The sequence below is a fragment of the Abramis brama genome (genome assembly GCF_963993115.1).
Source record: "Abramis brama genome assembly, chromosome: 25".
Lineage (NCBI taxonomy): Eukaryota > Metazoa > Chordata > Actinopteri > Cypriniformes > Leuciscidae > Abramis > Abramis brama.
Window position 1 is genome coordinate 22,751,758 of NC_139987.1, and position 101,412 is coordinate 22,853,169.

General features: G+C 37.8%; 8 protein-coding genes and 1 long non-coding RNA gene across 22 annotated transcripts; 4 read left to right on the forward strand and 5 right to left on the reverse strand.

The window, feature by feature from the left end:
- Window positions 1–2,565: 2,565 nt before the first annotated feature.
- On the forward strand, window positions 2,566–25,573 carry rnf34b (ring finger protein 34b). 4 transcript variants are annotated; one of them, XM_084104457.1, is made up of 8 exons: window positions 2,566–2,686; window positions 12,154–12,378; window positions 13,985–14,428; window positions 18,853–18,915; window positions 19,107–19,347; window positions 21,211–21,240; window positions 21,941–21,982; window positions 23,492–25,573. In XM_084104457.1, exons 1-8 carry the CDS (start codon window positions 2,681–2,683, stop codon window positions 23,680–23,682), a joined length of 1,242 nt encoding a protein of 413 aa, XP_083960583.1. In that variant the 5' UTR covers window positions 2,566–2,680; the 3' UTR covers window positions 23,683–25,573. The 4 variants fall into 4 exon arrangements, with proteins under 4 accessions (XP_083960583.1, XP_083960584.1, XP_083960585.1 ...); XM_084104458.1 differs by having other exon boundaries at window positions 19,146–19,347; XM_084104459.1 differs by lacking the exon at window positions 21,941–21,982.
- A 385-nt stretch (window positions 25,574–25,958) lies between these two features.
- Window positions 25,959–54,912, reverse strand: kdm2bb (lysine (K)-specific demethylase 2Bb). 5 transcript variants are annotated; one of them, XM_084104453.1, is made up of 21 exons: window positions 54,777–54,912; window positions 51,480–51,624; window positions 50,132–50,210; window positions 49,997–50,043; window positions 48,833–49,011; window positions 48,170–48,276; window positions 44,083–44,176; window positions 40,338–40,491; window positions 38,781–38,896; window positions 37,496–37,613; window positions 36,215–36,582; window positions 35,688–35,774; window positions 30,628–30,879; window positions 30,394–30,537; window positions 30,146–30,233; window positions 29,683–29,984; window positions 28,772–29,592; window positions 28,253–28,416; window positions 27,689–27,850; window positions 27,278–27,496; window positions 25,959–27,003 (listed from the first exon to the last, which is right to left on the reverse strand). In XM_084104453.1, exons 1-21 carry the CDS (start codon window positions 54,804–54,806, stop codon window positions 26,822–26,824), a joined length of 3,858 nt encoding a protein of 1,285 aa, XP_083960579.1. In that variant the 5' UTR covers window positions 54,807–54,912; the 3' UTR covers window positions 25,959–26,821. The 5 variants fall into 5 exon arrangements, with proteins under 5 accessions (XP_083960579.1, XP_083960580.1, XP_083960578.1 ...); XM_084104454.1 differs by lacking the exon at window positions 54,777–54,912 and adding an exon at window positions 52,121–52,304 and having other exon boundaries at window positions 29,683–29,976; window positions 30,147–30,233; XM_084104452.1 differs by lacking the exon at window positions 54,777–54,912 and adding an exon at window positions 52,121–52,304.
- orai1b (ORAI calcium release-activated calcium modulator 1b) lies at window positions 53,276–56,475 on the forward strand. The gene is made up of 2 exons (XM_084104466.1): window positions 53,276–53,520; window positions 54,799–56,475. The coding sequence occupies exons 1-2, from the start codon at window positions 53,386–53,388 to the stop codon at window positions 55,345–55,347; spliced, it is 684 nt and encodes a 227-aa protein (XP_083960592.1). The 5' UTR covers window positions 53,276–53,385; the 3' UTR covers window positions 55,348–56,475.
- Window positions 56,476–56,479: 4 nt separating this feature from the next.
- Window positions 56,480–68,468, reverse strand: morn3 (MORN repeat containing 3). Of its 3 annotated transcripts, none has more exons than XM_084104461.1 (7): window positions 68,322–68,468; window positions 64,206–64,339; window positions 59,410–59,555; window positions 58,713–58,870; window positions 58,476–58,635; window positions 57,087–57,271; window positions 56,480–56,914 (listed from the first exon to the last, which is right to left on the reverse strand). In XM_084104461.1, the coding sequence occupies exons 2-7, from the start codon at window positions 64,247–64,249 to the stop codon at window positions 56,816–56,818; spliced, it is 792 nt and encodes a 263-aa protein (XP_083960587.1). In that variant the 5' UTR covers window positions 64,250–64,339; window positions 68,322–68,468; the 3' UTR covers window positions 56,480–56,815. The 3 variants fall into 3 exon arrangements, with proteins under 3 accessions (XP_083960587.1, XP_083960588.1, XP_083960589.1); XM_084104462.1 differs by having other exon boundaries at window positions 68,328–68,408; XM_084104463.1 differs by lacking the exons at window positions 64,206–64,339; window positions 68,322–68,468 and adding an exon at window positions 59,666–59,802.
- tmem120b (transmembrane protein 120B) lies at window positions 59,804–67,680 on the forward strand. Its single transcript, XM_084104468.1, has 12 exons — window positions 59,804–60,033; window positions 60,950–61,068; window positions 61,183–61,299; window positions 61,846–61,905; window positions 61,987–62,082; window positions 62,170–62,259; window positions 63,046–63,111; window positions 63,198–63,259; window positions 63,340–63,432; window positions 63,544–63,608; window positions 64,287–64,355; window positions 66,161–67,680. Exons 1-12 carry the CDS (start codon window positions 59,971–59,973, stop codon window positions 66,272–66,274), a joined length of 1,014 nt encoding a protein of 337 aa, XP_083960594.1. The 5' UTR covers window positions 59,804–59,970; the 3' UTR covers window positions 66,275–67,680.
- A 242-nt stretch (window positions 68,469–68,710) lies between the features above and the next one.
- Window positions 68,711–73,990, reverse strand: rhof (ras homolog family member F). The gene is made up of 5 exons (XM_084104467.1): window positions 72,912–73,990; window positions 72,532–72,619; window positions 71,077–71,186; window positions 70,607–70,741; window positions 68,711–69,621 (listed from the first exon to the last, which is right to left on the reverse strand). Exons 1-5 carry the CDS (start codon window positions 73,038–73,040, stop codon window positions 69,454–69,456), a joined length of 630 nt encoding a protein of 209 aa, XP_083960593.1. The 5' UTR covers window positions 73,041–73,990; the 3' UTR covers window positions 68,711–69,453.
- Window positions 73,991–76,282: 2,292 nt separating this feature from the next.
- On the forward strand, window positions 76,283–95,920 carry setd1ba (SET domain containing 1B, histone lysine methyltransferase a). 4 transcript variants are annotated; one of them, XM_084104449.1, is made up of 19 exons: window positions 76,283–76,420; window positions 76,841–76,958; window positions 79,073–79,227; window positions 79,513–79,611; window positions 79,868–80,138; window positions 81,197–81,318; window positions 82,302–83,348; window positions 86,356–87,123; window positions 89,012–89,191; window positions 89,279–89,372; window positions 89,479–89,681; window positions 89,882–89,963; window positions 90,063–90,437; window positions 90,533–91,902; window positions 92,937–93,113; window positions 93,217–93,342; window positions 93,440–93,559; window positions 93,644–93,781; window positions 93,871–95,920. In XM_084104449.1, exons 3-19 carry the CDS (start codon window positions 79,087–79,089, stop codon window positions 94,042–94,044), a joined length of 5,487 nt encoding a protein of 1,828 aa, XP_083960575.1. In that variant the 5' UTR covers window positions 76,283–76,420; window positions 76,841–76,958; window positions 79,073–79,086; the 3' UTR covers window positions 94,045–95,920. The 4 variants fall into 4 exon arrangements, with proteins under 4 accessions (XP_083960575.1, XP_083960576.1, XP_083960577.1 ...); XM_084104450.1 differs by lacking the exons at window positions 76,283–76,420; window positions 76,841–76,958 and adding an exon at window positions 78,711–78,909 and having other exon boundaries at window positions 90,533–90,985; window positions 91,388–91,902; XM_084104451.1 differs by lacking the exons at window positions 76,283–76,420; window positions 76,841–76,958 and adding an exon at window positions 78,711–78,909 and having other exon boundaries at window positions 90,533–90,631; window positions 91,388–91,902.
- On the reverse strand, window positions 77,340–78,054 carry LOC311076337. Its single transcript, XR_014604650.1, has 2 exons — window positions 77,621–78,054; window positions 77,340–77,401 (listed from the first exon to the last, which is right to left on the reverse strand). It is a non-coding gene; the product is annotated as an uncharacterized lncRNA (long non-coding RNA).
- Window positions 95,921–97,218: 1,298 nt separating the features above from the next.
- On the reverse strand, window positions 97,219–101,110 carry car15 (carbonic anhydrase 15). Of its 2 annotated transcripts, XM_084105474.1 has the most exons (9): window positions 100,889–101,110; window positions 100,704–100,730; window positions 100,423–100,599; window positions 99,628–99,773; window positions 99,432–99,524; window positions 99,275–99,341; window positions 99,153–99,184; window positions 99,024–99,074; window positions 97,219–98,498 (listed from the first exon to the last, which is right to left on the reverse strand). In XM_084105474.1, the coding sequence occupies exons 1-9, from the start codon at window positions 100,941–100,943 to the stop codon at window positions 98,283–98,285; spliced, it is 864 nt and encodes a 287-aa protein (XP_083961600.1). In that variant the 5' UTR covers window positions 100,944–101,110; the 3' UTR covers window positions 97,219–98,282. The 2 variants fall into 2 exon arrangements, with proteins under 2 accessions (XP_083961600.1, XP_083961599.1); XM_084105473.1 differs by having other exon boundaries at window positions 99,024–99,184.
- Window positions 101,111–101,412: the final 302 nt, after the last annotated feature.

Consider the following 101,412-nt stretch of genomic DNA (forward strand, 5'->3'; position numbering starts at 1 on the left):
TCAGAACATTTATAAAATAAAAAGAAAATATAATTTATTTTAATGCAAAATTTGTTTCCACGATAAACTGTTTGAAATGTTTTCCATAAATGGATAGTTGACCCAAAAATGAAAATTCTGTCATTACTGTAATTAGCCTACACACCCTCATATAGTTAAAGCCTAAATTAAATCTGTTCATCATATAAAGCGATTGCGTCTCTTCAGAAAAATTCGACTAAACCACTCAATTCAAATGGATTAGTTTTACGATCTCTTTATGAACTTTTTGAAGCGTCAAAGTGTTAGTTGCGTGCAATGGAGGGACATAAATATCTTAATTTGTGTTCCGAAGATGAACGAAAGTCTTACTGGTTTTGGAACAACATGTGGGTGAGTAATTAATAAAAGAAGTTTCATTTTTGGGTAAACTAACCCTGTAAGTCTTCACATGGAATCATATTTCATTACTGTAACTTTCCCACTCGTTTCTCAGGTTTGTTTACTTTGGCAAATAGGACTACATGCATCACTTCACTCTGACAGATGGCAAATGTTTAACCTTCTTTCACTTGTCAAAAATGCTTGTAATCTAATACTATATGGATGATATGAACTTTGCCTCTCTCTCTCTCTCTCTCTCTCTCTCTCTCTCTCTCTCTCTCTCTCTCTCTCTCTCTCTCTATCTATCTCTCTATCTCTCTCTCTCTCACTCACAAATAGATAGATAGATAGATAGATAGATAGATAGATAGATAGATAGATAGATAGATAGATAGATAGATAGATAGATAGATAGATAGATAGATAGATAGATAGATAGATAGATAGATAAGTGTGTCGTGTGTCTGTTTTCACCTGAGCGTTGAGAGTGTGAGTGTGGATATAAACAACTGCATCTCTCTCCTGCAGGCTGCGGTGACTCCACCATCTGTAACACTCTGACTCATTTGCATATCAGATCTCGTTAAAATTGTACTTAGTCTGTGTAGGGCCTACATGTTAAACGTAAAACTATTTTTTTTTTCTTCACTAAACTCATTACAGGTGATGTGTGTGCTTACATATCGATGTATTGAATTGTTATATAAAATAGGCAAAATTGAATTCGTATTAAATTAAACGGAGACTAAATAATTCTGGCTCCTTAAAGGGATAGTTGACCCAAAAACGTAAACGTTGTCATCATTTACTCTCCCTCAAGTTGTTCCAAACCGGCATGAATTTCTCTCTTCTGCTGAACACAAAAAAGGGTATTTTGAAAAATTGACTTCCATGCTATTTTCCATACATCAGCTGTTTCCCATATTCTTCAAAATATCTCCTTTTGTGTTCAGCAGAAGAAAGAAATTCATACAGGTTTGGAACAACTTGAGGGCATAAAACAAATGTTTTGATTTCAGCAAAAGTGCAGTAACTGTATGGATTGTCTTTCACTCATCTGGCCACTAGATGTCCTGCTTTCTCACTTTATTGTAAAACAATGACGTGTGTAGCAATGCAACTCTGAAGCTAAAACTCGGATGCAACTGAAATAAAAGATTAAATTGATGTTAATTATGTAAGTTGGTGAGCATGCTCTATTTACGGTATTTTTTTATTTAGAGCACGTAGCCTAATTAAATATACATTTTTAAAATAACGTATTTGTGTAAATGAGTTCAAATGGTTTATCTTGCCATGTTAAAAATCACAGGACAGCTAAGGTTTGAGTTTTGAAAATAGAAACATATGGTGTTTTAAAGTATTTAAGAACAGCGGTGTGTGAGAATTAATAGTGAAATACCTCGTAACATTCCAGCACTTTCCAGTGCTGTAGACCAAACAAACACCAGCCAGTTCTTATCAAACTAATTTAAATATTTTAATTAACAACAAACAGCAGGCAGTTCGTATCATACTCACTTAAACGTCCCCAGTAACCACAACATTTTGATTCAAAGTTAGCCAGAGTTCACTAAAGAAACGCTCGAGAACAGAAAGCGCGTTGATCTGAAGAGGTAACCATAGCAACAGGCCGCTCGAGCGCTTTCCTCTGGCGTCGGACGTCACACAGACAAAAACAAAAGTAGCCTACTGTTATTTGTCACATAATATATTGTTATATATTATATGTATACTTTTAAACACATTTATATATCGTAAGTATATCGTACGTAGTTTGAAAGGTCGGAATCCAATTAGATAAAGCCAGACGAATCTCAACGGATTGCGCGAGCACAGAAATTCCCTTTTGTTGAAAGTCACTGAATAATTCGCACATTAAGGCAGTTTCCTTGTTAATGAAACTGAGAGTGGGGATTTAATTAGCACGGCTTGGGAAATTAGCAAATCAGAGCTGGACATTAATTATCAGCGTTTTACACATCTGCTTCCAAACAACTGAGGTCTGTTAAGAAAGCAGTTAAAGGGTCACACTCACACTCACACTCCAGTGTCGCTGCATCAAACTGATGTCTGCACACATGCGTGGCTACAAGACACGCCCACTCGCCGGCAAACTCAACGCCGATTGGCTGCTATACATACCAGCGGGCCTTGCTATTTCGGGATTGGCGGATCCGCGCTTTGCCATTACGTTATCCTCTTTTCTACACATACACAAGGATGCTAGAAAGAGAAGACGTAATGGAGTGTTCCTGAGTGTCCTTGCAATGCAAATCACTTTAGAATTCGACAGTTTTCACGGACGGGAGTTGCAATGAAGGTATGTAAAAAATACATAAATGTCAGATGTTTTATTGACATCGACGAGATTTGTCATCTGCATGTAAACAACGTAATAATTTATTTCCGTAGGCTATTGACGTTCGATATGTCAACAGTCGGACTTCTTAAGAGTTGCATCAGTTGGATGCATCAAATGACTGTGCAAATATCAATGCGTGCGTTCTTCCTTATTTTGTATGCTCGTGCATTAGGAGTGTTTGCTTGGGTGACAGCTGCATTGTTTTATTGTCGTTTAGCAAGAGATATCTGTAGATATCAGGACAGGTGCAGCTTGATTTGTCCAGTGGAACAGAGTGTACAAGCAGTGATCACCATAACCCAGTTTATCCCAGCACTTCTAATGAGATTGGAGGAGAGTCTTTGCCAGCAGTCACTGGATGAGCTGATATGAATGGACAAGCAGCTCAGACAGTCATGAGGGACAGAAGTGATTTCCCCCTACTAAAACGTCACAATTAAATTATATCATAGTGATTATGACGTCAGGATAGCGATACAGGTAGATAACAGCAGTGGTTCCCTCTACAGAAACGTCGCGATGTAATTACGTGCTTAGTAATTATGACGTCACAATTCTTATTGTGATGATTGCTACTTGTATAAATCGGCAGGCGGTTCAGACAGTCATGAGGGGCAGAAGTGATTCCCCCTACTAAAAAGTCACAATTTATTTATAGTGTAGTGATTATGACGCCAGATTAGTGATACCAATAATAGTGATTGTGAAAACAATCAGGTTAATATCAGTGGACCAGCGATTCACATCGTTTCTCCTACTAAAAATTTCTTGATTTAATTATGTATGTAGTGATGATGACATTAGAATAATTATGAAAATGAATGTGATTCTGATTGTGATGACTGCTAGTCTTATGAATGTACAAAAAGTCAGGTGATTTCCCAGAAGAGAGTCAGAATAGTAATGAAAATTTGTAATGTAATGTTTGTGATATCTGGCTGAGCTGTAGTTAGACCAGCGGTTCAGACAGTCATGGCTAAATTGTCATTTTTGAATTGTGGCATAGTGATTATGACATGGGAATGATGAAAATGATTGTGATTGATTCTATTTGTGATGTCTGGTTGAGCAGTTATAATTGGACCAGCAGTCCAGACAATAATGACTAAAATGTCAGTTTTGAATTATGATATACAGTATGCCATCGGAATAGTGATGAAAATGTTTGGCCATGCTGGTATAAATGGACATAAACATCACAAATGAACTATCACATAGTGGTTATGATGCCAGAATAGAGGAATATGTTGAAAAGATGAAAATGACTGATTCCAATAGTGATTATTGACTGAATTTTTACAATGGGAAAATCTGTTCAGAAAGAGATGATTCCTCTCATTAAAACTCAAAATTGAAAAATGGCATAGTGATTATATTTATGATGTCAAAATAGTAGACTGTAACAAGGAGGGAGGATTGTGATAAAAATGTGATTATGATTGTTGTGATTTGCCGAGATGTTAGGAATGGAGAAAAGTTGCTCAGTCACGTGGAACAGAAGTGATTCCCCTTCTAAAACATCACAGTTGAATTATGACATGATGGATATAATGTCAGAATACTTGATTATGATGAGAGATGTGATAAAAAGTTTTGGTAGGCTACTATGACTGTGGAGGTATTTTAAATGTTTTTAATTTAAACCGTTAATAGTGGGAATTTACTTGCAGAGGAGAAAAGATCTGGTGATTGTGATTGTGAGTTTTTTGTCAGCACATAATGACTAAATGCTTTCAAATACTAATTTCCATTCAATGTGTTAGGCGTTTTTTTTTTCACTCAGTGTTGACCTCACTTCTTCAGGGAGCAGCCATGAAGCAAAGCGTGAGTGGGTATAATTAGAGGGTTAATCACATGTTAGATAATTCTGAATAATTCCTCTCATTCAAAAGAGCACCCCTGTCTGGCCTCGTTTCTCCCTTGGGTTTCTGTGTAGTGACACTTTTAAAGCACAGAATCTCCCGGGAAGCAAAAGGACAAACTGCCTTCTGTTCTGAAAGAAAGCTTTTTCTGAGGATAACCTCTTCTTTTACATTGCTTTTGCTTAATTTGAGTGGGAAAGCATTTCAAATCAGACATAAGGCGGAAGTATCAGGGATTTTTTTTTAATGTGAATTGTGGTTATTATTTCTGGAGGTGTTCAGAACCCTGATATTGTACAATCAGTCAATGATATTTATCTGTTCATTCATTCATATTCAACTTTATTTGGTATCTGGTCCACACTATAGCTGAAGTCATTATTTTTAGGACTCTAGAAAGAGTTAAGCAAAAGTCTGGAGAAGTTTCAGATGGAGATAATCTGCCTTCATCTGTTTTATATTAAAAAGCAGTGGAAATGAAATGGCGTATCTCCACCAAGATCATTATTAGAAACGCCAGTCATTTTGTAATAAAGTTAGCAACAAAAAAAAATCTACTGATGATTATGAAGATTTTTCTAAATTTACATTTAATAAAAAAACATTTGTCTTTGTAACGTTGTCTAAATACTGTACTATATTAACAATGTCTTATTAGATCCCAGCAAGGTTCCTACACTTCTTTAAAGGATTAGTTCACTCAAAAATGAAAATGTTGTCATTATTTAATCACCCTCATGCTGCTATTTGCCAGTTTTTTTTTAATAATCTTCTTCACACAGCTCTTTTTCCAAACAAGGAAAGCTTATAGTGAATCAGGGTTATTATAGTTAACTAAAACTGAAACTAAAACCATGAAAAAACATTTCGGTTACTTGAAATATGTAACATACACGTTACTTAAAATAAAATAAAATATATTTAAAAAAAAACTTATTTTATCTCAGCTTATTGCCAAGACGACATTACTCATTTTAATTTAGTTTAACTAAAATAAAAATGAATAAAAACTTAATAGACATTAAAAAATAAAAAAAAACTGACAAAAATGAAAAATATGGATCCGTTTTATGATGTTTTTAGTCACTGTTTGTGGCTTGACTCCTTCATTTACATTTTTTGATGAGCTATTCCTTCAAGAAACGTTTCTTAAACCAACAACATGTTCAAAGCTGCTCAGTCCCATATCTGCTTGTGTGATTAGTTATGCACTCTCATGTGAATGCTCATTAGTCAGAAGTCATTGGAAGTCATGCATCTCTGTCAGTGGAAGGGATTTCATTACTCTGTAGTTCTTCCTGAGCTTTACAAAGACCGTCGCTGCCGGTGAGAGGAGAGACGAGGCATTTGCTTTACCTTTATTCCGTTGTGAATCAGAAGTGCTGATTCATTGTTTTTAAGAAAATCAGGCACAAGTCAGTATAACGCAGCATCTTGTCAAGTCATCTTATTGCCAGTGCTTAATGCAGTTATAAGTTTCTGCATGTATTAAATCTTGAGCACTGGAGACGTTAGTCTGAATTCAGTTGATGTTGGCATGCACGTGGTCTCTCTGGAGTCCAGTGTCCTCATCAATTAAAAATAAGCATTTACCTTAAGATTCGTTTTCAAATGAGTCCCTATGCAGCGAATCGTGACTTAGGGGAACTGTAACGCTCTGTTTTCCTTGAAGGAAACAGCGCTCTGAAGGCTCTTGGTCTGACGTGAGAGAATAGGTCATCAGATCTCTAAAAGCAGGAGACTGTATCGCTGGAGTCCTCCAGACTGTCAACCTGTCAGAAACTATACCAGAACCAGTGCTGGCTTTACGCCAGACGGACGAGATGTGCACACACACGTTATATAAACAAACACTGGCAAGTAGATGTGGTGCTTTTTCCTTTAACTTGTTCAGTCATTTCTCATTTCTGTAACTTCCACTTTGAAGCCTTTATATACAATGCATTATTAAGATATTCTTAAAGCACGCTAGTTTTGGGGAAAGTTACTTTTAAAAGTAATGCATTACAATATTTCATTACTCCCTAAAAAGGTAACTAATTGTGTTTTTTTTTACTTTTTATGGAAAGTCAAGTCACTTTTATTTATATAGCGCTTTATACACTACAGATTGTTTCAAAGCAGCTTTACAGTGATAATAGGAAAATGATTCAATGATGCAAGCAGAGTTCATTTTGGCAGCTCTAAAAGAAAATAATGCCATTGTTCAGCTGAAGTAATTTCAGTGTTGATTCAGTTTCGTTGTAAAGATCATCAATTTTTAATTTCATCTTTAAAGCAGTTCTGCAGAAAACAGTGATGTCATCGTCCAGCTCAGTTCAGTTCTCATCCCATAGTGTCAGTGCAGTCAAATCAACAATATTGTTGAATATAAAGTAAAGTGTTAAGTTATGTTTGCATTACTTTTTCTGACCTAGGCTGGGTTTGCTTGTTTTTGTTTTTAAATAATAAAAAAGCAAATGTAAAGGACCTTTCACACCAGAGGTGAAATAAACAAGGAAATGCAAATTCACTCTTGTACAGTAGAGGGCGCTGCTCAAAATAACCTTCAGCGGTGCTGCCACTCTGGATCACAGAAGAATAGGATGCAGGAGAAGAAAGTTCTCAAACCAAAAAATTAAACATAGATGTGATGTTTAACTAAATGTAAACAGTCCTACTCGACCCGCTCTGAGCGGGATTCAAACTGGGGTCTCTAGCGTGGGAGGCGGGTGCGCTAACAAGGATGCTAAAGACCACAGTCGCTAAGCTGTCGCTAGAGTGCCTCTTGAGATCAGGGGAGTGAGGTTTACACACACACACACAGCTCTTACTGGCCTACGTCCGTTACACTCACCCCCCTAAACCTCACTCCCACCCGGGTCATGGCACCAAATCTAACCAGTCCAACTCGACCCCCTCCAAGTGGGATTTGAACTGGAGTCTCCGGCGTCAGTCGCTAGCTCGCCTCTTGAGGCCAGGGGAGTGAGGTTTACACGCACAGCTCTTACTGACCTACGTCCGACCGTTATAGCATTACCGCATTTTTGCTTATTTGTACGGTTGAATTGGATCATCGAAGGTCAGCAGCAAAGACATTGGTTAATAAAGTGAGATTAAATACATAAAGTATATTGTGTTATTTAACATATTTAATTATTGCTGGTTTGTGTAAAAAAATTATACTTTTTATTCATTTTGAGGAATACGTAATCTGTTTTTGTGCAAGTGATATAAGTAAATGCAAACTCACATTTAGTCTAGAACTACAATAAACATCATGTTCACACAACGCCTCTGCACTTACTCTGATTTCCCTCAACATGGAGACAGAAGAGCTGTCAGTCAATAAATGGGAAAACAAAGTAACTTGCGTTACTTATTTGAAAAACTAACTCTGATACTTTGTTGTAAATTTAAAAGTAATCCGTTACTTTACTAGTTACTTAAAAAAGTAATCTTATTACATAACTTGCATTACTTGTAATACTTTACCCGCAACACTTTACTTAGTTCGATTCAAGTTTATTTGTATAGCGCTTTTCATATACAGTGTCTTTCAATACACATTGTTTCAAAGCAGCTTCATAGAAAATGTTTCAATGATACAGTCAGTTCATATGGCAGCAGTAATATACTGCTATATGATAATACAAGTTATTTGGTTAGTAAACAATGTATTCACAATGAACACAAAGAACATGTTAGACAATGATTACAATTTTTGATTATTATAATTACAATAGGATATCATTTTTGACATTCATATTTTGAATGTACATCCAAAGTCTTTGCAAGTTTAAAAATCATGCATTACTTCATATTCTACACTCAGGCTTCATAAAAAGTGCTGCAAGTAATGTAAGTAACAAATGCAAATATACACAAGAAATGCGAGGTCTTGGGTTTAGAAGCTGCCGTTTTCTTCTCTCAGTGGTTTTGTGATGGACGTGGCCGCCTCGCTGAGCTCACGGGGCTCTAATTGAAGTGACAGGGGGAAGCTGTGCCACCGGCTCTCTGCCAGACTGAAGCACGAGCAGCGGCTTCATGCCCTGACCTTACGTTACGCAACACGGAGATCACGCTAACTGCCATACTGTTCAGATACTGAGGGAACTGCCAGAGGGATTCCACTCAAACCCAGGGTGCACTTCATGAACAGCTAACATCATTTATAATATGATAAACAGGAAATATTAGTGGCCTGCCAGACAGACTTCAGCATAAAGGGTTGTGCTTTTTGATCTGGCTTACACTTATTAAATAAAAAATATATTTGTTTATTATTATAAGTACTATAGTTATGGCTAATACCAAGTTACAACAGTTTTGCAGAAACTTTATAACTGTGGTAAAAAAAAAAAATTGTTCACCTCCATTCAAAAGTTTTGATTCAGTCTGTATTTTTTTAAGATATTTTTATTTTTATTCTGCAAAGACTCACTTCATTGATCAAAAGTGACAGTAAAGATATTTAGTATAATGTTACAAAAGATTTCTATTTCAAATAAATGCTGTTTTTCTTTCTTTTGGTTTTTCCTGTTTATCATAAGAATCACAGTTTTCACAAAAATATTTTAGCAGCACAACTGTTTTCAACATTGATAATGATAAGAAATGTTTCTAGAGCAGCAAAACAACATATCAGAATGATTTCTGAAGGATCATGTGACACTGAAGACTGGAGTAATGATGCCTAAAAAGTCATCACAGGAATAAATTACATCATAAAATATATTTTAAATTGTAATCATATTTAACAATATTACTGTTTTTAATGTATTTTTGGTCAAACAAATGCAGCCTTTGTGAGCATAAGAGATTTCTTTCAAAAACATAAAAAAATCTTACTGACCCCAAACTTTTGAATGGTAGTGCATTTATGTATATTGTCGAGTCCACAAGTCTGAGCACCTTTTATTTAGTTTTTCTAATTTAATGCAGTTTTTTAATTACAAATTATATTATCAGCATAACAATTAGTGTTAAGTGTTGCAAAATCAACCAGCCCTTTTGCTGTAATGTCTGCTCTGTTGTCTTTCAATATAAGAGAAAGAATCACTATTATCTAATTGTTGTGTGCTCATACTGTACATACACAAAAAACACTACACACAGCAGTGTTGGCCTGCATTTTGTAAGTGTTTAAACAGCAAACGGAAAAAGTTGGTTTGATTACTTCAATTGCATTTGAAGACAATGACTTACAGTCAAAACCAACTGTAAAGTGTTCATCTAGGTGTTACGTATGATGCACACCTTTTAGATTTTTGAAACTGTTAAATCATATATAACTATTGCTATGTATTTCGCTACTGTATGGGGTCATACACAAAATATGACATAAATCCGCCTGGCTTAACCTGCCCTGCACTGAGCAACAACAGATTTCAGCCGCTCAGCCAACAGACACAGAACAACCCATCGCTCTCTCTTCACCATAGGATGCATGTATGCTCATTTCAGCTCATTGATTCTCCTGCTCTTTAACAGAAGATGCATTCCCCCCCTCCTCTGAAGTGTTATTCTGAGACAAGACATGACGGCGCCATGTTGGATCCCAGGCGCTGATGAAAGCTGCCGGTTAGCCATGTTTCATGATGGTTGTGCATTTGTATGCATAAATGAGGGTTTATTAATCAAAGAAACAATGGATGTTGTTTCCTGTACAAGGATTTTATTTTTATGCTTTACTGTCCATTCACTGAGCAAGCACGGATCTGATTGGCAGACTTTACGAAACTTCTGTGAGTTTTTATTAAAGTGCACTATTTAACTTCTTTTTTGTTTAAAATTAACAAAATTTAAATAACGAGTCAACACGCAATCGAAACATCTTCCAAAACGTGTTTTTGTCTTACCCTAATTCACTATGGTAAGCCCGTTATAAGTGTTTATATTTTAGACCTGTCAGGATGGTAACCGTGGGAAATTGCGTACATGCGTCACTCGTCCGTGTGTGTCTCTTCGAATCTGTTAATACAGAAAAGTTGCTCCAGCTACTTTGATGCGTGTATGTTGTGGGAGTGGCAGGGGTTAGTTGTCACAACGAGCGAGAAAGGTTGACACGGAGCAGCTAAATCTTGAACCTCTGGGGAATCACCCATTTCAAACAACACCTGGCAAAAAGAGAATGCGACAGAACTCGTAATAAAACAAGAATCAACATTGGCTTGGCTTTTCAGAGATGGCGAGAACTGAGGGATTTGAAATGTTTGAAATTTGTATGTAAGGTATTTTTTTGAAAGATAAATTGCCATATGTAGCTCTCTAACAGAGTTCATTGAAAAACGTTATTGTGAAGGGTCAATTCATTATGGTTGTTGTAGCGCTGTGCTGGGATTTATTTTCAAGGAAGTACCGTGTCTATTAATGGGTAAAACTACAGAAATGTCTTCTGCTAGTCAGGGGTGCGTTTCCCAAAAGCATCGTTAGCCAAAGATGGTCGCAAGTTCCCTTGAACTCTATTGGTAATGACAGAACTTGCGACCATAGTTGGGTTTGGGAAACACACCCCAGCTTGAGATCCTTTCCATCTAAACTGGATATATCTCTTACTATAAGCCTATAGTAGTGAGTGGTTTATGAACATTAGGATAACTACATTCATCCACGGTCACGTATGGCCGTATGCCAGCGGTATTATGAGACATTCAGCATAGTGAAACCAACATCTTCTAAATTTACTCCTTAAGTAAATGAAAGCGCTAGAAACATCAGACCATTAGACCTTTGGAGAGTAAGAATACTTCTGGTAATGCATGCTTTTTAGGATTATTTTGAAAGCATTGTTTGGTTTGCACATGCATTTGGCTGAAACCTGAGACATCCATTAATCTCAGCTGTTTAGCTCGTACTGCCGTTTTGCTCCGCCGACTCCGTTTTAACACTCCAAATGCGTGCTAGAATTAGCCGGACCTTGTCTTGCCCTAACAGCCATTTACACTGTATCATGTTCCTTGAGGATTCACTTAAGGACTGCAATGCATTGATTTAATCCAGATGATTACTAACAGATTTTAGGAGTCTTGAGGTTGAGTGGATTCAGTTGTTTATGATGTACAAGTTACATATTGTGAAGCATGCACTACAGTTTTTGAATATATATATATTGAATATATATTTTAAAATGTTATTTATTCCTGTGGTGCAAAGCTGAATTTTCAGCATCATTACTCCAGTCTCAGTGTCACATGATCCTTCAGAAATCATTCTAATATGATGATTTGCTGCTCAAGAAACATGTATTAGTATCAGTGTTGAAAACAGTTTTCACTTAGAGTGATTTCTGAAGGAATGTGACTGAAGACTGGAGTAATCACAGGCATGAATTTGATATTAAAATATATTAAAATGAAAAAAACGTTATTTTAAATTGTAATAATATTTCACCATATTACTGTTTCTACTGTATTTTTGATCAAATAAATGCAGCCTTGGTGGGCATAAGACTTAAATTGTTAGTATATGTGCTTGATTTCATGTGTGACTGGCACACAAATTTGCCCTCTGTGGTAAAGTGCATGCTCGTTTTTGCCATTGCTTTATCATAACACACACTGTGAACATGTCCTTCTTCTCCAGGCGGGGGCCTCCTCCATGTGGGCGTCATGTTGCGGGCTGCTGAATGAGGTGATGGGCACAGGGGCGGTCCGCACCCAGCAGCCAGGCTTTGGAGCCGGAGCAGGGCCGTTCCGCTTCGCCCCGAGTGCTGGTTACTCCACCTACCCACCCAGCAGCACCACCTCAGGAAGCGCAGGCCTGGCGTGCAAAGCCTGCGGACTGGCCTTCTCTGTGTTCAGGCGAAAGGTAGGATACCTGGGGTTTATGAAATATGATTTATGATTGTGTATATATAATGTTGATCTGTCATGCCTAAGTCTGGCATGCCTCATTTCCTGGCAAAGGAAAGGACAGAAGTGATGAAAGATCGAAGCATTCACTTTTCCACAAAGCATCTGTGTTTTGAAATCCTATCAGCACATTCACACCTGTCTGCAGACGCTCAGATGCCCAGACGGTGTGATGCATTTGCAGATGCTCACACCAGCACACATATGCACAGACCTGGTGGATAGACCTGACATTAACCCAGAGTGCAATGCTTTGATTGAACAGCTCATTCATCAGCAGGGTGGCATTTGATAACAGCCACTGAGCTTGCCAACAGAGATTCCTCAACTGCTTCTGAGAGTCTGAAAGTGTCTTGAAAAACGAAGCTCATGCCGCAGTGATTTAGAGATGGAAGTGTTTGTATTCTGTCAGTGTCAATCAAAACAACTAAAGCATGACGTAATTAAATCACACGCATAATAGTTGGCTGTTTAAAGCTATACTATGCAACGGTTGATGAAGTTAGTTGCAGAGGAACATTGGTTTTGTTATTACGTGAGTTAATACAATAATGGAAGACGGATATCTGAAAAAGATTTCTTATGAGAACCTAGTTAACGCACAGCAAATGTGATGCTATGTTGAATTTTGTTTTATTATAGGTTCTGTCGCCTTCAGTTTATTTAAATGTTCTAAACGGGTTGAATGAATGATTCAATGACTCACTCATAAATACTTCACTTGTTTCAATCAACACAATTGTTATTTGAAGCACAAAGTTACTTTCAAAAGGTGATTTGCTCTATTCTGATTGCTTCCGCAGATATCAGTATGTATATGGGAACTATGAACTTCTGTAATAATTCCAATATATGTGACACAGAAATATCGATAGTGCGTGTGGTTAAAAAGCGGTTTCATATCTTCACATATTAACTGCTTTCTCTGACTCAGTGGCAGATTTGAATATTTTCCGATTCCCATTTAGGAATGACATCACGTGGGTGTTTGAATCGAGATCGCGATCTTTTAACGATTAATCGTGCAGCTCTACTACAGATTTATAAAACTGATCCGAGATCAGGTAAAAAACATATAGACACTGGTTTATGGGTTGCCAAGATCACCTAGCACTGAACCATTCAAATTTCTTACCGTTTCGAACCATTTTCGCACAAAACCAGTGATTCTAAAAAAATTATTCACTGATGTTTTGAACCTTCACGGAGAAGTAGGTGCATATCAATTTACGTACTCTATACCGTTGTGTAGTATAAATAGTGTGAGTAGTGCGTTCACTCGAATGAGGCGAATAATTGCGAATAATAACTGTTGCAGCTTTCCTTACGTAGCGGAGGGGGAGTGGCAATCAGACTGATGTTGAATGACAAAACCTTATGAAATTCACACACTACACTGTTGAGTACATAGTGCATATAAGTGCGTCATTTGGGACACAACTAGTGTTTCGAAAATGTCCATCCCTATTATGATGTACTCTCTCATTATTCAAATTTTGTTCATTTTGAACCAAAAAAATTAATGATTCATGTTTTAATGATTCATCTCTCTCTCTTCCCAGCACGTTTGCTCGGACTGCAAGAAGAGCTTCTGCTCGCTGTGTTCCGTGCTGCAGGAAAACCTGCGGCGCTGCGCCACCTGCCACCTGCTGTGGGGCACGGCCTTCCAGCGGCCCAGGTTAATGCGACTCCGCGTTAAAGACCTGCGGCAGTACCTCACGCTGAGAAACATCAACACGGACACCTGCAGGGAGAAAGAGGACCTGGTGGACCTGGTGCTCTGCCATCTGGGTGCCGAGCTGGAGATCGGGGAGGATGAGGAGGAGGAGGAAGTAGAGGAGGCGGAGGCGGAAGCGGACACGGACAGTCTGCCGTCACTTCCGCGCTCTCTCTCCACGCCGCCCGCTTCCACGGCGCGCTCCTCCTCCCAGCAGTCGGCGCTGTCCGTAGCCGTGTCTCAGGGAGAAGCTCTCAGTCGCAGCGATAGCTCAGGGACAACCAATCAGGTGAGGCGCTTTCTTTCAGTCACTTTACCGATGTTTTCCCATGCATTGCATCACAGTTCGGTTATAGAATGCGGTTTTGTTTTGTTTTTTGATTTGGACACTTAAAATTTATGAGTGTATAACGTAATTATCAAGACTATTTTACTAATTTTTAACATGGAAACAAGTCATATATGTGTGTGTGTATGTATGTATATATATATATATATACAGTGAGGAAAATAAGTATTTGAACACCCTGCTATTTTGCAAGTTCTCCCACTTGGAAATCATGGAGGGGTCTGAAATTGTCATCGTAGGTGCATGTCCACTGTGAGAGACATAATCTAAAAAAAAAAATCCAGAAATCACAATATATGATTTTTTAACTATTTATTTGTATGATACAGCTGCAAATAAGTATTTGAACACCTGTCTATCAGCTAGAATTCTGACCCTCAAAGACCTGTTAGTCTGCCTTTAAAATGTCCACCTCCACTCCATTTATTATCCTAAATTAGATGCACCTGTTTGAGGTCGTTAGCTGCATAAAGACACCTGTCCACCCCATACAATCAGTAAGAATCCAACTACAAGACCAAAGAGCTGTCCAAAGACACTAGAGACAAAATTGTACACCTCCACAAGGCTGGAAAGGGCTACGGGGAAATTGCCAAGCAGCTTGGTGAAAAAAGGTCCACTGTTGGAGCAATCATTAGAAAATGGAAGAAGCTAAACATGACTGTCAATCTCCCTCGGACTGGGGCTCCATGCAAGATCTCACCTCGTGGGGTCTCAATGATCCTAAGAAAGGTGAGAAATCAGCCCAGAACTACACGGGAGGAGCTGGTCAATGACCTGAAAAGAGCTGGGACCACCGTTTCCAAGGTTACTGTTGGTAATACACTAAGACGTCATGGTTTGAAATCATGCATGGCACGGAAGGTTCCCCTGCTTAAACCAGCACATGTCAAGGCCCGTCTTAAGTTTGCCAATGACCATTTGGATGATCCAGAGGAGTCGTGGGAGAAAGTCATGTGGTCAGATGAGACCAAAATAGAACTTTTTGGTCATAATTCCACTAAACGTGTTTGGAGGAAGAAGAATGATGAGTACCATCCCAAGAACACCATCCCTACTGTGAAGCATGGGGGTGGTAGCATCATGCTTTGGGGGTATTTTTCTGCACATGGGACAGGGCGACTGCACTGTATTAAGGAGAGGATGACCGGGGCCATGTATTGCGAGATTTTGGGGAACAACCTCCTTCCCTCAGTTAGAGCATTGAAGATGGGTCGAGGCTGGGTCTTCCAACATGACAATGACCCGAAGCACACAGCCAGGATAACCAAGGAGTGGCTCTGTAAGAAGCATATCAAGGTTCTGGCGTGGCCTAGCCAGTCTCCAGACCTAAACCCAATAGAGAATCTTTGGAGGGAGCTCAAACTCCGTGTTTCTCAGCGACAGCCCAGAAACCTGACTGATCTAGAGAAGATCTGTGTGGAGGAGTGGGCCAAAATCCCTCCTGCAGTGTGTGCAAACCTGGTGAAAAACTACAGGAAACGTTTGACCTCTGTAATTGCAAACAAAGGCTACTGTACCAAATATTAACATTGATTTTCTCAGGTGTTCAAATACTTATTTGCAGCTGTATCATACAAATAAATAGTTAAAAAATCATACATTGTGATTTCTGGATTTTTTTTTTTTGATTATGTCTCTCACAGTGGACATGCACCTACGATGACAATTTCAGACCCCTCCATGAGTTCTAAATGGGAGAACTTGCAAAATAGCAGGGTGTTGTTCAAATACTTATTTTCCTCACTGTATATATATATATATATATATACTAATTTACTATAAGACGTGTGATTCAGCATTTATAATCAATAAGATATATTCATTAAATTTTCAATATACAAAAATAAATAAATACATTTCACTTTAATACATGTTTATTATTCTTTTTTATAATTTTGTTAAATAATATTTATTTACATTTATTTTCAATGGTTTAAATGGCCACTAAACAGAGCAATATTTTGAAAACACAACAGTGTTTACAGATTTACACATTCAACCTTCAAATTACTTACCTAAAATTGCACAGTATTTTTTTACATTAAAAACAAAACAAAAATCTTTCTTCTAATGTATTGCTTTAACATTACTGTCAATTATTATCTTTTACATTTTTGTTGCGTTATATCATAATTTAGCATGCCTACTGTTAAAATGCGTATTGCATTATGCATGTTGAAGCATGTTCACTTTCTGAATACATAAGCGAGGATTTCTTCTCAATCGTAAACATTTTTACTCCCTGATCTATTGACTCCTGTTCTCAGTACAGTTATTAAGCTGCTTACAGCCCTCAGTTAGCAGGCACTCATCCGCTCTGACGTGCTCTGATGTGACGTGACCGCGTGGATACTGGAAACAGCTGTACCCCACCAGGCTAGCCGTGACGTTTAAGCCTTTCCTTTTTATTGTGAGCGTGTTACATAATGTTGGAACAAGTTGTCCGATAATTCCTGAATGACTTCCACTTACAGTAAAAAAAACAGCACAGACATTAAAGCGCTTTTTAAGAGGCAAATGACTAAGTTTGATAACTAAATTCACCCTGAAGTTTTAAAGAGTGTGTCTGTGTGTTCAGGAAGAGACTGTGATGGTCTAGTGTGACTTCAGAGCCTGAGTTGGCAGACTGACCCATTCATTATTAATACGCAGCCGGCCAGCAAAGCTGCACGACGTCTGTATGTGGCCCGTGTGTGTGAGATCTCAGTCCATGTGCTGAGCCTTCTCATAAACACACAGTCATTCTTCTGCAAGACAGCAGAGAGGAACAACGCAGAGCCATTAGCTAATTGTTCTGAATGCGGCAAATAGGAAAAGAGAGAGCGAGAGAAAGAGAGAACAAACGCTGTCTGCACACAGTCTTTATTTGAATGACACAAGGAACAAATTATTGCAGTCAGTGGGGAATGAATGATTGAATCTGTAATGTGTTGTTATTTGATGTGCAGTTGCAGAACCGAGGGAAGCTAATTGTGAAGATGTGATGGTAGATGGTTTCATTTAAATGCACTTAAACAGACAGAGGTTATTCATAGTTTTGAAAAAGCATTTTGACACTCAAGAATTGCATGAAAGACTTTCATTTTTAACATGGTGAAAACTTTCCAAGAACAATGGAATGGCTTTTTTTTTTTAATGATTTACTTTAAGATGTGTTTTACAATTTATAATGAGTAAAATGTTAATTTAATTAAATCTATTACTTAATGAGGCAATTTTAGTTCAGTATAATATAATATTTATTTTAGGGCTGTGAAATGATTAATCGTGATTAATCGCAACCAAAATAAAAGTTTGTGTTCACATAATATATGAGTGTGTACTGTGCATAATTATTTTGTATATATAAATACATACACATGCATGTATATATTTAAGAAATATTTGCTTAAATATACTGTATATATAATTTGTATTATATATAAATATAAATATTTTATGTATAAATAAAAAAAATTCTTAAATATATACATGCATGTGTGTGTATTTATATATACAAAATAATTATGCACAGTACACACACATATATTATGTGAACACAAACTTTTATTTTGGATGCGATTAATCGCGATTAATCGTTTCACAGCCCTAATTTATTTATTAATTATTTATTATTTAAAATACTTATATACAATAATATATTGTAATGTGTCTTAGCTGTATTTTTTTTTTATTATATTATATAATATTATATTAAATTACATTATATTTAAATCCGGTTCTTTGAACTTTCTATTCATCAAAGCATCCTGAAAAAAGATAATCATGTTTTCCACAAAATAAATGTTTCTTGAGCATCAAATCAGCATATTAGATTGATTTCTGAAGGATCATGTGACTAGAGTAATGGTGCTGGAATAAATTACATTTTAAAAAATAATTAAAATGATCATTTCTATACTCAAACAGAAAACAATAATTTTGAATTGTAATATTTCACAACACTGTTTTTGCAGTATTTTTCTTTACTGGCCCCAGACTTTTCCAATATTTTTTTATGTTTGGTTTGTTTTGTTATGTATAACATATTTGTATTTAATATGGCTTGAATTTATATTCTGAAACATTAAAAAAAGATATATTTAAGATTTTTAGTCTTCAAGTTTTAGTCTTCTTTTTTTCTGGCCAATCTACCATTTATTACAATTATTCATTTAGCATTTTTATTCATTTAGCATATTTTTTTCCACAGCTTTAATCTATCCAGTTTTCTTTTCCAAATTAACACAAACACTAAAGAGCAGAGATGATGGGATCTGTACACACAGCACCCGTGATCACCACTGCTCATCAGGTCTGAACACACATTCTGACTTCAACCGGATTTTAATCAGATCTTGATTTCTGTGTTTTATCTTCAGGAACATGGAGATGCTGCATCAGTTTCCCTCCTCAACCTGGAGCCTCATGACGACATACTAGAGGTGAGACAAACCATCCCTGTGTTCACTTCTGACAAAATCAGCATGCCCTGGTTGATTGTGCGACCTACTGCGAAGACGATTGGGTTACTTCAGCATCCATTAACATTAATAATTCAGTGGCATTCTGCTTAGTGTTTGGCGAATACTTCAAAAAAATCAACAGTCTGATATAATATCAATGTGGACTACAGATCCGTCTACATGTCTCTGTTGCCGTCTGTCCCGAGCAGGCGAGCCCAGCGACGCAGAGACGTGCGCGTGCCTCCCTCTCGGACCTGTCCCGCGAGGACGACATCGAGAGCCTGACGGTGCGGCAGCTGAAGGAGATTCTCGCCCGCAACTTTGTCAACTTTTCAGGCTGCTGTGAGAAATGGGAGCTGGTGGAGCGCGTCCATCGTCTCTACAGAGAGAACGAACTCAACAGAAGATCCAGTAAGACTCAATGTGACGCATTATAAAGCAAGTTAGACTCTACCTAAAGTGGTCTACTTATACTGTGGTTGTTTCTTAAACATCTATAGTCACCTAAAACTATTCATAGGCAGAAAGAGAACGGTAGAGACTTTAGTTGATTACATTACATCTTATTCAATTTCATTCTATCAGTTGAAGTTCTGGCACCTCCGTCCCAACATACTGTACAACGCCATGTACATTCACATCACATGTTAACACAGATGTAGGATTACGCTCACTTGACATTGCAGTTATTTACAAAAAACTAAAGTTTCTTATTTGGGAAAACAGCCCAAAATGATCCAAATGTTATAGCTGTCCAGTCTGAGACAATTTATTAAGTGGCTTTTTGGAGAAGGACCAAGTTTCAGAAGCTTTAAGGATGTGCCCCATTTCATTTTTTTTAGACAGCAATTAATAGAGATAATAAGACTAACATCAGCAAATGCTGGATTAGTCTGCTGTACAGGAGAGTTGAAAGCACATACTGTATATCCTTCATTAAAAGGTATGACCATTGAGATTGACTGGCTGGAAGAATGTCAAGACAGAGTGTTAAAGGAATCACCATCAGTCCACCATTTTGAAATTTGTTACACATTTTAATATCTCTTAAACAATTTGGTAGGGATCATCAGCAGCATGTCCTGAAGGTACCTGAGAAGTTTGAATGCTCACGTGTAATTGCAGTTATTTACAATCACGAAAGTTTATGATTTGCCTGCATTTTAAAGCCCTAATAATGGTGTTTGTGGGATAAGTGGGGACACAGTCATGAATGGAGAGGTCATAAAGAAGTGGGCTCAGCACAGAGCCCTGTGGGGCACCCGTGCTGAGTGTGAGGGTGGAGGACCGATGGGGGCCCAGTCTAACAGTTATCCCTTTCGCACAGAGCATTGATCCCAGAAAATTGCCATATAAATGCTAGAGTGCCTTCTGTGTGAATGCAAACATGTCGATCCCAGGATGGGGACCTAGTAACATATGCTAGGATCAGTCGTGGAACACACCCTGTGTGAAAAAAGGCAGGACCAATGCCATAAGCTGTGTGTCCTAGTGATGACGCTGAAGCAGAGATCGTTCAGTAGTGGAACAATGCGCTAGTTTTTGATCGAATCAGAAAAAAAAGGCAGTGTGGTTTCTCGAGAGAGAAATCGCAGATAATAAGCAACCTTAGGCACTGTGGAGATATTACACGTCACATCCTGATGTGTGTGAACGCACGCACAGATTCCAGAAAATCACTGGCCGTGTAAATGAACCAAATTTCACATTATCAGTATATTTTCCGGAATCTCTGTGTGAAAGGGGCTTAGAAAAGGGGCAGTCTGAGAGTGATTTGTCAAAAAAGGCCTTGATCCAATGTCAAATGGATTGGAAAAAACTTAAGTCAGCAAGTTTTGTGACCAATCTTAATTCAATAAAAAAATATTTTTTAAGCAGATGATCCCTCTTCTAGAAGATATCATGAAGATGTTTAAGTAGAAGAATAGTGCATGAAATGTTCCTTGGGTACTTTATATAACAGACTGTTTTATCTTTTACTGGCTATATAATTGGCAAAATAATGAGAGGGAAACTCTGTGGTCGGTTTTCTAGATGCTCAGGCTGAAAAGAGCACAGCTGATGTCATATAATAATGAGATGAGCGATGGATGAGAAAGAACGCAGTCATTTTATCACAGTCTTCGAATCTTTTTGACAGGCTGCATGTGAGAAAAAACAACATGAAATTGAATCAGTCAAGGATCAGCCCCAAATCAGCTGTGGCTAATAGGATTTTCAAACAGGCTTGTGCTCTCCATAAAATTGATTCTTTTCATTTTCTTTTCCTTACAGTGGAAAATGTTAGCAACAGCCTTGCTGCAGGTAAGCCAACCTGTTTTGATATTTTACCTCACAGTATTATTTAAAAAAATTATTTATATACTATTAAAGTATTTGTTAATATTTTGAATAACTTTTAATTTTATATTTTCAGTTTGAATTTTAGTTTGTTTTAGTTTGCTTTTGTCAGTTTTATTGTTTTATTATGTTTCTATTCAGAATTCTGTATTTTAGTTTTAAAATAATTTTAGCACTTCAGTTTAACTGTTGCTAAGGCTACATTTCTACTTGCTCATTTTTGCTATGTAATTTTACTTTAGTTTTAGTTAACAATAACAACACTGTTACTTGAGACATTAACCTCTGTTTATTTTGATGGTTTAGTATGAAGTGTTGTCTGTCGTGATAACAGTGTAAATATAAGCTTAGCACACTATGCTTAACTCTGGATTAATGTCTTAACAAAGAGGTCAGGATTAGGCTAGTTAGCGTGAGTAGTTAGTTATATTATGCATAATATTTAAAATAAAAACATTAAACCATGATTTACAAATATATATATCAAAACTTGACTACCTTCGATTAATTACTAACCCAGTGTGAAAATGGAACAAGATAACTTAACAATGGTTAACAATGTCAGGTTTTAAAAAACAATTTTCTATTAGCATGTGAGCATTTTGACAGGGCTGTCCAATGCTAATAACGCTAACTCTACCATTACTATGTTTGTTGATCAAAGTCATAGCTTACCCTCCTCCTATATGCAATGGAGGTATTGGAGGTAAGACTCAGCCTTTTTAATGCGGCTCCAACATCATCATTACCATCATCTCATTACCATGAATGAAAAGTGACTCTTCCCGATGCATGCTGAGAGAGTTTGATATGTGGGTGTCACGTGCATGATCACATTTGTGTCATGAATTGTGCTCCTAATGTGATCTGTCTTTTTATAGCTTGTCACATTACTGTAATTGCACCTTTCCATCATTAATTATAATAATGATTAACACTGCTTGGAAAACAGCCCAAAATGATCCAAAGATTATAGCTGTCCGGTCTAAGACAATATATTAAGTGGCTTTTTGGAGAAGGACCAAGTTTCAGGTACTTTAAGGATGTGCCCCATTTCGTTTTTTAGAGAGCAATTAATAGAGATAATAAGACTGACATCAGCAAATGCTGGATTAGTCTGCTGTACAGGAGAGTTGAAAGCACATACTGTATATCATTCATTAAAAGGTATGACTGCTGAAATTGACTGGCTGGAAGGATGTCAAATAAGAAAGACAGTGTGTTAAAGGAGTGACCATCAGTCCTTCATTTTGAAATTTGTTATAAATTTTAATATCTCTTAAACAATTTGACATATCGGCACAAAATTTGGTAGGGATCATCAACAGCATGTCCTGAAGGTACCTGAGAAGTTTGAACACAATGCCACCTAGTGTTCTAGAGATATAATGATTTTTGCAAAAATGCTTATAACTTTTCAAAACATTGTCCAAAGTTTATTTTCATGTCCTTGCGTTCCTTGGCTTATGCTGATTCCGACGATATCTCCATCATTTTGTTTGTCCGCCATTTTGAAGTGAATGGAAAAACTGTTTTTTCGCTGTTCCTCCTACAAATTTAGTCCGGTTTTGGCCAAAATATGATCAGATAATCTTTGGACCGAACCGCACAGAAATGACTCGACGGATTTTTTATACTTGCCACAGTTCCCGAGAAATACCTTTCCAAAGCTGAACGTGCCTGGGTTTGTTGCCTTGCTAATTTGTTAGCATGCTAACCAGTTGTCATTCTTTCCAATATCTTTGCTCTTCTGGTTATGCACTGCTGTTGGCCCCACATCACTGCATGCAGCTATATTTTAAATTAGATTTTTGTTCTTTAAAAAAATATTGCATGCTCATTTTTTTTCCTTTAACAAAATATTCACATTTCTGCTTTTAAATATTTAACATGCATGGCCCCTTATATTTCCATCATAATTGCTTTTATTAAATTAGGGGGCAAGATGAAAACATTAATCAAAAATGCTTTCAATGGAGTTTTAAGTTGTATTGAACACGTAACATTTCTTTGAAGCATTTTAATCAAACTGAAAATTTATATCACATTTTTACTGCTCAAAATGTCATTAACAATGCAGCATTATGTATGTACAAAAAAATAAAAAACACAAGCCTTTGGATTAAAAGTACCTTATTACACACGAGCAGAACAGGCACACAAGATCGACAGATGATTAAACCAGATCTCAAACCATCCATGTATTGTCTTGCAGATGGTGTTCAAATAGCTCAGCTGGGCGGCGTGGATGAGAACCTGTGCCGGATCTGCATGGATGCCGTGATAGACTGCGTTCTGCTGGAGTGCGGTCACATGGTCACCTGCACCAAGTGCGGCAAGAGGATGAACGAGTGCCCCATCTGCAGGCAGTATGTGGTGCGGGCGGTGCACGTCTTCAAGTCTTAACCACGAGCATCACCTCTACTGAAAGACCTCTACAGTCCTGCTGGACTGAGCAGGCTGGGGCCGTGAGTGACTGGACCGAGAGACTGCCCCTTTAGTTTCACACTGGGTAAAGTGGTGGAAACCGGTACTGTGCACACCTTATTTACAAGAGCGAACATTTCCTGCTGCACATTTTTATTTGGTCATTCATTGACACTTTTATGAGTTTCTGTGGTTGCTAACCCAGGGAAGATGGATCTTAGAGGAATAAAGTATAAAAATATGAAAGTTTAAATGGTTTACATTACTGTAAACTTTTTGGAAATGTGTTATTGTATGTGCAATATAAGAAATCTTTACGTGTGCGAGTGTAGAGACCGATTGCCATTAAGATGCATGTTGTCGTAGCAACAGTGAAGACCAATGTCGTGAAGGGGGAACGTAGGTGCCAAAGTAGAAATGTGCAGAACGGCTTCTGGTTTATGTTTTTATGTGCTATGTTATTATAAGCGTGCTATTTCCATGTATCGGCATACCACAATTTCGTGACACAGGATCAAATGACTAGTTAACAGTTATTTATAGCAAGATGATAAGAAATTTTATCTTATTTTTTCAGACACACTGGAATCCAGCATCTGCCGTTATGTAGCTTATTACTGGAACCTCAATGACTTTTTTTTTATCTTGATCAAATTTTGCAGTATCTGTCAAATGTCAGGTTTGTGGTTGGTTTGTCTCCATTGTGCTGCGCCAACAAGATTCTTAAAGATGTGCTACGTAATTTTTAACTGAACATGTGCGATAATAATAGGGTGATTATTAAGGTGACGGAAGTTAGGCTGGCTGCCATAAGGAAGGTTCACCTTTATGTAGTCTCATGAGTGTACATTATTAAAAACATTTGTCCAAAGCAAAATTACTTAGCACACCTTTAATTGATTACATGCCTTGGTAGGTTTTATTTACACAATATTATTTTTCACTGTTGGTCAGAAATTCTGCTTCGATGTTATTCATCTCCAGCAATACCATGAAAGACATCTGGTTTTTTGGGGGTTTTTTTTTGGTTTGTTGTGTTGTACCACATTTACATTGCAACAAAGATTTCCACAAGCGGTGCTACATGGATTTACGCATCACAGTTCTCTATTACATTTGCTCCATAGCAATATTATTTGAGTTGAATAAACTGTTACTTCCCTTTTTGTGAATATTTATGTTTTCTAGATCAGGTTAAGATAAAGAGGAGGTTACTTGATTCCTCTAAATGCCATTTGTGGCTGTGAATTCTGTAGTTAAATCCAAGTGATTATGTCTGTGGTATTGCCTAGACAAACAAATATAAAGGAAAATTTAATCAATTAAACATGATTTTATATACATGTGAAAAAATTGTACATGAAGTATATGGATATATTTTCCTCTTTTCTCCAGTTTTTCTTGCATTTTCTTTTAAATGTTACATCCCCCCCTCAGTGTTCCAGTTTTTCCTTGAATGTAAACAAAATTAATTTAGTTGTTTATCTTTGAAATCAGTCCAAATTAATGCTACAGTAGAATTTTGCATTCTGATGTCACGTCCATGTAATTCTATAATCAAGACTGTTTTTAATTTGCTTCTTAAAAATCTCCACACCCGTCTGCCCAACACTGACACTGTGCTTATGTGTATGTTTCTAATGCTGCTATCTCTAAAAGATGTCACTTGGTAGTAGGCAACTACTCTAGCTGAGCAGACAATGGACAAGACTACACTCTAAATGACTTAAAATGAACGCTGGAAGACGTTTTGGGATTTGGTCTTTGTATTTTGGAATGTTGAACTTTTTATTTTGGTAATTCAAAGATGATTTATTAAATTTAATAAAATATGGTACCTTGAACTAACAAAATAAAGATTTTACTCATTTCAGTGTTTACTCTTCTTTTCTGAGACGCAAAATACTAATTAGCGCCCTCTAAAGGCTGTTTGGTGCAACGCTTACAGTCATAGGAATAGAATACGTTTCACTCAATCAGACGTCAGCAGATAAAATACTGTATATGAATGGCACAATTCTCCGATATGGTTGCTAGTTATTATGGAGAATGGATTCGACAAGGTAAGCCTCTCTGGTAACATGTACTATATTCAATTGTAAGCCAACTCGAGTTGCAAAAGAGCGGCAAAAACATAGGCGGGAATCAATCGTAATATATGATTCATGTATTGAAATAATTTTATGATAATTTTGTACACAAAAAAAAATATCAAGTTGTTCACACAGTCAAGATTCCGTTAAGCAAAACTTCAATACTGGAAAAAATAACTATTTATTCAGATCAAACAGTGCAAATACGTATTTTCCCCGATATATACATATTAAAGAAGCCAAGGTAAGTAATATAATCGTATTGAAAAGAATGTATCTGTAGAACATCTTAAACATTAAAGAACATCACATCTTAAATTAACATTACAGAAACATCTGCACAGTTACTATAGCTATAGATAGGAATCTGCTTAACTTTCCTACTGCGTAGAAAAAAGAAACCTTGTACTGACTGAATACTGTCAATAAAGTCTAAATATATTTATATGAGTGCATTTAATACTGCACATAAAGTGTGAAATCCCTTCTGATACAAAAATTAATACTGCATGAAGCTTAACGTTTGCATGGTAACGAAAAAAGCACATGCATCTTGAATTTTTCTTTACTGAGAAAGAAAATAACAGTCAGTTTTGTCACTGCAACACTGCACTGTGACTATAAAAACTTTTTTTTTATAACATTTATGCAAAATATATATGGGTAAACATGCCTTTCAACAGCATTTTAACGTTGGCACACTCTGCCAGCTGTGCCTTGTAAACTAAAAAAAAAAAAAAATCAATAAATGTTTGCCTTAGCAGCACAACAGATAAAAAAAAAATAAAAAAAAGATTGAAAGGCAGAATTGGCCACTTGAGATGAATACATTTCTTCATTTGTGAGCTCTGGCGATGAGTTCAGGCATTTGCTTGGAGTGTGTTGTTTAGCAATTAGCCATTTTTCTCTGCTGGTTTTCTGTTGAGTGTGTTAGCCTCCACACATCCTGTGTTGTAAAAGTTGTTAAAAAAATGGGGTTGTTAGTTCCCTGGGTTGTGGTTCAAGTTATTGTCTGTCTTTGTTGACTAGCTCAGTTTGCTCAGTAGTTTTTCCTCAATAAGTCCGAACTGCACGCTGACAGACATCTCTGCGATGAACTGCTCGCAACCCTCTTTGGTCACCTGTTTGCAGTACCGCAAGTTAATGTGACAAATGTTTCCGCAGCGCTTGAAGTAGGTTAGTGACAGGTCTGTAACTTTGTTACAATCTGTGGAGAAAAGAAAAGTTAATTTAGAGCCCATAATGTCAATTGCTCAGACTTGCATCAGTTAATGCTTGACCTTAGAGGCAAAGTGATGAGTTGTGACCTTGTGTCATGCTTTTCCCAAGACTCAATCCATCAAATGTCAAGATAGTAATCTTCCCAGATCAAGGTGAACACACACACACAAACACAGTATGCATGGTTGTCTTCCAGCCCACTCAACTGTCCGTTAGCGTGTCTAACCTGTTATGTGAGGGTTTTAGTATTTCCTGCATACCTGACAGGTTGATGTGGGTGAGAGAGTCTCTGGTCGTGGTGCCGGCTGCCGTGAGGATGTTGACGCTCTGGTCGGTGATGTGGTTACAGTAACTAAGGTCCAATTGAGACAATGAAGGCATGTGTTTCATGATCAGCTTCAGGGACTCATCTGTGATGTCCAGACCAGCTAGACAGAGATCCTCCACATTCCTCAGTTTACTTCTACTGTCCAACTGACCTGGGAAACACAAATAAGCTTATTTTTTCCAAATCAATTTTTAAACAAGGTAAAAGAATTGTTACTGTGCTACTTGCTGTGTGCACATGGGGCCGCTATGAATTTGTAAAAGAATAAGAACAAGAACTTCTAAAGGGTCAAAAGTACACATTTGTCATTGAACAAACAGCAGTTAATGCTATCATTCAGTACCTGGTCTGTTGTCTGTTGGCGGAGAGAGTAAGTCTCTTATCTGGTTGTCCTTGAGTCCCTCTACCCACTGCACATCTAGAGTTCTTAGCAAAGGACAGCTGGATGTGCATAAAGCAGATACAGCTGCCCACGAGCAGCCTGCCAGCAACAAAACCCTCAGACCTGCCAGGAAATCAACATAAAGTAGTAATGCAAGTAATTGGACTTGAGAGTGGAGTTTGCATACATCAGGGGTGCCAGATCCTGTTTCTTGAGATATACATTCATACAGAGTTAATTAAGATCTTAATTTGCTTTGTAGGAAAGTAGATCTCCAAGGTACAAGACTGAGGTATAGAGTACATACACACAAAGGGTACACCACCAGGAGACAATCCAGCTGTGGGCAATTCCGCGCAAAACTGTCACATCCATAACGCCAACTAAATACCATGGCATTGTGTTGGCGTTATGGATGTGACAGTTTTGCGTGGAATTGCCCCTGTACAGTTAACCTGTGAAGCATTGAAACCAAACTGTTTCCATGTTGAACAAATTAGGTGGCAAGTAAAAATGTGTTTGTACCAGGTAATCTGTTGATTAGCCAGCTGAGCTGCTTCTTGGAGATGTTGGTCCAGCTCAGGTCCAGGGAGACCGGCTGTCTTCGGATAATGCCGCTCAGCATTAGAGGACTGATTGACTTGCACCGGTTAAGATCGATCTTGGTCCACAGTCTCTTATCACAACACCTGAGATCAAAAGACAGAAGACTTAACCTTACTATATTACCAAGTTGAGTTTAGCACTTGCTTGGAATACAAAACCTCAAGGATGCGAGCTACTTAAAAGTCACTATTGAAATTGAAATTCATTCTCGTGACCCAAATCATTTTCATTGTTCAGGACATAGGTTAGATGTGTGGTTAAGGCTGAGAGTAAGGTAGGGCCCACAGTAGACCAATAAAAACACATCCATGCTCACTTAGTATTGCAAGAAAGGGTAGACCTCTAAATGTGTGTTGCAGTATAAAATCTGTAGTGCAAATGCAACTTAAAAGCACAACATATGATGATGCTTTCTTTCCTAATTTCTGGAAGACATACCATCTGTTCCAGGTCTTGCAGACCTGCATGCAGACACACAGGTCTTGATGTGTGAGGTGGCTGAACACTGCCATCCACACCTCTCTGTGCATGATGTGATTCTTGCCATCATCTAGAGGCAGACGGTCCGGCGGGGGGCTGATTGGAGGGGGACGAATGACATGCCGCTCCATCTGAACACATTTCGGTGGAGAGCGGCAAGGTGTTGGCCGGAAGATAGGGGTAGGCGTAGTCCTGTTCCAACTCGCCGGGGACTGTTCTCGCAAGGAACCGTTTAGCTCCCGCTTAGGGCCCAGCCAGTCTCTCAGATGGCTGCTGCCATTACTCAGTGGTTTTCTGTCCTCTCCATCACTATCTGGTTCTGTCTTCACCGTCCTGCTGTTTTGATGAGCCAGACGATCCTCCGTCTTTTGGATTTCCTGGTTGAGTTGTTTGCTCAGTTCCTTGCTCAGTTCTTTGTTGGGCAGGCGAGGTTTACGTTTGGTTTTTCGCTGGATCCTCAACTGTGCATCAACACCTGTGTCGTTGCTGGGCCCCGCCTGGGTACAATGTCCCTGTGATTGGTCACCTTCCCATGTAGCAGAGGTCTTATGTAAAAGCTTCCCATTCTCCTCTTGGCTACTCATCTCTTTCATTGTCTCCTCTTCTTCTTCTTCCCTTTCATCATCTCCATCATCCTCTTCTGAGGGTACAAAACTGAAGGGTCTCCTGTCTAGTTCTTGTATTTTATCCTCATCATACTCCTCATCATCCTCTCTTTCTGTCTTGATCTGTCCCAGGACATTAGAGGTCGAAAGAGCATCAGGCTTTGAGCGCTTCTTCTGTGGATTTAAAAGAGGGTCAAAATACATGCTTTGCAAAAAATATTATGTCATCTCTTATTTGCTTTTACTTATTCATTTTCTTGCTACCTTTTTCCTGACATTGGAATCTGAGTCTGAGTCCTTTTCAAAGAGTTTTCTCTTCCTGCGGAGTGGGTTGTCCTCCATTTTGGGGGAACGTTTCTTAAATGCGTCTTCTGACTTGCAGGTAGGATTGTCCTCTCGTTCTGTCTTCTTCTTCATGACAGGTGAAAGAGTAGGGGTGTAGGACTCTGTAGACATGTTCGAGTCCAGCTCTTCCTTTATGTCCCGGGCCATTCGCTGCTCTTTGAGCAGAGAGCCAGGGAGATTGGAGGCGTACTTAAACCCTGGGCCTCTTTTTTGCTTCGTGGCCAAAAGGTGGGAAAGAATACAAGACGAATTTATATCAAATGCATTTAATCCGAAAGGTAATTTTTATATCTTAATAGTTAACACTGAAATCATCATTTACATTTTATGAAAATTGTTGAATCATTGTTTTGTGTGTCATTAGGTAGGACACTGATACTTACTTTCCCTATCTTTCCAGCATGATTACATTTAGGACACTCCCAGCAATTTGGCAACTCATCATTTACAACTCCGCCACCATCCTTCTCCTGAACAGAACAGAACAGAATAAGTTTCTACTCAACAGAACAGGAGACAGACCACATTGCATGTCTAAAGTGATAAGACAAAATGTAAAAGATTGTTTTTGCCTTTATGACTCAGCTATCACAGTTTTTAATTGTTTGGTGGCCTGATTAGGAAGACAACCTTCAAACATGCTGGATGGAGGATCTCATTGCAGATAGAGCACTCCATGAGCATCCAGTTGAACTTGTCCTCCTCATTCTCTACTGTGTCTTCTTTCCCAGCCTCTCCACACACCAGACACACAGCAGTGTGAGGTAGAACAGGCTGTAAAACACACAAAAAGCATCAATTAGCTCTTCCAGACGTCATTCAGCAAATCAAGGGTCAAATCTGATGCTGAATACCCAGACTGACCGCTATGCACTGTCTCATGATGCAGGACTGCTTCATGCGGCCTGGTCCACCAAACTTCTTCATGTCCTTGCAGAAGTGGCACTCCCCACACTCTTTGCGCGTACATGCCTCACACTTCCTGCAGCGTGTTCGCCTGCGTCGAGCACTAGATGAACCACGACTGGATGAGAGCTTCACTCCACCTGCTGTCGAGCATGGAGCAGCAGATGGAGATGAGCTCATCTTGGGTTTTGGCCGATTAAGTGGCCGTGGCTGAAACATACAGAACATCAAAATTATTTATACAAGGAAAATGAGAAACATGATTAAACTATATTGAGGTCTCAAAATGATCAAACAAAAGTGATTACTAAAAAAGTTAGATAAAATACAAGTTAAGTCATACTGCGTGACACCCATTTCACATGTAGTTAACTGAACATGATTGGAAACCAGGATCATAGATAGACACAATCTGTTTATGATCTGCTTGCTGACTTTAGCAGTAAGGCAATGAAATGCCACATAGTCAAGGGAATACAAACATAATGAATGCTTCACAAACCTAGCAACTTTCAGACACCACACTTTGAGAGTGGGTTTATATGGTTCAGTTTTAGTTGTATGTGAAGTTAAGCAAATTGTGTATATGCCCTCGAGGCACTTTAAAGAAAAAGAATAGGAGAACAGCAGCACTGAACATGATAAAAAAAATGTACTACTCCGTGAACTCCGATAAAATCTGCCAACAGCTAAATATAAGTCAGGATACAGCTGCAGGAACTATTAAACCAGTCAATAAATATTGAACATTATAATTCCTCCTAACAGCATTTAAATATATTCAATATATAAACAAATATATTCCAACACTAATGAATATAAGCGTGTGTGTATTTGCCATTCGATCTCCTTGGTGTGAAGAACTTTCCATTATTGATTGAACATTTATTTGTCTTTCATGTTCTTCTTGGCCATCGTGCCAAAGTGGCAACAGTGCATTTAAACTATAAATCATAAGTGAGCTTAATACATACACACTTTTATTCTCCCAAGCAAGTCAAAGGGAATTATTCTCCAAATAGCAATATTCCACATCCTCTGGGTTTGCCATGTCCCCATTATATCAAGTCATGCCTGTCCAAGAACCCAAGGCACGACTTTCCTACAGCACCATGGGACACAATGTGATTGATGGGAATAAATCTGGCCTCCACCCTTTTTATGAACCTTCAGTAATGGAGAGGAAAACACGAACAATCGCATTAGCCAGAGGGGGAAAGTGCAACCCGACCTTCTCAATAGGTACTTTTCTTATAAACAGCCTAAGTGGATTTCTCGGCCTTTGAGAGTTGAAATTAGCTCTTCAGATGGAGTCAAAAGTCCTGTTTGCACAGAGCTTAGGATTTGATGCTTGTAGTAGAATTGATTTTTGCCTCGCTAGAGTCTTTCCTGCATGGATGAAATGCTGTTTAGTGAAAAAAAAAAAAAAAAAAAAAAACATACTGTTGAGTTCAGAAAGCAGAAACTTCTGTTTCACAACATCTCAGATGTGATGTGTTATGAAACTGTGTTTGGAGAAAAACAGAAGCATGAATTCAAGCATGTGGTCAGCAGAGCCGGGGGAGCGGGAGATGCCAGTGGGAAAAACATTCCAGGCCAAATCTAATATCTCTTGTTAATATGATGGAGGTCATGATTTTGCGATTGTGAGAGCTGCTTTCATCCAGATTTAAGACAAGACCTACAGGACCACCACTCAGAATCCAAGGTTCCAAGTAGAGGTCAACCAACTTATCGGTTTTGCCAATAACATCTAATTATTTTGGAACTATTGGATGTTGGCAAAAATGTACGCTGATTTTTCTTTCTTTTTTGCATGGGCGACACTAGAGTATGACAGCAAAAATAAATCACTAACTCCTTGAGGGGTTAGCGGTCTCTAAATCTCTCATCACTATATCCATATTTGTATCCACACTTTAATGCACATTTTGTCATTTTGATATCAGATCAAAATGGTTAGAATAAAATAGAAATGTTCAGAGCAAATTTCAAAAGCCAAACAGAGGAGGCTTATCAACAGTCACATGACTTCCCAACGTTTCCAACTTACCAAAGTGAGAAAATGTTTCACATCTCAGTTCCAAGCCAAACTCAGCTGTAAACCATCACAGCTGAGTGTGCATGTATGACATGATAGATTAATACCTTAAACAGATTTGCTTGCTGTCATTAGAGCAGCTTGCAGACAAGGTCAAACATTATAGGCTGCATCCATCACGTTATAAAAACTGCTGCAGAGATGAAAGACCTCTAAGACAGGATTACTATAAATATTAAGGGCAGTCATGGATTTTGCTTGCTGTCTGGGATAGATGCGTGTGCGAAAGAAACACATATCCATAGTAAACAAACAAGCTGACACAAGCACTTTGTATGTGATACTGTCATTAAACCAGATTATCTTTATATAATTGTCCAACTTGAGAATATTATTCAAATTAATATTAATTAAAATTATTCTGCAAAAACAACAGAAAAAATAAAATAGAAATCACACCCAGTTTCAGGGACAATGAGTTGGCAAACTTTAATTGGTAGGGTGTGAAGTTACACTTGATATTTAACACTAAACTCACAAAACTGGATGAGGCAGATATCAGCAAAATAAAGTCTTTTCACTGCAGCAAAAATATCACAATACAACAACATATACAAAGGTTGCAGGTCCTAAGCAAAAACTGGAGGTTAACTGATACAAATCACAAACAAGCTTGATCACTACTGTGTCCCTGAGAAAGTCACTTATTAAGTTAGTAAGGAAGTGTTTTGAAGGTATAAAATTTGACAACATTCTCTAAAAATTCAGTTGTATATATATATATATATATATATATAACTGAATTTTTAGAGAATGTTGTCAAATTTTATACCTTCAAAACACTTCCTTACTAACTTAATATACAATATATAAACATGACCTGTGTAGGGGTCAAGCCTCAAATAGTGTCCAAGACCAGATGTGTTGCTTCCCAAAAAGAAAGTTACATTTTATCCAGAATACACTTACAATTTCATAACTACAGGTCCAGGACTAAATATGTTCACAATAGGAACATGTCTGAACTGTTTTTACTCATGCTGGCTCTTTGTCTTGCCCCTCCCCCATGCGCTCATCTTGTAGGACCGGCTCAAAGAGGCCCTTGTTGGGCTGTGGCCAGAAACAGTTAAAAATATCCTTGAAATTGAGGAAGTTGAATAACACAATGATCTATACAAATATCTGAACGAGCGGTGAGAGTAAGTGTACTCAATTGGACAAACATACTTTTGTACGTTTTAACAAACAGAAAGAGATCCTCATTTCATCCTAATGATGGATGATTAAATGATAAAAATCTAGCAGCTGTATCCTTTCCTCAGTGCTGTCGGCATTTGGGTTCAAAAGCGTTTGTACATTTACCTAGAAGAGCAATACAAAAGGATTCACTGGAAGAGCCCAACCCCAAGGATAAAACAACGATGGGAAAGTCTCACGTGGACAGTCGCGCAAACAGACATATGCAAAGTAATCAAAGAACCCACACGCCTTCGAAACACTGCAGTGTGCATTAAAACATCAACTGTATCTGATACACATATTGAAAGTATGTGTAGCTGCTGGCATAGCAAGTAATATCAAAACTTCCACAAATCAAGTGTCACCGATTTCACTTTCATCTGCAACTTCTGAAAGTACCTAACAACACCTTACAGCATCACGTAATGCAACTTTAAGTTCAGGTTTCAACAAACTGCAGCAATATTCCTTTAAACAAAATGGCAAAAAAAACAATTGACCTTTCTATTGGAAATAAACAATGTCAGAATGAACCAAAATGAGCAATAGGTTGAGTTTAGTCAACACTGAATTCTCGTGCTAGTCATCAGTGGTCACCATAAACATTTCTGACAGCTCCCTTATCACGTGTACTTCAGTTACACATGCAAATACACACAATACAATATTACAGCTGCATGCAGCCAAATTGCATCTCCTGTCTGTAAGTCTAAGGACCCATAGGTCCAGCTTAACATCGCTACCTGCTCAGCATCCGAGTTCTCATAATCCTCCTCGTCAGCTATCAGCGACATGGCCATGGCTCTTAGAGTCCTCTCAGTGCTTTGCTAACTGACATGGCTGTAGCTCCGGCTTGCTACTGGCTGTGAGACGGCACAGCCCTCCCTTCTGTTCCTTAGCCATCAGAGCACACAGGCTAGAGCAAGACATGCTCATGAATATGCAACAAGGGGAGTTCCAAGAAGTGGGAAGGGAGGAGAGCGGTAGAGCCAATGGGTGTGCAGTATGCAAAAATAGGCTCTTTAATATGTGCCAACACATCTTTGACACAACCAATAGGAAGAGGGCATGCAGAACAGAAGTGTTACATGTTCAAACAGGGTCATGAGGTAAAGAAGAGAGGCCAGTTGGGGCAGTATAAGGACAGATGGTATTTAATCACAAAAGACAGACACAATGGAGGCGAAAATTCAGCAGCTGGGCTTTTAATACACAAGACAGTTTTAGTGTTGTGAAGTGGAGGAGTACAAAAGCCATCATCCAATCGTGTGTGTCACAGTCAATAGGGAAATAAACTAAAACAAGTCTATAAACACAGATTTGCGTATTATTGGTCAGGTCTAATTTTGGGGGACTGGCAACCTGTGCCTTGTGACTAAAGCTGAGTCATCATTCCAGTGAAACACTAATGCAAAGCATTGCTTCACCTTTTCAAACTCAAATACAGAAATTCCATGATATTTCCACAGAATCTACCTCACAACACAAAACAGTTTCGTGGTACAACAACAAAAACCCACTTCAATTTCAACAACTACTACAAATCACAAATCAAGCTTAAAGAAAAAAATCAGGAACGAATGGAGACAGCAAAACGTTTCATAACACGTTTTTCTCCATATCGGTTTTGCTGTTATAATAGTTAACCAATGACAAAGTTAAATATGCAAATAATATTAAAAGAATCTTGCTTAGCCAGATTTTTATGTTTCTAATTGCTCTGCAAAAACATTCATACCTTGCCTGTCTTCTTCGGCCAGCATACAATAGGAGAACCAGTGATGGCCAACTTTGGATTGTCATCTGCATGTTCCTTCAAGACAACCTGTTCAAAAAGCAGAAAGAACAGAATGAAAAATAACATAAAATACTTTTAAAAAAGAATGATAATTTTTTGAGAATGATGAAAATCAAAAACATTATTTATATTTAAATTTAAATATAGCTTAATGTTTTAAAACATTTCAAATATTTAAAAATAAATAATTGGCCTAAAAATCATCTTTTAGATTTGGCATAAGAGTTTTTTTAAATCTTGTGCATATTGGAAATTTGTACGTGGTGTAGCCATGCACATAAGCTGTTTTCATCCACTTATTTTTATGCACATTTTGGGATATTGCAGCAGGTGTTTACTTCTATATATTATTCCTCATAAAAGTGAAAAACTGCAGTTTGCAGCAGTCAGGAGGCAGCAATGATGATGTCAATTCAAGGCATGATGTGAGAGACAAAACAAATGACAAGTGGAAAATGTGTAAAGACCTTCACGTCATCTAGCAGTGCTTGTGGATCCTCGATGCCCTCTGGAACACACCTCTTCGTCTCCGGAAGGGATTCCAGCTTCTCCACCAGGGCTTTGAGTCCACTCAACTCAAACTCTGTCAAGTGCGTCCATTTCCCCGAGTGCTCTGTTCCAGGTGAGCCAGACGGAGTCTTGGGACACTCTGAAGGGAGGGACTTGGAGCTGTCATCAGAATCATTGGCTGGGGGTTTGAAGGTCTGATAGGGAGGGACAGCTGAGGAGGGCTGGGTCACCCCCTCTGTCCTTTCTAACTGCGTCTCACACGAGTTCTCCTCCATGTCCATCCGGGGAACAGCGACGAGACACTCGGTTACAAGCTTGGGTTCAGCTAATTAGGGTCAGAAGAGAACACATGCTACTTGGAAAATCTTCCCAAAATCACGAAAAAGTACACAAAACCCAGAAAGAGCAAGACTAGGAATCATCTTGATAAATGTTGGTACGAGTGAAATAGGAAAACATGATAGGAACTTGCATGTACTCTCTGAGATTGAAAATGCAAAGAAGGGCTCATTTAAAAGATTGGTGTGATCAAAATTGGTACTCATAAATCCTCTCCAATAAAAATGTATGGATCGTTTCTGCACAGTCCACACTTAAAGTTAAAACGCTTGTATTTCAGACGTACTCCCGAGAATCATGTCCCACTCCCACTAAACATAAGTCATATTTCTTTCCCACTCCCACTCAAAGCTTTTATGTTTTGTCCCTATCCAGCCCACAAAGTCCTGCAGGTTGAGATCTATGCAGATTTTTCGGTCCTGTTTCAGTATGATCCAGTGTCATAGATCAAAATATCTGGGGAATATTACCATAGACCCTCCCCTAGAAAAAATCAGGACAGAAGTGGTTGAAAGAAGACTAAAGAGACGGATTAAAACCCCAGGTGTAAATGGGAATGTGTCTTCCTTGTCTACTTGTGATCCGATCGACCAAAACGCATCTTAATACCAGATGTAAACAGGGCCCAAGTTGCTGTTCTTTCGGTTGCTAGCAGACATTCTGTATCAGGTTTCAGTGCGCGATACATTTTTAGGATGAATAATATGAAAAAACGCATTTTTTCAGACTTAGTGTGCAAGGACCTTTACCGTCAGCGCTCCCATTAGCAGTTGCCACTTTATATTATAGTGCATTTGCATAAACTTGAATTTTGTCGCATTGCCAGTGCTCTCCGTCAATCAAAAATGACTTCTTGTTATGTTTGTCACTGCAAATTGCTGTCAGTTTAGCCAACTCACCAGCGTGACCGCGTAACTCCAGGCTGAGGTGCGAACGTCTGGTCAAGCAGTTCACGTACCTCTCCAGCACATACCAGCACATCTCATAGAAGAAAGGGTAGCGGAATTTGGAGTGCACCTGAAACCGATAAACAACACTGTTATAAACCCTGGAACACAAAAAAATTGCTGTTCATTGTTAGTTCATGATACCTAATGCATTAACTATTGTTTAGAAATAAACCCTTATAACCTAAACTCTACATCTATATATAAAACTGATATAACTGGCTTCACAATAGATGGCTCTCACAGTATGAGAAAAACTACAACATGACTAAGATGCTTCTCATGCACATATCTTTCCATTCCAGCTCCTCTCCAGGGAGGAAACTCACATTCTCAGAGTTATGGAGGGCTTGTGCTCTCATTCCCTCATACCTCCTTCAGCCAGCGCTAAATTTAGAGCACTGCAATAACGCAGCCCCTGGAACAACAGAGCCAACGCCACAATCTGTCTTCTTCTCTGCCTGCTCTGTCTACCAAATATAAAAATAGCCCGCCCCACCGGCTCTAAGCCCTACAGAGCACATGAAAGTGTCCCGGAGGTTCTGCAAGCAGAAAGTGAGAGACCACAACTGGTTTGTCACTTTGAAATGTCACAACACACCAAAAGTGTCCAGTGCTGTCTCTAAAACTGCCTTTTCACTGTCAGCAACTGAGCCGCTCAGAAGCGAGAGGACGCTGACTCAGGCTCAGTCATCTCTAATGTATGTGGTTTGGGATCATACTGGGTCATGTGTTATTTATATACTATTATAGTATTTAATAATAGTTTGAATTAGCTTTTATTTTGTTATATTTTTAGTTTAAGTAATTTTGTTGTGCTTTTGTTTAGAATTTATTTTTTTAGTTTTAGTTTGGGTAATTTTAGCACTTCAATTAAAACTTATTTCATTAAAAACAAAACAAAAAAACAGTTAGTTTCCAAGACAACATTTCTAGTTTTTGTTTGTTTCACTTTTCATCTTATATTTATATTTTATTTTATTTCATTTACAAAAATGATTTTTAATATTAACAAGAGGTTCTGATGGTGTCACAGGGAAAATATTGTCCTTTATGCCTCAACCTCTTAGAACGCGTCTTAGAACAATATAGATGGCATTTACAACATTCTCAGATCAAAAATAAAAACAACTTCCAAAAGATCTTCCCTTCCACGTGCATCAAATTAAAAAGACAAATCCTTCAACACTGACTGATGAATTAAGATTTTTTTTTTTTTTTTAAATAAACGCTTTACCTTTGTTCTGTTCTCAATTTCATAGACAGTGAGCTGCATGGGAATGTTAAAACTGTGTAGAATATTCCCGCCAAACACCAGGGTGTCCTCTGGAGTGTAGACGGCATGGATCCAACCTACACAGGCAATAGAGGGCAAAAATGTGAATGCTCAATTTTTGAAAACGGATTTATAATTTTCTGCTCTCAAATGTCATTCTCCATCTCACAAATGTCAAACATGGCACTATTTTTGAATTCGAACACAAACACGAATGACATTTCAGGGCTTCAGTGGAATAATGGCTTGAATTTCAGTCTGTTCCTCACACAAAGCTATTGTATGACTTTAGAAGACTTGGGCCAGATTTATTAGCAGCTTGCATCATCGCAAACCCTCTTTTGGTGTTAAAAACTACTGTCAGGATTTACTAAAGACATGCAGTGATAAATTAGGCGTGGACACACTCATTTTTGCAGCTAACCTTAGTGCATATGCATTTGTAGGAATTTCCCTGTCTGAATGCTAAATTTATGGGCAGAGAGTATTTCAATAAATAAATCATGCAACATGATTTACATCTCCAGTTGTCAAATTTAGTGGCATTTGCACTTTTATTTAACGCCGAAAAAAGCATGTCAAACGATTTTGCAGTTGATATGATATTGAATTTGCACATTCTCAGTAGATCAACAGCAGGACTTTTCACTCCCATCTGTGCTTTTATTAGGCCCTGTTTACACCTGGTATTAAGATGCATTTTGGTCGATCAGATCACAGGTGGAAGACGCTAAATGCAGGTGTAAACGGGGTCTAAAACGTTTTGAGCTTGTCCACTTTCAACCACTTCCAGAGGTCATTGAAAACGCATTTGACATTATTTGCTTTCATAGTGTAGACACTCATGTGGTCGAATGTGTTTAAACAGCCACAAAGACCACCAACTCTCCGCCTACTGACCTAATGCGTAAACATTATGGGAAGCGCACTAGCCAGACGGGATTTAAACTTTGTCGGCTGGAGACCCAAGACGAAAAACGTCCCAAGCTAATGCTCTCTGTATGTTTTTCTGTCATCTCTGGGAGCGTTCATCTGTAAATTGTGCTAACTTATTTTATCCATTAGATCGAAAGATCTGAAAAAGTCCATACATTTACCCGCCCCTCTTCTCAAAGAAATTAGTGCAGAAGTGGTTAAAAGCGGACAAAAGAGACGGATTAAAACCCCAGGTGTAAATGGGAATGTGTCTTCCTCGTCCACTTGTGATCCGATCGACCAAAACGCATCTTAATACCTGGTGTAAACAGAGAAAATCTGTCCCTTTGAATATAGAATTTCTCCTTTTGTGTTCCACAAAAAACAGCAACAGCACAACGGGTTTGGAAAGGTGAATAAGCAACAACAGAATTTACATTTAAGCATTTGGCAGACACTTATATGAAGTGACTTTCAATGCATTCAGTTCATGCATTGCCTAGGATTCTAACTTATGACTTTGGTGTTGCTAGCTCCACGCTCTACTGTTGGAGCTGCAGGAACGTTTTCCTTTAATATATGTACGCAAGCTCATTGTGTCACCTGAAGGGATGAAGAACGTGTAGCCCTGTTTCAGATCTACTCGCTGACAGCTGTCTGCACGGTCACCCAGGAACACATCGCTCTGTTTGCCTGACAGCACCCAGTCCTCATACAGAGACAGATTGTGTGAGCTTGGAGGAATCAGCCAAAAGACCTGAGGAACGTGAGACGGAGACAGAAAAGCAGGTGTGATTCTAAACTGAGATAAGATTTTTCTTCTTTGAAATGAATAATTCACAACCTCTTGTCAGCATTAATCTTTTATGTGCAAGTTATTTATCACTTCCATTTATGCACAGCCAGACATACAGTGTGGTCCAAAAGTTAAAAAAAAAGAATTAGAATTCAACATTTTAGGATTTTGAAAACATTAAAACAAAGATACATTACGATGTGGTGATTCTGCACTATTTCTGGGTTGCAATTCTGACATTTTCACTTAAATTGTTGCCAATAATAAAATATACAGTAAAAAATATGAATTAAATAATTCAAACTTCACAACATTTTCACTAATGGTCTTGGACGATTACGCCACACTGTATGTTTAAAAATGTTGTTAATAAGCCGACATACGTGGCATCCAAAATTGAATACTGTATAGTAGGCACTACATTTGGATTGAAACTTACTTCACGACCAATAGTATGAATGAAGTTCGGACATACTGCATACGCCATGTTGTCATCGTCAAGTGACCTATGGCTTCAGGTCACTTCACCCCTATTCACAACTCCTTTCCCATGGCCTCATGTGATAGTAAATTGTCCATCAAATGCACACTTCAGAATCTCGCCGGAAGTCGTAAGTTTTCAGGGTACTTTTTGTCTACTGTTTTTCGAATACTATGTATTTGGACACAGACTATTTTGGAGTACTATTTTTCACCCAAATAGTTATAATAGGGAAGTATTGATATAGTAGGGGAAGTATTCTATTTCGGACACAACGATACAGTTGGGTCCAAGTGTCTTTTTTTATTCCATTTAACCCTCTGGTTGCTGTTCGTGTGCTGGTCAAAAATGACAGATTTATTTATTTATTTTCCAATGAAATGATTGTACTACATTTTAGTTTGTTAATGTTTTTTTTATTTTAAGTCCCCCTGTGGTGAAAATCAAGTTTTAAAGTTGTTTAAGTTATATGTCTATGTGGTGTTTTAATGTGCTTTAAGACAAACATGCAAATTCATGTCAGCACCATTGATGAGTATTTTCTCCTTAAAGGGCTGGTATAATACCCTTTTCACAAGATGTAAAATAAGTCTCTGATGTCCCCAGAGTGTGTATGTTAAGTTTTAGTTCAAAATACCCCACAGATATTTTTATATACCCTGTTAAAATTGTCAATTTTTGAGGGTGAGCAAAAACACACTGTTTTGTCTGTTCCTTTAAAGGCAAATGAGCTACTGCTCCCGGCACAGGGGGGCGGAGCTTCAACAGCTTGCACTCACACAGACATGCACTGAAAATTTTAAAAACTTTTAGCCTTTTAAGTTCAACCTTTTAAGTTTAAAACTGCAGTGAAAAAAAAGACTTTGAAATCGCTGGTGTTACTGAAATCACAAACTACCTTGTAACCAATCAGGTCAACATGCTGGCAGGCTTTAGCATATCATTAATCGCAAGCTAGCAGGGGAGTCTGGAGTTGCCAGGTTATCCCGGTAACGTTATTTTTTTTTATATATGAAAAATCGGGTAGATTTAGCAATATAGCGGGTGTATGATATATATTACAATGTTATGATGAATTACATGCCTTTCTCTACTGATGTTCTGCATTGTTCAAAGCGTTTCTGATGATTGTTAGAAGGCAAACTGAGATGGCGAATGGGAACATAGTTTGTGTAACATTAGCAACACATTATTAGCTGTTTGATAACATAGTCAAGCAAAAGGCTAATCATATTAATTACCGTTATGTGTCCGACATTGCAAAGAGATACAATTGTGCAGCGTTTACCTCAGTAAATTGACCGAGTGAATCTGTGTGTGAGCTGGCGAAAGTAGAGGCAGGGCTAATTAGCATATTCATCCACGTATATTAAATGAAGCAAAGATGTAGATTTACATTCAAGCTATTTTAAGGCATGAAGAAAAAAAAAAATTCACAGGAATAAACGTTTAAATATCTAATTTTGGTGATCAAAGATTAGTTTTAAGGGATAAAATTATTGACTATTGACTTTAATATTTTGGATTTTATGGTACTAAATTATATTTATACAGTAGTTATAATCCATGTATTCACTTTTTGAGCATGTACATGAAAATGAAATGTCCAACTTAAACTGTCATATATCTTGAATGCTTTGGAGCACAGACTCCAAAGTTTGGTCTCCATTTAAAGACAACACTTGGCAGATTATTGATGAACTTGAAAAAAGTTGTAAAATTTTACATTTACTGTTATGAAAAATGCACAAATATACAATTTTTATATGAAATATATTTTCCAAAATACGTTTTACTCTAAAACTGTGAGAAAATCAAAGCCATAAATCTAAACAAGCTGTGTTCCAAAATTGAGGTTGACATCTCAAAAAATTAGCTTTCAGTAAGAATTTGTTTGTGCGCAGTACCAAAAGTTTCCAATAGATGAAATTCGTCTCCCATTCATTTCCAATGCGGTCATTTTTTCACACAGCAAGTGCCAAAAACTAGTTTTGTATACCATTCCGATGAAGTAAAAAATTCTAAAAATAAAAAAACTAAACAAAACGTAAAATTTGGGGGTAAAAAAAACCCGAACAGCTCCAGAGGGTTAAACTTGGAAATAATCGGGAAGTTTCAGGATTTTTTCAAATTTAAAACAAAGAAACGTAATAACATATATGAAGATGCTGTGCTATTTCTATGCACATTTTTAAAGGGGTCCTATTATGCTTTTCCAATTTTTCAATTTTAGTTTAGTTTAATCGGCGTGTTCGAGCCAGACTGGAGAGGGAGGTGCTGTAATAATGTAAAATATGTGGAAAATAATGTGTTTTTTGAACAATCAAGCATGAAAACATATTCTAGTACACTCCAAAAGCAAAACCCCTTTAACATTCATCATGTACTTTGTTTTTAGAAATTCTGCAATTCATATTTAGTGTTTGTTTCTGTTGCTAATAATAATTACTAATAATAATTTTAAATAAAATGTTAATATTGTAATAATATTAAATAAATAACAGCATGTTCACTAAAGGCAGGGGTGCCCAACCCTGCTCCTGCCGATCGACTGTCCTGCAGAGTTTATCTCCAACCCTAATCAAACACACCTGAAGCAACCAATTAAGGTCTTCAGGATCACATGAAAATTAAAGGCAGGTGTGTTTGATTAGGGTTGGAGCTGAACTGTGCAGGACAGTCGATCGGCAGGAGCAGGGTTGGGCACCCCTGACTAAAGGTCTCAGATGTTTGGACCCCACTGTATGTCTAAAAATTCCCTTGGAAGTGAAATTGGTTCAAATTGGTGTCACTCTCATCTTTCTTGCACACGCCAACACTCATTCGACCTTTCAGAGCGGATATTATTTGATACCCTCCAGCAAACGCACACACACATACACATGCACAAGCACGAATTCTGCTGACACTGCAGCCCCAGCTGTGATGCAACAATGCAAACAGGGAAGAGATTCATTTACAAGGCCTCTAGATACCTGATCTTTCCAGATCACAGGCAGAGACAATCCTGCAGCCCTAAAACCCATGGGCAATAATAATAGCAAAAGCACAGCTAACTACCAAACACTTACCTTCCTTCCTTTGAAGACATGATACCATACCGATGTGCCGCCGAAGTCAATGTGGAAGTCAGTGAAACAGCCTTTCACACTCATCAGACAGTATCTACAGAGAGAGAGAGAGAAAGAGGGAAAGTACAAGGGTGATTTGCAACATCTGCATAAATAGAGAAGCATGATAAATCCCTTATGTGGTTTATAAGTCCTGACAAAAAAGATTGCATTTGCTAACTGGGAGTAACCACACCATGAGAATGTTCAACTCCCAAATCAAAATGAATATTTCCTTCAAAACCACACGCAGTGGAATTTCCCCTTCTCAATCAACAACGTTATCAAAGCACAGAGAAATATTATGACGTAACATTTTTTTCGTATTATCATTTTCAGCAATAAATCGAGGCTAATATCTCTTTTGTGGACAGAACATACAGGACGATATCATGGACGTGGGATTGTTTCAGATAAAGCCGTCTCAGCACCAGGACAGGGATGGAAGCTATTTGCGGCTTATGCATTTGTCATCCGCAGCAAGGAGTGAAATTAATCAAACCCCAAACAGCCACGGTGTCTGGTTAAAATCTGTCCCACTGAGCAGGGAGAAGAAGAAAGCGAAGACATCAGTTAGCTCTAATGAGCAAAAGGCATTGCTCACTGCAGGGCATCTTGAACTAAAAAAAATGATTAGGCATCAATCTCGGCGCAAACCCAGATGGTTGAGGGCTTGAAAAATGAGACTTCTAAATTTAGGGTCACCAAAGTATGGTCTTCACGACGGTTGGACATGCGACTGAGGGTTTAATTATTACCAGACACTTTTTGCATGTGGTCTTTGCACATCAGACCGATAAATGTCAGATGATGTCACTACAGATGACATCATATGTTACGGCAAGCACACTGAGCACTTTGCTTCCAGATGTTTTCCAAAATACAAAGAAGGCAAACAACTTAGGCTCATTGACTGCAGGCTGCAGAAGGTAACACTAGGGTAATACCTTGAAACCTGAACCCTCAGCGGTTACATCCTATAATTGGAGCTCTTAGATGAAAGGTTATGAATAAATAATCAATGTCTAAATAGTGCCCTCACAGAGGGACTAATAATGCAGTCTGACCATTTATGGATTAAAAGACTTTATATTATCATGGCGATCATGACATAATTATTTATCGTTAAAAACAATAATATGTAAAAATAACGTAATACAAAGATAATTTTAATAATCAGAAGTATTTAAAAATATTAATACATTTAAATAAAAAGAAATAAATATTAAATATTTATATTTCAATATTAATACATGTAAATAAAAACAAATAAATATTAAATAAATATTTCAATATTAATACATTTAATAAAAACAAATTTAACCTTATGAAATATTTACATTTTTATTTAAAAAATAAAATGTGAAACATATGAATAGAATTTTAATATTTACAAAAAGTATTTTTAATATTTATAAAATTTTATAAAAACGCATTTAACATTAATATGAAATATATATATATATATATATATATATATATATATATATATATATATATATATATATATATATATATATATATATATATATATATATGTATTATACATATTATATATATTATACATACATACATATGTATTATACATATTATATAAATATTTATTATACAATCTCCTGCCATATCTGTTTTTATTTTGTGCAGACTTGCATTTTCAGGCTACTTGAGCTGCATTTCACATTCTATAAGTGTATACGTGCATAATGACACCAAAGCAGAAAGAAAGGCAATCAATCGTTCTGTTATATGAACACAGATATCTCAAACTGTGTATTTAGTATTTTAGACCGTGACCGCTACAGCCCGTGTCGTTCATCCCACAGAGTAGCCAGCGAGGGGGATGACGCACCGAAGCAGCCAAAACAAAACTATAACCTTGATGAGCATAAACATGCTTAGTGAGCTTATAAAATATCAGACCACACATGCAACCCTCACAAACATTTATTTCACCAGACCACATGAGCGGAATGACCACAAATGAATGCTCACACTTTCATAAAACAAGCAAAGAAAGTTCACCAAACTGTACTAGAACTAAAAATCCTAATGGGACCTCTAAAGGATTATTTGCATTCCCATGCCATAGTTTTCAGTGAAATAAAAGACATACCCAATAGATTTTCATCCCCATTTGAGACACTTCACTGTTCTGACATCTCCCCATGTAACCCAAAAGAAGAGAACTGAACTGACTTTTAGCGTTGAATTCTTCCTTTATAAAGAGCTCCATGAATACAGAGAGGAGGGAGTCAAAGGGAAAGTGAGAAAAGAGAGTGGGCTTTCCTGTGCTGGAAATACTCCTATGCCATATTCTGATTGGCTGAGGAGGATTCACTGGGATACTGCAGCAGCCTGTGAAGATCCGCCTCTTCTCCGCATCAGAAGTGTGCTGCCTAGCAACCTGATGCAGTCACGGCCAGCTGCAGGCGGAAGAAATGCGCAGCATGCGCCGAGGAGCAAAACAAGGGACTGTGGGAAATGAGCAGACCTCATCTTGGACTAATGCAGGATGTCAAGAGAACAGCTTTTAGACTGACTCAACAAGCTTTGACTGTCAAAATTGAGCCGTGTTGAAAACCCAAAAAACACTTCCTTGAAGTGAAAGGAAAAAAACCTTGTCAAATTACGAACATGTAATTCAACTAAGTGGACACTGAAATAGGGCTGTCAAAATGGCTGAAAAACTCAATTCGAATTTTATACTGAAAAATTTCTAATATTAAGAAGTATGATTTCAGTTAGGAGAAGCTTTTGGTTTGTCTTCTGAGACCACAAGAGGACGAAATGAGCAAATTAATGCACTGCATTAAATTGTTTATTACGAAGCAATGAAATAACATGACTGTCTGTATAAAAAAAGTGCATAACGTTTAAACTACCGTTTATAAATCAAATGCAATTTCGTAAATTGCATTTACAATTATAAACAAAACTGCATCATGCATTTATGCATAGTTTAATACAAAGAGCCGAAGCTCTGATCACACAGAGTACTTTTTGCTTTTAAAAACATGAGATGCAAATGCAATGGAATGGGAAAAAAAACACAAAGTCTCGCGACATTAAGTCGAACTTCTTTTCATTTTACATGGCTTTCTAAACGTGTGTCCCTCTTGTGCGAGACATGAGTGCAACGGTCAAAGATGTCTGTGCGTCAAGTGCATGTTTACATGGAAAAGCAGCTCAGAAAATGCGTTTTGTGCGAACTGATTGGTTGCAGGTTTGACGCAACCAAGATCTTCTTCCCTGCATTGAACTGCTCTATTTCTGCATTGTTTTGAATGAACAACGCAGCAGCGCCACATCAAGTGGGTTCAACTGGATAGGCTGAGAAAACATTAAAACACAACAAGTGGTAGCACTTTATTTTACAGTCATCTTCCCCATGTACATAATATTATAGTAATTACAATAACTGGGTAATAACTATGTACCCATAGTAATACAATACTAATAACCCTGAACCTACACCTAAATCTAACCCATGTAGTTACCTTATATTACCCAGTACTTTCTTAGGTACTGTTAATAAAATGCAACCCAACAACATCATTCGAATCTCGTGCGCCACTAATAAGGCTGCCTGAAGCACACCTAAAATTCACCGTTTTTGGATTTTATTTTTAAATTCGACAAATATTTAAAATTCAATTTTTAATTTGACAGCCCTACACTGAAACACCAAATAAATTTGGAACAATAATGGGTAACACTTTATTTTAATGTGTCCTTGTTACATGTATTCACTAATAACTATAAATGTTTGCATAATTACATGCAACTAACCCTGAACCAAATCCTACCCTAACCCCTATAAGTGCATGTTGTTAATTAATATTACTCAGTAATTAAATGTATGAAAAAACAGGGACACGTTAAAATAAAGTGTTACCCAATAATGACAAGTTTCCCCAAACACATTCCTCTCTCCAAACTGACACTGACTAACAGACACAATTCTTTTCAGCCATTTACAAAGCCTAACCTGTCTGTACTTTTTCAGAGTGTGTCCTGAGAAATCACAGGTAAAGCAATTCAATTTTACCTCTGAACTTTGGGATATTTCATCTCAGACATGACGTTTGTGGCTTCGGTTTGTTTCTGCTTGAGATGCAGCGGCCACATATTGTCCACCCAGTCCACCAGATCCACCTGAAGAAAAACAGAAATAAAATTCTCCCTTTGATGAAACTGAAGTGATGCCAAGCCTATACCAGAACAGAAACCTCCCATCAGCCCTTGCTGGTATAAAGACTCATCTGTAACTTTTAGAGATAACCGAAAAAAATGATGTATTACTTGATTTAATGTAAATTGTATTGTAAATAGTATTTTCTTCCCTATTTTGACATATATCTGAGTGAAACGGCTTCTCGAACAAGAAATAATGCGGGGCAGGACTTGATTTCGTCCATCAGAAAATTGATTGGATCATTTGATGGTTGTGGTTTGCTATTGGTGGATCTCATGTGTGAGTGACAGGTTGCCCCGCCCTCACGGCAGTAAACACATCATCAGAGAAGAGAAGAGGAGGGGAAGTTATTTTGATTAAAGATTACGAGGGCACATGAATTAATGTGTAACAATGTGTACGGATAATTTATAATAAACTGCAATATTCCATAAAATAAAAAAAGGAATTGTCATGTTGACAAAGTGACTAATCAATGCGAAAGACAACTCAGTTTGTAACTGTCTGGCTCCTTACCACCGTAGGTCTCTTGATCAAGTTCTCCAGTTTGGTGTGACTGAACTCCAGGCTGATGACGTTGAACAGCTTGTCGCGCTCATCCTCGGGCGTCTCATAGTAGCGGACGAATTGCGCCATGCTCATCTCGGAGCCCTTCTGCGTACTAACGTCCATCACATCAACATTCCGTCTGCTGCCTGAAGGTCCATGCAGAATTTTTTTAATTAAATAAGTTATTTCATGTTAAAGTGAGATGAATTATACTGGTAACAGAGTAATGAACCTGAAATCAAATGAGTATGAAAGGAAAGTTTAGTTCTTTTATCGACCCAGGTACACATGCCATCGACTATATTGAGTTGCAGTTGCATAGTATCACCACCAGAGGACGTAACAGAAAAAGAATCACAAGGTTGTTATAAATCCATAAATGCATGTGTAACATTGTCCTGTTCATGCATTATGCAAGGTCTGATTAGACACTGACAGTATAAAACCTTGATAATAAATCACAATGAAAGTCCCAGACACTGTTAATGTAAACTAAATAAAGGGATTGTTCACCCCAAATTTTTAATTCTGTTATTAATTACTTCATTACTCAACCCGTAAGCCTTCTTCAGAACACAAATGAAGATATTTTTGATAAAATCCTCCATTGGCAGCTACACAACTGACACTATGACACTCCTCACACGTCAAGCGAACATACTTGAGCTTCCGTTTACCAACTGATGTGTGAGCTGTCAATGTTTATATGTGAATAAAAGCCTAAAGTCAATCTGTTCATCATATAAAGCGATCGAGTCTCTTCAGAAGATTTGGACTGCTAAACCGCTCGATTCATATGAATTAGTTTTATGATCTCTTTATGAACTTTTTGAAGAGTCAAAGTATCAGTTGTAGCTGTCAATGGAGAGACAGAAAGCTCTCAGATTTCATCAAATTGATCTTCATTTGTGTTCTGAAGATTAACAAAAATAGTTTTTTTTATCAGGTTTGGAACGATATGAGGGTGAGTAATTAATGACAGTATTTTCATTTTTGGGTGAACTATCCCTTTAATAAAGCATATCAAAACGTATCAACTGAGTACAGTCACTATTAAATCCAACGACTGTAACTGTTAAGATGAGAATGTGAAGAAAATAAAAGACAAAGGTAATGTAATAGTGTACTTACCAACCAAACCCTTGATTTCACTTACAGTAAATTCTGGATCCGGCATTCTGTAGTAGATTGAACAATCCAGATAAGCGATTTGAAATGTAAAAGGTATAGATCCATGTGAAATCAACCACTTTCACTTTCTCTTACCTAATTCCCAGTCCATCTTTGGCTTTAAATATGAGTGGGGTTCGGAGTGCCTCTCTTTGAACATATTCATAGGTAAAATCTAGGATGGTATAAAAGGAATGGTTGCTAAAAGTTAAGACTGTTTTAATTAATAAAACAATGACAGCAATAATATGGAGTGCACAAAATGACAAAAATACTACTTGTAAATAAAGGAATTATACAGGCTTACACAAGCTATCAAGACTTTGGACACGTCTACTCATTCTTTATTATGGCCATTTACCATATTTTAAAACAATACTAAAGTCGTCAAAACTATGAAACAAATGGCAGATTTGGAATTATGTAGTGGCCATGTTAAACAATATATGTATATGTAACAGATATTTACGTTATATTCCACAAGACAAAAATAAAAAAAATATTTAAACGAATTATCCTGTTCAAAAGTGGACATTTGCTTGGTTCTTAATATCATGCATCTTTTACGTTTTTTTATAAGTAATGTCTACTCTATCACCATTAACTTAAAAGTAATAAATAACAATAATAATTAGTTTTGTTGTAATTATTATCAATAGCATTATTGTTTAAATGTGGACTGTCAATCATTAACTATTTAAAGTAAAAAATAATAATAATTATTATTATTATATCAATAATCAAATTATTTTTAAAATAATATATATATTTTAAATTGCTTAATTTGAACTGAAATACAAATATATTTAAAAAATATTATATTATAATCTTAAATATTGAGTTTTTAAATCTGTTGGCACCTGCAACTGGCAGCAAATTTATATATATATATATATATATATATATATATATATATATATATATGCAACTGGCAGCAAATTTTAATATATATATATATATATATATATATATATATATATATATATGAAGAGTTCAGATGCAAAAGCCTCTAAGTGCCATCTAAAATTTTCTTCTAGAATGATCATTTTTATCAAGCTCGCATATTTAAGTTCAGTAATTTCACTTTAATGACAATTAATAGGTCATTTTCATTGCCATTTAAGTGAAATTACTGAACTTAAATATACGAGCTTGATAAAAATGATCATTTTAGAAGAAAATTTCAGATGGCACTTAGAGGCTTTTGCATCTTAACTCTTCATATATACATATACATTTACAATTTTTATTTTTATTTTTTAAATGTGCATATTTGTTAATGTGGCAAGGAGAAGCAGCCCATCTTCAGCAAGTAAACTTATGAGCACAACTAGAAGTAGCTACAACTTATATTTGCAGCCAGGTGCAGGTGCCAACAGAAGAATCAAAAACCCAATATTTAAGATTACAATAAATATCATTCGCAATATGCTCAAAAAAGTACCTTTTCCCTCCATATGCTGAACAAGTTCACTGTTGTATAAATTGCTCTCAAGTTTGTCCTCCAAGCTGAAGCCCCTGATGTTAGTGATTTCCTCCACATCTGACAAGTCCTCGTTCTCATCGTACATCCTTCTGCCGATGGAGCGCTGGACGAAATGAACACATGATGAAGATGAAGATAACCTGTCTCATTCTGTGATCGGATATGAGATATCACGCTGCGCTGGGATATGTTATATCATTCTCACGCATGTCAAATTCCATGATTAACATCCAGGCCTTAATCTTCGACCATCTTAGTTACAGCTATTATATAATTAATGTCAAAGCAGCGCGAACGAGTTAAACTTCCCGATGAACATTAGACACGAGGTTTGCAGGGCAACAATGTGTCCCGTTTCGCACGAGCGTCTCTATATGGAGCATCTTGCTCTCTTTGGTAATTTTACGAAACGTGTCCTTTCCTGTTTACCATAACAACGTTATTGCGTTTAGCCTATTAATGTGGCGTATGTCGCGCTAGAGTATCGAATCGCAGTGATTCGCCCCGACTCAGGCCACTAACTAAACAATGCATATCGATGCGAGACTGAAATTCCCCATTTAAAACGAGTCTTCGAGAGGACAGCTTCAACTACACACCAGTTTGCGTCCGGATTCCGCACACGCCTCCATGTTCGAGCCTTTCGTCCGTCTTAATTCCCTCAGCGCTTTATCTGGACCATATTTAACGCGTAAAGTTGTGCGCACTTTGATTGCTTGTATAGAAAACTAAAGTAGGAACCATTTTTGTGTAGTGCACCGTGACGTCACGGTCAACAGAATCAAAACATTGCAGAAACGTCACGCGGATGGTGTTTATGAGGGGTCAAAACAATATCCGATTTATTTATTTTTTTCTGAGTACTTATCCGAATGGCCTTTTTATTTATTTCAAATAATGTAGAAATAGGGTTTTTTTTTTTTTTTTTTTAAGGGAGTCAGAATTCATCTTTCTTTCTTCTGTTTGGCACGCGCGCTCCTGCACGGTGCACGCACGCACGCGCTGCAGCTGCTAAGCTCGTGCACATGCTTCATCAACAAGACTACAAACACTCTACTAGTGCAATAATTACTGAAAATGGATGAAAACCTTTTATTTACTATCTTTAAATCAGACATATTTTGGTCATTATATGACAGTCATATTAATCGTTATGAAAATTTCGTTATATTTAACAGAGTTTAACAGAGTATATAGCTTGGGGGCAACTTTTTTATAATGCATTATGTTAACTGAACTAGGCCTATATATATCCCCCAAATTATGTTTATATAATAACACAATAAACTAAAAAGTTGACATAATTTGGGGACAACAAAGTTTTTTAATTAAGCATAATGGTGACTAAAAAAAAATAATACATTTGTATAATTTTTTTGATCAAGATTATTTGTTAATATAGCAAGGAGAAACAGGCCAAATAAATGCATCCTCCTGACAAAAAAAAAGAAAAAAAAGTAGGCGTTATAGCAATTAATAGTTATTAATTTTATACGAATAAGAGGAACACAAATTACATTATTTTTAGAATGAGTCATTTTTTTTACAATAATAATAACTAGAACAACAATATAAATTATAATAAATATTATAGTTATTATTATTTTATTGACGAAATCTTAAATTCGAGATTTTCACCCACAAAATCGAGTCTGATATGTTCAGACACCAGTAATAGAAATTCCGCTAGAATAGAACATTTTTTATGTCTATCGGTCAGTTTATGGATTCTAATGAAGTATCAGCGTTGTCGCGGAGCCTTGTGGGTAATGTCTTCACGATGCGTCCAGTTTCACTTGAACAAGCCAGCTGACGGTCGCACGCGCAATGCTCCGGTTCAGCTGAATCTCTCTGATAGTCTCTCATGATCTCCCCTCAGATGAACATGAGTCGGAGCGAGCATTCGTTGCAGGCTCTGTCCTGGAGAAAGCTTTATCTGAGCAGAGCCAAACTCAAAGCGTCCAGTCGCACGTCTGCTCTTTTATCCGGTTTCGCAATGGTGAGTTGCTTTTCGTGCCTGCTGTTTATTTAGTGCTGCTAGTGTTCAGTTTAAACACCGAGTTGTTAAAGAGAAAAGCGCGTGTTTTATAATGTTGTGTAAGTTGAAGCGGAAGATTGTTGTTACAGTGGCGCATGACTCGAGTCTTTGGTGCATCTGCAATCACAAACTGTCAGCCACAGTTGTTTAGCTTGTGCTAATGCTCAGCTAGATACTGTAACTTGCGTGTGTGCAGACTGTGCACGGCTGCAGTTTTCACTTATGAAGTTGTTAGTAAAGCGCATCACGAGAAGCATAACACCGGATAATACCCGGATGCAGGAAAAAAAATAAAAAATCTTAAAACTTTTGAGGTCTTCCACTGCAGTGCATTTTAATTCAGTGCCAAACCGTTTCTTGAGAAATCTTATAATTTACTTACACATGTCCAACTTTAAATGAGCATGGGATCATCATTAGAATCTTCTTACCACCTAAATGCACTTTTTTTGTGTCACTTTTCTGTTTGTTTTTTTAAAATAATTATAGCATATATATACATTATAGCAGTTTATCTATTAGAACTTTACATTCATCTCTTATTTCCTAGATAGATAGATATGTCCTGAGAAAAAAAGTTACATTTTAAAGATTTTTTATAACTTTAAATTTATTATTTAAATGTATAAAAAATAAATGTAAATAATTATAAATATAATTTATAATGACATAAAATGTTATGTAATTCCATTCCTTAAATATGTGTAATTATATAATCATCGCTATTATATACTTACATTCAGAAATGTATTAATATTAATAATATTATTTATATTACATAAAAACGATTATTTTGTGAGTACAGTAAGATTTTCTGTCATTAATGGTGTTGAAAATTCAAATTATGCTTTAGGAAATCAGTTTAAACCCATCCTCAATTCATTAATTCCTCTTATATTACCGAGATAAAAAAAAATTGGGTAACACTTTACAAGGAGGTTTCATTAACATTAGTTAACATGAACTAATAATGGACTGCATTTCTACAGCATTTATCAATCTTAGTTAATGTTAATTTATACATTATTAATGCATTATTGAAATCAAAGTTGTATCTGTTAACATTAGTTAATGCACTGTGAACTAACATGAACAAACGATAAATGACTTTATTTTTATTTAACTAACATAAAAAAAAATACTGTAACAGATGTTTTGCTTATTGTTAGTTCATGTTAGGTAATACATTAACTAATGTTAGCAAATGAGTGTTTTACCTGTTTTCCTTTGGTTCGACAGGTGGCCATGGTGGAAGTACAGCTTGACAGCAATCACGACTATCCACCAGGATTGCTCATCGCCTTCAGCGCTTGCACCACTGTGTTGGTGGCCGTCCACCTGTTCGCCCTCATGGTGAGCACCTGCATCCTCCCGAACATCGAAGCGGTCAGCAACGTGCACAACCTCAACTCGGTGAAGGAGTCTCCTCATGAGAGAATGCATCGCCACATCGAGCTGGCCTGGGCTTTTTCCACAGTCATTGGGACGTTGCTCTTCCTGGCCGAGGTGGTCCTGCTGTGCTGGGTCAAGTTTTTACCCATAAAGCCGAAGGACCAGAAAAACGGCACTATATCCGCCGGGGTGGCCGCCGCGATCACGTCTACCTCCATCATGGTGCCTTTCGGCTTTATTTTTATCGTCTTCGCTGTGCATTTCTACCGCTCGCTGGTCAGCCACAAGACCGACAGGCAGTTTCAAGAGTTAGAAGAGTTGGAGGACTTGCAGAACGAACTGGACCACAGAGGGGAGGCGTCGACCTTACAGTCTCCCGGTTCCCTTTACCCATAGTTTTGAGTTTGGGAAAGAGCTTCTGTTAATGTTTTAGGTTTGTCAAGTGTTGCAACACATCGTGTTTTTGACCATGGTATTGATCTTTGTTGCATGTGGACACCGAAGCGTCCAGTTTTGTACACTGTTTCTGCTAGATTTAATGATAACAGACTGTGAGAGCATGCACTGCATGTTTTATGGATATTTTGTTTTAAAGTGCACCTATTATGCTATTTTAAAGATTCCTAATTTTCAAAGTAGATGTTGTTCATTGGCAGCCAATGAAGACCACTATGAAAATGTGTTACAAAACTACATAGGTTTGTGCAGAAAATTAGACTGGAATTACTAGCGACTCGTTTCAGGCAGTTCAAAACCGGTTCTTTCTTTTGGGAGACAAGAACTCCATTTATCATGCATTTTGATCTTTGAAACTTTTCTGACCTTTTACGTTCACAAACAGCTAGGCTATTTTACACACTACATTAATGGTTATATTTGAAAAAGCATAATAGGGGCACTTTAATTTTTTCCTCTTCTTAACTCACCGCAGGGGAAATCCTTTATTTCAGTGTGGCAGCTGTGCCAAATTGATAATTACAAGGTTTTTATGTTCACACAAGGCAAGCTACACTCTTACAGGGACACTTTCATGTTCACTTGACCAAATAATTTTGATGCTTTCTGAATCAGGGCTTTGCTGTTGAACGGCTGAATCAAACCCCCCCAAAACCATAGTCTTATTCATGCTTCATTGTTTTCTTAAATAAAGCCCCCCTGCATGAGCACATCTTTAGTACAAAGAAAGGCACTTTATCAACATGTTTGTCCGACCTTTTTTGGTAATATTTGAAACAGCTTCCCATTAAAGGGGCCTCTGTTCATTCTGAGGTTTGGACGCCAGTACTTGAAGCCGTCATGGCTGAGGAACTTGCAGGATTGTACGATTATGCTAGCAAACTTAATTTAGACAAAGTGTTAATTAAGCAGAGGACCATTTAAGCATGCATTTGCATCAGCAGCATTGACTAAAATGATCAAAGCGGCGCACATCGACATCTAATCACATGTACAGTATTGCCAAATTGAAGTGCAATGATATTTTTTTTCTAAAGTGTGTAAAATAAAATTCATGTTGTTGAAACAGCTTGTGTAAAGTGTGGTTCAGAAGCTCTTTTTATTGGTGCACACTGGCATGTGCTGGCATTTTTTTTAGACATTCTGATTAAAGACTTAACCAAATCAACTTCAACCAAACACCTTTTTTGTGCTTTTTATATCATGTATGACAAGGATGTCTTGCCAAAATGAACATCAAGAGCATTTTGTCCAATGCTACTAGTATAATGTACCAACAGCTTTTTTATATATATATATATTGGGTTTTTATTATGACTGAGGAGTTGATAAAAAATGCTTTCCTCTCTGCTTTCCTTACACAAGTCTGCCTTTCTTGAGTTTGAGATATTGTCAAGGTACATATTGCCTAGCAACCATATGACTTGGAATCTGTTGATTTCTCCTTGTCCTCAGTGAAATATGCTTCTGCCTCCATCAGTACAGCCTGTGAATCCTGTAGGCAAACCTTTGGACATAAAATAATCACAATCTGCACTAGGTATCAAACCATGTAAATAGACAAAACATTTTGCTGTTACAGTGGTCAGAACCTCTGACCGAAAGCTTGAATGTGCTTCATGCATTACTGTTAAAATGGAAATTATGCAAATTAGTAAACATCAGTGTTAATCATTCACCTTGGGAATTGGATACACTGTTGGCCTAACTGCTGCTTCTCTCCCCAAATCAGATATGGTTCCACACTTCGCAACACCGTCAACCCAAAAGCCTTCGTACAACTGACCTCTGTCCAGGTAGAAGACCTTGCCGTGTCCATTTTTCTGTCCATCGCTCCAGGTGCCCACAAAGCGGTTTCCATTAGCTTTACAAAAAAAAAAAAGTAAAAAATGTCTGGTTTCATATTCACAGTTAAAACTAATTTAGTTACAATTTGCAAGAAGAAAATTAAGTCTTATTTTTAGGTCCATTAAGATAATTTGCATTACATCATTATTCTAATTAAGAAGATTCTAATTATCATTACTATTATGCAAAAAAAAATATATATATATATGAAGAGTTCAGATGCAAAAGCCTCTAAGTGCCATCTGAAATTTTCTTCTAGAATGATCATTTGTATCAAGCTCGTGTATTTAAGTTCAGTAATTTCACTTAAATGACAATTAATAGGTCATTTTCATTGCCATTTAAGTGAAATTACTGAACTTAAATATATGAGCTTGATAAAAATGATCATTCTAGAAGAAAATTTCAGATGGCACTTAGAGGCTTTTGCATCTGAACTCTTCATATATATATATATATATATATATATATATATATATATATATATATATATTAGTGCTCTCAAATTGATTAATCGCATCTAACGGTTTGTAAATATACGTATATATGCACACACACGCATATATATATATATATATATATACACAGAAACTTATGTTAGATGCGATTAATCACGATTACTCGATTTGACAGCACTAATATGTTTATATACATATATTTACTGTATATATTACTGTATATTTTACTGTAACATTTTATTATCATTTATATATAATACACTTATTTAAATAAAATGTAATGTTAAATAAAATATTTCCATTTATTTATGATATACAAGATACATTTTTATATATATACACACAAACTTTTGTTAGATGCAATTAATTGTTTTAGCAGCACTAATATATATATATATATATATATATATATATATATATATAACATTTTATGATATGATATAAAATATACCTTTTATATATGTGTGTATGTATATATATATATATATATATTTGTAGTAATGTTTGTGGCATTGATTTTATGTTGATTTACATTTTTACTCTAATTTTTCTATGTAATGAATGTGCTTAATTGTCATAAAAATAATTTTACAGTGTTATAATGTTAATGGTCCTAATAACAGGCTTAATTTTCTTTCTGCAAAATATTTTTGACTTTCATTTATTTATTAATTTTAATTTTGGATCAAATGTGAGTGAGCTGGGCATGTTTTTTGTGAGATCCACCAAGCTGGCTCATTTGCGAAGAGTTTAAATCTGTACCTAGCAGAAGCAAACCCTGTCCATGACGTTTGTCCTTCAGCCACTCTCCCTCATACAGCTCCCCGTTCTCATACTGCATCCGTCCCCATCCACTTCTCTGATCTTCACTCCACTGCCCCTCATAGAAAGCAGACGGACTGTAGAAATATGTCCCAGCGCCCTTTGAATGAAAGGCAAAAAAAAGTTTATATGCGGAAAATATGGGCCGTATGATGGCAAACAGTGTTTGATACTCACTTCCTTCTTGTCATTTCGCCAGGAGCCGACATACACCCTCACATACTCTTTCGTTTCAGGGTCAGTCTTGCTCAGGGTTCCAAACCCTTCTCGCTTTCCACACATCCACTCCCCATCGTAGATCATTCCTGTTTTCTTCCAAACCTGTGTTCCTTTTCCTTATCAGAGTAAAAGCTTTGTTCAGCTTTGATGAGAAAGCAGTGTTTCCTAGAAACACATAATGTAATCTGCAGAACACATCTAAATAACAAAGTAAATTAAATTAAGGCTTGTCCATTAAAACTGCCCGCGTGAGAGGTTTCTTACTGATCTTCAAGGCCTGCAATGTTTAAAACATCCCATTAAATATTCAATCCTTTAAAGGGATAGTTTATCCCACAAACACAAATCTATTATCATTTACTTACCCTCAAGTTGTTCCAAACCTGTATGAAAATCTTTCTTCTGCTGAACACAAAAGAAGATATTTTAAAGAATATGGATAACCAAACAGTTTCCAGTCACCATTGACTTCCATAGTAATTTTGTTTTCCATACTATGGAAGTCAATGGAACTGTTTGGTTACTAACAGTCTTCAAAATACCTTCCTTTATGTTTACCAGAAGAAAGAACTTCATGCAGGTTTAGAACAGCTTGAGGGTGAGTAAATGATGACAGAATTGTATTTTGGGGGGGAACTATGCCTTTAAGTATTACCATGTTTGTTATTATCCATCCAGTCGCCCGTGTACTGATCTCCATTGACAGAATACACAGTGTGGTGCAGTCCACATTTTTGCGCCTTTCTGTCCCAACGTTTTACAAGTGGTTCTGTAGTCTGTGGTCTTTTCAAGAAAGGCATACTGCACATACAAAGATTATTACTATTAGATTTTAAATCTAGAACATGGCACCACTATATTAGTAACAGCAGATGAATAAGTTAGCCTATTAGTATCTGATCAGACCTTACCTGTGACCAACTTCACTTAAACCAACCACACATGTAAGAGAAACAATTATATTTTAACTTTAATTGTCAGACAGGTCGATCTCGACTAGACCTCTCAAAGTAATTCGTGTATGGTAACCTAGCAACAAGCCTCGACCAATATTTATTTCCTCTCGCGCTCCCAGTCATTAGGTGGCGCTGTCATCCGCGGAATCTTATGCTTGCCTGTGATTGGTGGACGGGTGAAGAAGCGGAGCTTATATAAATGGCTGGAGCGCCTACTTGTGGCAGTGGGCGGCACAGCAGCGCCAGCGCCGACGGGTACAATGTCACTGGAGAGATGTCAAAGTGAATGGACAGAAATAGATCAAGAATATCAGCAATTGCAGGTTTGTACTGAACGGATATGTGTTATATGTGTTCTCGGATAGCCAAAAGATGAATCTTGTGTTAGTAAAGAAGCAAATGTGCCTGTTTTAGATGTTAATGATGCGGCTAACAGGCTTTAGCTCATCAGATGAACTGAATTTCTTTTGTTACTGACTATACATGTGTATTAAACCAGTGTTAGTTCTCTTAATAACATATTAAAATGACCAAATAATAAGCCGTATATTCGTTCTATTATATGAATAAATGTGGTGTGTTGCTAAACTACATATGATAATGATTCACGAATTGAACTGGTTAAACCAGGTGAGATGTTAACCAAGAGTTGTTGCTCAACCTGTTAAAATGATCTTAAAATGATCGATTCTTGAGAGCCAGGGTCAGATTACAGGATGATGACGTTCTAGTCACTGAATCAGAGATTGATATGAAGTTCATGAAGCTCCAGGGGTTTGAATACTGTCAAAAAAGTGGTTTTAGGGCATGGTAATACTGTGGAGTTTGGACATATACCACAGTAGTACCCTGGTATTCTTTGAATTACCTTGGAGTACCATGTAAAAACCATGAAACATGGTAATCATTCAATGCTATGATGCACATCACATATTCATCTTGTTTACTGTGTACAAATAAGTTATTTGTGTGTGCTCATGTAAATAACATGGTACTAGAATACTGTAGTCTTTCAGTACTATGGCATTACCATTATTAATCTACAGTCAGCTGTCATCTGTTACTTAGAGATCGAGATGGAAAGATTTGTCCCGTGCTTTAAATGCCCTTCTAATGTTTGAAATACCTCATGCTTGGAATGGAGCGTCCGGTGGATATCATTTGCCCATTGAAAGGCCATGCATGTACTAGGAAACCATTCTGATTCCATGTTGACTTTCAATGCGTTTTGTATTTTAGGAAACGCACAAAGTGTACAGACAGAAGCTGGAAGAGCTGACGAACCTGCAGGCGATATGCAGCAGTGCCATTAGCAAACAAAGAAAAGCCCTGAAAGACCTCAAGCAAAGTCTTCACAAGTATGAGCAGAGTTTCAGATTACTAAAGATTTGTTACTTTAAAGATATGAGTACTAAAGAGTACACATTCACAATGATGTAAACAGATCCCTTTTCCTCTTTTGTTGAAAACAGGTGTAAGAAAACCTGCAATGAAAAAGAAAAGGAGGTGATAAATGACCTGCAGGTCCAAATTAAAGAAAGGCAAAATATCTTTTTTGACATGGAGGCCTATTTGCCAAAGAAAAATGGGTGAGTTTTAGTTCTTCATTCGGTGTTTATACCACAGTTATGTGGTTAGGTTTTGAGGCTTTTCTGAGATCTTAAAGAAGGTATGGTTATGGTATGAAGTTATTCTCTATATCAGTTAATCTCTGAAACGCCTTGAATGTAGTCTTGAGTTTTCTTCCGGGAACGAACGTCTCCTCATTTAAATAATTCCCACCTGAGGCAAAACGCAAAAAAACAGGACAAGGCCTGCTTGAGTTGCATTAATAGTGTGTTGAAACTTGTGGTTATGGTAAGGGGCGTGACATTTCCCAAAACACGCTCAAACACACTGGTCCAGCCAACCAATCAGAGCACACTGCGCTTTTCAGAAGGAGGGGCTTCGTAGAGACCGGAACTAAACGGAGCGTTACTGACAGACTGGGAAAAGAGGTGCTGAAACAATGTAAAATGTGTGAAAAATAATGTTCAAGAATGAAATCCTCTTCTAGTAGACCCCAAAAACAACATCAAGACTTTTGTAAAAGGACATAATATGACCTTTTTAAAATGTTTTTCTTCTCTTTTCAGATTGTACTTAAATTTGGTCCTTGGAAATGTGAATGTCACTCTCCTCAGCAACCAAGCCAAGTGAGTCAGATCTGAGCATGTCCGTTGAGCCCATACAGGGTTCCCTGAACAAAATTGCTAATTTTGTGTTTTTCAAAATAGATTTGCGTACAAAGATGAATATGAGAAGTTCAAACTTTATATGACCATAATACTAATGTTTGGTGCCGTCACCTGCCTCTTCCTTTTCAACTACCGGTAAGTCGAGAGATCTGAAAAATGTAATGTTATTCTGTGGAGGAAAAGGTTCTGTTGGAGTCTAACATGCAGATGTGTCCTTCACAGGGTTACAGATGAAATCTTCAACTTTTTATTGGTGTGGTATTATTGCACATTGACAATAAGAGAGAGCATCCTCATGAGCAATGGGTCACGGTGAGTTCACGTTCACTTTAAAATGCCAGTGCCAACTCCCCAGTGGGGGACGCAGGTTCAAATCTCTCATCCCAATACTTTCTTCTTACCTCTAAAGAAAAAGAAAAAAGTGGCAAAAAAGAAGAAGCTTGAAACAAAAAATTTGATTGTGTATATATATATATATATATATATATATATATATATATATATATATATATATATATATATATATATATATATATATATATATATATATATATATATATATATATATATATATATATATATATATATATATATATATATATATATATATAATTTTTTTTTTTTTTTTTTTTTTTTTTTTTGTCCGTTTATTTAATTATTTGGTTGTAGTATTTATTTGCTTTTATTTATTTATTTATTTATTTATTTGGTGGTGATATTTAATTTAGTTGCTTTTATGTATTTATTTGCTTGTATTTCATTTATTTGTTTTTGGTTGTGGTATTTAATTTGTTTTTGTTAATTTATTTGGTTGTAGTACTTGTATAGTAGTAATACTGTAGTGTTTTTTTATATATATACATGCATACATACACACACACACATATATATTATATTATATTTTTACAAACTTTTATGTTAGATGCAATTAATTGTTTTGACCGCACTCATTTATTTACTTTTAGTTCATGTATTTATTTGGTCGTGGTATTTAATTTGGTTTTGTTTATTTATTTATTTGGCTATGTATTTAATTTACTTTATTCAGTTTTTTGTTGTATTATGCAGATTTTGATTTTATTTATTATTTCTTTGTAGAATTAAAGGCTGGTGGGTGTCGCATCACTACGTCTCAACCTTTTTATCAGGTGTTATGTTGACATGGTACGTGTTTTAGACTTTACTTTAAATAATTAAATCTTTTTTTCCCCCATCCACAACTTATATTTCATTTCCCCTCTTCTTTTAAGGCCAGAAGGTCCAATGTATCAGATGTTCAGAAGTCAGTTCCTGGCTTTCTCCATCTATCAGAGTGTGTATAATCTATCATCTGTCTTACAGTGAGGTTGTATGCTGTTATGCTTTATAGTGATGGTGTTGTTTCTCTGGCAGGTTGTGTGCAGTTTCTACAGTATTATTATCAGAGCGGCTGCTTGTATCGATTACGGGCTCTGGGGGAAAGAAACCAGCTAGACCTGACAGTGGGTAAGAGTTGTGACAGATTTGAATCATGGGAGAAATGTTGATCTGTATGATGTCGTCAGTTCATGCTGCAGATGTTGCGTGTTCAACTGACCTCTCGTGTTACTCTTACAGAGGGCTTTCAGTCATGGATGTGGAGGGGGCTTACGTTCCTCCTTCCGTTTCTATTCTTTGGCCATGTGAGTTACAGCATTTAAGTGTTGCCTTTTGTTTCTCATGCATCTTTTCCTTTTAAAAATATTGATTCTTATGCAACTTTGTAGTCACATTAAAAATAAGTTTATGAATGTAGTTCATAAAGGTGTTTTACAGTGTAACCGCTATGAAGTTCACAACATGTAACTGGATGTTTTAACAGATACACTACTGTTGAAAAGTTTGCGGTCGGTTAGATGTTTTGGTTTTTGATAGAAATTAATACATTTATTCAGCAAGGATGCATTATATTGATCAAAAGTGACAGTAAAGATAATATTTCAAAAGATTTCTATTTCAAATAAATGCTGTTCTATTTATCAAAGAATCCTGAAATGGTTTCCACTAAAATATTAAGCCGCACATCTTTTTTTCAACATTGATAATAATAAGAATTTTTATTGAGCAGCAAATCAGCATATATGAATGATTTCTGAATGAGCATGTGACATTGAAGACTGGGGTAATAATATTTTGCAGTAATACTTCACAAAATAACTCTTTTTACAATATTTTTGATCGAATTAATGCAGCCTTGCTGAGCTTCTTTCAAAAACAGAAAAAAATCTTATTGACCTTACCTTTTAAACGCTGGTGTGTATTGATTCAGTTCACAGACCGGCATGTAAGATATTTGTGTTGCTTTTCTGTCCTCTGGTCAGTTTTGGCAGCTCTACAACGCTGTGTCCCTTTTTAACCTGTCTGCCCGTGATGACTGCAAGGAATGGCAGGTAAAGAGATACAACACTATTATTGCTCAAAACCCCAAGTGTTAATCTTCTGCACTGTTATACTTCAAATCATGTTGTTTATTGAGGCGAGGTGTGCCATTTACCGAAGAAATTTAAAGACCCATTTTAATCCAGTAGATGATCTAAAAATCCTTTAATTCAAAGAGGGTCCTAAGAATATCACAGAGACTTGAAGGGGGGCTCGTTAGACTTGGGCCAATTAAAGGAGAAGTTCACTTTCAAAAAAACTTTTGCTGATAATTTACTCACCCCCATGTCATCCAAGATGTCCATGTCTTTCTTTCTTCAGTCGCAAAGAAATTAAGGTTTTTGATGAAAACATTCCAGGATTTCCCCCCATGTAATGGATTCTATTGGGACCCAAACGGTAGAAGGTCCAAATGACAGTTTAAGTGTAGCTTCAAAGGGCTTTAAACGATACCAGACGATGAATAAGGGTCTTATCTAGCGAAACGATCGGTCATTTCCAAAATAAATAAAAAAGTTTAAGTTTTATAAGCACAAACGCTCGCCTTGCTCTGTTCTGTGATGCGCGTTGAAGACGTCACGTAATACGCAATTACGTTGAAAAGGTCACACTTGACGTGTTTACAAATGTGCGGAAGGAGGACCATATACACATTTTCAAATGTATTTGTGTCAGTTTATCGTTTAAAATGCCCATTTCGTGTGCGTATCCTGGGTGTTTTAATATTAAAAAGCCAAAAAGAACATTTTCTTCAGGACAGAAATTTTTCAAGCGTGACCTTTTCAACGTAATTGCGTATTACGTGACGTCTTCAACGCGCATCACAGAACAGAGCAAGGCGAACATTTGTGCTTATAAAACTTAAACTTTTTTATTTATTTTGGAAATGACCGATCGTTTCGCTAGATAAGACCCTTATTCATCGTCTGGTATCGTTTAAAGCCCTTTGAAGCTGCACTTAAACTGTCATTTGGACCTTCTACCGTTTGGGTCCCAATAGAATCCATTACATGGGGGGAAATCCTGGAATGTTTTCATCAAAAACCTTAATTTCTTTGCGACTGAAGAAAGAAAGACATGGACATCTTGGATGACATGGGGGTGAGTAAATTATCAGCAAAAGTTTTTTTGAAAGTGAACTTCTCCTTTAATGACTGCTTAAAGGGGACCTATTATGCAAAATTCACTTTTATAAAAATTATAGGTCCACCATTTCTGTGTCTTTGCTGTAGCAGCTGAATATATACAATGTCTGCACCAAAAACATTACAAATGTTCTGTTATTGGATGGACCAACGTACATGAGAGTCTCCATAGACTCCCTGTGGTTGAATTTCATTTATGAAGGAAATGTGCCAATGAAAGTCATTAAAGTGTTATATATTTGCGCAAATCATTTTACACCGGACTGCTTCACAAAAGAGGGTCAGTTCAACCCTCGATATGCACAAAAGTTTTAGATTTTTAGATTAACATGATGGTACATGCTAGTCGATGAGTTAAATCAACTTAACTCCACCACAACTACATACATGTATCCTTGTGAAAACGGGCATAATAGGTCTCCTTTAATGGCCTTGAAACCACCTCGGACACCCTAACAGCCATTTAGCAACATGCTAGGAACCACTATGAACACCTTAGCCACCCATTACACACTAGGCGAGTTTTTCACAAGATTTGGTACACTTTTATGTTTTACAGAAATCCTGCAAACATTTAAAGCTTTACTTCAAATAACTGATTGATTAATTCATTATTTATTAATTTGGCTAGTATTGCAAATTGATTTTTGCTCAAATGTTTTATCTTCCAGGTGTTCATGCTGGCCTTGACGTTTCTCATCCTGTTCCTGGGAAATTTTCTCACTACTCTAAAAGTGGTCCGCCAGAAGGTCCAAAAGAACACAGAAAAGGTGAAAACTAACTAACGAGAAGCCAACTGGAAGATATCATATACGCAGCGAGGCCAGTGTGGAACTCAACTCAAAGAACTGAACCGCAAAAGCGCACAAAACTGTTTCGTTGCATCCCACGAGCTGCTTGGAGATGGTTGAAGGTAGATGTTGACGTCTGCCTGAACCTATTTCAACAGCGGCAGTGGAAACTCAAGATTATGTGTTACGTTGCCCTATCGTCTGCCATGTTGTTTTTGCTCTTATTTATGCAATCACAGCAATTAGAGGGTAATGTTTGGGTTAGAAGCCACTGACAACCTTCAGACACTGTACATGAGGAGACTTTGATTCACGTTTGTTTTGTTCCTGTGCATGGATATGTTTACAATAAGCCACATTTCAACTTTATGCAATGCAGCAGGCTGTAGAACTGAAGATGCTCAGTTCATTGCAGCATCTCAAAGGGATTTGTTATGGTTTTTAATAAAGCTGGATAGTGAATAAAGTACTTGTTCTCCTACGAGACATTTTAGCCCTTAGTATATGTTACATATTTGTGGGAAAGCATTGATACGATGGTATTTGAAGAGAAAGGTGTGTTTTGCACGTCGTGGCTTGTTAGTATGGGGATTGAGCAAGGCCAAATTTTTGAATTAAGACAACATGAGAACGCGAAAACGTGGATTTATTTTATTAACGATGGCAATAATGCTTCTGTAACACTTCATAGTATATTTAAATCAAAAAGAAGCATCCCTTTTTTTCATAATTTCCACCTGTTTGGTAGTTGTATTTAAAGGCATAGTCATGCAATTGTGTTATAAGTCAAAATAACAGTTGAAATTTTGAACAATGTCTTGCTTAATGTGAATGAATGCTGTTAGGATTACATCTGCTGTAATTGGACGAGCTGGTATATGTGTGTTACTTTTACTGACTGTGTCAAAGAATTTTATTTTTATTTTTTTGCCAACATCTTTCATTGTTTACCATCAGGGAGTTTGCTGACAAGACTTTCTTCCTACGTTATATTACACAAGCAAGTAGTGACAGAATTTATCTCATTTGTTGACCTTAATGGTCTCCTTTGTCTGTTCACACCTGATTTACTAGTTTAGCCTAGAACACAAGTGTTACAAGTTTCATAGGAACACGTGAATTGTAACTGAAGCAAAAAGCTGTAAGTCCAGGGATTTCTCATGTTGGGAAATGCTTTATTGAACAATTAACCACTCCTTAATTCATGCGTAACAGTTGTCACTATTCACAATGTCATTTCATCAGTGCTTGTGTTGAACAAAATAACTGCACTTTTTTTGCTTGAACTTAAAATAAGCCTTCAGACTGGAGGAAAGGTTTCTAAAGGGCCGATTATATATCAAGCTGGATTTCTATTGACCCTCTGTTGCTGTAGAGCAAATAAATTCAATCTGATGCAATCTGTGTGGCCTCGTGTGAAAATACTATTATTTACACCTTCACCTGCAGAGGGCGCAAGTGTGACACGTACCTCTATTCGGGACTTGTTAAATGTGGGTAAAATAAATAATGCTATTTTTTCTTATCTACTTTTTATTCAATTAATTTATTTAGAAAAAACACAATAACAAAATTATTTCAAACAACATCATTTACCCCATTACCTGACAGATAACACTAAACAAGATGTCGTGAAAAATCAATCACGTGTGTATCTGACAGGGCCAGGCACATTAAACAGCAGGAAAGAGGCCCGCGACATTTTAGCCAATCAGAATGCATATCTTTTGTTCGGTCATTTTGCCGGTTCGGTTTGCTGACAGTGGGTCGATGACATATTTTGAAAGGCGTGATTGTGTAAACGGGGCGTGTGGTTGAATTTGGCAAAATTGTTGAAATTGCTCATAAAACTTTTAAAACAAAACTTTATTAATGTTTACTAATTCTTTTAATAGTATTATTATAATCATATTTGTGACCAGTTGTAAATTCATTACTTTTTTATTATTATATTTGTGTCCGTTCTTATAAATAACATACTGTATTTATAGAAAACAATAGCCTATATAAAACAATATATAACAACAAATAATTAACTTACCTATACCTTGAAGAGTAACTTCAACTTGTAAAATTAATAAAAGCATATGCAAAGCGCATTCAAATGCATCCAAATAAATGAACATCGATAAGTAACATTTTCAATCTTTAGCTTTGTAGCTGTGACACGCAGCAATATTTGGAGACTTCCGTTACCGCAGTCGCATCCTGCTAGGTAGGAGTTTTTATAACCACAACAAGATCACTTTTGTATTTTGACCAAGTTTGTTTTGCAAACCAAGCAGAGATTTTCTACATGTCTGCCTAAAATATGAAAAATGAACAGTATCAGCGCCAATGAAACGAATACACGGCTATAAAAGAGATATAGAATTTTAATAGTGAATCCTGTTTCACACACTCAGTAGACGAAAAGGCATACACAATGTATAACTTAAAACACAGGTTTATTTGTGCAATCTACACACAAATGGTTTCCACATAAATGATTCAACACTTTCTGGCATCTATGTTAGATCTGAACAATTTAAAGATAGTAAATAATGCCTGTACTGAAATAAACAAAAAGTGAGATTCCAGTTAAAATGGTGGGTCTTCAGTAAAATCCGCTCTACGCCATCGTGTCACTGGACCGGATCTGCGGGGGTTCGCGTGAAAATGATGTAAAACCAGACTTCATTTGTCCCAATGGAAAGCTGTCTGAATCGTGATTTCTTGGGGACTTTAAGGCCCGCTCACACCAAGAAAGAAAAATACTGTATAACTCAAAGTTTTACATTTCAACTGCAACTATTGTGTAAGTAGATAACATGAATTACACAAGAAACATGTTACACCCGAGTGCATAATAATGGCAGTTACTTGAGTCAGTTGTGCGTTACAACAGTACACTATACAACAGTGCACAACAGACTGTAACCAAACTTCCAATGTGAACCTAAGACAGCAGCAGCAGTTTTTCCATCTCCTATTGGATCCACGATCATGGAAGTGGATCAAAATTCCATTCCATGCTTGGTGGGAAGATTGTGAGAAGACAATGTCCCGAAAAATATTCCTTCGAGAAAGCTTAAACAATTCTGAGAGGCTTTGCAGATGGTTCCAGAATGTTTACAATACATCACAGTTCATATATACAAAACTTTAACAAAATCCATTTCTTTCAGGAACGGTCACAGGATGGTACAGCGTTTCTTCTTCCTCTGGAGGTGTCTTGCTTTAGCCCTGGCCGCTAGCGCTCGCTTGGTCGCTTCTCTGAAAATGTCCTCTACGTTTTCTCTATATTTAGCCGAACACTCCAGGTATACTTCAGCGTTCATTTGCTTCTGGACCTGTTCACCCTAAGAAAGAGAAATGAAGGTTAGTTACTCTGGACTTCCATTACTAACCATAACTTTTAAGCTCACACCCCCAATAAAACACAACCAAACAAAGCATATGACAAAAACTCTGTTCGCCTGATCTCTTGTTACCTGGTTAGTCCATAAAGCATTAAAACAATGAACATCACAAACACCTCGACAACAATGAAAAAAGCAAAGACATTTATATTTCTACAAATGATTTCTGTTTTAAATACGTTGATCTTTAGAACTTTTTGAAAAAAGTATCATGGTTTCCACAAAAATATTAAGCAGCAAAACTTAACTCAATATGACACAACCACAAAGGCCTATATATATATGTAGGCAGGGCTTGACATTAACACCCTCCAACCCGCCAAATGCGGGTGGATTTCAGTGGTGTGTAATTCAGAGCTCTCCTATTAGCCGCCGTGGCTGGTTGAATTTTGTATAATAATATATACATTTTTCAACTGTAGTCTTTTAAAAAGGCGTGTTGTCAAAAATATTGATTTTTCAATACATATCAATACTGAAATATCTGAAACGCATCTAATAGTCATTTTCCGCAGAACAGATACACAATACCAGATGCGCTTTCTCGCTCTCTCAGTACTAAATTAAACTCTTTTTCATTGCTTATTGCGCTTAAACAGTCAAATACACACAAAATAATATCAAAATGCCGGTCTCAACGAAGACCATTCATGTAAACACAGTCAGTTATGTTTAAGTGAACGTAAACAGTTGAGGAAGAAAACACATGTGTAACAGTATAATGGATCTGTGCGTCAGGTCTTAAAGTGACAGCAGCCTAATATACCGACTGCCAAATTATGCGATATTATTAAAAATATCTCTACCACAAAATTGTGGTTGGTGAAAATGCTGAGTGGCTAGTAACTTTGGAAAACCACTAGCCACAGTGTCTGGTGAGCAAAAAAAAGTCCTGTATATAGGTATATGTAAATATAATGACAACCTGGAGGTAGGTGATGGGCGCCATATCTAAGGCTTTGAGCTTCCTCGTCTTCTCCTTGTCTTTTCGCAGGTCCGTTTTGCACCCTATCAAGATAATGGGGACGTCACGGCAGAAATGATGGACCTCTGGATACCACTGTAGGAGGAGAGGAAAACATTGCTCAAAACAGAACTTCTTCTTTTATGTAAATACTTGTTCTGGTCTTCCTCAATGCTGTAATGGTGTACTGTCTCTATCTTTAGGCCCTGAATGAACAGTCCCTTTGCTGTGCCTTTATTTAAACAGGGCTCGGCACATTCCTCTCAGCTGACACGATGGGAAGGTTCCAGAAATACTGTTTGTTTTCAGTGGTGGTCCATCTGTATAATCATCTACACTCCAGGTCAAAGTTTATCAGCTCACAGTTGCCAGCAAACAACGTTAAAACAGACTTTCATCAGTAAACGGTTTCAATTCCCAGCTGATTTCACCTTTATTGTGACATTTTCGAATGATGTTGGATTGGTCACATCGTAGCAGATGATAACAAGGTTTACTTCTTGATACGACAGAGGCCTCAAGCGATCATAGTCCTCCTGGCCTGTCAATAAACAGATTTTGGTTAGAAGGAAATGACATGTGATACCTGAAAACAGTGCTACATTATCTGGAGTGTTTCTATGGTGACAACAAGTCATTCAAGCAGAGGCGGAGACGTTTGACCATACAGAGCATCTTCCTGTATGTCGTATTTTATGAACAGAGTATTTTGATGAAGAACCGAGATGTGCTAGAAAACCACATCCTGGCTTCAACATCCTGTTCCAGAGAGGCAGAGAAAGTCCGGGCAGCAGTGTGGGTCTGATAAGCAGCTCAGTTACTGAAGATGTCGTTCAATTCATATAACATGTACTTTACAGAATTTACCATGGAGAAATTTGGGTTATATAGACGTTTACTGGAAGTAAATGAAACGAAGATTAGATCAATACCGCAATATGCCACAGTATTTTGATGTGTGTTTTCAAATAAGCTATAAATGATCTGATGATTAGAATGATTTATAAAAAAAAATGACACTTCCTTATTCTATGGTCCTCTAAATATACAAATATGTCCTGTAGTTCCTGAATGTACAGTTCTCAAATGTTTTAACTACTAGAATATGATCAAATGATAACTCAAATACCCATTTTCTATAAATTTGGAAAAATTACTCCAGTTTTCAGTGTCACATGATCCTTTCTGAATTGGTGCTCAAAGAAACATTTCTTATTATTATCAATGTTGAAAACAGTTGTGTTGCTTAATATTTTTTGTAGAAAGCGGATCATTTTTTTTCAAGATTCTTTGAAGAATAGAAAGTTCAAAATAACTTATTTAATTAGAAATCTTTTGTAACATTATAAATGTCTTTAATGTCACTTTCAATCAATTGAATGCATCCTTGCTGAATAAAAGTAATCTTCTTTTTTTTAAATAAACCTTACTGACCCCATACTTTAGGAGGATATGATGAACTACTAAATGTAAATAATTAAATGATCAAAATTTTCATGAAATATATGCAATGTTCATTCACATTCAGCATTTGGCTTTTAGATTGTTGCACCACATCCACAGACTGATTCTGGTCCAATAAGCCACTGCTTAGAAACTGGCGTGTGATACTAAGAATATAAATATTTTGCAATTAATTTTAAGTAAATACTGTAATGCTGTTAGGAATATATAAAGTATTTTATCATAAAATATGATCAAAGTGTGAATGCTGCCTGACCTCAGAGATGACAGCTCTGAAAACTATTACTAATGGCCTACTCACACCCATTTTGCACTTAACATTCCTGCCTAAATATTTAATCAATGAAGCGTGTCACAAAAGAGAATAAGGCTTGGAATCTAAGGTGTGTCTCGCGTCTGACAGGGTGGATGTTGGCACTTACCTGCTGTATCATAGAGATTCAACTGAATGTCTTTTCCTCCATAAGACACAGTGGTGACATATTTGTCGAACACAGATGGAGCGTATTTCTGTTGAACATCAAGATCAAATCAGGAATATAATGGTGCATGAAAAGTTCTTGTTTCTACAAGACACATTACAATCAAGGCGTAGGCAGAAACCAGAATTGCTGTCTGAGAGTGGAAAAACTTGCTAAGGATATTGTGTAAATGACTGTTATACATTTGGCAATATTTCCTTCTCTGAAACTCTACATGTAAATGCGTGTTAATGGTTATTTCTGTAACTTTCTAGTCTTTGGAATTGTAGCAAATCTGGTCTACTCACACTCAAAAAACTGTCAAGTATCTAAAATCTCACCTCAGGGAAATCTCCTTTGGCGTACACCATTAGCAGGGACGTCTTTCCACAACCTCCATCTCCGACGATCACAATTTTGAGTGAATCAGCTTGAGTGCCATTGCCGGCTACAGTGCCGTTCTGGGTCATGTCCTTTACGCGGGCCGCACCGGCCAAGTCAGTTCCTCCAACAGGTGCCCAAGAGCACAGAAGTCTCAGGTAAATTCATGAGACTAAAACTCTGCCAGGTAAGCATGCTGCTATCCGGTCCTAACTTCCCCCTCCTTCTTGCTTTTTTTTCTTTTCAAACCATGTGACTATGTTTTCAAGTATAGCCCAGATCAGAGCGTGCTACTGTAATTGAGGTTGTGTGACATGTGTGAGTTTTTCCTGTCTGTCTACACATGTTCTGCACTCTCACTAGGCGGAGTACATGAGGACACTCCCTCAAGCCGGTCGTAGGAGAGTTGTCTTCCTAATGTAATTTGCCTGAAAACCTTCATTTTTCACATTCTCCAGAGGGTTGATAACAGCATGTTGCTCTGAATGGAACATACTTGAGATAGGCCATGATGCAGTGATTATTTTAGGAATTTGCTGATCATCAAGTGGACTATATTAATAGTAACAATTACATAACTAAAAGTGCTATTAATTGTATCACTGAGAGATTTACACACACATTACTAATGTTATTTTAGTATCAATGAGATACTATTATAGTTTTTTTAAATGTATTTTTCATTTTAGTTAGTTTTAGTAATTTTGTGTTTTTGTTATTTTTAATAGTTTGGTTTCGGTTAGTGTCTATACAGTAAACTATAATAACCCTGCTATTAAAAAATATAAATCCCTATAAACATTGATGCATTGATTGATTGTTTCTCATTTAAAAATTATTTATTTGAATGTTAATAAGAATTATTATTGAAAATGAGCATTCAGTTAAAAAAAGCAATGCAATCATTATCTAAATGTCAATTCATGCTCATTATTATTTTTTAATTTGTTTACAAATAAACATTTAAAAGTTACTTAATGTGCATGTTCTTACTTGTTTATGAAATGTATAAATAGCCTACTATATAAATTAACGACATATCAGGGACTGGATCTTCTATGATGGCACTTAATCTGCTAAATAGTTACATTTTAATGAAAATGTATTGCCTTATATATTTAAATACAGCAAAACTATATAAGAGGTCATGTAGTCCCAGCTAACGGGCACTGTTGCCATGAAGCAAAGCAAAACCTTCAGTGCCCCTGAGAGTAGCCTATAATACACATTTCTTCATTTATTTTACCAATGGCCAATGGGTGACTGTTAATGCACCCCCCGCACCGTCACAGCCAATGAGAGACTAGAAAAGGTTGTTGTTTTTTCTGCTCACAGATAGGAGGCGTCATCATCATCATCATCATCATCATGTTATGACTGTCTCGTCACATAACCGTGAAGAAGATTTACTGGTTCCCAAAAACCGTAACAGAGAGGAACTACTAAAATTGATTACGAAGCCCATCATGTTCTCACATAATTTATATGGATTGTTATGGTAGCCTACATAAACAAAAAGGAGCATTAATCAAATAACAAAGGACAAAAGCGGCCTACACCATGGATAAAAACGGATGTGCCTGTTTTCCGTCATATGGGCCCCCTTTGGCTCCGTCATACACCAGTTCACACACAGCGAAATAATACAAATTAATGTTAAAATAGAACGTCAATTCCGTTTCGATGAAACAGCAAATTATGAGAGAATGTGGCAAAAAAATAAAACTAAACATGTCAATAAATACAAGACGATATGTATGCATGTAAGAACAATATTTATTAGGCTACGATATAAAAACATTTAAGTGAGTGCAGCATCTCTTTGTAAATATACTTACCATACTATTAAATATATTGCAATCCATCATCACAATTCTAAATAAGAAAAGGTTCAAGTAAAAAAAAAAAAAAAAAAGCCCACCGTGAGAATTGCGAATTGCATTTGGTTCTGTTTAAGGTTTCCTCAGATTTCAAGTGGATTTCAGATTTTAAAATGAACATAAAAAAAGGTAAGCTACATATTACTGCAATCAAAAATCCTGTGTAGCCTAATTTTGAGACGTCTCATAGTCTCCACAAGAAATGTAAAAAATACAAAATATTTCAAATAAGAGATTCCCAAGAATTAACTTTTCCAGAATACCCTAGCCTAAATAAAAGCTAAAATAGCTTATATCATTAATGGCGAAGTTGAATGTCGAAATTTATCGAGGATCCAATCCAGCTGTCCAGAGCACAAATGGAGCTTTTCGCACACGTCTGCATATCGAGTAACAAAAAGAAATATATAAATATAAACAGGTATCGTCTGGGATCTCTGTAGATCTTTATTGCCTTTAGAAACAGCTTGCGTTCGCAGGTTCCTAAGATAAAGAGGATTTTCCTAATTAAACACACGAGAGCCATAAAATGGCCTCATGACCCACTTCAGCCCAGGGTGGCAGGAAACAATGTGGTCATCACGTCTTCTTCAGTCCTTTTTTCTGGCATATTCGTACACCAGTCCTATTTTAGACTATGACAGAGAGACAAAATCATATTGGTGTGCATGCAGTAACAAGCGTGAATCCTAAAAGCGAAAGACAGATGGTGCGTTTCCTTGCGCAATACCATTCTGGCTGATAAATTGGACCTGGCATCGCCCCAAACGCACAGAACGAAGGGGTAAGAAAAAACAAAAAAAATCAAACAGAGGCAATAACCAAATTCCAATGATAAGATGCTTGGGTAATAAGTATGTCCATTCTCCACACTAGTGGAATAAGCTACATATACAAAATTACATATCCATAAATTGTGCAAAACACGACAATTTGCATACCACATACCGGTATGTGTTGCAACACTGTGACATATTCACCAGAAGATCTGAGAAACCTAAGTAGTGCGCAATCCTGCAATGCATCACGTCAAATGATCCTCTGAATGGCTGGCGAATAAACTGCACCGAATGTTCTGAAAGGGGAACGAGAGAGAGCACAGAGGACTGGATATTCCCTTTGTACTTGCTGATTGAAATGCCACACAGTGTTTGAGATTCTTTCTCCGACTTTAAATGGTTAGGTGGGTGCAGTCACATCCCGGACCCGTGGCAAGCGTCCAAACTCTCAGATTACCGCTGTGTGTGTGTTTTTGTGCCACAGGGTTTCCAGCGCCTTGCGCAGCAGCGTCGAGGGCGCCTTTTACGCACGAGATATTACTGCGAGTTTTGTGCAATATCCTCGCTTCTGAAACAGCAAGCCTCTCTGACCACATCTAGTCAGTTTGTGTTTGAAATGGTTTGCCACGTATAAAGGCAGAATCAGCTGAAACAAACGACCGACAGCCTCGCCCATAAATGGCGCAGCAACCTTTCTTTTCCACAATGATGTCCTTGTGAAGACGCCATGTTGAAAATGAAAACAGCAGAGAAGCCATTAAACAGCAGGCTATTTCTGAGGTCGCTTTGGACATGGGTCAGCAATGAGAGGTGTCTAAAATAATGATTTTTACACCTTTTTTTCTCTCTCACAATTATCCCCACAGGAAAACAATACTCGTAATTTTTAAAATGAGTTTGAAACATAAATATGATTTAATGTTACCTTTTAAAACAGAGTATTCCCAAGTCATTTTTGTCAAATAAGGTCACATAAACTATTACCTTCGGAAAGAAAAAGGACATTTTCTTTCTTCTGAATGATGAAGTGCAAGCGAGTGAATTTCTCTTGTCATTCTGTCTTCAGGAAGAGAAAGAGAGGGATTGTTTGCATATTGCAATATCTAAAAGTGCCTCAAGATTTCCAGCAGCTCCACTCGTTGGAGACTGCGCAGATTGGTGTGTTAAATGATGAATTATGTCGAAAAACGAAGGCAGGAAAAATGGTTATTGTCGTTTTCTTCCTTTTAGGCGTTGCAACCCAACCCCCTCTTTAAAGCCAGTGTTAAAGGATCCGACGATGGGAATGAAAACGTTCCTGTTTCTTCATCGTATAGGCCTGATAGAATTATTTCAACAAAATGTTAAGGTAAATATCTTTGTTAGTGCATTAATAATTATGTGTGTTTAAAGTCTTATTTCTACATTATCTCTAAAGTGAACTATACACTGTTATGAGACTAATAGTGTTATGAAATGTGCCCTTGGCACAAGGTCAATATATAGTGAGTGTTCACTTACTGAAAATAGTAATTGACAAAGGGATTTCCATTGCATTGTAAAGTCAGGAATACACTTTTCCCAATCTGGACGCCATGAAAGAGAAGTGAAGTCCACCAATTTCTCTAAATATACATTTTCTTTTTTTTCTTTTTTTTAAAAAAAAAGTGTTTTGATACCAGTACTGCTGTAGGGTTAAAAACAGTGAGTCACAACCAGTTAAAACAACCACAAACCCTATCAATCATACCTGTGATTCAGCATTTTTGTAAAAGGCCAATCGTCCTTTTTCTCTGTGGCCTGCCTTGTTTGCTGAAATGTGAGAAGCAATCCATTTAAATGGATATTTAAAAAAGAACAACATGCAACTGAATGTTCTGAAGACAAAGCCAGACTCAAAACTAATGACACTTAGGGAACGCTAAAAAGAAATAGAAATTCAGTCAATTTACATAAAATGCCTCAGTTTAATTAACAAGAAAACATTTATTTTTGCAGCTAAATAAGCAAAGACAATAAAGATAAACTTACTTATTGATTAATGCTTGGCCCTGAACAAGGCAGGGCCTTAAAGGCAGTTGGTTATTTTCATGGGTTTCTTTTTTTCTTTTTACATTCTAGTTAGTAATAATAAAACCAAATGCAAAATGTTTATTCAGTAGCATTTTACTAAAGAATAAAATGCTGTTATATGGGTGTGCCATGACCTAGTTTGCTGGGACAAAGATGGTTTCCAGGAAGAGAAAAAAAGCTTAAAAATGTCAAAGGGATACCATCCAACATTTCATCTTCCTTCTTCTCAGATCCTGTAAACAGAAACACTGTATGTATTAAATAGTCCATAAAAGGCTGGTGAAACCAAGATTTAGATCCCTTTTGGAACAAAGGAAACCCATTTTGGCCATTGAGTCCCAATGTAGGAGAAAATGGCTGCGCCTGCATTCAGCCTTCTTTCTGCTCTCTGTAGGAAGAACTGAAGGCTGTGCTTCTAATAGCTGAATCTACCATGGTGCTTCAATCTGATTGGCCAGAGAGGGAACTGCTGTTAACCAGCCAATTGCCCAAGCACCGCAGAATATCAAACAATGTTGGGAATGGACTGAAAAATGTACCACAACTAGTATTAGAAGAAGAAAAAGAAAACTACATTAGATGTTTAAACAGAATTATCACCACAGAAAAACTTTGCTTTTCTAAGGCGGTCCCTCGTGAAAGTTCATTTTACTGACACATTCTGAATGCATGACTTAAAACATATCCCGGAATAACTGTTTATATGAAAGCAAAACTGCATTTCGTTTTTAAACCAAATCATTTGGGCTTTCAGTGCGTGTCCCAGTTCAGTTTTAACAACCTTCCCCAACGCTGCTGCTCCATGTCCATCTTGTATTTAACGTCCATGTAAATCTATCGTGCAGATTCAACGCGTTTTAAACCTTCGCTTTACTGCTCGAAATGTAAGATATTTCAACTTCCCACTCGTTTATCACACTTAACTCCATTTGTGTGTTTTATTAATAGTCACACAAAAGTAATGCTTCAGCTTAACTATTAAGAATAATAAATCCAAAGTGCGTGTCGAATGTGCCGGAAGGTTGAGATAGTGGTGTATTGTGGGAGAGACAGAAACCCCAGACTAGAGGCACACAATATGTGTTGGCTCGCAAAAAGGAGGCAGTATCTTTAAAATCATGTAATGTGATCGGCGAAAGGTTCAAGATCTAGCCGTTTTATATAAAACTACTCGATCGGGCACAATATGTCCAGACCAGGAGAAAGAAATAAGCTAAATGAAGATCACGGTAGAAGACAGAGTTCAAGTAAGCTTTCTCTTTTTTTCTTCCTCTGTAATGTCTGTTTCGGGCACAGCTTCAAACCCCCCGTTTTCTGCAACGTACTGTTTGTGTGCAAATATCAATCTTTGCGCTGTCAGTATTAAGAAGCGTACTTTCTGTTTTTATTTTTTGGTCATCTCTTCGTTAGGTTTGGCGAACGGAATGGAGAACAGCCATCCTATCTGCAATTCGGGAGAGAAACGAAGTCATCATTGGAGAAGTTACAAGTTGATTATTGACCCAGCGCTGAAAAAGGGATCGCACAAACTGTATCGCTACGATGGACTGCACTTCAGCATGCCGGTGAGCGGAACGAGTCGTTACAACGGCCAGAACCGGATACATCGACCGGTGTATTGTAGCGCCGAATGGATATATAATATCACTGGCGTTGTAAACACCTGACACAACACATCAAAGAGTTTCACCGCTGCCAAACTTTCATTACTGACCACTCTGTTTACAACCTAAACAACTGAAACCAGCTCTCGTTGTGCTGCATTAGTTCTGTTGACAGCGACATGCGGACAGTGGAAAGTACACTTCCTTGCGTAAAGTGTTTATAAATGTGTGTGTTTTTGTTTGCAGAACCACGGAATGTCACCCGTGGAGAACGTCCGAGACCCCAGAATGGTTCGTCTGTGGACTAAGTACAAGGAGGCTGATCTCCCGGTGCCTAAATTTAAGGTAGTTCAGTCACACCCCCTGACACATGTGTGAATTTGTCTCGAGTGTTTGTAAGTCGCCAACCACAAGACGGTTGAGGTTCACAGGACGTTTCATACATCGAATGTGTTTTTGAATTAAAAAACAACTGATTAACGGTCAGTTTTCAACGACTTAAGAGACAACGCGCTTACTTTTAAACCGTTTAGGACATTCGTTCTATGTTTAACAACTTCAAACAAACGTTCCATTTCAAAGAATCGTTTTGTTTCCTCAGATCGATGATTGTTACATCGGTCGCGTGCCCCCGAAGGAGGTCACGTTCGCCAAACTCAACGACAACGTCAAAGAGGGATTCCTCACTGACATGTGCAAGAAGTTCGGCGATATCGAGGGGGTGGAGATTTTGTACAACCCGAAGAACAAAAAGCATCTCGGAATAGCTAAAGTTGTGTTCGGAACCGTCAAGTCGGCGAAAGATGCTGTCCAGAACCTGCACAACACTTCTGTCATGGGCAACATCATCCACGTGGAGCTGGACCCTAAAGGTAAAGCTAAAATTAAATGTGAAAATATTGAACTGGAGATGTATAACTTTATTAATATCTGACAGAGTTACACTAAAGGGCAGCGTGTGTTGGTACTTTTGAATAGATTGTTTGTAGCATCATATCACGTGCGAAAATTTACGTTGGTTGCTTGGTAACCACTGAACGGCATGTCAGCTGCAGGGATTCACTGATGTGTTTGCTTTGACATTTTACGTGAAAACTATGCATTTTAACTGTTTACTAAATATTTAGCTGTAGTTACAAGCAACATTACAATTGTTTTACCACAGTATAATATGAGAACAGACGCTTAAGTATTTAGATGTAAAATGTATATGTTTTAGAAGAGCTGGTTAACCACGACTGTGGTAAAACAACATTACAATTGTTTTACCACAGTATAATATGAGAACAGACGCTTAAGTATTTAGATGTAAAATGTATATGTTTTAGAAGAGCTGGTTAACCACGACTTAAACAATAGTTGTCCAACTGAAAATATTTTTAATGTTAAACCCTTCGTTCAGACTCATTACTGAAAGCCAAGCACACGGAATTGTCATTAACCTTGTAAAAAGGAGATCCTAGAGGCAGGATGACAGCTGTAGTGGGTTCTCCGTTCTCTTAAAGAGACAGTACCGTTTCATCTGTGATCATCAGTCACGTGAATACAAAGTGCAGTTATTTCATACATTATACTGTCATTTTCTTATTTGATGTGTACATATATACAGTATATTGTTTATATACATAGACATAATTTATATGTAAGTGATAAGCCTATTTTTAATAACATTTTATATAACATTTAATTGTTTTAGTAACTATTTTCAAGTGAGATTACTTGTCAATAGTATTTGGCAATAGTACTTTTCTTGTGAAAGTGACAAGAAATAATAAAGCTCTTGTGACGACATAACCTTTCTTTCTTTCTTTCTTTCTTTCTTTCTTTCTTTCTAATTAATAAAATGTGTGTATTTCTTTGAGATGTAGCCCACATTGTGTGTCAGTGATCATGTTCACCACAGCAATGTGTGTTCTCATCCATCATTTAGGTGAAAATCGCCAAAGGTACTTCCAGCGTCTGATCAATGGAAGTTATACTCCGCTCACTCTTCCAGTTGGTGGTGAAGAAGCCTGTGAAGTTTCTCCACACAGCTTGTCTGAAGCCCTGCTGGTAAAAAGCTAACATTATGCCATGTGACATTAATTATAGAAAATATTGGAACGCTTAAGATTTTACTTCAAAACAAAGTTAAAGACAGTGTTTAAGTTTTTTTCCGGCATGAACAGAGCTGTAATAAATGTGCTGTCCTGAAGTGTTAGTCCTGAAGTAGCTTTGGCTAGCCAGATTACTTTTATCGAATTGTTTTGTTCAAACGGTTCAAAATCAATTAACTGATTCAGTTTACTACAAAAAAGTTAGTGTATTTTTTTTAAACTACAAATGCTAATATTTTTTATAAATGTATATATATACACACATATATTTCTAAATATCATAGTTTAATCCTCCATCGACCAATTGAATGATTTAAAATTTAAAACCATTTAAGATGCAATGTAGATTTTCTGGTCAGTTAGAAGAGAGTCTTGACATACAAAATGTTTACTGTAGTTTATTTTTCTAAATATATTTTTTTCATTTAATAGCTAATGTAATAATGCATATTAATAATAATACAATTTTTGCACTGCAGTATGGAGTTTTGAGGTTTTTATTTACATAATCCCTTGTGTCATGAATAGTATATATATTTTTTTCTATAAGTAAAAAAACAAATTTTATGCAAATGGTGGCCTGTTTTACACCAGCACACTGTATAACATGCTGTGAGTCCTTCTCCAGCAGAAAGTCTTTATCTCTAATCCAGTTTATCAGTTCAGCAGGTGGTTAAATGGACACCAACTGAAATGTATCTAATAACTGCTCCTAGCAGAGAGCTACACGCTATTATTGCACTTTGAACGGTTCCCCCTCAGTTCTGGCCATTATCTCACAGTGGAAACAGAGATTGCCATTAACTAATGTTTATACAATGTATTTGATTAGCATGTTAATTGTTAATGCCATTAGAACTGGCCTGTGCTTTTGTTTGGACTGTGAAATTCAGAAACAAACATGTTTAAGTTGGACTCATCGCACTTTTGTGTCCTCAGGCATGCGAGCCCTCGCGAAGAATCCTCGAAGGCAGTTCTTCTGCAGTTGCGGGCACAGCCACGCCAGGTGGCACCAACACGCCCATGTCCCTGGATACGGCCTACTCCAGCCTAAGGCAGGATACGCCACAGTCCCAGGGTACCCCCCACACCCCACGCCCGTCAGGCACCCCGTTCTCTCAGGACTCCAGCTACTCCAGCAGGCAGGGCACGCCGGCGTTTCAACCGAACCGTGCAGAGTCCTCGGGAGGCTACAAGGCGAGGAGACATGAAACCAAATTCCAGGACGCCTACAACCGCAGACCCGAAAGACACTACGTCCACGGCACAGGAGGGGCGCACCGTGGCAACGCAGAGCAACCACCTAGTTTTAAGCAACATCAGCCGCCCGAGCCTCCGTCGCCTGTATTTGCGCACACGCCACCACCACCAGCCAGTGCGAATTTTAAAACTGCTTTCTCTCCTTATCAGCCGCCAATGCCCCCAGTCTACCCTCACACAGAGCCCTCTTTCCACCAGCCTGTTCAGCGGGAAGTGGATTATAGGAGACCGCCTCAAGCCCCACCTCCCCCGAGCCCCGACTTCATGCCCGTCAGAGACAGGCCTGCGACGCCGCCTATCCCCGAGCCTCCTCCTGCGCCAGAAACCCAACCAGCTACACCTCCTCCCTCCACGCCAGAGCCCTGCCCGTCGCTGGGCACCCCCACCCAAGAGTCCAAACGCAACAGTCTGGACTCCCGCATAGAAATGCTCCTTAAGCCCTTCCTGAATGAGCGTGGAGACTCGGACGCTGAGGTGCGCATGGACGGGAGCCCGATCTCCTCATCGTCCTCGCAACTCTCCCCCATCCCTCCCCAACGGCTCTCGCGGCCTTCAAGCACCGGCCTGGAGGACATCAGCCCTACCCCGCTTCCTGATTCCGATGATGACGAACCCATCCTTAGCACTGCTGCCCTGTTGACGAACTCTATGGCCATGTCGCCCTGCAACATGCTCAGTAAAAGCAGTGCAGGAGAACCACGGACGCCAATAGACAAAATGGACACGGTAAGACCTGAGATGCACGATATATACAACACAGATTGTTTCAAAGCAGCTTCACAGTAATAAACCAGAAAATAACCGTATTAATGTTGCAAAGTACTTCAGTTATGAAATTTCAGCGCTACAACAGTTATTAAAAAGACAATAGTTTCATTATTAAAATCAGTTTAGTTCAGTGTTAGTTCATTGTTGCAAAGTTCATTAGTCATGAAGAAAATCCAGTTAAACTAAAAAGCAGCTCTACAGAAGATCATAGTGTTATTATTTAGCTTAAGTCAGTTCAGTGTTGATTTAGTGTTGTTCAAACTGTAAGTAGCAATGCTTCTAACCTAACTACATTTTTTTGGGGGTAGTTTTTCATTTTTTTCTAACGAGTAGCAACAAAATGTTTTTTAGCACTTTGTGTTGCACTTTTACAGCTGCATTAACAGGCTTTATCGAATGCACTCCCCTGAAATGCACCCATTTTCAAGTAATTTAGTTTTATTGAGTTAGTTTGCTCAGACAGGTTAAAAAACTGATTTGTAAGTCGCAATAAATCAGTTAGTTGTTTTTAAAACTGATTCAATAATGTTTTATTTGACATATTTGTAGTAAAATATAAGTTAAATGCTGCTGTTTAGTGCTGTTTTTGACTTTTGTGCCAGATTGCAAAATAAATAATGTAATCTCTTATATTTACTATATAGTATTTGCATATACTGTGATATTTTTTAAAGATATTGCCCCTAAATGGGTTCAGTGTCTTTAGCTACTGTTGGCTAGTGGTTTGTAGTGTATCTAACTACTCAAAGGCTTTTGATGCATTGATAAATATGATATTATGAATTGCTGTGTGTGGAGGGTTTCAGGACCCAGGAGAAATGTAGGAGGCAACCTCACTCGTCTTCCTTTAAAGAGGCTCTCTACTTTCCCTTTTGTTTCACATTTTAGCAAAAGAAGACATTGTGCAATCTGGATGACAAAAGTTTTTGTATCCTCTTTTTCTTTTCTTTTTGTTTTGAAATCTCAAAGGTGTAGCATGTTTTTTTTATTTCATTGTGCAATGTTTTGTGGTGCTTATTTGAACCCATAGTTCTAGGCAAGAGACTGTTCTAGGCATCACTGTTTGCTTGAGATTTTGCAACTCAACTGTTTGTGACATTTCAGCAGCATGCTGAAAAATAGAACATTTTTCCTGGCACAGTTTAAGTCCTACATGTTAATCTGTACCAAATAATCTTAGCATTGCATTCCTTAAAATCTTGGAATCTTGGCGGTCTGCAGTAAGGACATAAACGTTCAGTGCATAATGAGGCTCTGTCTTGTAAATTAACTTGTTTGCATTACAGCCCCCAGCCAGCTCTGTATGGCGAACCCATGAAATATGATCCTACTGTGGATGCCACTTATGTGCAACACACTTTCACTTCCTCTTACACGTAGTACAACACGAGAAACAATGCTCGGCCGTTAGCTCACTTTTGTGCTTTACTTCCTGCTTGAAAGCTGGACCATCAGGATAGTGCTGTTCTTATTACATCTCCAAAACCATTGTTCAACAAGAGCTATTTCATATCTGAAAGTGTTTGGATTCCTAGATTCAAACTACCTGTAATCATGTGTTTCAAGAGAATATTATTACTATTTCTTGTCACAGTGTTTTAATTGTTAACTGCAACTATTTAAAAAATCGCTTTAGCAACTAACTGGAATAAATAAGTTGAAGTTGAAGAACCTAAGTAGCTCTAAATGAAATAAAAATATATTTAAAGCTAATTCAAGATGTTATTAAATATTGTAATAGTATATAAATAATAAAAAAATTACACTGGCTTAAAAGGGTTGTTCCCCCTAAAAATGAAAATTCTGTCATCATTTACTCTCCCTCAAGTTGTTCCAAACCTGGTTGAATTTCTTTGTTCTGTTCAACACAAAAGAAGATATTTTCAGAAATGTTTAATTCATACAGGTTTGGAACAATTTGAGTAAATGATGACACAATTTTCATTTTTGGGTGAACTATCCCTTTTGCTCACAAATAGCGAGAGAACTTCATTTGACTTTTATGTCCAGATCAAGTTAAATAGGGAAGAAAGTAAGAATTCAGGATTTTTTCATAGTTGAACAATAGTTGTCAAACCAAAGGCAATATAGACCATAGATTGTTTATCTCCTTGTTTGCTTTGTGTGCGACTAGTTTGTGCTCTAACGCTAGTGCTGGGCGGTATACCGGTTCATACCGAAATAACCGAATACTGTTTTTTATTTTTGTTATGATATTCATTTTTAATATACCACAATACCGGTGTATGCCGTTTTAACAACGATCGGAACACGGCGCGACATTATTCGAGAGGGTCTGTTGCATAGCTACTACTTTTTTTTACAGTCTATGGTTACTAGCGTGACGGTGAAGATGGATAGGTTAAACTATAATTGATAGCTGTCAAATTATATTGTTTCCTATACATTGGTTCACAATATCAACACAGCCTTTTGGAAAATGTATTTGTGGTTGGCATTAACATCGTTGAATAAACATGAGCACGGCGCGTTTCAAAGTCAAAACGCGGTGCTGGTGTTTTTATATGAATGTATTTTTGAAGGGAACTGACTGGCTTTAGAAAAGTTTCGATGTTATTTTTCCTGATAAAGCCGCGTTAATGAGCGCTGCTTTGCTTTGTGTACAGCCGTTACCGGGGAAACCACTATTTCTGCCGCGCCTACAGCGCTCCCTGCTGGCACCTCTTTGGAAAAAGCATCATTTTGTGCAAACCTGTATTAATAATAGTGTGAATTTTTCTACCTTATTCACTTATGACAGTAAAATAGGGCATTCTAAGTCAATCTACTGCAGTATTTCCTCTCTCAATTAGTAGAAAATGTGGTTAATACCCAGTCATGCTTGAAAAAATAAAATACCGGCATATACCGTGAAACCGGTATCATTTTAAAAAATACCGTGATATGGATTTTTGGTCATACCGCTCAGCACTAATGCAACAGATGTTTGTGTTTTATTACACAGGGCCATCAGTCGTCGGGTGAAGACATGGAGATTTCTGATGATGAGATGCCAGGCACACCGATTGCTAGTGGAGACTGTGCCAAAAACATTGTGGTCAACTCTGCGGTATCTCCGATGCAGACAATTCCCATGCATCCGCCAGGGTTCCCCCCACTGCCCCCTCCACAGGCTGGCTTCCCCCTGCCGCTGCCTCCTCTTCCACCCCATTCAACCGTTTCACACCTGGCTGGCCCACCTGGCATGGCCCCCCATACGATGCTACACCCGTTGGCCCATTACCCCCATGGCATGATGCCCATGATGCAGGTGGACCTGATGAGCTCCTTATCACAGTGGGGCAGCGTTCACATGTCCTTTCAGATGCAGACTCAGATGCTAAGTCGAATGGCGCAGAGCCAGCGGCAGTACACTTACCCTCATTACATCAGCGAAGCTGCGGCAAGTGCTGGCGCTGCTGCTGCTGCCGCCGCCATGCAATTTGGAGGCCCGTATCCACCTCTGTCTATGGTTGGTGCCCCTGCAGGCGCTGTGGGGCACGGGCAACCCTGGCCCGTACCCAACATGCCCAAGTTCAATCCTGCTGTTCCCCCTCCAGGCTATGAGCCCCAAAAGGAAGACCCACACAAAGCCACTGTGGATGGAGTGCTTATGGTTATTGTCAAAGAGCTGAAGGCCATCATGAAAAGAGATCTCAACCGTAAGATGGTGGAGGTGGTGGCCTTCAGGGCGTTTGATGAATGGTGGGACAAGCAGGAGCGATCGGCTAAGGTAAGCACCATTCCACAAACTCAGGTCTGTTTTAAATGTTACATGATACACTTTGCCGGAAATGTAAATACTTTGTAAATGAATCATAACAGATGCAGCAAATTTGGTTTTTAAGCTATTGAAGTCATGAAAGGTACAAAATCACTGTCAAGTTGATAAGTTACTTTCATATGTATTGTTTCCTTTTATCAGGGTTCCCGCGGGGTCTTAAAAAGTCTAAAATTCTGAACTTCAAATTTAAGGCCTTAAAAAGTCTTAAAAACGGCCAGATTTTCATCTGCGGTCTTAAATTTCATTTAGTCAGGTCTTAAAAAGGGTTTACCCTCGTTTATTTCCAGAAACGCTGACCGCAGAAAGTTATTACAAAGTAGCAAAAAAGTATCGAGTCGTAGCCTACAAAGCGGAGCTCTAGTGCAGGGTCTCCAACACGTCGCTCGTGGCCTGATGGAGGTCGCTCGCCAAGAGGCCGTTCACATATCGCGTCTTTTGCGCGCTCAAGTTTGCGCTGTCTGAAAGCTCAGTCAACAGGAATGATGGGGGTGCACCCAAACACTACGGGTGGTGTTCTCTTCTCCGTAAATAAATCTTGTAGCAGAGCTACAGCAAGCGTTTTTCGGTGGTGGGAAATCCATTAGCCACTACAACTTCTTTGTCATTGTGGAGACGCAGGGCATGGTTGCATAGCAACGACAGACGCCACGGGAAAATCGGACCTAATTTTACTATTAATAATAAAAGATAAGCTAAAGTGCATTGTAAATGTCAGTAATTTATCTTTTTGGACTCATTCTTTTTATAAAAAAAATATTTAAAGTCTGAAATATGTGAGGTTTATCTTTTTATAAAACCTTTTTTGTCAAACCTTTATTTTAACTTGTACATGTTAGTAAACATGCAAGACACAAATATTCATTTTTAATGGAAATTTATTTGTTATTTGCTGGTTTTCGACATAAAACATGGTGAATTGATTTCATTGTGTAGTATTTGTACTTTTTGAACAGGATTCTGAGATAACCATGATCATTTTTGTCACTATAATCATTAAATTAAATGTTCATGCCATTTCATCTCTAGTCATGATCAACTATGATCAACTAAAATCAACTAATTATGTGTTTTTACAGTATAATATGCAAAGTACAATTTTCTATAAAAAAAAAATTTGATTCTGTTCTTTTCTCTGACACGCTTTGTTGGGTGTGGAAGGTTACTAATGTGATTTATCTGTAAATTAAATTAATGCTTTTTCAATTACTGAATTCATTGAAATAAAATTAATTCTTTGATTTGAATATTTATTTGGTAATGCGTCGTGTAGGTCTTAAATTTCAATCTTTATGGTCTTAAAATGTCTTAAAAAGGTCTTAAATTTGACTTACTGAAACCTGCAAGAACCCTGTTTTATTTGCAGAGTTGGGGAAGAAGTCATTTAGTCATACATTGTATGTTTAGCCTAAATGTTTTTGAATTGTACTGATATTGCAGAATGAAATGTGACAAACCCGTCTCTGATTGGTAGCAAAATGTTATTAGCATCCAATAAGAAAAAAAAATATTTAGGGTTTTATTTAAACTCGTAAATACCTGGTTATTGCTTTTCAGTTATTTTGACAAGCAAAAAATGTAAACTTTTGAGCAGACAGTAGTAGACAAACTTGGGCAACTGTTAAAAAATATGCTTTCTTCTAAATTGTTCTAAATAATATGATAGCTGTCTGATTACAGAACTGAAAGTTTCAAAGTGTTTCAAACAATTAGTCAAAAGGAAAAAACACTGCTTGTTAAGTTTTCAAATGATGGAACTACTTAACTTGAGGACATGTCATTATACTAACAGTATACTAACATAATTTTATCTGACGTCATAATGTTTCTGCACCTGCAGGCTACACTTACACCTGTGAAGACCGGTGAGGGCAAAGAAGAGGAGAAAGAACGGGCCAAACCCAAAGAGACTATATCCTCTAGCTTACTGGAAAACTGGAACAAGGTTGAGGGTCTGGGCTTTGAGGGAATGGGTCTCAGTATTGGCCTGCGCGGTGCCATCCGGTTACCATCCTTTAAGGTACCAAACTACCATCCTGTATTTTTTGTTAGTGTGCTGTTGTACTTTTAAGTTGCTCATTATCAATTGCTACTCATTTTTTTGCAGGTTAAGAGGAAACAACCCCCTGAGCCGACATCCACCAATGACAACAAGAGGGTGCGACCATCCACTCCTGTCGATGATGAGCTGGAAGATGAAGGTGTGTGCTTGGCATATCTAGTTAATCTAGCAAATTACTTATCTTGAAATGCTTTAAATGGTTCCTTGCCATGTCTATAAACTAACTCAGTAAGGTCGGTTCTCAGAGTCAGAAAGAACAGATCTTCGCATGGACGGATCCAGAACGGATGGCAGTGGTTCTTCTGCTAAGCGAAGGCCAGCCAGGCCTCTGGAGCTGGACAGTGAAGGCGAGGAGGAGGAGGAAACCTCCGGTAAAGAGGAGTCGTCGCTTTCAGACCATGAAGAGGAGCCAGTGGAAGATGCCTCTGAGAGGTTGCCCTCTGGCAAGGTGAGCACTAATCCACAGTACTTTGAAATTTGGAAGTAATAGTACTGTTTTAACAGTTGATAATCAAGAATTTGACCAAGGTATTTGGCGTCTGTGATTGGTTTCAGTAATAAACCTGTTTTAATCGGGTGTAGTTATCAGGCTGCATATACAACTCTTATATTTGAGCCTAACATTACTAAAAAACCATGCCTTCATAGGATATGGAGGATGAGGAAGATGTCGAAAAGAAGAGTGAATCAGACTCCAGCGAGAGTGAATCATCTGACTCATCAGATGAAGGTAATGACTATTAATGGCGAGAGTCGAATTAATATTCTGCCCTTGTGGACACTGTAATGGGTCTGAGGTAATGACCGTCACCATTTTTCCTTCCTCAAGCTTCTAGCTCATCGTCTTCCAAATCTGATTCTGATTCCTCTGGGAGTGAGAGCTCGTCCGACTACGAATCGAGTTCGGAGGAGGAAGAGGAAGAAGAGGAGGAAGAAGAGCGGTTAGTGGGAATAGAGGATGAAGATGATGACGCACAAACCTCATCGTCATCTTCATCTTCCTCATCATCGACCTCTAATGAAGAGGATGTTGATGTAAAATCCCCCAGTACCCCCATAGGACCACCACCAGAAGAAGAACCAAGCGAGTTGAACAGACTGGAGGTTTTAGACAAGGCAGAGCTCGATCACAAACATAGTACGGTGAGCTCAATCAAGCCTGGAATTAATGACGTGCGGCCCCCATCACCAAAAGGATTGCCAGGTCAGACTCTTGAATGTTTTTTAGCTTCATGTTCCTATAGCAGTTGAGTATTGTTATGTTGATGAGGTCAGATCATGATTGGTTTTCTCTTTCAGTTGATGAACCCGACATCGATTTGGAGGTCAATATTCCAGTGCCCAAAGCTGAAGCCAACCTGGATGATGTCGGTAGCTTGCGCCCACCCACCCCAACAGGTTCGTTTGCAGATAGTGATCAGGACACCAGACCAAAGATCCCTGCAGAAGACGTCCCCAGAACCCCTGGTCGTGATGGCCCAGTTCCCCTAGAGTCAGAGGCCGCAATCCCTCGGTCTCTTCCTACACCTTCCATGCACCTTCCACTTCCCCCCAATCATGCCCTTGAAGCACGATCCCTTCTGCCGCCCCGTGAATCTTTGCCGGATATGCTTGTCCGTGGGCGGTTGCCTACGGAAGAGGACATCCCACGGACACCGGGTAGAGACCTCATGGACAGACCCCGGGGTTTGGGCAAGTCTCAGAGCACTGATACGGTTCCTGTCACACCAGGTAGTGACGCTCCACTAACAGGTAACAGCTTGAGCTCGCCGCATATTCCCGGTAGCCCTTTCTCTTACCCTGCTCAATCCCCTGTCCTCAGTGCTGGTATCCCTCGGACTCCGGGTAGAGACCTTACTTTCACCCCAGCTTTCCCTGACTCTGCTGCTTTATCTGCAGGCCTTCCCATTCACAGGAAGGCCTCATCTGAGAGCTTGGAGGAGAAGTCTCTATTTAAAGAGCCTCAACTCAGTGCCTCTCCCCAAGCCAGCCTACCTAACAATGCAGCTTCTTCCCCATTACCTGGTCCTTCCCTTCCTGCTGCTTCACTTCAGGAGCCTCCCCAAGGTTCCTCTCCCACTTCTGCAGAGACTTCCTCTCCTGCTGCTCCAAAAGATCTACCTGTTCCAATGATAGATGTTCCTGTGCCCTTAGATGCTACTCCAACCAAGAGAAAACCAGGACGTCCCAAGTCTAAAAAGCTGTCAGTTGAAGCCCCTCAAGACTCTGAAGAGCCTCCAGCTCCAATGGTGGCCTCTTTACCTCCAGACCTACCAGTAAATGACATGTACCCAGACTGCCCTTCAGAGACTTTCAAAGGTGAAGATGGCGATTCCACTGCCTTGGAGGAAGAGGAAGACCAAGCCCAGACAGTCATACCTCAGGTGGAAGACAGGATGTTTTATGATGAAGAACCTGTTCAGAAAACACGGCGACAGAGGCGGGGCTGGCAGGAGTTATTGTTATCCATGCATTCCCCTGTGACATCACCGCGCCGCCCCAGCTTCTTACCCCGCTCAGAATTTGAGGAGATGACCATCTTGTATAACATCTGGAATGATGGCATTGACGAGGAAGACATGCAATACCTTAAGACCACTTACGACAAGATGCTTGAGCAGGACAATGGCAACGACTGGCTCAACGACACCCTCTGGGTCCATCATCCTCATATCCTTTACTGCTTCAGTCTTAAGATGTGGTCACGTAGTGAAATTTAGCAGACTAAAAAGGTCCACTGTCTATTATCGATAGTGTAGCAATTTATGAAGCACAGCTCACACAAAAGTCTCTTTCAAACCAAGCACCTTTCTGTTGTTCAACGCAGTGAATTTACATGACCAACTTGAACCCGTTGCAACCAGTTCCCGTGTGGGGAAATCTTTCGCCCTCACACAGTATTCCTAATCGTGTAGATTCATATTGAAATTACTGGATGTCATCCACGAACATCGGTGACCACCTTTACCATGATCTTGAGCTTTAAACCGTGTTTATTAATACCTCACAGATTCTTTGAAATTGTTTAGTGTAAAATTCTATTAAAGCGGATCTAGTGGCAGCAAATAGAAATTAATTTAAAAAACAATGGAAGCCTAGAGAGAGTGTTTAGGAAACCTGTTAAGAAACAGTAATTCAGTTTTGTTTGGAGTATAAATTAGCATAAATTCTACACCCCTAGTGGCACCAAACAGAGTAGCGGAATTTAATTGCTTTTCTTAAAGCTGCTGTTTGTAAGCGGTTAATAAACAAAACTGCATGCCTCTTGCAGAAGAACATTGTATCCGGAGCTATTTCTCTCTGGTTATGTCTATGGCGAGTGCAGGTACTGGGCTACTCAGCAGCGGTGGCGACTTGACCGGTCTAAAACACTCCGAATATAAACACTTATTATAGGTGTACTGTAGCGATTCAGGATTAGACAAAAACACGGTTTGGAAAATGGATTCATTTGTACTCGCTCATTATATTCATTTTGAAGACAAAAGTTACATAGTGCAGCTTTAAGTTAATGTTGGAAAATCTTTTTCACATCCGAAATAGCACCGCTGTTTCTTTTTTTTTCTTTTTTTTATTGTGAAAAGCTTACTTAGACAGTATTCTAATAACAAAATCATTACATATACTTTAATGTTATTTGCAAACCTGTTATATGGAGACCTATCTGTTCCTGTAAAGAAAGTATTTCCTTGACTCCTCTGAACCTACCAACATGGGCAGCGCATCGGTGGTGAAGAAGAAGCGGAAAGAGGATGGTATACGAGACCATGTCACCGGCTGCGCCCGCAGTGAGGGCTACTACAAAATCGACAAGAAAGACAAAATGAAGTACCTGAACAGCTCACGTCTGCAGTCCGAAGAGTCTGATGTGGACACTCAGGTGAGTGATAAAATACTGAAGTTTACTCACAATCAATCAATACTTAATTAAGCTGGTTTGCTGAAGGCACTGACAATGGTTGTTTTTGTGTGTGTGATTTCAGGGGAAGAGTATTCCAGCACAGCCCCTAACGTCCACTAGGGCAGGTTCAGAACGGCGGTCTGAACAGCGCCGTCTGCTGTCGTCCTTCAGCTGTGACAGCGACCTCCTCAAGTTCAACCAGCTTAAGGTAGGACAAGTGAAAACCAGCTATTTATATCTTTCAAAACGTCACCAATCAAAATATTAGCCAAGGCAACATCTAATGACGCACAACTTTTCCACAGTTCCGTAAAAAGAAGATCCGGTTCTGTAGAAGTCACATTCATGACTGGGGATTGTTCGCCATGGAACCTATTGCTGCGGATGAGATGGTTATCGAATATGTTGGCCAGAATATCCGACAAGTAAGTGTAAAACCAACCAAACTTTTAGCGTCACAGCTTTTTGTGTGGTTTGTTCATAACCCCATGTCTCTTCCCCATTTGCAGGTTATTGCAGACATGCGAGAGAAGCGCTATGAGGAAGAGGGCATCGGCAGTAGCTACATGTTCCGTGTGGATCACGATACCATTATAGACGCAACCAAATGTGGCAACTTCGCCCGCTTCATCAATCATAGTTGCAATGTGAGTTTTGTACTTGTATTTTTTTTTAAACAAAGGGTAATTTTGTAGACAAAAACCTAATTGACCGTGTCCTCCTTTGTGTCTCCCAGCCAAACTGTTATGCCAAGGTCATCACTGTGGAATCGCAGAAAAAGATCGTCATCTACTCCCGGCAGCCAATAAATGTTAACGAGGAGATCACCTACGACTACAAGTTCCCCATTGAGGACGAGAAGATCCCGTGCCTCTGTGGCGCAGAGAACTGCAGAGGAACCTTAAACTAACCCCAGCAGATAGGTGAGAACTTCCTTAAAAACATGCACTGCCCTACGACAAGCCCGGACGCCCCCGTCTTCTGGAGCTACAGAGGAAATAGTGGGTGAAATCCAACACATCCACTGGATATATCGTGCAGCTAAGTATCTGGGACTTCTTTTTTGTACTTTTTCACGATTGTTTACGAATTACAGGTGCTCTTTCAAGCATAAAAAATGAATTTTCTACCACTCTTCCATTGACTTCTATGGAAATGGACATATTTTTCCCCCAAATGTTTGGGCACCAAGTTTGTTGTCTGCCCATTTGGCACAGTTCGTCTTTGCTGTGGAGCTCCTGCTCCTCGTCAGTCCCTTTTTCCTCTGCGGTTTGGTTTGGAGAGACCTCCCCGTCCCTTGAACTCTGACCCCGAACACTTTAAGCTGCTCATATCTGTCCCACACGCACAAAATTCTTCTGTCAGTTTTTTTTGGACCATGTCCTTGTCCTCCAAGCCCAAAAAGAAGTTTAGTGTTTTGTCAGACTTCACTGTAACAGCCCAGAAGATTTAGCATTCAGCATGACACTAAGCAATGTCAGGGGTACTGGGTCAATTGTCTTCAATTTGCAGAACATTCAACAAAAGCACACCTGTGCCTGCCACAAAACAAATCAGTAGAAAAAGGGCCACAGCTCAGGCAAATTTACACAAAGTGAAACGCTCCAACAATATTTCAGGCAGCGCTGCATGTGGCACCTACAGACTGGATCTGGATCTGACTGGACAAATCAAACAATACACTACACCTAATTCTTTCATTTATTCAAGTCATTTTTTACAACCATATATCTGTAATCTGTTCATTTGAGTGTGTCTGCTGCCCCCTATCTTCTGTAAGGTGTAAGGGCAGAAAGCTGCTCACTTTCAAGCTGTACAGTTTAGTATTAACTCTGCGTTTGACATGTCAGCTCACTACTTTAGCAGATAAACATGCAAAGATCCAATTGGTTTCATGCATATTCAGGCACTGGTGCTGAATTTTCTATTATGGAGCGAATCTCGCCAATATAATGCTGCTATTCTGCAAACGTATATCCCTACTTTTCTCCACCAGTTCACTTTAAGATGGCAAAATCCACCTGCGCTGGTTTTAGGTCAGTTAGCATGGGTTTTCGTAGTATTAGGAGTTCTCTGTGAGTGCGGTAACAGTCGCACAGCACTGATGCTTTTCAACAAGATTGCCCAGACATCTAAGTAGTTGCACTGTTGTTTAAGATGGCGCACCCTGGAGTATTAGGTCCGTCACCCTAAAAAACGTCTGCAGTGGACACAGAAAATCAAGTACGAAGTCGAAACAGTGCCAAATGTGTACTTTAGAGTGTCTCGGCTCCGAAGGCAAACCGTTTTCCACTTGTCTCCTGTGTGTATGTGTGTGTTTGCACAGATGACCTAAGCTCACTGGTACTTCGGGCGACCCTTTTGAGTTCCTTCTGCATTTTGCTCAGTATTTAACCATCAAAATGTTTAAACGGCTATTACAGCTTCATTCAGCCAAATGTCCCTTTGAAAGCAGAAGACTCTGGTCTGCAAGGCAGCATGGAGACTGTGTTTATCTTTGTGATTTGGTTATTTTAATAAATGCACTAGAGGCTTCCAACCCCCCATCAAGCCAAATGGCACTCACAAGACCAAGCTTTGAAACGCGCCCTTCACGTTAGATCACTCACAGGGTAAGGTCTCCCAGCTTTTTTTGTTCGTTTTCTTTTTAAATATGTTTATATTGTACAGGATATGATGGTTTGTATAAAGGAATGGGGCTTTTTTTATCTCGATGGGGAGTGATGCATCGTTCTGCTTTTATGAGCGACAAATGGAGTATTTAAAATGACTATTTTTCAGGGATCATTATTAAAAAAAAAGGGGTTGAATAGCTAATTTAAAGAAAATGATGCATCTTGTACATAACACAGATTTGTACTTCCTTTTGAAAGATTGTTTCTTGTAGAAACGTCTTTTTTTCTGCCCATTTTCCTTTGGATTCTTATGTGTAAATACTTTAACTGTGAATATATAAATATAAATATATATATATTTTTGTTCCTGAGGATTTGCTACAGCGTCACGGCTCGGAAAGGTCTATTTGGCAGTGATTGCGGAGAGCTGGTGGCAGTATTTTCAGCTTGTGTCAAGCTTTAATTTTTATTTTTGGTTGTAAATTCTATGAAAATCTGTTTGCCGTGTGGGGGGAAAGCATTATCATTCAGATATGATGGCAAGGGGCATTGGTGAAATTGGCCTTTATCCCCTGTCTATTTATTATACCACAAATGTATGGAAAAAAGATCATGGAAAAAATAAAGGATTTTTTTTTCAGCTGCCTTGTCTTGTAATTAATCCTTTAACGATGTGTCACTTTAATATAATGTTGGATGTTTTCTCATGGTCGGTTCATGTGTGTAGAGTTAGCAGGAACAGGGTTTCAAATCTGAGTTTAGTAAGAATTAATGACTTCACATGTTTGCGTCAGTATAGGAGGTCTCGGCACACTCTGGTCTCACCATCTGCCCTTCATATTGCCTGGCATTTACCCTTTATAAAAAGAGGGTCTTTTAAAAGGATTCAGCTAGTGTTTTTGTATTGTATTGAGTTTCTACCCCCAGCAATTATTATTTATTATTGTTTACCCCACATAGAAATTACAGTATGTTCATCTTAGAATATTGTGTTGTTTTTTACGTACTGTTAAATAGGGAATGTTTTTAGAAAAAACATTGAAAAGCAGTGTAGTTTACATTAGAAAAAAAACATGGATGTGCAGAAAAGTATAATTTTTCAATAACGTTCAAGTCATAGTTAAACATTACATGATTCTTAATATATCGATAGTTAGGCCTAATGATATAACAGTTTCTAGTGTTATCACCATTTTCAAGTGCAATAATTTATAGGCTAGTAATCGTTGATGAGGTCCACTTCACAAACTCAGACTGAAATAGTGACTGTTTTGTACTGTCAGTGAACACCAGGGAGTGACCTCACTGGGCAGATTAGCAAGCCTATGGTAACCTCGAAAGGAACAGAAACAAGGGCTCTTTGTGTGAGTGAGCAGTGCCCCCAGTGTCAGTAACAGGACGAGAAGGGTATGACCACTACAACAACAACACGCTTGTGAGCCAGTCAAAATAGACAAAACACACTAACACGGTCATTTTTATTTCAACACTTTAAGAACACTTTGGACTTGAGTCAAACTATTGCTAGCTCTGCTATTTTATACATCAAATAGTTTGCCTCCTGAGGTAAGTTTGTATTTTTCACAGAATGATAAAATCAATGATAACAATTATTCAAGTTTGGTGAACACACGTTTATGAGTCCACAAGCTCCACTTATAGCTAGTGAATGTGAAGCCTATGCAGTGAACTGAAACTTTATCTTTCTCCTGTAAGGTATTATTTGAAATCCTGCGAAGTGCCCTTTGTGTATGACTGGGGAAATTCTCCCAAGGAAAAGGCTTTGAGTGATCAAGTTCAGTAAGATACGTACATGGTGATACTGACCAAAGATAACCAGGATAACTCATCCTATAGCAGTTTGCTTGGAAAACTCAATGGGGATGTTGTAGATGTGTGATCAAACTACAATTTGTTTCTATGCAGAAATAATTCGCACAATCGTACTTGACAAATTACAGTGAATAGAATCACATTTAAGGCCCGTTCACACCAAGGACGATAAAAAAAATAACCTTTAATAATCGTTTTAAGTCTATGAGAATAGGGAATTCCACACCACAGCTATAACCAGTGTTGGGGAAACAATTGTAGTCTAGAACTACAATAACCAACATGTTCACACACCGCACACAAAACGCCTTCGCACTCTCGATTTCTCTCAACATGGGGACAGGAGTGCTTTCAGTCAATAAATGGGAATTGTGTTATTTGCAAAAACTCATTTTCTTGTAAATTTAAAAGTAATGTTTTACTTTAGGCTACTCGTTACTTGAAAAAAGTAATCTAAATACGTAACTCAAGTTACTTGTAATGTGTTACTCCCAACACTGGCTGTAACCATGGCAACAAGGAAACTATATTATTGGGATCACTTTCAGAACGATTTTTTTCCAGCTAATAAATAACAAAAATATTGACAGCCAATCAGAATCCATCACAATTTAAATAGCTTGGGCAGTTGTTTTTGCCACAGTATTATGTGTCATGAATAGACCAAGACAAGTAGCCTACGTTTAATGCTGCCGTTCTGCTATAAGCAAAATGCTAAATATTTAAAAATTAAAAGAACATTTAAAACATTAAAAATGGCAAGAGAGGACACTCCATTGGAGAGCAGCTTGGCGTCTTTGGAAGCGTACACGGACCGTCCGTAGGTTGGGTGGATGTGTCTGTAGTTGTCATGCAGAAGAACATGGTCAACAGCTTCTTCCGCCGTGGAATATATCCCGTTTACAAACTGCTCAAACTGACAAAAAAAAGAAAAATGTTAGAAATCTCTTGAACTTTGAATGCAATTGCGTATACTGGGTAATGCAAGGTTTCCCAAACAGGGTTCACAAGTTGATGAAAAGTGATTAATTAAATCATTAAAATTAATTGCAACATTGATGTATTATTCATTTAGCTTAGCTATGTATATGAACATGTTGACAGTTTAAATAACTAAGTTTAACTTTTAAGGGATAGTTCACCCAAAAATGTAAATTCTGTCATTAATTACTCACCCTCATGTCGTTCCAAACCCGTAAGACCTTCATTCATCTTCGGAACACAAATTAAGATCTTTTTGATGGAATCAGAGAGCTTTCTGATAATTTTAATTTTTGGGTGAACTATCCCTTTAATTCTGTTTTCTGTTCTGCATTAGCCTATAGCACCCTTGTGGCAAGACTGAAAATACAAGCATTGCATTATGAATTGTAAAAAATCTAGAAGCATTTTTGTTTACATATTTGCGTAGATTATATTTCGGACTTTAGTAATGTCTTACCTGAGCCCATGAGATATGGACAGGCACTTCATACACGGTCCACAACACCACCTGTGAACAGGGCGGCGTTGTGAGACTGCCATGATAACGGTAATACTGCGTTAGGTTGTTCTGAGGTAACAGATTTACCAAAGGAAATGGTCTTATCGATTTTGTTTGTCCTAGAAAGAAAATGAAAATATTTAGTTTGAACTTCTGCAAATAGCCTACTCAAATATTTTACTTTTAATAAGTTTATAGTCTCAACTAACCTTTGTAGGCAACAAAAGGAAGTGCACTTGAGATGGACTGGAAGTTTTCATTATGCAAATATGTCACCTGTCGTAGTATTAAAGATAAAACACAAACCAGTGGTGATAATGTTTATTATGCATTGATGAAATGTTACTTCAGATAAAACTATCTTACATCAACAAAGATGCCAAGCACGGCAAGTCCAGTTGGGTCTTCAAGTGCAGAAGTCAAGTTCGGATGTGTGGATTTGATGTTGACTATGTGCATCTGCGCACAAACCATACGGACAAACGTTACAAAAAAAAAAAAAAAAAACGTAAAGTGAACATAATTGCTTAGTTTTCAAATAAAGGCAACGGAAGTCCCAAACCTCCATAGGAAACCTCAGGCTGTCCAGAGTGTGTTCTGATCCGTTTGAAGAGACACTTCCCCAATGGAAATGCAGCTGGATTGTGCGGTAAGTCCCAGGAAGCCCTCCGCCACTCACCTGCATGCCGTTACCCACCTCCAGCACAACTACAACCAAAGACACCTTTCAGACTGAAACCAGCTGAGCTACAACTATCATTTACAGTGAACCCTCCAATAATACGTAGCTACACCTTGAAGATTCCTGGGATAAAAGCATCCAAACCATCTTTCTAAAGGTCAATAGACTGCAACTTTCAGTTTCCAGAGGTAAACTGCATTAATTTTCTCCACAGGAAAACTATTTTTAACTTAACTTACAGGTCTAATCCTTTAAAGTCCATACTGTGAATTCCGAGTTTGTTAATCAATGGTATATGCTTTTGCGTAAGCCATTTTTAAAATATTAAAATAATCATGATTAACATCTGAATTTGTGAAAACTACATTACCCATAATGCTCTACAAAAAATTTGACTAATCAGTGAGTTGTTGAGAGCAAATGAAAGAATGGTTGTGAGGAGCATGAAGAATCATTTTCACACATAAATCGAGTCCAGAGCTTAAATTCATTGAAAGTCTTTGGGATGTGCTGGAGGAGACTTTACACAGTGCTGGACTCTTGCATTGTCAATACAAGATCTTGACCAAAAATTGATGCACCTCTTGATGGAGTGCATCAATTTTTGGTCAAGAATACTTCCAAAACCAGCTGAAAGAGTGGACGGGCACTAAGGCAATCTATAGAATCACTTACCAGAGTGACCCTGGTTTGTCAGCCACCATTGGCCTTTATGAGTCAAATTAAAACCCTCCAGGTGCAGCGAGTCCAAAGAATCGTTCTTCATCAGCTGACGGTCCAGGTTGATCGGAGAGTGATGGCTCTCCAGAAGAGGATGGCAAGAGGGGTAGTTGTCTCCCCAAGCATATGGATCTACCAAGAACAATTACATCTTGTTTCATGTCATGACAATACTAGTATTGATTAAATGAGTACTTTTTGTCCTTCTTAAAACACATACAGCTCAAAAAACTCACCACAGTGCTCTTCATCATAACAGAAGTCTGAGGGAAAAACAGTTCAAATCTTTATCAAAGTTTATAAAATCGCTTTTATTTCAGTCAAAGGCATTCAACTAAATCCCTTAAAAGTAAAATGGCAATATAGCAACTTAGGAACAGCACCAGAAAGGAAATTTATCACTGAATCTCCTGTCACTCACCGTCATCACTGTGTGCCAATAAAACCACAGACAACATCAGCATCAGAAGTAACATTGTGCGCTTAAAATGAATAAATATGTTCCCACCGGTCTTTCACCCCCAAAAAATAGAAAAGGCACAGAAAACGGGGGTTTAAATAGTGATCTTCTTGGATGGAGGTAGGATGTCAGGGTTTTTTTCTGACCATGCTCATTTGAGCGTGTCGCTGCCACTGCACTCGTCCACAGTCTCAAACAAATAACACTTGTTGAACGAGGAACCAGAGAAGTGAACACTGACCATATGCATTGAACAAAGCAGTGAAGTTTTAAGTAATGCAAATAGAACGTTTTACCAAGGTTTTACTGTGGCCCCAAAAAGTATTTGAACATTTTAAGTAACACACTTTTTTTTTCAAGAAACTGATACTGTTATTCAGCAAGAACACATTCAATTGATCAAAAGTGACAGTAAAGACATGTAATGTTACCCAAAAAAATCTATTTCAAATAAATGCTGTTTCCAAGAATCCTGAAAAAAAAAA

Excerpts from the sequence above, each read along its gene's own strand:
- morn3 (XM_084104461.1), bottom strand. The coding sequence starts at position 64,249 with ATGCCGGTCTGTGAACTGAATCAATACACACCAGCGTTTAAAAG. Across the intron at positions 59,556-64,205 it reads TACACACCAGCGTTTAAAAG|TATGCCTTTCTTGAAAAGAC; the intron begins GTAAGGTCAATA and ends TTGTATGTGCAG. Across the intron at positions 58,871-59,409 it reads GATGGATAATAACAAACATG|GAAAAGGAACACAGGTTTGG; the intron begins GTAATACTTAAA and ends TACTCTGATAAG.
- rnf34b (XM_084104457.1), top strand. Across the intron at positions 14,429-18,852 it reads GCTCAGGGACAACCAATCAG|GAACATGGAGATGCTGCATC; the intron begins GTGAGGCGCTTT and ends TTTTATCTTCAG. Across the intron at positions 21,983-23,491 it reads ATGCAATGGAGGTATTGGAG|ATGGTGTTCAAATAGCTCAG; the intron begins GTAAGACTCAGC and ends ATTGTCTTGCAG.
- tmem120b (XM_084104468.1), top strand. The coding sequence starts at position 59,971 with ATGTCACTGGAGAGATGTCAAAGTGAATGGACAGAAATAGATCAAGAA. Across the intron at positions 62,083-62,169 it reads CTCTTCCTTTTCAACTACCG|GGTTACAGATGAAATCTTCA; the intron begins GTAAGTCGAGAG and ends TGTCCTTCACAG. Across the intron at positions 63,609-64,286 it reads CGTTTCTATTCTTTGGCCAT|TTTTGGCAGCTCTACAACGC; the intron begins GTGAGTTACAGC and ends TCCTCTGGTCAG.
- orai1b (XM_084104466.1), top strand. The coding sequence starts at position 53,386 with ATGATCTCCCCTCAGATGAACATGAGTCGGAGCGAGCATTCGTTGCAG. Across the intron at positions 53,521-54,798 it reads TTTTATCCGGTTTCGCAATG|GTGGCCATGGTGGAAGTACA; the intron begins GTGAGTTGCTTT and ends TTGGTTCGACAG.
- car15 (XM_084105473.1), bottom strand. The coding sequence starts at position 100,943 with ATGTTACTTCTGATGCTGATGTTGTCTGTGGTTTTATTGGCACACAGT. Across the intron at positions 99,525-99,627 it reads GCCTGAGGTTTCCTATGGAG|ATGCACATAGTCAACATCAA; the intron begins GTTTGGGACTTC and ends GTTTGTGCGCAG. Across the intron at positions 98,499-99,023 it reads TCCATATCTCATGGGCTCAG|TTTGAGCAGTTTGTAAACGG; the intron begins GTAAGACATTAC and ends TTTTTTTGTCAG.
- setd1ba (XM_084104448.1), top strand. The coding sequence starts at position 78,849 with ATGTCCAGACCAGGAGAAAGAAATAAGCTAAATGAAGATCACGGTAGA. Across the intron at positions 78,910-79,072 it reads CGGTAGAAGACAGAGTTCAA|GTTTGGCGAACGGAATGGAG; the intron begins GTAAGCTTTCTC and ends TCTCTTCGTTAG. Across the intron at positions 79,228-79,512 it reads GACTGCACTTCAGCATGCCG|AACCACGGAATGTCACCCGT; the intron begins GTGAGCGGAACG and ends TTTTGTTTGCAG.
- kdm2bb (XM_084104452.1), bottom strand. The coding sequence starts at position 52,153 with ATGGAGGCGTGTGCGGAATCCGGACGCAAACTG. Across the intron at positions 30,880-35,687 it reads GGCCGAAGAAGACAGGCAAG|CCACGGCCACTTAATCGGCC; the intron begins GTATGAATGTTT and ends TGTATGTTTCAG. Across the intron at positions 27,851-28,252 it reads GCTAATCAACAGATTACCTG|GTCTGAGGGTTTTGTTGCTG; the intron begins GTACAAACACAT and ends ATTTCCTGGCAG.
- rhof (XM_084104467.1), bottom strand. The coding sequence starts at position 73,040 with ATGACCCAGAACGGCACTGTAGCCGGCAATGGCACTCAAGCTGATTCA. Across the intron at positions 72,620-72,911 it reads CCAAAGGAGATTTCCCTGAG|AAATACGCTCCATCTGTGTT; the intron begins GTGAGATTTTAG and ends GATGTTCAACAG. Across the intron at positions 70,742-71,076 it reads TCGAAAATGTCACAATAAAG|TGGTATCCAGAGGTCCATCA; the intron begins GTGAAATCAGCT and ends CTCCTCCTACAG.